Genomic DNA, 144,179 nt, shown 5'->3' with positions numbered 1-144,179 from the left:
AGATACAAGCGTCGACTCCCAGGACCTTCCAGGTGACAACATTATTTTCATATTCCATCAATTGCACCAAATTTCCAACACATAGGAGCACACATTAGGTGTGTCCAACATCAAATTTGAGGACCTATAATTTTTCTGTTGGAGAAGATTACGTTTTTTCTAGCGTGTAGATTTTAGGTTTGTTGGTCGAGAAGTGTTTCTAACCTAACCTACCAATTTTGGTGTCAATTGAAGTTGATTTGCTATTGGTTCTACATATGGATGTGTGAGTGGATCAGAGAGATAGAAATGAGGTTTTCTGCGGATAAAGAGTTCATAGATGATTTCCACAGTGTATTGTCTTCAGACAAGACATTATAGTCTTGGGGCTGTCTCGTTGTGAGACATGGTAGATGCTATAAAAAGACTCACAAACATTGGTGCCATTTCCAAGGAATGAGTACCTAGACTAGTGTGAACACATACAAAAATTCACAGAGTTATCTTAGATAGACTAGTTAAAAAGAACAGGATAGGAGTGGAGATCGAGGCACCCTTCATCTTTGTGTTTTTAGTGGTGAGTTTCTCACCATAAAAGTAGTCAAAAGATAGAGTAAAGTGTTGAGAATAGGTTTAGAAATTGGTGCATAGCTTTGTGGGTTGTTATAAGGATGAAGTTTGCACTATGCTAAAAAAAAACGCAAGAAAAGTATAGATTTCAGAGTTTTTGTAGTAAGAATTTGTTTTGAGAGTTTCTTTCTTTCAATTTAGGAGTAAAGTAGATGCATCTCTGCAAGAGGTTTCATCCACATTTTGGCTAAAATGTGTGTTAGCATGTGTTTCGTGTGAAAATCAGCAAAAAGGAGTGAGAAAAAAATTTGCTTGAGCGCTTGAGTTCTTAGTGTGAGGAAGGAGAAAAATTCACCCAAGGAGTTCAATTTCTGTTGGAATTCTGATTTCTTGTGACACACATTAGACCTAAAGTGATAGCAATAACATGTGAAAATTTGAAATTTGGAAAAAACTATGATTTTGTATGCTAATTTTTTTCTTGACCTTAGATTCTATGGCAAAATTCTCAATGAAATTTTTCATAGAGCATCCACTGACAATTTCAAGGACACTTGTAACGTCAAAAGTTGAAAAAATAAGTCCACAAGTCAACCCTAGGATAAAACACGGTTTTTTCCTAAGGTAGCTCTAAAAGCTCAATTTTTGAATTTTGCTTGGACACGTGTTCATTAGATATTTGAAGGCTAGTGTGTGTTGGAAAGTTGCATGCTTGTTTGTGGACACTCACACACTCAGAGATTTGAGCAGGCAAGAAGATTAACAAGAGCTTAATAGGCACCACAAATAATCAAAATTGACCACAATAAAGTGTATAACATTGTTTGAGATTGCTAAGCAAAGTGCAAGTGTCAAAAATCAAATTGGGCTCAAGGGAAAGGGGCAAGGAAAAAATCGTATTTTCTTTCTAGCACCCAGTTACACAAGTCGAAACCTGACAAGACTTAGGGTAAAGGCCCTTCTTCACCTAAGAAAACAAGCCATCAAATTAAAAGTGAATTTGGATACATAGTGTGAATGTTAAGGCGGTTACGCCGCTAGCGGAAGCTAAATAGCGAGAACTCAACCAACAACAGAATTTGTCAGACGAGGACGAAGCTTGACCCGCAGGCGCATGGAAACAACTAGGTGGGTGTCAAATCACCTACTCGACCTTCTAATGACAATCACTACTAAGGAAATCAAATCTAAGTTCTAGAATACTCAAGTGACTGAAATCCGTACTACGAACGAATGCTTTACGAAACAGGATCTAGAATCATTGAATCGATCTCAAAATCAAGGGGAAGTCTATACATTAGGTAAGAACAACACCCTAAAGACTTGAACTGCAAAATCAACCCATAATCACTCCGTGCGGTAAACGCGTATGAAGACAGGCCGAAAAATACAGGTGATCGAAACTTGACCCCGATGGTACCAATGTGTAGCTCTACTCGTTGTGGTTCTATAGATATGCTGCACGCTCTATTCCGACACACGAGTTGGAAGAAAACTCACACCGAAGCTCGTAGGAACTTACCACACATAGAAGCCGATAGCGCGCACTCTTGGTATCAGTGCGTAGCTCTCGCCGTTGCTAACACAATGGCGGTGTCGCTTCTCCAATGGCGGCTCCGTAGCTCGCGTAGCAAGTAGATAAGACTCTCTCTCTCTCTCTCTCTCTCTCTCTCTCTCTCTCTCTCTCTCTCAAACACAGTCACGGCGCTCAAAAACTCACTTTGATTAATAAAATTGAATCCCGCTTTTAGGTTACAAAAACTTTGGCTTATATACCTCAGCCTTGGAGGTGAGAACATCTCTAACTAATTACATTGGCAAGTGAAATTACTTCGGGATTACAAGCTGGAAACTCAATTGAGTCCCGTTACTTAATGAATGGCTCAATTCAAAATCAATGTCGGAAAGACATTTATTACAATCAATGGTTACAATAATGATGAGTGTGAGTAAAAATGTGGGTGTGATCCTCTGCTGGCTCAACACTCCCTCCCTCCGCGTTCATGTCGTCCCTGACATGACTTTTATGCTTGGTCAATAAAGTCCTGTCGTCTTGAGCATCTGCAAATGTGATTCGTATCGTAGGTTGCTGATGGTCAAGGTTGGGCCGAATATTTTGCTTTCGTGGGTGAAAAAGCCGGTGTAGAAAGCTTCTTCGAATGTTTGCATGTGGAAGCTAGGCAAAAACATAATCCTCTGGTATAGGAGGTGCAACACTTTTGGAGAAGGCTGCAATGAAAGATCATACATCATATCAGTCACTGTGTCAGCCGTCGATAGTAGACTCGAGGTCGTGGCTTTATCTGGCGCGAACACTTCAATACAAGCTAAGAGAGTCCTGCAAATTTTCTTGAGCATCTGACACGAAAGGTCAGGAGAGCCAGTAAAGAGCTTGATGGTGCCCGTTATGGTTTTCACCATGTAGGCTTTACCTATTCTCTCTCCTGCCTTTGGTCCGGGCATCCTGGGATAATTAAGCCAATTTGGCTTCTTTTCTGCAATCCTGCCATGCTCTTTCCAGCTTCTGACTCTTGGCACCGGGCAGAAGGTTGCATTCTCCCAAATCTCCTTTGGTGCCTCCACCAAGTAGATGAGGTAGGCTGGGTATTTGTTCAGCCAACCTTTCCTCCATCTAGGCTGCGAATCTACAATCTTCTTTGATTGTTCCTCTTTTGTGATGTCGCCTTCCTAAAGAGCGACATACTGCTCCTCCTCTATTCTCTTTTTCGTTTTTATCACTTCAAACTTCATCAAAGGGAAAGGCAGGCTGGGTTGCATCCACTCTTCATGGAGCACTTTTGTGTCTAATCCCTGAAGTCTAATGGAGATTAGGAGTCTCCTCTCCCATTCCATTTCCGCCTTGGCACTCTCCTCTGTTGACTTTGCTATTTGGTCATGGAGCATTTGTTCTTCTTCTCCAGAGATTCCTGAAGTCGAGGCCACCTCGTGAACTGGGGCTGGATCTTCAATTGTGGTTGCCTCTCCAGTTTCTGGTAGCTCTATGGCTGCTCCACCCGATTCTTCTTTTGGTGTCTCTGTCTCTCTTCTTTGTTGCTCTTGTAGATCTTGGAGCTGTTTGCGGAGGGTCTCATTCTCCGTTCTTAGTGTTTGATTTTCTAAAGTGAGCCTCTCCTCTGCTACCAAAGATCCCTCCGCAATGTGCAACCTTTGCACTTGCTCTAATCTTAGCTCTCTTTGTAAGCTTCGGACCTGGTCTTCCAGAGCTGGTACAAGAGCTCCCTCTTGTTCGGTTCTTGCTCTGCTAGCTCTAGGGGTAGTCCTGAGTCTAGTGATTGTTCTTTCTTGGAGCTCTACTCTTTCCCTTAGCTCAATGAGCTCATCTTTAGCCGCCTCCAAGTCGTCTTCCATCCGCTCCCTTGCTTCCTGTGCACTTGTTATTTCTCTTGAAGCCTCGGCTAGCTGGAGTATCAAGCCATCTCTCTCGTTTTCCGCATCATAGAGTGATGCTTTATGACTTTCAGATTCAGTCATAGCATCCTCTAATTTCCTCTGCAACTCGGCTTCCCTTTGTTTGTCTGTCTCAATCTCCACTTCCTTTGCCTTGGATCTTTCTTTGATCTTGTTGAGCAGTTCATGCACCATGTGCATGTCTTTTTCATCTTCATCTGTCAACTCTAAAGCTTTTTCGGCCACCACCTCCACTGGCTTCGGCTCTTCTAGTACGTTCTGCTCGTCCAGTTTCTCATCACTTTCTTTTGTACTCTTTGTATTTTCCTCTGTCTCTCTTCGATCATCTCGTTTTTGTAGGGTGATCCCATAAACCGCCTCAAGGGCCTCTTCTTCAGTGTACCCTATCGCTACCAGATCCTCATAATCGTTTTTCTTTTGCTGAATTGGATCTATCTCCTTTTCTTGGTCCCGGCCTCCGGCTTTTCCATACCAGCCGTGTCCATCTCTACTGTGGTCTCTTCCACAATGATTTTCGTCTTCTTCGGGCTTGGTACATCAGTAAAGGAGGGCTGATTGTCCTCAGTCATCTTGGCTTTCCCTTTGTTTGCTTGCCCGTCTTTCTCTTGAGGTTCAGTAGACTCATCTACTTTCTTCTTCCCCTTGTCGTCCTTTTTCAGCTCAGCTTTTAAAAGCTGTACTTCCTCTTCAGTGTATGGCTCGACAGGTTGCGGCTCCAGTATAGCCTCTGACTCCTCATAAGCTCTAATATATTGATCATATTGATCAACATGTGGCCTGGCTGAGCTAGTTCCGACTTTAGTGGGGTATGGCACCCACTTTTCTTCAAAGTCCCCCTTTAGAGCTCTTTCCGCTCTAAACTGCTCCACCAGTCTTTCCATTCTTGCCGCTTTCTGACTTTTGGTTTGCTTGGGAGCAACCTTCTTCTTTGCTTTCTTCATAAGCGGCTCATCCACATTCTTTTCAGGTTCTGAAACTATTTCTAGTTTCCTGCGTGCTCTTGTAGACGCCCTCTTGGATACTTCAGGCTGTTCTTCCTCCTCATCAGCTTCTCTAAGCCACTCATTCTGGGAGGGAACCTTTGGCCATTGATCTCTGGCTCCAATAGCTTCATAAGCTATTCTTGTCAGAACTTCAGCTCCTCCTATATACTTTGGCTTCTCGTTGTGCATGGCAATTACTTGCTCGTGGATGTGTTGAGCGTAATTCACCTCCTTTGGCATATTGCTCTTCAATGCCCATGTGATGGTAGTTGCAATGGCATGGGGTGGTGTCGTATACTTTTGCGGTCTTTTACTGCAAATATGGAGAAACTGGTTATACAGTCGGCAAAGGGTTGCCGCTCTTTGGTCTGCCATATCTCCATAAGTTGCATTCTGTTTCTTGGACCCATAAACCTCTATAGCCTCCCTTCTTTCCCTGACAGAGCTCCCTTTGTTGTGCAGCTTCAATGCATCTGCAATGAGCTGTGGAGTGATCTGTACCTCTACTTTCTCTCCATCTATTGCTGTCAATGTGGCTTTCCCATCCTTCTGAATGGAGGTTGCCAACTCATACACTCTTCTTTTATCTACACCTGATGGTCTCGAGGTGAAGAATCTGTGCAAGTCTGCCCTTTCCAGGTACCTGCTGATGTTCTCTGACCTGCTATAATCCACCAATTCTTGTGGGATCATCGGTATATCCACCGCTTGCCCTTGAGGATCTCTGAAAGTCCCTTGGTAGATCTTTATTCCCTCTTGTTCCAGTACTGCTTCCTCCACCCAAGTTTTGGTTGGCTTGAGGGTTTCTGCTGGAATGTCAAAGGGTTCTGCTTCTGCAAGAGCATCTTTGATTGTCGGTCTTTTTCTCTTTGTTGCTGATGACTTGGCGGAATCCATGGATCCTGTAACTCCAATTTCAAAAGTTAGCGTCTTTTTAGTACTGAAAGCTGAAATGAAGCTTTTAACTATTCAAATGACTTGAAAATTGAAACATGAGCTATTCAGAGCCTAAGGATGCAAGGTAGGTGAAAAAATATGCAAACTGGGCTCAAAATCATGCTGGAGACATCATACGCGTATGATGTCTTTTGTGTCAAAATGACTTCATATTGGTTGTGCTTGTAGCTGATAGTGTATACATAAGTATCATATGCTTGAATTTGAGTTTGGATCCCATTTGGTCAAGTTTTGGCCAGTTTAGTCCAGTTCAGGCTCTTGGCAAAATTTTGAAAGGGAATAGGATTTTATGATCCAAATTGGATAAAACTTGGTGGTTCACCTTCAAATGGCATGTAGATCACTTCTGTTTGGTGGTTGAAGCCCTGAGGTGCCAAAATCACATAGTGAGACATCATACGCGTATGATGTCTTTTAGTGTATTTTTGGACCAAATTTCTCTATAAGCTTGGATTTGGCTTTAGATAGGCTTATTCAGTGGATTTATGAAGTTTGGATAGATTTTGGGCTAAAAATGGCTCTGGAGATATCATACGCGTATGATGTCTTTTTTATCAATTTTTCATGGGATTGGTTCTGTGGACTCCCCATGTACTAGTGAAGGACTATATCTACTCAAATCTTGGTTTGGACTTGAGTATGTTGGATTTGGGCTAAAATAGGCTTTGGATGAAGGATTTTCCCTCAATTGGGCTAATGGGGTGATCCACTTGACCAAATGGTTCCAAACTTCATTTGTAACATGTATTAGATATATATAATGGATGTATGATGTCAAATGATCAATTTTGGCTCTGTAAGTGCAAATAGACATCATACACGTATGATGTCTTTTGTGTCAAAATGGTGCTTTTTGGTTCCAGATAGCTTATAGATGTGTTAATCAACAATCCTACAGAGTTTCATTGAGTTTGGAGTTATTTTGACAAAATTAGGACCAAAAATCAATTTTATGGCCTACTTTGCGTCTTTTTGGTTTTCCTTGGGTTTTCTAACTCCAATTCTCATGATACTTGGTTCATAGGATGTGATTAACATGTGGAATGAGGCTATGCACTCAAATGTTGAAATGGATGTGAAAATCATGCTGTGAGACATCATACGCGTATGATGTCTTTTCTTGAAATGTTGGTCTTTTTGTGCAAAGAATGCTTTGTGCTAGTGCCCTAAGCCCTGCTAACTAGTTTTCAACTTAAAAAGTCATCAGTTTAGCTAAAAAGCCCCCTTATAGGCATTTCAGTCTCCGAAGTCGTCTTTTTGCCTTGGAGTTGAATTTCTTCAACTTTTCTTCTCGAGAGTTGCATTTCCAGCTCATTGGATATGTTGTGAAGCCACCTATTTGGTTGAACTTGACTTTGGCTCACCGTTCTCCATCTTTCTCCATTTGGTTGCCCGAAAGCGTCTTTTTCACCATCGGTAAGTGAATCAGCTTTCTTTTGGGTTTTGCTTGCAAACATAAGTCATTCATGTATATTTGAAGCTGCTTGTGAAGTTTCATTTCATTTGGTCGTCAATTTTAGCCGTTATGCCAAAATGACGCTTTGTGTGTCCGCAGCCGAATCGGTTGTTCCGACCTACTTTTGGTGATCCAAACCCGGAGATACTCCATGGTTGCATTGCCCTCGATGTTGTTAAGCTTCCTGAGAAGTTTTGTGTCGTTTCGACAACTTTTTCCTGTTTGCCTCTTGCAGGCTCTGTTGACCTAGGGTTTTTCAAGTCGTTCTTTCTCGAGCTTTGAGTGTTAGAAACCCATCTTCTATGTTAGCGTAACCCACCTCTACGTTCTTGCAAGGTTTGGTTAGGCGGTTGTGCCCCTACCTAGCGTTCTTCCCCATTCCCCGTCTGCTCTTGTTTCTTGGTTTTGGTCAGCTTTCGCGACAAAAGTTAACGATAAGCATCAAAAGCTTATGGCAACGAGTCTACCTCTCATGTCTGGTGTCCTCTGAGCTCTCGTAGCAGTCGTAGAAGGCGGTAGAAGGTCGGATGCTCCTGTGTGCTCTTTGCTCTCTCCAAGAAGGTAATAGTGGAAATGAGCTTGATAGTGAAGTGAAAAATACTTAACTTCGGACTTCCCGGATCACATGTTACCAAATTTGACATGTGCTCCTATCTCGTCGTGAAATGCACTTTAGGATTTGAAATTTCTCAATTTGGACTCCGTTTGACCTGTTTCTGAGAAATCTGTCCACTTTGCCAAAATTCTGTTATTTCGGGCTTTCCGCAACTTTTTCAGAATTGTACCCAATTTTTACCATGGGTTGCCCTTGTCATTAGGACCATCACCGTCCATTCTTTTCTTTTTTCCGATCTCATTTCACCTGCTTTTTTATTTTTCTTTTACTTTTATTAAGAAAATCATAAAAAATAAGAAAAATAGCAAATTGAAGCCAAAAAATTCCAAACATACACGATAAATAGCTGGTAACCCTGTGTATATGAATATACACTTATTTGTGATTTCTGGACTTGGATTACCACTTTTTTCCACTTTTTAGCTCCAAAAACACTCTTATTTAGTGATATTTACACGTCTAGAGACCCAAATTCATCATTTGATCTCTTCTTGTTGCAAAACAAGGTATATAAGGGCATAAATATTATCAATATCCGCAATCAAACATAAAAATTGCAAAATCATGTAAGACATTGCCCTTGTAATATAATTTTTGTTTTTCTTTGTTTTTGGCGCTTGTAGCTGCTTTGTAACTCCTGTATACCTGTATACCTCCCCCCCTCCTAGTCTGAGTCCTCCCGGACGACTATGAAGTGTCTGTGGGCGAAGCATTGTAGTTGTTTTGGTCATAAGTTCCCAATGCAATTGTAGAGCAATGATACAACATCCTTTCCAATAAAGTTGCTCTTTGTTTGATTGAAGGATTGGTGGTCGGGTTTTGGGTTGGTGATACTTCGATAGTAGAATCAGTAGATGGATTTATCTTTACCTTGTTGTTCTTTTGCACAATCCAAATCTGCTTCCGCTTCGCTTGTGCTTGCCACAAACTCTTTGCGACCCAAACCTGCTTTGTCCTTTGTGTTGATTTCCTCGCCTTGAAATACCTAGGAGATTCCGTTGATTGTACGGAAGTGAGTTCCTGTTTACAAATCTTTGGGATCCAAATTTGCTTGCTATAGCTTTGTGCCGTCATGAACTTCTTTGGAATCCAGATCTGTTTCATTGTCCTTGATTGTCTGGAATCACTTTGTTGTCTGGTATTGAAGACTCTGTTTTCCACCTTTGTGTTCTCTGGCACAACCTTTTTTGGTCTCCATACCAACTTTGACTCCGTTTTTTCCCAAGGTTGAGCTGTTATATTATTGCTTGTCTTCCTTATCCACTGTTGGGAATTCCTCGTCGAAGAGTAATCCGGTTGTATAGAAACTTTTGGTTGCCATTGCTTCTTCTTTTTCTCTGGTTGTTGTTTATCTTTGTCCTTGGATTCGTCCTTTGGAGTTGGCTCTGTTTCTTTGGTGAACTTAACTGATTGACTTTCACCTTCGTATTTGATAAGCACTGATTTAGAACTCCAGTCAATCATTGCATTGTATTGCTTCTGCCATGGTTGTCCTAGCAATAATGGTTGTTGTGTAGCTTGGTCTTCAACCACGTAAAACATATGAGGATACACATACAGGTTAATCTGTATATGTAAAACTATGCATCCGACAGTTTTGATTGAATTCTCAGAGTAACTCTTTAACTCTTGCTTGGCAGTTTGTAGTTTAGTGTCATTTGTCAATTGTCTATAGTGAAAGTAGGTTAGCTTGAGCTCCTGAATCCAATAGTGCTCTGGCTTTGATTTGGTTGGTTCCTACTTTGCATTCAATGATGGGTTCTTCTTTGTCATTATTCATTTCTGTTATACTGACTGCGTTTATTCGTATTGCTCCTTCATTGCGCTGTTTCTGACGTAGTAGTCTTCTTTTCTCCATTCTTTCCTTCGCCTCGGCTTGCGCTTCCTCCAAAATCATTTTCTTTTTCTGGACACGCAACTTTTCTTGATGTATTTTGAGAAGCATGTCTTGGGTTAGCGGCAAAAGATACTTTTTCACTCTGCATCCACTAATCCAATTGGGCATTTCTTCTCCGTCTAATGTAGCAAGCTCGACGGCTCCACTTGGTGATAGATCTTTAATCACCAGAGGTCCCATCCCTCGCTTTTTAAGCTTCTTAGCATGCTGTTTCAGAGTGTAAACTAGGACATAGTCCCCAACCTTAAACTCTTTAGTCCGCACATGCTTATCAAAAAATTCTTTTTGTCGCCTTTTTTGAGCGTAGATAGAAGCTACTGCTTTTAGGCGAAGCTCGTCTAGCTTTTCCAGGTCATCTATTCTATCAGAAAGCTCGTGCCCTGTCCACTCTAGATCCTTAGCCACCCTTAAGGTTGAAATCAAGAATTCTATTGGTAAGATAGCATTTAGCCCAAAAACCATGTTATATGGGGTCGTTCCTATTGATGTTTTATATGCTACCCTATATGCCCATAATGTTGAATGCAACTTCTGGTCCCAGTCAGTTCTCGACTCAGATACAATCTTCGTGAGGACCGTGCATATGGTTTTGTTTGTTGCTTCAGCTTGTCCGTTTGCTTGTGGATGATACGGGGCTGATTTCCTATGGATTACCATGAATTCATCTAGAAGGATCTCTATCACTTCATTTATAAAATGTGTGCCTCGATCACTCACAATTTCTATTGGCAATCCATATCGTACAAAGACGTATTCATATAGAAATTGTGCCGTGGTCCTGGCATCTGCTTTTTGAGTTGCCTTTGCTTCGACCCACTTTGTTAGATAGTCTGTAGCCACAATGATGTATTGTGCATGAGTCTTATATGCAGGAGGTGAAATGGGTCCGACATAATCAATCCCCCATTTTGCAAAAGCTCTTGCCCCATCATTGGTCTAAGCGGCATATCATCTCTTTTAAGTGGTACTTTGGTCCGCTGACAGTCATCGCACCGTTTAACGTATTCCTCAGCGTCCATATGTAATGTTGGCCACCATATTCCTGCGGCTAAGACAAGTTTTGCTGTCTTATCACCTGAGAAATGGCCTCCACCTACTCCTCCATGAGCTTGCTCTAGGATTATCACATACTCAGACTCTGATGCGCAAATCCTAAGCTGGTTGTCTTTACTCTCTTATAGAGTTGATCTCCTATTAAAGCGTAATCTCTAGCTTCTGTCTCTACAGATTTCTGACGAGCTTTTGACGTTCCTTCTGGGAAAGTTCTATTTGTGAGATATTCAACAATATACTGACTCCATTCTGGAGCGATCATTATCTGATATAATGTCGAATACTCTGCTGGCGGTTTTGATGAACATACAATACATACAGTGACATATTCATGTACGCTTTCTTTCATTCCTGGCCAATAGACTCCCAATTGTAACAAATTCCTATATGTGTTCCTTCTTGAACAATGAAATGCACATTCCTGAACATGTGCTTCGCGCAGATATATATTATATTCCTCAGGATTGATGCATAGTCGTAAAACATGATCATTTCCCAATTGATACAACCTTCCTGCAACCAATTGAAGATTCTTGGATTGCTGAATAGCAATATGTTTCTGGTTGTATTCTCTTCTATCGAACTCTCCTCCATAGGTTAATAGGTTAACGACATTTTGAGACCACTTCGGTATCATTTCTATGTTGAACAAGTACGCGTCTGGCATGTCGTCATCTACTCCTATAGGGTCTTCTCCATTCGTCAATCGCGAAAGATGATCAGCTCTAAGATGTGTTTTTCCTTTCTTTACTACTACCGTGAAGTCGAATTCCAGTAAGATAATGAACCATCTCACTATTCTCCCGGTATTGCATGGTTTATTCACTAGGTAGAGCAAGGCTTGGTGATCCGTAAAAAACACAAACTTGTTGGCTAGAAGATAATGCCGAAATTTCTTCACAGCATATATCATTCCTAATCCCTCTCGCTCTGTTGTGGTGTAATTCTTCTCTGCATTGTTGAGCTGTCGACTGGCGTAACAGATAGGAAAATCCATGTTTCCTTCTTCTGGCTGAGCCAGAATGCATCCTATTGCATATGCCGAAGCATCTATGTGCACATGGAATATCTTCTCCCAATCTGGTGATTTCAAGACTGGAGCAGTAATGAGTGCCTCTTTCAATTTCTTGAACGATTCCTCACACTCCTCTGTCCATTCAAAGTTCACTATTAGCCTGTAAAGTGGTTGGCCTATTATAGCGTACATGTAAATGAATCGTCTATAATATCCGCAATGTCCCATAAAGCTCTGTACTTGTTTCGCATTGGTTGGTCTAGGCATATCCACTATAACTTTTATCTTCTCTAAATCCGTGGATATTCCGTTTTGTGAGACAATATGTCCCAGAATTCTGCCCTGTCGGACCATAAACACACATTTCTCAGGATTGAGACAAATGCGATATGTCCTACATTTCTCAAATACTTTTCTTAGGTGTTCTAGATGCTCATCTCTCAGTAGAGAATGTACACATAAGTCATCCATGTATATTTCTAGAAACAACCTTAAGTATTCTTTGAAAGCATGCGTCATCAGCCTCTGGAAGGTTGCGGGAGCATTGGTTAGACCAAAAGGCATAACCCGATAAGCATAAATTCCCCACTCCGTTGCAAAAGCTGTTTTATGTTGATCTTCCAGTGCTATGGCTAGCTGGTTATATCCTGAAAAACCATCAAGAAAAGAGTATGTTGTTTTCCCTGATACACGCTCTAGAACATGATCAGTTATCGGCAGGGGATAATTGTCCCTGATTGTTGCAGCATTCACTTTCTTTAAGTTGACACACACTCGGAGTTTTCCGTTCTTCTTGGGTACCACCACAATCGGAGATACCCAATCGGTGTGTTCAATCTCGTATATGAATTCAGCTTCCATTAGCTTATCTATCTCTTCTTTGATTCGCTTAGCAAACGTATCATTATATGTGTATGGTCTCTGTCTGCTAGGCTTTGCGTCTTGTTTCAGTGGGATTGTGTGTTGGCATATCGATGGGTCAACTCCCTTTAAGTCCTTATAAGACCATGCAAACACATCCCTGTACTCTCTGAGAAGACTCAAAAGTCTCTCTTCTCGCCTGGAGACAAATCTGTGGCTATGTACACCGGTCTAGGTGTCTCACCTGGAGCTGCTAAATCAACTTTTTTTGCATCCTCCGGTCCGTCATAAGATTCGTTCTCCTTTCTCTCTCGAATAGGTTGGGTTAATACCACCTTCCTATCCTCTATTGTGAATTTCCTATAGTGAGAGGGAACATCCATGTTTTCCTTGATTTTGGCGTTTTCGTCCTCTCCACTCTCAAATTCTGTCGTCCAAACTTCTTTCAGAGTTTTCTTGAGCTCTCTGTACTTGTTTCTACGTTCTAACTTGGACTCCGTGTGTTCTCTGTTGCGCTTGTTCTTTTCTGATTTTTCTGTTTTTGTTTTCGTTTCATTCCTTTGAACTTGATTTCTTGAGCCTCTTTTGTCTTTTCGTAAGCTCTTTTGATCATTGCCTCTCATTCTTCCAGAAATCTTGTCCTTAACACAATCTTCCGCCTTTACTAGCATTAGGAATTGATTTTTTCCTCTTATTCTAGGCATCGGATTGGTTCTAACCCCCTTTGTTTTTTTCTTTGCTCTATAGCGTTTCTGGCGTTGTTTAGTTTGGTTCGGAAAATCATAAAATCGGACATCCGTTATAGTTTCTTCGTTTCCGCTTGAATTGTCCGTTGACTCGTTGTCTGCTTCATTTTCCCACTCTGGATGATCGGGAATGTCGTGAAACACCTCCTCTTCATCTTCCTTTTCCAGTGTATCGTTCTTTTCAGTTTCTTTTTCGAGTACAGTTCTCAACATGAAGTACGGAACCACGTCGTACCCGTCCTTGTCGCAAAATTTCGTTGTGGGACCATCCGGAATTGCACAAACATCTAGGGTTGCTAGAATGTGTGTCCATTCTAATGGTTCAAGCGTGTCCTCTGGAAAGGGTTCTCCTATATAAGTTTCGTCTTCGATAGCCCTTTCTAAAACATATTCTTCTCGCCTCAGACTTCCACATTTCGAGGCTCCACACATCCATAACTCCTTGGGCTTACCTAACCAAGCTGGAAATTCGGATCCCGCCAAAGTAGCTGAATCAAACTCCTCTACCGGTGTTCGGTTCACATCTTTGTAGCTATGGTCTTTCAGGTTCACACGTGTAGTGGTTTCCATATTTCTCAGGTATATGTGATCGTAGCCCCAATCCTGGACCATTTTCAACTGTCTCATGAATGGTCTTCCCAGTATGATATCATAGTTATTCTCCTTGCCAAAATCGACAATAGCAAAAGTATGTTCGTATTCAATGCCGCAAGAAGTCACTACAACTTTCTCTAATAACCCCATAGGTTTCTCCATGTGTCCATCTGCTAATTGGAGTTTCAACCTAGTCTTCCTTATTGCTGGTTTCCCCCATTTTTTCCAGATTTCTTTTGTAGCAATGGCTACCCCAGCTCCGCTGTCTAGTATTGCCATCGTCTTCACTCCTTGGAATTCAACTGGTAAGGTTGTATTCCCCTCTTCACCTTCGCAATACTCTCCGACCTTGTTTAAGGGTACAGGCTTAGCGTTCTTTTGTGGTTTACTCAGCTCTTGTATACCCTCTTGCAGTCTCGATGTTGGGTCTTTTATCCCAAATTTCTCCAAGCATTTTCCTACAGTGGTCCACATATGTGGTCTTAGCCTCAAAAGCTCAGCTAGAGTGATAGTGCATGTCACTGGTGTTGACAAGATCTCTATCAATCCTTGCGAGTCCATGACTTTTTCTGATGAGATTCTTCGTGAGGGAAGTGCTCTAATCTCGGATTTTGCTTCATACTCTCCTAAGTATGAAGGTAAAGTATTCAGTGAATGAGGTTTGCTCTCCATTGTTCTAACAGAGCCCCCATCTCCCCAGTAAGATTGCAGATCCAAGTCCACTTGAGATCCTGCCTCAAATTCCACTATGGGAGGATTCCTGATGTCCTTTTCCCAATTTGTCTGATTAGCTTGGCAACTTAGCTCGTTTGCAAAGTTTGCCTCTCTCACTTGTTTCCAAAATTCATTGTAATCCTCATCTCTTCCGTAAGACCTCTGTATGACTGGATGAAAACTCTCTATCTCCTGATCGGTTGTGTTCAATACTATGCGGTCATCCTTGTGTGTATTTTCAGGCTTTTGTGCACTGGGAGTCTTTTCAGCTACCCGTGAAACGATAGTCTCTTGCTGAATTGGGTTTTCCGTTCCACAATTCATTGTTTCTCTTGGTGGTTCTAATAAGGCTTGTGCAGTCTCGATCATTCTCTGGCACATTTCAAGTCTCTGCTTTTCCAATTCCGCGTTTGGGTATGTCATCCACCTCTGTTCTTGTGTTTGGTTGTTCTTTAACCTAGCTTCGTAAGCTCTCATCAGTGCGTCCAATGGTTCGTGTACTTTGTCGACTAGCACTGATCCCCCTGAGCTTAAGCTCGTTGTTTCTTTGATACTCTTTTGTTTCGTTCTTTCCGGGCTCATCTCTCGTTTCCCGTTTTGACTCTCAAGTTTTTCTAATCTATCTTTAGTTCGCTTTAGTTCCTCAGCTAGAATAGCGTCTTCACGTTCTTTTCTCAACTTCATGCGTGCTTTTCTAGCTTTCCATGTGTTTCTTTGACTCCGCGGTCCTTGACTAACCACTTCAGTCGCTAACTTTCCATTCTCAGGTTCTCTAGTGGTTTTCTTAGCTTGAGCTCTAGTAGCAACTTGCGTTGGTATCAGAGTTTCATTTTCAGACCCACTGCTGGTAGGAATAGTTTCTAGCATATTCAATGTCGTCTTTTGCACTTTGTTTGGATTCTTTGAACAATCCTCAATGAAGTGAGTAACCCCACACTCAGTGCAATAAGCGTTAATTCTAATGATTTCCGTATGTGGACAAACATTCATCAGATGGTCACCTCCACACTTGTAACAGGGTCCTAGTGCTGTTCTTGGTCCCATTTGATTCGTCCTTTGTGGATAGGATGGTCTTTGTCCTGTTAACCCTCCATGAGCTATGAACATCAATGTTCTTGCGTCCAAATTGTATCTCTCTTCATCAGAAGCACTTATAACTGTTGGTATTTTAACATTCCCAATCATGCCCCATGGTTCTGGTTGTTTGGGTTCTTCTGGTGGGTAATACACAGTTGGAGACATGTGTGCACCAGATTCTTCATAATAGGCTTGAACAGGCACTAAGGCTTGTTCTTCCTGATTCTCTAAGATTGGTGCATATCTAATGCCCACTGGTCTTGCTCCTGGTAAAGGTGGTTGTTGTCCCAATACTGGTTGCGGTCTTTCTATCCCCATAGGTCCTGGTACATTTCCCGTTGGGTATCGAGGTACTGGATGTACTTGAGGTGGTGCTAATTGAGCAGGAGGTGCATACTGACGCTCCTTACATACCCTTTGTTGTAATAGCACTCCTCTGTTGGATGGTTTGTCCATTTTTGTTCAATAGCACACCATTTCAGTGGTTTTGGCAATGGTTTTTGGTATGGTGCCATCCTTTTTAGAGCCTCTTCTATCATTTGCTCTACATTTGGCATGGTTGTTGTTTGAACATTCTTTTTAGTGGTAGTCTCGCTCGCTACGGAGGAAGAGCTACTGGATGCAAAATCTGTATCCGCTGACACCTCTCCATAAACCGTACAGTTATCCACTAAGTACAATGCTTCTCTCGTTACTTGCTCGAAACTTGTACAAGCTTTCAAGTGCAAGTCCTTCTTGAGAGTGTCGTTTCTCAATCCCTCAATAAAGAGAACAGATAGTCTGTCATCTTGTGGTGTTCACGTACTGGACATCTCTCAATGTATTGTTTGAAGCGAAGTGAAGCTTCCTTCACTTTTTCGTGTTCTCTCTGTTTAAAAGCATATATTTGTGAGACCGTATTGTGCTTAATCCCTCGTTTTGAGAATTCCTCAGCAAACTCTCTTAGCAAATGGTCAATGTCATGGAATCCCCCTATGTTCAGTGGTTGAAACCATGTCAATGCCGTACCTTCTAGAGTAAGACCAAATCCCTCGTATTGTGTATGGAAATCTGTTATCTGCTCAGCTCTTAAGACTTGCTTAAAGAGTGACACATGTGCATACGGATCTCCTGAACCACCATACTTCTTTGGCATACACTTCGCTACTTGAGATGGTCTCATACGTCTATGGTCTGCTACCAATCTCATTGCTCCTGTGTCCCGGCTAAAGCTTTCTCTAGCATCATGGACTTCATGGGTTACCCTTGTCGGTTCCCCGCCCTGAATCTACTACTAGGAGGTAAATGTGATGGTTCCGCTTCGAACCTTGGACCTGGAGTGGTATACGTGGGGATTGGAACTGCACTACCTCGATTCGTATCCATTGACTCTCTGGAATGTAATGATCCCATTGGTCCGGGCTTCGAGTACCGAGGTTGACTGAAAGAGTCAGCAGCCTGAGTTCTTTGTCCTCCTGTCGTCATTGGGTTTTGCACTCCATTTGTTGGTGCTGGTCTTTGTGAGCTAGAAGTAACATAATACTGATGTAGTGGTCCCCCAAAGTATGTATATCCTTCTAATTCTTTCTTGCCCATTGTTGAGTATTGCCTCCCATACTTGTCGTAAGCGGCAATTTTCACTTCCGATCCCTCGGTGTAGGTAAAGACATAAAGTCTTTTTTGGTTTGTCAACTCTCCAGTGTAGGGTTCTTCACATCTATAATAGAGATCTTGCTCCCCATTATTATATTTATATAGCCCCACATAGATGTTATCAGTGTTGATCCTTGTAGTTTCATTCTCTCTTCTTAACCTCGCATCAGGTAAGTTCATTATTGGTGCTTTCTCCTCAAGTTCTTCATCTACTTTGGCTTTGGTGCCCATCAATCCCCACTTGTCCACAATGTTAGGGTTTAGGACTACCAAGTACATGGTACCCTCGTCATCTAGATATCTATCTCCGCTATAGCTCACAGGCACTAAGTCCTTGAACTCACTAGGTCTCTCCTCTATCTTTACACAATAGCGGTCCATTCCATCTTTGTAGATCTTGGCACCTTGCTCATTGTCGTACTGGTATTTTATGAACAATAGCTTCACTATGGCGGAAGGGTTTGATGATCCTGCTGCCATATTTTCTCTGTTGTTCAGGTTCAAGTGTTCCAAGTGTTCAGTGAAAATCTCGTAAGATCTCTCCGAAGAAGCATCAGAGACACTTCCTTCAAAGATCGGCTCTAATGGTTGCACCCAACTTTGGTTTACACTTCCCTCGGTTGATATGACACTTGCAGGTTCCCCTTGTTTTGGTTGGTTATTCTGGAGGTTCCTGCCCGATCTCAAATTCATCAATTCCCCTAAGCTTTAACTTTTCCGTCTCAGCAATTTGTTTTCCCCAAGTTTTTGTGGTCAGAATTGATCCAAACTGATTGATACTTGGTCGATTGTTTAATCTTGTCAGTTGGACAACTTCTGTTTCATCAAGTGAGAATTTTGTTGCAGTTATGCTGAAAAAGACATTATACGCGTATGATGTCTTTTTTCACAGATTTAGACTATTTTGGTTATGCTCACTCTCAGTAGGCCCCTTATGCTCTTTCCACTCACAAAATTCAGTTTGAACTCTGTTTGAGCAAGTTATGGCTAATTTAGGCTTTTCTTGGCAATTTTCCGCTTTTAACTTGTTTTTTGGGTCAATTGTGATCCAAATGGGATGAAACTTGAAATATAACCTTTAGACAGCTATTACAATGTATCTGTGTTGGCAAAGTATCAAAATATGTCCAAAATTAGGTAAAAGACATTATACGCGTATGATGTCTTTTTCATCAATTTGGGTCAAGACTTGATATTTATGCTTTCTACAGTGTTTGCAACAATCTTGTCAGGTCAGATATCAAAAATAAGCAGTGGATGTGCTAAAAGACATTATACGCGTATGATGTCTTTTGTCCCAGATTTTGACTATTCTTGGTTTTAAGCCTTATCCAATGTTTATAATTGAGTTTCAAGTGTTTTTGTCAGGTTTAAATGTAAGAAGAAGATCTGAATCCAAAATTTTCTCTTCTTTGCGTTTCTTGGACTCCGACTTGTCTTTTTGGGTTTCTTTGAGTGTTAATGCTCTTGTTTTAAGTTGAAATTAGGGTATAGCCCCCCTTTTGAACACTCTGGTAAAGTCAAAATTTTTGTTTTGGTCTCTGTTTGGTCATTTAGACATCATACGCGTATGATGTCTAAAGTTGCAGATTTCCAGTTTTTTGGCACAGAATCCTTCCTAAAGCTTTCTCAAGTGTTCAGCAACTCCCAGATACACAGAAAATTTCTCAGACTTTTGTTTATTGCAAGTTTCACTACTAACTCGACGGTTTAGTGATCTAGCATGCAATCAACCATATCAAGCAAATACTCCAATGATTACTAGCTCTAGATCAGGATCAAATGAAGTCCTACCTAAGCTATTCCTAATCATAAAATGGGTTTGGTAATTGTGATTTTAAAGAGATCCACTGCCACTCACGGACTAGCAAATTCTTCTTCTATCAACAACTACTCAACACCAACAAAACAACAAACAAATCTAAGCTAAACTAAAAATACTGTCAACACGGAAGACCCAGGAATACCCCACTTCCTAGTATCTCTCGAGATCTTCGGAGTCCACCACTCCTAGATCTTTTCTAACTAAAGTATACAAAGTAGTTTATACGACTCACCTCGTAGGATTAGTCTAAGGTCACCTACTTAGGGCTCTCGTCCCCGGAGGCGGCGCCAAATGTTAAGGCGGTTACGCCGCTAGCGGAAGCTAAATAGCGAGAACTCAACCAACAACAGAATTTGTCAGACGATGATGAAGCTTGACCCGCAGGCGCATGGAAACAACTAGGTGGGTGTTAAATCACCTACTCGACCTTCTAATGACAATCACTACTAAGGAAATCAAATCTAAGTTCTAGAATACGCAAGTGACTGAAATCCGTACTACGAACGAATGCTATACGAAACAGGATCTAGAATCATTGAATCGATCTCAAACTCAAGGGGAAGTCTATACATTAGGTAAGAACAACACCTTAAAGACTTGAACTGCAAAATCAACCCATAATCACTCCGTGCGGTAAACGCGTATGAAGACAGGCCGAAAAATACAGGTGATCGAAACTTGACTCCGATGGTACCAATGTGTAGCTCTACTCGTTGTGGTTCTATAGATATGCTGCACGCTCTATTCCGACACACGAGTTGGAAGAAAACTCACACCGAAGCTCGTAGGAACTTACCACACATAGAAGCCGATAGCGCGCACTCTTGGTATCAGTGCGTAGCTCTCGCCGTTGCTAACACAATGGCGGTGTCGCTTCTCCAATGGCGGCTCCGTAGCTCGCGTAACAAGTAGATAAGACTCTCTCTCTCTCTCTCTCTCAAACACAGTCACGGCGCTCAAAAACTCACTTTGATTAATAAAATTGAATCCCGCTTTTAGGTTACAAAAACTTTGGCTTATATACCTCAGCCTTGGAGGTGAGAACATCTCTAACTAATTACATCGGCAAGTGAAATTACTTCGGGATTACAAGCTGGAAACTCAATTGAGTCCCGTTACTTAATGAATGGCTCAATTCAAAATCAATGTCGGAAAGACATTTATTACAATCAATGGTTACAATAATGATGAGTGTGAGCAAAAATGTGGGTGTGATCCTCTGCTGGCTCAACAGTGAATGTGAGGTTAAATCCCAACTTTTGGACTTCAAAAATTGCTAAAATTGGAGTTAAACTCAAACCATTTGACCAAACATTGTGATACTTGGTGAGTGTACTCTTGCAAGAAGGTAGAACACTTGAGAATCGAGAAAAACTAAAAAAATATTTCCAAAAGCACGAGTAGAGGAAAAAATCGTGTTTTTTTTCCAACTACCTTCTAGAAGAAGAATTTTTTTGCCAAGATTTGGTTTAGTGGGAGGCCTTGATGTGAGGATCATCCCTATCAAGTCAAAATTGAAAAAAAAAATGTCAGAAGCACGAGTAGAGGAAAAAATTGCGTTTTTTCCCTAGCTATCTGTTGGAGTGAGATTTTTTTGCCAAGCTTTGGAATAGAGGAAGAACTTGATGCAAGGATCACACTCATCAAGAAAAAATCAAAATTGGAAATTTGCACATAGGGCTAGATCAAATACAAGTCAGGATTGCCATAAAACACTAAAATTGGCCTTAAACACTCAAAAGAGTTCAAAAATGGTAAGATCTACAAAGAGTGGGGAACCTAACAAAATAGAGAAAGCTTCATTTTGACAACTTTTGTTAGGAAATAAGACGTAGCTAAATAGATAATTGAGTAGATTACTTAATGGAGAGAGACAGATTTATATACACGAGATTATAAAGTAGAGAGAGAGAGAGTACACACAATATAAGTGGTTCACCCAATGTGGGCTACGTCCACGGGAAAGCACCCACTCAATGGCTTTAGTACTTCAAAACAAGAAGTAGTTTACAAAGGGATTATACCCTTAATGGAGCTCCCGCCTTGCTTCACTCTCACCACCTCACACTCACCTTGTTGCATCAACTTCACACTATGAAATGTGTGTAGAAATGGCCTCCTTTTATAGGCCAAAAGGGCTGCCCTCTCTTATGAGAGACAGCCATGTGTAGCCGCCCTTGTGCGAATAAGTCCAAATCGGACCCTCCAATCCGCCCATGTGTGGCCGCCCTTGAGAAGACAAGTCCGCTTTTGAATTCGGCCACCGGCCACCGGCCATTGACTTCCGACCACCGGCCATCGGCCATCGGCCATCGGCCATTGACTACCGGCCACCGGCCAACCGACCGGTTGTTTTCCGACCACTTTCCGGCCGCCGTCCGGCCATAATATTCCGGCGAAAAAAAAAGTCTCGAGGGCCTCCGTCCCCGAGGCCTTTAAAGTTGCCCCTGATTCTTGTCCGTGAAAATTTTGGTTTCCGGTGAGTGATTTTCCTTCACGCACGATGGCTTCTCCTCATAATGGGGGCCTTACAAATGTGCGCTTTTACCACAGAAAATTAAAAGGGTAAATCAGGCTCCATACTTAACAACTTTGTGTTGTTCTTAGGGAAAAAAAATGTTTTTTTCTTGGAGGTTGCTAGAAATAGCTAGAAACATGTGAGATTTGGTGTGCTCGTAGGCCTTAATGATGTGATAAACTCACTAGCCTTTTCAAAATTGGCCACTCAGATCTTAGGTTAGGCTGAAAACAGCCAAAAAAGGGCTTTGAAACCGTCAAAATAGGGATTAGAGAACCTTCAAAAAGTCCAAATTGGGCCAAAATTAGTGGGTGAGGAACCCATCCTAAGTGAAAATATTTGAAAAAGTTGAAATGAGAGCATCTTGAAAAAAAAAGTACGTTTTTTAAAACCATATATCACAAGGTCCAAAACTTGACAAGACTTGGAGACCATGTTGTGCATATCTTGTACATTGCAATGACTAAGTTTGGGCCAAAATTACCCAGCAAAGCTCAAGATACAAGCAGATTTGTGTGGCAAGTGAAAACTATTTTTCACTAAAAACATAACTTTCATATACAGACTCCGATTCTAAAACTTTGTTTATCAAAATGTAGCTTGGAAGTGGCTCTACAGACCTTAGAATACCACTTGACTTATAGGTATGCCTATGGTAATCCTTCAAATCAAGGGTTTGAAAAAACATCGTTTAAGGCCTCAAATTTCCATTTTCGTTCAGGAATGTTTGAAACTAGCTTTTTTGCAGTTCTCGGAGAAAACGGTCATAGTTTTGAATATTTTCAATCTTGACCACTTAGGACAATTGAGATAAGATCTTAGAAACAAAGCAGAGTTGGGTTTTTCAACATAACGCTACCTGGAAACATACCGTTCAAGAGCTGACAACTGCAGCTTGAAAGAAGAGCTCATTCTGGGGGTTTGACTTAACCTTTTTGATTGTTTGATATGCAGATTTCACATAGGTTCTAGACATGAACATAAGATTCAAAGGAATTACATTTCTTGACAAGTTGAAAAATCATTTTAGCGGTTTTTGGAGAGAGCGCTAATAGGTAACATGTTGAGTTTGTGCAAACACTCAATTTGTTTTTGATTTCATGCTTGTAACTTTTATAATTTGAAGGCTAGGAACTTATTGTAGAGCCTATAGAAGTCCTAGAACATATCATTAAGGTCTACGTTTCTAATATGACTTCAAAGTCTTTTGCTTTCTCCAAAAGGGCTTCTCATTAATGCAAGAAAGGACCTGAGATAGCTAGCTCTAGTAGAGTGACACTGAAGGTAGTGGATTACAACATGATCTTAGTGTACCAATTTGATAACCACTTTGGGGAAAATATCTATGCAGATCCCTATAATCACTTTGTTTGTTGAATTGATGATCGTCCAATGGAGTTTATTGAAGAGCCAACTCCTATGAATTAAATAATAGATATGTGATCTTAGACAAGTTTAGATACAAATTTGAAGTAGTATCAAGAAAGGATTTTTGAAAATATCACTTTTTATGGTGTTCTAGTGATTGACCAACTGACCATACCCATTGTCCCTGGTGTAAGCCTAGAGCCAAGAACCTTAAAAGCCAGAGTTGGAACTGTTGAAACACCTACAAGGCTGAGAGAAGAACCGAGTATTAGAAGAACATCTACCACAAGAACAACCATAGTGGAGGATACTCATTCAAGGATAATTGTAGATAGAGGTGGATTAATGAGCAGTATAGGGTCATCTATGCCACACCATATCAAAAGAGAAGTACCAAGAGCTGTACCTAGAGGACCAACACCTATAGTGTACGAGGATACTAACCTAGGAGCTCAAGGACCATGAGAGAAGTACCAAGAGCTGTACCTAGAGCACCAACACCTATAGTGTATGAGGATACTATCCTAGGAGCTCAAGGAGTGATGAATAATGTCACCAAGCCAAGACCCATGCATCCATTTCAAGTTGCAAAATGCATGGCATCAAAGTATAATGGATCAAGGGATCCCCATTCATATTTTGCATCATTTAAACATGTGTTGAGAGCTAGATATGTCACAAATTTTCACATTTAATTTGAAGGTTTTGGATTAACTTTGAAAGGCACCACCCTTACATGATTCCATCCTTTGAAAAAGGAAGACTATGGAAACATAGAAGCACTATTGCTGCAAGATTTTTTGGAGGATTTTTCCATGCAGGGAATTAAGCACAACACAATATCGCATATCCATTACAGACAACAAGAAAGTACGAGAGGTTGCCTTGCGATTTAAGCAATACATTAAGAGATGTCCACCATGGGAGAAACCCCAAAAGGATAGGCAGGTAGTGTTGTTCATTGAGGGCATTAGGAACAAGCACCTCAAGAAGGATTTGCACTTGAAAAAGTATGTGACACTAGATGAGGTCACAAAAGAAGCTTTTTATTCAGCAAAAAATTGCACAATCTATGGAGAGGTATCAGAAGAAATGGATATAGCTTCAGATGGCTCACAAGCTACATGTGGTGATGCAAATACAATAAGGAAAACACTAATACAACAGCAAGTGAATGTGGATCATCTTACATATGAACTTATGAAGAAAATGGACTTTGAGAGTCCTGAACCAGAGAATACCACCATCAAGACATTGCTTGATATGTGGAGGAGATCATTCTATGACCCATCAGTGTCATGTGTTGCCACAACAATATCCTAGACAAAAGTGATGTACCATTGAGAATAAGTGGAAAAATCATACCATTGAGGAATGTTACTACAATAGAGTTCAAGTGAGGGAAAGGCCTTATCAGCCTAACCCGCAATACCATTCCAATGCGTTGACAAATCATCAGTATCAATAGAATAGGCCACCACGACCACCACCAAGATATGCTTTTGGATCAATGAATCCTCAACTAGGAGTTGAAAGATAGAGACTATTGTTGGGACACCAACCATCACTACTAGGTAAAGACCATATAGCTGTGAGGTATGTGTATCCAGACCAATACCCAAAAAAGAATTCCATAGTGCCCATATACACATATTACAAAGAGGAAAGCTATGGGTACCACCATGCACACGATCCTAACCCATAATGATAATCAAGTCATATGACCATGAGAATATCACTTCATCCTCTAATAATTCTCAGTCACAAATAGGGGGTGTATCTCAAAGATGAAGGATTTACGTTGAGCTAGGGAACACTAATGTTCAAAGGAAATCAACGAGAGGCTAAATAAAATGTGTATTGCCAAAGATCATTTGCCCAACAAACGAGACAACAAGGAATCCTAGGACCTAGTTTCAAAGGTCAAGGAGACCATTTGGCTAGGAATTTCCCAATCAACCAAGCTGATAGTGTAAACAAATTTCCCAATGTGACTAGTAGTGATGTATTGTGATGATTGTGGATGAAACTATTTGTACTAAGATTGCCCTTAGAATCTAGATAAGGAAGGAAAAGGAATGGTGAATATTGTAGAGGTCACGCCCTCTTCAAGTGGTTCTGATTCATATGCAAAAGTGCCATTGAAAGTTGTAATGAAAACACCACATTGCCTCTAGAATATCAAGGAGCAAAAACCATAGCTATTCTAAACAGTGGTGCAAGTATTGCCATATAGCCACTAAACTTATTTGGAAAATATGGGAAAAACCTCCTCTTAGACAGACACAAAGAGAAATTACAACGAGTTGAAGGTCATATTGAAAAAATAATTGGAGTTTTAGAGCATGTAATGATGACTTCTTATGGGATAGAGTATGAGCATATATTTTCCATAGTAGATTTTGGTACTAGGAATAACTATGATGTTATTCTAGGAAGACCATTCATGCAACAGTTTAAAATGGTTCAAGATTGGGACTATGGTTATATCTACTTGCACTACATGGAGAACACTACGCGGGTCAACTTGAGAGACTATACCTACACAGATGTAGGTAAGAGTCCGATAGAAGAATTTGATTTGACTATAATTACAGAATCGGAAATACTAGCATGGCATTGATTCAGTTAACATCGTAGCCATTCAGCTTAGCTCCCACACCCTTTGATGTGAGATGGGGCATTGGGGTGATGCAAATGAGTCATATTGACTATGTACATGGGTGGCAATGGGTTACACATGTAGCTAGGTCTAAGCTCTAATACTAGTTGAAGAGCAGTATGGTGATGTAAAAGCAGTGCGTGTGTGTGGTGGGGAAAGGGAAAGCAGTGTGTGTATGCAGTGGGGAGAGGAAAAGAAGAGGAAGAGACACTATGTGATGTTTTTTTCAATTAAACTCTTATCTTCTTCTTCCCTTTCTTGCACACATGCATATGCATACACTACCTCTTTCTTCAACTAGTATCAACGGATGATAATGGCATGGCCTTGGTTTCTCAACACCGTCCGATCCCCTTGCATGTGCAATGAACATAGGTTTGGAGGAAATGAAGAAGCTCACAAAAACAGAATCTTTGTGCATTAAACAAAAATGTTTCTTAAAGCTTTTCAAAAAGGGGGAATGTTGAAGGCTAAGTGCATTGCTTCGAAAAATAAGCAAAAGTAAAGCTTTTGAAAGAAATATGAAGCTTGAAACTTTAGCTTCTCAATTCTATACAAAAAATTAGTGTTCTTCTTTTTGAAGCTTTTGGGGAAAATCAACTCAAGCAAAAGTCTTGGAGTCTTTGGGCTTGCAAAAGGCTTAAACTTTGAAAAAATTCAAAAGAAAATATATACAAAAATAGAAATCATAGCTTTGAAGCTTCTATTGGAGAGAGTGTGTGCACACACACCCACACACACATTAAATTGGAGAGCTTGTGCATGAGCTTGGGCATCAACGACCTCGCATCGAACCCTTTGCATTGACGGATTTTGACAAGCGAGTGTGTAACACACACACACACACACACACACACCACACCACAAAGAGTGTGTAACGCATACACATTGTTGACCCATGGGTCAACAATATGACATAACTCAACAAAGCCTTATTGTTTGAGAGTTATGAAATGTTGTGGATTATGGTTATAAACATCATTTGTAATGAGTAGCTAGTCTAGTTGCAGAAGCCGAGGTACAATGGCACTTTCAGATTGTAAATACAAAGCCATTTGACCCCTTGAACTCTACTTTTGGTTTAATCTATGGTAGCCTTAGTATATAAGGTACCTAGGTCATTTTGTAAAGAGAAATTTATCATAATAATATGTGAGAGAGAAAGAGAGAGAGCGGGAACTTCATCCTGGCACTACTTCCCATTCGATCGTCGCATCGGAGATTCGCCTATACTATCGCAATAGGCTCAGAGAGAGCTATGCATCAACGCCAAGCATTCCACGCGAGACGGAGCACGCGCTCTAATGTATCTATGAGCTATTTGTGGTCATAAGTGTATCAAATAATATCTATTTTTTGCGTGCAAGTAGTCATTAGAATTGTGGTGACATAAGCTACGAATACGTACTTAAAGATTTTAGTTTCAAGCACTTTCAAAATGTTGCTCTGTCTTTATACGCGTTTTTTGCAGATGGGTCTAGAGTGAGGGTTTTGAGTGTAGAGGCTTTGGGACAGGTGTATCCTAGTGAGGGGATGGTGGTCCTTAAGTTTCATATGATTCTGATATGGTTTAGTGAGTTTCCTTCCGTTTGTGTGTATGTGGGTTGGGTGGTGTAGTTGAGAGCAGTGAGATTCCTAATTGTGGTTTAATTGGCCTTCTAGAGTGTTGTATGTGTGTGATGGTCTCAGCCTGACAAGATTTATCCGTGCACCTATCGTGTCATTTGTGTCCTCGATTGACATTATGTTGATCTAGGTAGTGTTGCATGCACTTTATAGGTGGTGTGATTCGCTCCTACCACACACACAAAGGAGTTCATGGGAGTTTGAACATCCATGGTGACCATCATACTCTCCCTTGAAGGATTGAAACCAGGATTGGATTGCATCTTTGCATCATTGAGCATCAGTGAGTTTGGCTCCACCATGATTTTGAGCATAGATAAGGGCATCGATGCTCAACACTTCCATCCAGCACATCAAAAAATGGCATCGACTTCTTCTTCCTTGAAATCGGAGATTGCTTCATTGGAGAGAGAGAGAGAGAGAGAGAGAGAGAGAGAGAGAGAGAGAGAGAGAGAGAGAGAGAGAGAGAGAGGCATCGGCTCTTCCTAGCATTAGCAAGCCCACTCTTGGTATCCTAGACATCACTAACTTTTCTTGGTCTACTTTTGACCACTCTCGTCATCGACAACTTTAAACTATCCCACATCAATTGTTGTGGGAGCGATTGAGGAGGCACATCCATAGCTCTTCTTGAGCCTCTTGGGAGATGGTTTCCTTAGCACTCAACTCAAAAAAAATTCATGGTCTACCTTTGATCACCCTCATCATCAACACCTCCAAACTACCCCACATTGATTGTAGTTGGAGCAATTGAGGAGAGCACATCCATAGCTCTTTTCCAGTCTCTTGAGAGATGATTTCCTGAGCACTCTACTTAGAGGTGGGATTCAGCATCAACAGCATAGGTGGAGAGTGTTAAGGTAGTTTCAATTGAGCATTAATTTTTGGCAATGGTTTTAGTGTGTGCAGTTTTTTGGTCGACAGATATTCTAGCCGAGGTTTTCTGCTCACAGGCTGTATTTTATTCTAGAGTGGATTATGATGCATAGGTTATGTGTTCATGTATGACAGTGTGCATTACTTCATAGAGTTATGTGCACAATTTTGGTAAAGTTTTTCTATGTAGGCATATGTGAATATAGAATGAGCTAGTTACAGCTCGTAGGTGGTAGATTCATAGGTTTATAAAGATTTTGGATAGGCATAGTTGTCCATAGAGATATTTGTTCAAGAATGAGCTAGATTGCTAGGATTTTGGTAATTTATGTATACCATTTTTGGGATTTCTACTGAGACACTATCTATTCATGGTCTATGCCAATTTTGGTGAGATTTTTTGAGATTTTGCTCAAATTTCAAGTTTTGGTGATATTTTTTGAGATTTTTCTCAAATTTCAAAAGAAATGCTGTCCAATTTCTCCCAGATTCTCACCATTATTTCTACATATCTGCAACTTACTCTTTGGTGGTTTAGTGGTTGAGTGTGACTCCCACTTTCACAATGATCAAATTTGACTCTCATTTTGATAGGTTTTGTCAATTTGGACACTAAATTAGTGTTCTTATATCTACTCGTGTAGGTATGAAATTTGTGTATACTTTTGTGGCTATGGGTTGCAGGTAGCCGATTTTGAGCTCTGATACCAATTGAAGAGTGGCACAATGATGAAAAAGTGGTGCCCGTGTGCGATGTAGGAAGGGGAAGAAGAGGAAGCGACACTATGTGTTGTTTTTCTCAATTACTCTTCTCTTTGCTTTCCCTTCTCGCACACAGACGCATGGACACACCACCTCTCTCACAAATTGTATGGTGTTTTGCAAGTGGGAAAGGCCACTATCAATCATTTCATGATACATGAATTGTGATAACTAATGAAGGCCTTATAAATGCTATGGTGGGTGAACCAATGTAGAATTCATGGTTGCAATTGCACCATAGCAATAGATAATTAAGTAGATTAGAGAGAGAGCTCAAGACACAAGGTATAATGAAACATACTTGATTGATTGTGGAAATTGGGGAGAGAATACAAATTTAGCATAGTGTCCTTATGTAGGCTCAAGATGGAAGATGGGAATAAAGGGTGAAAGAAATATGCACCACATGTGGTAAAGGGCAAGTAGCATGTGGGCTACAACAAGTAACATGTGGCTATAATTTGTAGCATGTGTGAGGCTATAGTAGCATGTGAGCTACAACACATAACATGTGGCTATAATGTGTAGCATGTGTGAGGCTATAGGGTTCCATGGGGAAAGTGTGATTATGCACATAATGGGGCATGCTTGGCCGTCTAGGGATTGTTCTCTCTATGATTGTAAAGCTAAAGGCTTACCCCAACAGACGTCCCCATGAGTTGAAGCTTGTACAATAAAGCATGAATTCTAATCATGTAGTCTAGTATGGGTTACATTTAGTAGCTACACAGGGCTTATAAAAATGGATCTAGTGCAAGATGGTAGTGTAGGTCTTACCTCCAAACTCTTTGGTGTCTAAACACTTAACAACGGTGGGTCATCACTTTCTATTGGGAACCTGGTTGGTGGCCTCATTTTATATGCTTTCATTTCCCTTCTTTTTGGAATCTAGAGGATTTTGATAATGATGGTGCACATGTGGGTGCACATGGTTTCGAACTAGGATTTCTTCATATCCATCATAGGGGCACAAAAATAATGTAGGAGAGTCTTACCATGTCTTTGGGATAGGCGGTGTATAACCTCTTTGTAGACATTTGCGTACAAGTGCTCAATGCAATGTGAGAACTTCTATCATTCAAATATTTGCATACATTACAATTATCTTCAAAGCTTCAATGCTTTTATGCTTGACCCTTGAATATTCTTTGTAAGAGACCAGGTTTGGCCACCAAATGTAGAAGCTTAAGGAAGTGTTGAGACAAATATTATGGGAAGAAGGGCTTGCTAACTTAAGAAAATGGTTAAGTCAGGAGAGTTAGTGAGTGTGAAAAGTAGGTCTTAAAATAAAATCCACCAGATAAAAAGAGTTTCCAAGAAGTCAAAAAGGGAGCTTCATAACTGATGGGTTCCGGTTTCAAAAGTTGAAATGGCAATTAAAAACAAAGCTTTTCTTGGTTTGTCTTCAAAGTGGTTTCCAACACTTACAAGGGCACACACTCATACATCCAAAAGGGAAACACACACTTAATCAAGTGAACACGCGCGCGCACACACACACACACACTTAATCAAATGTTAACCAGTAAAAAACTGATGGAAAAATAAGCATAAAAGCAAGGTTTTAATCAAGGCATCAATGCTCGATGCTTGGACCAAAAAAATGCATAGATTAGTGTGGTGAAAATCTTGTGAAGGCATCTACACGCACACATACATTTTGATTCTCAATTAATGCTCTCAAGAAAAGTGATTTGGTTCAAAACAAAGTGGAAAAAGCAAATAGCAATGCATGCACAATCTAGAAAATGTGGAATGCAATGAAGGTATGATTACAACTACAAGGCGAAGAATAAGTTTGAGTGGTCTAGTAGAGAATCAATGCTTTTAATGCTCGATTTCCTCGTGTGCCTTGGTAGTGGCTTAAAGGTAAGTAGTCTTTGTACATATCCAATGACACCCGATTAAATTGAGCTCTCTAAATGTAATCTAATGTTAATTAGTAATCTATTAGGATCATGAAGGTGATTAGGAAGTGTTAATCACATACGATGCTCTAATACCACATGTAAGTGCTGTGGTGGGTGAGCCAATGTAGCATTCATGGTTGTGGTTGCACCATAGCAATAGATAGTGAGATAGATTAGAGAGAGAGCTCAATACACAATGTAGAATAATGAAACTTGCTTGATTGATTGTGGAATTGGAAAGAGAATAGAAATTTAGCATTGTGGCCTTATGTAAACTCAAGATTGTTGGAATTAGGGTTGCAGAGAAACACACACAGCTTGGAGAAGGCAAAGGAATCTCAAGGCACACAATAGAGAGTGTATTACTTAGTGTGCAATGGAAAGATAGATAGCCCTAGACTGATGGGCGTATATACAATGCTCGGGGGAAAAAACCTCCTAAAGAGGGAAAAAATGCCCAGGCGGTCCTAGTGTGTTCACACACATCACTACCACATGTATATGGTAACAAATCCCCCCTGGAGTGATGCGGTGAACAAGAGTTGGCACATGAGTAAAGGGAAGTGCCATGCCCTGAGGACATGATCAGTCCACAAAGGGGAGTAAGCCCAAAGCTTTGCGGAAAGCTTCAAGCTTCTCACGAGACAATGCCTTTGTGAAAAGATCTGCAAGATTGTCCTGTGTTGGCACATAAGCCAAGATGATCTCTCTTGCTGAGAGCCTCTCCCTAACATAGAGGTAATGCACCTCAATGTGCTTTGTGCGAGCATGAAAAACTGGGTTCCTCGCAACTGCCAATGCGCTCTAACTGTCAGTGTAGATAGTGTTGGCAGTGTTCTGTCCAACACCCAAATCAGCCATAAGGCGTCTGAGCCATACACACTCAACCGTAGCTATGAAGACTGCCTTGTACTCAGCCTCACAACTCAAAGTGTCCACAGTAGGTTGCTTCTTACTCAACCATGATATACATAAACTACCAAGCATGAAACAAAAACCACTTGTGGACACTCGCGTGTCAAAACAACCAGCCCATGTTAAGTATGGAGCCTGATTTACCTTGTAATTTTCTGTGGTAAAAGCGCACATTTTTAAGGCCCCCATTATGAGGAGAAGCCATCGTGCGTGAAGGAAAATCACTCACCGGAAACCAAAATTTTCACGGACAAAAATCAGGGGCAACTTTAAAGGCCTCGGGGGCGGAGACCCTCGAGATTTTTTTTCGCCGGAATATTATGGCCGGCCGGCGGCCGGAAAGTGGTCGGAAAACAACCGGTCGGTTGGCCGGTGGCCGGTAGTCAATGGCCGATGGCTGGTGGTCGGAAGTCAATGGCCGGTGGCCGATGGTCGGAAGTCAATGGCCGGTGGCCGGTTGCCGAATTCAATGGTCGGTGGCCGAATTCAAAAGCGGACTTGTCTTCTCAAGGGCGGCCACACATGGGCGGATTGGAGGGTCCGATTTGGACTTATTCGCACAAGGGCGGCTACACATGGCTGTCTCTCATAAGAGAGGGCAGCCCTTTTGGCCTATAAAAGGAGGCCATTTCTACACACATTTCAGAGTGTGAAGTTGATGCAACAAGGTGAGTGTGAGGTGGTGAGAGTGAAGCAAAGCGGGAGCTCCATTAAGGGTATAATCCCTTTGTAAACTACTTCTTGTTTTGAAGTACTAAAGCCATTGAGTGGCTGCTTTCCCGTGGACGTAGCCCACATTGGGTGAACCACGTATATCGTGTGTACTCTCTCTCTCTCTCTCTCTCTCTCTCTCTCTCTACTCTATAATCTCGTGTATATAAATCTGTTTCTCTCCATTAAGTAATCTACTCAATTATCTATTTAGCTACGTCTTATTTCCTAACAACTGGTATCAGAGCAAGGTTTGCTCGTAGCTAAATTATCTCAAGGAAAGGATTCCTTGAATTGAGTGGGAGTTATGGCGGAGGAAGGGAAGCTCAAGATTGAGAAGTTCAACGGCAAAACTACCAACATTGGAAGATGCAGATTGAAGACTATCTCTACCAGAAGGACCTCTATTTGCCACTAGGCGGTCTTGCAAAGAAGCCCGCAACAATGGCAGATGAAGCATGGATTGTCCTTGATCGAAAGGCACTGGGAACAATCCGGTTAAGCTTGGCGTCAACGGTGGCCGTCAATGTTTCGGAGATGAAGACCACGAAGGACTTGATGAAGTCACTTGACGACTTCTACGAGAAACCATCCGCATCCAATAAGGTATTTCTTATGAAGCGCTTGTTCAATCTAAAGATGGCAGAGAATGGTTCAGTTGCAGAACACCTAAATGACTTTAACACAAACATAAGTCAACTTAGATCAGTGAAAATAAATTTCGATGACAAAGTGCGAGCTCTCCTTATACTATCATCTCTACCGGATAGTTGGGACAGCCTTGTGATGGCTGTAAGTAATTCTATCTCTGGCACAAATACTCTTAAGTTTGATGATGTTGTGGGTGTTCTCCTAAGCGAGGAAATGCGAAGGAGAAGCACAGGAGAATCATCAAGTGCTGCACTATCAGTGAAAACAAGAGGAAGGCTTAAGGAGAGGTTCAAAAACCAAAAGGGTCGTGATCGCTCAAGGCGGAGCAAGTCACGCAAAAAGTCAGTTCTTGAATGTTGGAACTGCGGCAAGAAGGGACACATCAAGAAGGATTGCTGGTCCAAGAAGAAGAAGGAGACAGAGTCTCAAGACAACAAGCCAACATCGGAGGCCAATGTGGCAGGTAAAGTAGAGCAAGATGCTCTAATTCTCTCATTAGACAATGTGTCTAATTCCTAGATAGTAGATTCCGGGGCTTCATTCCATGCGACACCACACAAGCAACATTTCCAAGACTACACCAAAGGTAATTTTGGGTATGTATACTTGGGAGATGATGAAGCTTGTGAGATTGTCGGCAAAGGTACAGTTTCTGTCAAAATTGCTAATGGAAATGAATGGAAGCTTAAAGATGTTAGGCATGTTCCTTCTCTTCGCAAAAATTTGATCTCTACAGGACAATTGGACGATGAAGGTCACAACATTGCATTCGAAAACAAACGGTGGAAGATCTCAAAGGGATCTTTGGTGGTTGCCAAGGGTGAAAAAGTCGGTACACTTTACTTGTGTACTGTTAGCACGCAACCTTCAGCTTGTGCAGCAACTACAGAAGTTGACAGTGCGGTGTGGCACTACCGACTTGGGCATATGAGTGCCAAAGGAATGCAAATCCTTCAAACAAAGAAGCTTCTACCAGGTTTGAAAGAAGTGGACTTAGAGTTCTGTGAAGATTGTGTTTATGGTAAACAAAAGAGGGTAAAATTTCAAAAATCAGGAAATGAAAGAAAAAATAAAAAACTTGAGTTGGTTCATTCTGATGTTTGGGGTCCTGCAAGTACACCATCACTTGGTGGCTCATTGTACTATGTAACATTCATAGACGATGCGACTAGAAAAACATGGGTTTATGTCATGAAGAATAAATCCGATGTATTTTCCATATTTCAAAGGTGGAAAGCCTTTGTGGAGAATGAAACAGGTACCAAGGTTAAATGCCTCAGATCCGACAATGGAGGCAAATATTGCAGCCAAGATTTTGAAAGCTTTTGTGCTAGCAATGGCATTCGGAGGCAAAGGACAACCCCAAGGACACCTCGACAAAATGGGATTTCGGAAAGGATGAACAGGACAATCATGGAACGAGCACGAAGCATGCGGCTACATGCAGGCCTACCGCTTGAGCTTTGGGCGGAAGCTGTAAGTACGTCTGTGTACTTAATCAATCGGCCACCCTCAACGGCATTGGATGGGGAAGTTCCAGAAGAGGCATGGACAGGTAAACCGGTGAATTATGCATTTCTCAAAGTGTTTGGGTGTGAGGCTTTCATGCACATAGATAGAAGCCTAAGATCAAAGTTAGATGCAAAGTCCAAAAAGTGTTTCTTCATTGGCTATGGAGAAGGAGACTTTGGGTATCGCCTATGGAATCCTGAAGATGGTAAAATCTTAAGGAGTAGGGATGTAATTTTTAACGAACAAAATATGTACAAAGATTACTTGGAAAGAAAACAAACAAAAGAAACAGGTGATGAGTACATGGAGCTTGAGGACGGTGAAGACTCAAGGACTACAAACGGTGACAATGTGCAACAACGTCAACCAAATCAGGAGCCTCAACCTATTCCCCGAAGATCTACAAGAGCAAGTAGACCTCCAGAAAGGTTTGTTCCTTCCTTCAACCATCTCTTGATCTCAGATTCTGGAGAGCCGGAATCATATGAAGAAGCTATGCAACATGAATCCAAAGAAGAATGGACGAAGAGCATGCAAGTGGAGATGGACTCACTACATCGCAACCAAACATGGGAGTTGGTTGAGTTGCCTAAAGGTAAGCGGGCATTTCAAAACAAATGGGTGTACAAGCTAAAGGAGGAAGAAGGTGGGAAGAAAAGGTACAAGTCTAGGCTTGTGGTAAAAGGTTTTTCTCAAAAGAAAGGTATTGACTTCAATGAAATATTTTCTCCTGTTGTAAAAATGAACTCAATTAGGCTTGTCTTAAGCCTTGTGGCTGCTCATGATCTAAATCTTGAGCAAATGGATGTAAATACGGCATTCCCTCACGGTGACTTAGAGGAGGAAATCTACATGCTTCAACGAAAGGGGTATGAAGTAAAAGGTAAGGAGAAAATGGTTTGCAGATTAAAGAAGAGCTTGTATGGTTTAAAGCAAGCATCAAGACAATGGTACTTGAAGTTTGATCGATGGATGTTGGATCATGGATTCACAAGATGCAACTCGGATCACTGTGTCTACACGGAGAATTTGGGAGATGGGAAATTCATCATCCTAATGTTGTATGTTGATGAAATGTTGATTGGAAGTGCTAACATGCAGGACATCAAAGACCTAAAAGAGGAGCTGTCCAAATCTTTTTCAATGAAATATTTAGGTGCTGCAAAGAGGATACTTGGTATGAAAATATCAAGGGACAGGACGAAGAAGACAATAAAGCTATCTCAAGAAGATTACATCAAGAAGGTACTAGAAAGGTTTGCAATGCAAAATGCAAAACCAGTTTCTACACCTTTGGCTGGTCATTTTAAACTAACGAAGGATATGTGTCCAAAGACACAAGAGGAGATAGCCTATATGTCTAAAGTTCCATATGCTGCAGCGGTAGGTTCTCTAATGTATGCTATGGTCTGGACAAGGCCAGACATTGCACATGCAGTGGGAGTTGTGAGTAGGTTCATGGACAACCCAGGTAAAGAGCATTGGCAAGCTGTGAAGTGGATACTTAGGTATCTAAAAGGGACAACAACAAATGCTTTGTATTTTGGAGGAACTGATATTTTTCTAGAAGGGTATGCTGATGCAGATATGGCAGGTGACAAAGATACTCAAAGGAGCACTACTGGCTATGTGTTCACGGTTCGAGGCACAGCAGTAAGCTGGGCTTCAAAGCTGCAGAAAGTGGTTTCACTTTCTACCACGGAAGCAGAGTATGTAGCAATGACGGAGGAAAGCAAAGAAATTCTGTGGCTTCACAGATTCTTAGAAGAGCTTGGATTCAAACAAGACTGTACAATTGTGTCTTGTACAGTGATAGCCAAAGCGTTATCCATCTTGCGAAGAACTCAACCTTTCATTCAAGGACAAAGCACATTGAGGTGAGATATCACTTCATACGAACTCTTTTGGAAGAGGGACAACTAAAACTAGGAAAGGTGCATACAAGTGAAAATCCTGCAGACATGTTTACAAAGGTGGTCAACAAGGAGAAGTTGAGCTTTTGCTCATCTTCAATCGGCATTCAAGGATAAGAAGCCAGAATGGAAAGCAGTCACAGGTTTAGTTTGGAGATCAGTCTCCAAGTGGGAGATTGTTAAGTATGGAGCCTGATTTACCCTTGTAATTTTTTGTAGTAAAAGCGCACATTTTTAAGGCCCCCATTATGAGGAGAAGCCATCGTGCGTGAAGAAAAATCACTCACCGGAAACCAAAATTTTCACGGACAAGAATCAGGGGCAACTTTAAAGGCCTCGGGGGCGGTGACCCTCGAGATTTTTTTTTTCGCCGGAATATTATGGCCGGACGGCGGCCGGAAAGTGGTCGGAAAACAACCGGTCGGTTGGCCGGTGGCCGGTAGTCAATGGTCGGTGGCCGGTGGTCGGAAGTCAATGGCCGGTGGCCGGTGGCCGAATTCAAAAGCAGACTTGTCTTCTCAAGGGTGGCCACACATGGGCGGATTGGAGGGTCCGATTTGGACTTATTCGCACAAGGGTGGCTACACATGGCTGTCTCTCATAAGAGAGGGCAGCCCTTTTGGCCTATAAAAGGAGGCCATTTCTACACACATTTCAGAGTGTGAAGTTGATGCAACAAGGTGAGTGTGAGGTGGTGAGAGTGAAGCAAAGAGGGAGCTCCATTAAGGGTATAATCCCTTTGTAAACTACTTCTTGTTTTGAAGTACTAAAGCCATTGAGTGGCTGCTTTCCCGTGGACGTAGCCCACATTGGGTGAACCACGTATATCGTGTGTACTCTCTCTCTCTCTCTACTCTATAATCTCGTGTATATAAATCTGTTTCTCTCCATTAAGTAATCTACTCAATTATCTATTTAGCTACATCTTATTTCCTAACAGCCCAATCTGAGTCCGAAAAAGCATGTAAGTCTGGCGGCAATGATCCCCCCTTGGGATAAAACAAGCCAAGATGTAAAGTGCCACTAAGGTAGCGAAAAATCCTCTTAAGAGCCTGCCAATGCTTAGACCCTGGGCTATGCATGAATCTGCTGACATGTGAGACTGCAAACTGAATATCTGGCCTCATGTTGTATACATAAATGAGGCAGCCAACAATAGTTTGGTAAAGAGTGACATCAGCAGGATCGCCAGCATCATGTAGCCTCAACTTCAAACCTGTTTCCATGGGAGTGGCAATAGGTTTGCAATCCTCAAGTCCAAACTTACATAGCAATGTCTCTATGTAACTTTTCTGACACAAGGCAATACCACCATCACACTGCTTAAACTGTATACCCAAGTAATGATGCAACAGCCCCAAATCTTTCATCTTGAAAGTAGCATTCAAATCAGTCTTAAATTCATCAATATGTCTCTCATTTGGTCCAGTGATCAGCAAATCATCAACATAAAGAACCACAATGAGAAGTACATCACCCTCATGCTTTACATACAATGTGATTTCTGTTAGACTATTACGAAAGCCTCGTCTAACCAAATGAGTGTCAGCTTTCTCATACCAAGCACGAGGAGATTGCTTCAACCCATACAAATCCTTCCTACATTTCTACACTTTGTCCTCTTGTCCTTTTATGACAAAACCGCGAGGCTGCGTTACATAAACTTCCTCAAATATGTCACCATTCAAGAAAGCAGTAACAATGTATGATTGATGTACATCCCAACCAAAATGAGCTGCCAATGCACATAGAAAACGCACAGTAGTCATACGACAAGTGGGAGAAAAATTCTCTTCATAATCTATGCCTTTTTGCTGTGCATAACCCTTTGCAACAAGTTGAGCCTTATGGCGATCGATCTCACCATCCGGTTTGCGTTTCAACTTGTAAACCCACTTCGTACCAATGGCCTTTTTGCCAGGAGGAAAATCACATAAAGTCCATGTGTCATTTCTATAAGTGCATCATATTCTGATTGCATGGCAGCCATCCAATTTTTGAATTTTGTGCTTCATCAAAAGATAGAGGCTTCTCAACATTATGTAAACTAGACATAGCCAAAGCATAACTATCTGATGGATAAGATGCATGGCGAGAGTGTGAACGAGTATGACTAGACAAAGGTGCATCCAATTTACTGTCACGCAAAGTGTGCACCAGCCATTTTGGCATACCTCTAGCCTGCTCATTTTCAGCCCTTTCCTCATCAAAGTACATCATGTACATCTGCATCAGTAATAGGCTGATCTATAACATTTTTAGAAACCCCCATAGGTTGTACATTTGCCTCACTGGAAATTACATTCGTATTTCCACCACTGAAAAGAGGCAACAAAGTGTCATAAATGTCCTGTGAGCTTACATTACTGTCTCTAGTATATGACAGCAAGGGCTGAACAGAATATTCCGCAACACTACATCTCGTGAAACCAGAATACGTTTTGTTTGCGGATGATACAACCTGTAACCTTTTCTTTCAGCACTATAACCAACAAAAATACATTTGACAGCCTTATCATCCAATTTTATGCGTTGTGTTTGTGGCACCAAAGCATATGCCAAATAGCCAAAAACATGCATGTGCTCATTAGAAGGCTTTCTATCATGCCATGCTTCATATGGAGTAATAGACTGCAAAGCTTTAGTAGGACACGTGTTAAGTACATAAGTGGCACACATGATGGCCTCAAGCCAAAAAGAATACGGCAAAGCTTGACTTTTGACCATACATCGTGCCATTTTTGTAAGTGACCTATTTTTCCTCTCAGCAACACCATTTTGCTGAGGTGTATAAGTCCCATGACTAGCCAGAAATGCATTAAATACATGAGACATATACTACCCCCCTCGATCGGAACGAAGGGTGCCCATAGTACATTTTGAGACATTTTCAGCCATAGCCAGAAATTTTTTGAAGCACATAAAAACTTCGGACTTTGCTTTAAGCGGAAATACCCATGCATGCGTGGAGTAATCATCAATGAAAGTCACAAAGTACAGGTAATTGCCCAAGGACGGAGTTTCCATGGGCCCACAAACATCACTATGCACAAGCTACAACCTGCATGTGGCCCGAACTGAACCATCCTTTGGAAACTTAGAACGCTTCATCTTACCCAAAATACAGCCTTCACAAACATGACGCAACAAACTGGCAAAATTCAGATGACCAAAACGTGCATGCCAAAGTTTTGCATCTGAAATAGCCCTTAAATCTTCCACAGCATTTGCAAAATTTTGTTTACACTTGTCATACAAAGTGAGCTTATACAGCCCATGGCTCAAAAGGTCAGATGCAACAATTTCATCACCAAAACTGAGATCATGAACTATACATTTGTCATCCACAAATTTGACTACAAGTCCAAGTCTAGCAAGTGCGATACAAACAAGAGATTCTTCTTGATCCTAGGTACATAAAGTGCATCAGCAAGTGTGAAAGAACTGCCATTAGCAGCAGTAAGCAGAATCTTTCCAACTCCCTGAACTGGATAAGAGGCATTGTTGGCACAAGTGACTGAATTCCCATGAGGAACAGACTCGAGAGAGGTAAACAATTCACGATGTGAGGTAATGTGCTTTGTAGCACCACTGTCAAAATACCACACATGTGAATCCGCAGCAACTGACAAGCGTGCATCATGGACAGCAGGATTGTAGGTGCACTCTGCACTAAAAGCCCATTCTGCATCAACATTAGCATTACAGTCTCCTTTCATAGAAGACTCAACAATGGCTGCATTTGTAGTGGAACTAGCATTTGCAATGGAACCACCCTCTTTCTTCTTAGCCTCTTTGGTCTTCAACTTAGGACACGACTTGATCAAGTGATCATTAGCTTTACAATAATGGCAACGCATCTTCTTTTTGCCCTTATCACTAGAATTTCTAGACGAATTGCTGCCAGTAGAAGCATTAGGAACAGAATTTTTGCCACTTGTAGCAAAACCATAAGAAGTGGCCGCATTACTGTTACCACCCTTTCTTTGAGAAGCAATAAAAGCCTATTCAACTGCACGCTGCCTAGTCCTGTTTTTTCTAGAAAGTTACTCTTGCAACAGCAATGTGCATAATGCATCAAACTTGACAACTTCAAGATTTCCTTGGGTCATCAGTCTCCAAGTACTAGCAAAAGTCTGGTAGGAATCTAGTAAGGCATCAAGAACAGTCTGCACAAGGGAACTGTCTGAAATGACTTCACCTGCAGAAATAAGTTGCTCATTGATATCCTTGACACTAGCAAGGAAAGTGTCCATATCATCTTCCTCATGCATAATCTTCGACTCCAACTCTTTACGCAACAAAGCAATTTTAGCCTCACTGCGGCTTGCGTAAAGACTTGCTAGAATATCCCAAGCTTGTTTTGCAGATTTTGTTGAACGGATGCGAGGAACAATGGTGCGCTTCACAGACAACGCAATCAATGCATGAGCCTGCGCATCCTTTACATCCCAACGAGCTTGTTCTGCCGTAGGCAAAACAACTCTAACAGCAGCAATCCATGCAGCAAGACCTGCAACATCCTCAACATCGCCTACATCCTCAGAACCAGGACGTACATCAATGCCCTACATAATGTTCCAGATGCCCTTTGACACAAGAACATGTTGCATTATATAAGCCCACATAGGGTAGTTTTCCCCATCCAATCTGTCCTCGATAGCAAACATCTTGAACACATCTGTGTTGTTGTTGTCAGCCATGGTAATTGTTGCACCTGATGTGAAAACTGCCCGAAAATAGGAAACGGAGTGGGAACAACACCTGCTATATAGCACAAACCGTAGAAGACTATAAGGCGCCTGTCATGCAAAAAACGGCACTGACAAAAATTTTGCATAAAATGATGAAATAGCCTATGCAGTATTGCCTGTAGTGGAAACGGAGGCTGAAATGAGCCCAAATCAAAAATATGAGTAGACCAAGCTCTACGAGCTGTCCCCAAATATTTGTCAACCTGCGAACGCTCGCCAAACCTCACTATAATCAAAGAAAGTGAGCAGGCATGTGCTGGAGCAGTTGGCGAGTAAGCCCAGGAGGACGTAACCTACTCTGATACCAATTGTTGGAATTAGGGTTGCAGCGAAACACACACAGCTTGGAGAAGATGAAGGAAGCTCAAGGTACACAATAGAGAGTGTATTACTTAGTGTGCAATGGAAAGATAGATAGCCCTAGAGTGATGGACGTATATAAAATGCTCGGGGGAAAAAACCTCCTAAAGAGGGAAAAAATGCCCCGGCGGTCCTAGTGTGTTCACACACATCACTACCACATGTATATGGTAACAAAGATGGAATTGAAATAAAGGATGAGTGGGATACACACCACTTGTTATGAAGGGCAAGTAGCATGTGGGCTAAAATAAGTAGCATGTGGGCTACAATAAGTAGCATGTGGTTATAATGTGTAGCATGTCTGAGGCTATATGGTTTTATGGGGAAAGTGTGACTATGCACATAATGGTGAATGTTTAGCCTGCTAGAGATTGTTCTCATTATAACTATAAGCTAAAGGCTTACCCCAGTAGACATCCTCGTAACCTGAATCTTTTACTCAATAGAGCATGTATTCTCATCATGGAGTTTAGTATGGGTTACATTGGGTAACTACATAGGACTCATAAAGAAGAATCTAATGCAAGAGAGTAGTGTAAGTGTTACCTCCAAGCTATGTTCTTTGAGGTTGTGTCTAAACACTTCACAAATGTGGGTCATCACGTCCTATTGGAAACTTGGTTAGTGGCCTTATTTTCTATTATTTAATCCAAAGGCAATAGAGTATTTGATCAAATTTTCATGCATATCAAAGTTGATTAAAAGCAACCTATTGTGGCCACCTCTAGTTGTGAGGTTGAGTATAGGGTAGCTTTCACAACTACATTTGATTGTGTGTGGCTCAGATGACTTATGGATGATTTGGGAGTTAGAGCCCTCTTATCTACATTGACAATCAGAGTGCATTGGTAATTGTGAGGAACCCAATCTTTCATGCTCTCACAAAGAACATTGAGGTGGATTAACATTATTTCAAGGAGAGACTCTCATCTGGAGAGATTAGCTTGAGCACAACCTTGTAGATGTGTTCACAAAGTCAATGCCACATGAGAAGTTTGAAGCTTTTTGTAAAGCTTTAGGCTTGCTTCCCTTTGTGGACTGATCCTGTCCATACTGAATGACACTTTCCTATACTTTATGTGCCAACTCTCATTCACTGCATCACTCCCAAGGGGGATTTTATTTGATTTGTTATCATGTATATGATAATGATGTGTGTAAACACACTTAGAATCATCAAGGTAAATTCTTCCTCAATAAGAGCTCCATGATTTGTATATACACCTATAACTCTAGGGCTATCTCATCTTGTATTTGCACACCAAGTAATACATTCTCAGTCACGTGCCTTGAGTTTCTTCTCCATCGTCAAGTTGTATGTGCATTCTTGCAACCCTAACTTCAACAACCTAGATGGGGCATGGAGATGCATTGGTTTGTCAATCCAATGGAGTAAGCCTATACTAGAAGATGCATAAAAGAACAATCATAAATCAATAATCAACAATCATCTCTGTGTCTGTGGGTCGCTGCGATCGAACATCTGCATCATAGTTGTCTAGCACTAACATAATTTCAATACTTAGTGAAGCCGCTTGGATGGGGCATGGAGACTTTTTGCGGGTTTCAACCACTGGTTTCTCAAAAAACAAATGTTGTTTTCTTATTTGTCTCATTTGATATCTCTTTTGTCTCCGAGCATTTGTTTGTTAGGAAACTCGTACAAGATTGGCTCATCTTGTTTTGGCACATTTTTGTTTTTTGAGCCACTGGAGAGATCTTCGTAAGTATCATTTCCCAAATCATCACTCCTTGAATCATGAAATTCGGCATCGTCACCGTCATTGAGATCTCAAACAAAACCTTCATCCACTATTTGTTTGTAATTGATTATTTTGTTGGTTTCTATTGTTTCAGTTTCCTCTTATGATGTCAAGATAGCATTTACCATCTGGACGAGAATTATATTCTAACCATCTTTGTCATAAAAGACTGTGGTAGTCACCTCATTCATGTAAACATCTAGAGTCGCCATTACTTTTTTCCATCCAAAGGGTTCAAACAACTCCCCAGGAAATTGTTACCATATACATGTGGTATTGATGTGTGTGAACACACTTAGGATCGTCGGTGCATTTTTTCCCTCACTAGGAGGTTTTTTCTCCGTGCATTGTATATATGCCTGTCACTCTAGGACTAACTAATATTTCCAATGCACACTAAGAAATACACTCTCTATTGTGTGCCTTGAGCTTCCTTCATCTTCTCCAAGCTCTGTGTGTTTTCCTACAACCCTAATTCCAACAGTTGGTATCGGAGCAGGTTGTATCCTCCTCTTGGGCTCAATCGCCAGCAACTCTAGCACATTCTTGCTCATTTTCTTCGATTCCTGTGAGCTTTGGCAAGCGTTCGTAGGTCAACAAATATTCTAGGTGAGCTCAAAGAGCTCAGTCTGCTCAAATTTCTGATTCCGGCTCATTTCGGCCTCTGTTTCCACTAGTATTGCACTAGCTATTTTGTCATTTTGTCATGATAATCAATATCTAATTCTCCTAAATGATTTTTTCATGTTAAATTGATCATTTAATATAGGGAAGTGCCAGGGGAAAAAAAGCTAGAATATTGGCTAAGCTAGCATACCGGCCACAATAGGGATCCAAAGGAGGGAAAATAGGGATCCAAAGGGGGGGGGGGGGGGGGGGGGGGGGCATCTGCAAAAGATCAATGTGCAACAATGGGCTTAAAAGACCCTAAGGTTCAGCCCATTAAGACTTCCAAAATGCTAAGGTTCGAATATTCAAAGGTTGTGTCCAAAGGTCAAAAGCCTAGGGGAATTGGATGCTTTGTGTGTGTCCCAAAAGTCTTTCTCAAGCCCTACAAAGGAGGGGGTGAGCCCAAGAAGTAAGAGATGAGAGAGAAACACACACACACACACACACACAAGCTTCCTTTGTACACAAGGGGAAAGAGGGACACATGTCAGCTCCCTAGCCCAGATGCCCACAAGGTGTACTCAAATCCTATTGGATGGCCTTGGAGGTGGACCAATGAGAATTAGGCTAGAGTAAGTCTAGTTTAATTAATTAAAAAACACTTAATAAAAGAACCAATAAGAATTAAGCTCTCTAGAAGACTATTGGACAGTCTCCCAACGGGTCTAATGAGCATTCAGCAGCCTAATGGCTTGCCTGATTCCTATTGGCTAGGAGACAAAGGGGTCCAATGAGAGTTTAGTTGCATTAATTAATTAGCAAAAGCTCTTACAAAAGGGGAAAGGGGGACACATGTCAGAAGGCTATCACTTATGCTCCTCAAATCCTATTGGCTAAGCCTAGGAAGGTCCAATGGGGTTTCTGCATGAGCAAATAGCAAGAGGGGTCGACCAAGAGAGAGAGGGGGCTGATTTTTCAAAGTCATTATGGACTCACACTCAGACAATCTATGTGTGAAGCAAGAAGACTCTCTCTCTCCTTCTCAAGCTTTAATGGAAAGCTTATCACCTACTCCAAGCTTGTGAGAAGGGAGGCCTACACTAACAACTCTTGGCTTTGTGATGCAAATCCAACCAAGAGCCAAGCTTCAATGCATGCTCATCTCCTCTACCATGCTAAGTACTAAGCTAAGCTATGCTAATATGAGTGATTATGTGAGGAGATTTACATCTTTCTTGTAAGACTACTCCTTCTTTCTCTCAATCTACTCTCGTACCCCGCTAGCTCTCACCATCTTCAAAGGTGTGTGAGGGAATTGATGTTGTGTTTGATAAGTGTTGTGCTTGAAGTTTCCATCTTCATTGCACTAGCTAGTATTAAAGAAACACAAAGAATTGTATTGTAAAATGTCTCTCTTGATGGGAGAAACCATAATACAAATCCGGGAGGGTGGGATCTTTCTCGTAAGACTACTCCTTCTTCCTCTCAATCTACTCTCGTACCCCACTAGCTCTCACCATCTTCGAAGGTGTGTGAGGTCTTGGGTCTAAGACAGTGAGGGAATTGATGTTGTGTTTGATAAGTGTTGTGCTTGAAGTTTTCATCTTCATTGCACTAGCTAGTATTGAAGGAACACAAAGAATTGTATTGTAAAATGTCTCTCTTGATGGGAGAAACCATAATACAAAGCCGGGAGGGTGGGATCGGCTCCATGCAAATCCGGTCCTCAATTGTTGTCAATTTCTTAATTTTCTCTCTTTTGAAGTATTGTTCATGCTATCTAACTAGGTGTTGTGCTTTTTTGTTGCTCTCTCCACCCAAGCACTCTTGTTATTCTCATTAAGAATAGATTATAATGAAATGCTCAGTATGTTCATGCTATTTTCCGCTACACACAAGTTACTAGGCCATTAAATGTTACATTGGTATCAAAGCACAAGGTTTCTCTTTTCTTGCTCAAGAAGGGAGGTCCTCAAGCTAGCTATAAATGGTTGGTATTATTAATTGCATGTGAGTAAGTAGAATAGGGATTTTTCAGCCTTGCAGTGTGCCTGCCTTTGTGCAGTTAACGGGGCATCACCGTCGAGAGCTATGGTCTTAATAGTGGAGTCCTACGAGGCTTGCCTACGGCTTAACCACTCTTGAGCTATTAGAAGCTTGACAGGAGCTGGTGTTGTTTTCGTGTTGAACAACCCTCTCTTCTATTCCTTGCAATTAATGGTATTCGAGACACGGGTATAGTAGCTTGAGTGCTTTTTCTAAAGGGATAAAGAGGAGTAGCAACTAGGTCTTGAAGTGTCAAAGTACACCTAAAAGTTGTTAAAATGGCTGACAATAGTAAAGAGAGTGAAATTAATGTTGATAACTTTGATTTTGCTAATGAACAGGCTACTAATGATGCCCCGATGCTTGTTAACTATCTTGTTTCTAGGCTTCAACAAGCCATGGGCAATCCATCCCTCCAAAGTGAAGTGCAACGGCAGCTTCGTGCTTATGGGATTCTCCAAGCTCCCCACCATGATAAGAGAACACCTAGGAAGCCTCCTTGTGAGACTTCCAAAAGAGGTTTCTCTTCGATTCTGGAAGAAGAAGAGGATCCATATGAAGGGCTCAAAAATTGCCTCCGTGATGACGCATCTCCTTCTCAAAGGAGAATTCAAGAGTTCCCATCAAAGGAACGAGAAATAAGTGAGTCTCCTGCCACCTCGGCGGAGATGGCTCCACGAAGACGGTGGGCTAAAAGCTCTCCATCACCTCCAAAATGGATAAGACCATCACATACTTCTCCACACCCTACTTCAAAGAGGGATGACAAAAAGCAAGAGAAAAAAAGGCTAGAAAGAGGACACCCTCTTCTTCATCGTCTTCCTCTTATGAAAGTGATGGTGAAGACAGAAGATCAAGGCGAGAAAGAGGTCACCCTCTTCTCCATCTTCCTCAAATTCTTCACCTTCTGAAGAAAGTGATCGTGAAACCTTTGAACCATCAAAAAAAAGAGGCCATAGGAAATCCTACGCCGCGTGGAAGAGGTCGTCCAAACTCAAGAAGTTCAAAGAGGGAGGGAAAATCATCTCTTTCCTTACCTACGATGGCACCTTTGGTGCTACAAACAAAGTCTTGGCCTTTATCCAACAGTTCAATGCGGCGTTTGGAGATGAGGGCTTCATGGAGTCCTCTAAGCTACGCCATGTAGCTATGCACTTTCAAAAGTCCACCAGGCAATGGTGGTCTAGCCTACGGGCCAACGTGAAGCTCCATGAACATGGAAAGCTTTAAGAGCATCCATTATGAAGCAATTTTTGGCCACCGATGCCAAAGACAAAGTACTCACCGAATGGCGAAGCTTGAAGCTGTCTCCTATGAATCCATTCACATATATGTAGACAAGTTTTGGGAAGTAATGGCGGAGTATGTCAACTCCCAAAGGCCACGCACCATATCGGTGGTTATACACCATACTATGGTGGCTTCTCGAATCAATTTCTAAACGGGGGCTAAAAGAAATTCTAAGCCCACGAAAAACCAGGGTGCCAATGAGCCTAAGGGGAAGGACAATGTCCAAAAGTCTCCTAAGGGCAATTCCAACAAAGCTAAAGAGAAGGGGGTTTATAAAGGCAAAAATAAAGAGCTTGAATGTTATCGCAAGGATAACCATTGTTTCAAAGTGCGGCGAGCAAGGGCATGTGTACCGCGCTTGTCCCCAAAAGAACACCCGCCATGAGACTCCTAGAGCTACCTTGGTCAAAATCCAAGAGGAGGAAATTCACCACAAAGGATCCCCTCTATGCCATGCTTGGGGAAAGGTAAGAGAACATGATGCTTTTATTCTCTTTGACCCTAGTTCTACTCACAATCTCATATCCATAGAGTTGGCCACCAAGCTAGGCATACAAGCTTACGAGATGGGAGATTTCCTACCCGCAAACGGTGCTTTCAAGGGGCAAGAAGCTTCAATCACTCCCTTAATCCGTGAATCGAGGCTCCATGTCCAAAGCTATGTGGACAAGAGGACTTCTTTATCTTCCTCTCAAGCATGAGGATGTAATCCTAGGGGCACCATGGTTTGATCGCATGGCTGCCAATGTTAAATTCCCTGAAAGGAGAATCTCCTTTAGGTTCATGGAAAAAGACATGCACATACATGTTAAGGAAATGGGTAACACCATACCCATTGTACATACACAAGCTTTCAATAAGTCAATAAAGAGCTCTATTTCTGTGTTCATGATTTTTGTTAAAGACTCTCAAAATGAACCTAGTGTTTTAGCAAAAGAAAATATACACAATCAAAAGGAATTAGAGTTATCCAATTTTCTCAAGGGGTTTCAAGATGTCTTTATTGAAGACATCCCTTGTGAGCTACCTCATAAACGAGGCAATGATGACCATGCAATTGAACTTCTTCCAGGAAGTTCACCGCCTAACAAACCTTCTTATAGAGTTCTCAAGCTCAACAAGAGGAGATTATGCGGCAAGTGCACGAGTTAGTTGAGAAGGGCATGGTTAGGCCTAGCTCATCTCCATTTTGTTCTCCGGTGCTACTAGTGCAAAAGAAAGACGACACATATTGTATGTGTGTCGACTATAGAGCACTAAATAGGATCACTATCAAGAATAGGTTTCCCATTCCACGGGCAGAAGACCTATTTGATAAGCTACAAGGGTCCACCTACTTCAGTAGGATTGACCTAAAAAGTGGTTATCATCAAATAAGGATAGTTGATCAAGACATTGTAAAGACCGTATTTCGCACTACATTTGGTCTTTACGAATACATTGTCATGCCTTTTGGCTTGACCAATTGCACCAGCCACATTCAACCGCTTGATGGAGAAGCTATTTAGGCCTCATCGAACCTTTACTGGAGTGTTCTTTGATGATATCATCATCTACTCTAATTCATTCGATGAACACAAGCAACACCTCCAGGTAATATTTCAAGTTCTAAGAGAGAATAAACTTTATGCTAATCGAAAGAAAAGTGAATTTTTCTTACAAGAGATTCAGTATTTAGGTCACATTATCTCTCAAGATGGCATCCAAATGGATCCTCAAAATTAGAGGTAATAAAAGGATGGCCTAAACCAAGGAATCTTCATGAGCTAAGAAGCTTTAGAGGTATGTGTGCATATTGTAGACGCTTCATAGAAAAGTTCTCACTAATAGCAGGACCATTACATGACCTAACAAAGAAAAATGTTAGGTACACATGGTCTGCCAAAGAGAACAATGCTTTCGAAAAGCTTAAAGAAAAGTTTATCTCTCGACCTATGCTTACACTACCGGATCTCTCAAAGCCATTTGAGGTCCAATGTGATGCTTGTGGTGATTGCCTTGGAGCTCTTTTGCTCCAAGAAAGGCATGCCATAGGCTATGAAAGTCGAAGGCTCGACCTGTTGAGCAAGCTCTAAGCATATATGAAAAGAAATTCCTCGCAGTTCTACATGCCTTAGACTCATGGAAGCACTATTTATTGGGGACTCCTTTCATTCTGCGAACGGATCACCAAAGTCTTAAGTACTTCATGACGCATACCAAGCTCTCCGACAAACAAATGAATTGGGAAAATTTCCTTTTGCAATTTCATTTTCATATTGCTCACATTGCTAGCAAGCATAATCAAGTAGCCGATGCACTCTCAAGATGGCCGAGAGTGAAGGCGGTTTCCATAGCAACTCACAATGATCTATCTTCTATGATAGATGAGTATGCTATTGATCCTAATTTTAGAGATGTGATTTCATTCCTTGCACTAGGGAAGAAAGAGGAACCATTTACTTTACAAGATGGTTATCTTCTCTATGGCAATAAAGTATGCGTTACTAACTCACTCCGTGAGAAAGTAATGTATGAATCTCATGCTCCTCCTTATGCGGGGCATAGAGGGATTCAGTCTACCCTAAAGCGGATTGAAACATATTTCTATTGGCCTACCATGAAAGCAAACATACAAGAGTATGTTTCTAAATGTGTGGTATGCCAAAAGACGAAGTTTGGTAGAGGGAAGCAACCTGGATTGCTTCAACCTTTGCCAATCCCTAATTCACCATGGAAGAGCATATCCATGGATTTTATCTCTGGGTTGCCTAAGCCTATCCATGGGAATACGAGAATATGGACGATAGTAGACAGGTTCAGTAAACAAGCTCATTTTATACCTGTCAGAAAGACTATCAAAGCCCATCAAATGGCAACCCTCTTCATATCACAAATCTTCAAGTACCATGGCTTGCCAATGTGCATAGTTTCGGATAGAGATCCTAGAATGACCAGTAATTTTTGGAAGGGTCTCTTTGAGAATTTAGGAAAAAGGCTAAACTTCTCTTCGGCCTATCACCCGCAAACGGATAGTCAAAGTGAAATAGTCAACCTAACAATTCCCAATCTACTAAAAGCCTATGTAATGGAAGTAGATCAAAGATCCCAATGGGAGACGTACTTACCCTTAGTGGAGTATGCCTACAATAACACTGTACATACTTCCACGGGAAAAGCACCTTTTGAGGTAATTGAGGGGAGATCGAAAAGTCCCCTGCTACTTAAGGTACACGGGAAGATCTTCGCTGCAGATGAGTATAGCTGAGACCTACAAGAATCTTTCCAAAAGATTAAGGACGCTATCTCTATCTCACAGCAAAGGCAAAAGGCTGTTGCTGACAAGCACAGAAGAGCACAAGCCTTTAAAGAAAATAATTGGGTCTTACTCAACTTTCCCAAGGCTCGACTAAGGCACACGACGGGCAAGAATCCTACGGGACACCAAAAGTACTATCATAAGTTAGCAAAAAGGTACTATGGTCCCTTCCAGATTCTTAGGCCAATCAATGAGATGGCCTATCAACTCAAGTTGCCCAGCGATTGGCTCATACACCATGCTTTCCATGTGAGCCTACTAAAGCCTTACAAAGGAGAGCCACCTCAAGAACAAACTATTGAAGACCCACCGGAGATTGAGGACCAAGAAGAGGTGCTGCAGCCCGAGTCCATCCTCCGACATGAAGAAAAGGTACTAGGAGGCAGTAAGACTATCTGATGATATCTTATTAAGTTTAATAATTATCCTTTTGAAGATGCTATATGGATGCAAGGCATACAATTAAAGGATAACCTAAACCTTGTCAATGCTTACAATGCTTCCCAAGAGTAAGCAAATCTACAAATGTTAAAAATGAACAAATTTTTTTGTCTTATAAAACTCTCTTTTTCTTTATTGTGCACAAAAATGAAGTGTTATGCATGCTTAGAACAAGTTTGCAGAGACGACATCTCCCGAACACCAAGTAGAGCTTGTCACTCTACTATGGAAGATTGATAGGACTAATGTGCATACATGCTTGCGGCAGCTTAGGCTCTCAAGCACCAATTGGACTAGTCATCCTTTCTAGAATGATGTCGTAGCCCAAAAGCAGGGATGAGAGAGAAACTCACACAAACACACACACACAAGCTTCCTTTGTACACAAGGGGAAAGAGGGACACATGTCAGTTCCCTAGCCCAGATGCCCACAAGGTGTACTCAAATCCTATTGGATGGCCTTGGAGGTGGATCAATGAGAATTAGGCTAGAGTAAGTCTAGTTTAATTAATTTAAAAACACTTAATAAAAGAACCAATAAGAATTAAGCTCTCTAGAAGACTATTGGACATTGAGCAGCCTACTGGCTTGCCTGATTCCTATTGGCCAGGAGACAAAGGGGTCGAATGAGAGTTTAGTTGCATTAATTAATTAGCAAAAGCTCTCGTGAAAGGGGAAAGGGGGACACATGTCATAAGGCTATCACTTATGCTCCTGAAATCCTATTGGCTAGGGCGGTCCAATATGGTGTCTGCATGAGCAAATAGCAAGAGGGGTCGACCAAGAGAGAAGGGGGGCTGATTTGGCTGATTTTTCAAAGGCATTATGGACTTACACACTCACACAATCTATGTGTGAATCAAGAAGACTCTCTCTCTCTCTCTCTCTCTCTCTCTCTCTCTCTCTCCTTCTCAAGCTTTAATGGAAAGCTTATCACCTACTCTAAGCTTGTGAGAAGGGAGGCCTACACCAACGACTTTTGGCTTTGTGATGCAAATCCAACCAAGAGCCAAGCTTCAATGCATGCTCATCTCCTTTACCATGCTAATTACTAAGCTAAGCTATGCTAATATGAGTGATTATGTGAGGAGATGTACATCTTTCTCGTAAGACTACTCCTTCCTCTCAATCTACTCTCATACCCCGCTAGCTCTCACCATCTTTGAAGGTGTGTGAGGTCTTGGGTCTGAGACCGTGAGGGAATTGATGATGTGTTTGATAAGTATTGTGCTTAGTGCTTGAAGTTTCCATCTTCATTGCACTAGCTAGTATTGAAGGAACACAAAGAATTGTATTGTAAAATGTCTCTTTTGATGGGAGAAACCATAATACAAAGCCTATTGGAGGGGGGGACCAGCTCCATGCAAATTTGGTCCTCAACTGTTGTCAATTGCTTAATTTCTCTCTCTTCTAAAGTATTGTTCATGCTATCTAACTAGGTGTTATGCTTTTTGTTGCTCTCTCCACCCAAGCACTCTTGTTATTCTCAGTAGGAATTTATTCAAATGAAATGCTCAGTATGTTCATGCTATTTTCTGCCACACACAAGGTACTAGGCCATTAGATGTTACACATTTTGTGCAAAATTTTTGTCAGTGTCATTTTCTACATAATAGTTCTCTTACAGTCTTCTACGGTTTGTGTTATATAGCACGTGCTGTTTGTGCTTCATTTCTCCTCTTTTCGGGCAGTTTTCACATCAGGTGCATGCATTTTCCATGGCCGACAACAACACAGATATGTTCAAGATGTTTCCTGTTGAGGACAGATTGGATGGGGACAATTACCCTATGTGGGCTTACATGATGCAACAAGTTCTTGTGTCAAAGGGTGTCTGGAATATTGTGCAGGGCATTGATGTACGTCCTGGTTCTGAGGATGTAGGCGATGTTGAGGATGTTGCAGGTCTTGCTGCAAGGATTGCTGATGTTAGAGTTGTTTTGCCTACGACAGAACAAGCTCGTTGGGATGTAAAAGATGCACGGGCTCATGCATTGATTGCGTTGTCCGTGAAGCGCACCATTACTTCACACACATTCGTTCAGCAAAATCTGCAACACAAGCTTGGGATATTCTAGTTAATATATTGCCACTCCCATGGTAACAAGTTTAAAGTTGAGTCTTCATGATGCTAGTGATCCCGCCGAAGTCACTCTTTACCAAACTAATATTGGATGCCTTATTTATGTATGTAATACAAGGCCAGATATTCAATTTGCAGTCTCACTGTCCAATAGATTTATGCATAGCCCAAGGTCTTAAGCATTGACAGACTGTCAAGCTGATCTTTCGCTACCTGAGTGGAACATCTTGGGTTGTCTTATCCCAAGGGGCGATCATTGCCGCCAAATTTACATGCTTTTTCAAACTCATATTGGGCTGGTTATTTTGACATGCAAGTGTCCACAAGTGGTTTTTGTTTCATGCTCGATAGTTCATGCATATCATGGTTGAGTTAGAAGCAACCTACTGTGGATATTTCCAGTTGTGAGGCTGAGTATAGGGCAGTCTTCACAGCTATGATTGAGTGTGTATGGATCAAACGCCTCATGGATGATTTGGGTGTTGGACAGGACACTGCCAACATCACCTACACTGACAGTCAAAGTGCATTCGCAGTTGTGAGGAACCCATTTTTTTATGCTTGCACAAAGCACATTGCGATGCATTACCATTATGTTGGGGAGAGACTTTCAGCAGGAGAGATCAGTTTGGCTTATGTGCCAACACATGACAACCTCGCAAATCTTTTGCAAAGGCATTGTCTCCTGAGGATTTCAAAGCCTTCCACAAAGCTTTGGGCCTACTCCCCTTTGTGGATTGATCATGTCCTCAGAGCATGACACTGCCCTATTCACTCCCATGGGGGATTTGTTACCATATACATGTAGTAGTGATGTATATGAATACACTTAGGACCGTTGGGGTATTTTTCCCCTCACTAGGAGGTTCCCCCTACGCCCATCACTCTAGGGCTATCTTATCTTTCCATTGCACACTAAGTAATACTACTCTCTGTTGTGTGCCTTGAGCTTCCTTCGTCTTCGACAAGCTGTGTGCATTTCCCTGCAACCCTATTTCCAACAAGTTCTTAAGAAAATGCTTCTAGACATTCTCAAACTCTTTCCAACTTGCTACCAGCCCATATCCATAAAGAAGCACTGGTGTCACCAAGGTGTCAAAGTAGTGTTTCTTGAGAGCCCAACATTTATTCTCTCTTGTATTGCATATGCTCTGAAATCCATAGTAGGCTCTATTCCCAACTTCTCATGGTGCACAATCATTTCATTTATGATTAGCTCAAAGTTCAAGGCCAAGGTATTTAAAGCTCTCTGCCACTTCAAGGACCTTATTATTGTACACAATGCATAGCTTCTCTGGTTGGGCATGTGGTCTTTGTCCTATGTACCAACATGTGGTGTGCATATCCTTTTGTTTAAGCATAGCCTATGTAGCACATTACCATGTGACTTCTATGTGAGTCATATGAGGTGTAAATGATTTCAAATGAGTTGTACAAAGTGCAAACATACTTCCTTAGCTTCATGTGTTGAACCCCCTCTGTGTAGGGTTGATTTGGGTGCACTTTGGAACTAGGTGTATTATACTGCATCCCTTGTATTACACATCAATGATTTTGCTACATCTACTTAAGTAGCCTCACTTCTTGAGAGTCCATTGTCAATACTCTAGCTTTACTTCATTTTGGTTCTTGTGTATTGTGTCATTGAGCATTACATTAGTCACCATGAATGCTACACTGATTAGACCACCATAGAATAACTATTGATATAAGATCCATAATTAAACTAGCATTTTCTAATCTCATTATCCTAGGCATATTTCTCTCTCTTGCATGATTAATGCTTGATTAAGGTTGCTAATGTGAGCATATTCATGGGCTATTTCCTTGAGCAACAAGCCCCCCCAAGTGCTAGGCGAGACCGGGCTCTTAGGTGGAGGCCCAAGCTCAAAGGTTATTCTCTATTTTAAAAGAGGGAGATTGGGAAGACTTGAAACCGTGGCAAAATTGGGCACAATATGCCATCGACTCTGTAGGAGGTGCTTCACATGGGAAATACCTTTTCAGCCAACTCTCAGATGCCAAAAAGAATTGAATCTATCTTAAATTCAAAATCTGATCCGCAATTCTCTGTTTGTGTATGTAAAGTTTATTTAAAGAGCCACTCTCAAGAAGGAGTCACACCTCTTCCACAAAGGGTTAACCTCTCATTATTTCTTTCCCACCACAAGTTATCTTTGCAAAGAGCAAATTCCCACCATTTTGGAGAATCTTTCAAAGAAGTATATCAAGCAAAAGTATAAAAGGGTATCATCTCTCCAACCAAGATCTACACGGGTGAAAAAAATCCTTCTCACTTAATGTTTTTCACACCTTCTACTTCTCAAAAATTTGTGCGACCAAGCATAACACATAATGGTTAAGTATGCTATATATTTTTGATTGGGAATGACATCGTCATTTTTCTATTGTAAAGGAGGTTAGTGTTAGAGTTCAGGCATCTCTCTTGGTTCGTTTAGTCGGTCCAGTTTCTCCCAAGAGCAAATGTTAGGGAGTGAGGGCTGTTTTGTGGCAGTGCCCAATCAATGTGAGGTAGGTTTCTCATGTCTAGTCATGTTTAGCTTGGGTTTGGGGAGGTGAACAAATCACAATGTGAGTTAATTTGCTTTGTAGCACCACTGTCAAAATACCACACATGTGAATCTGCAACAATTGACATACATGCATCATAAACAACACGATTATAAGTGCACTTTGCACTAAAAGCCCATTCTGCATCAACATTAGCATCACGGTCTCCTTTCACAGAAAACCCGGCAATAGCTACATTTGTAGTGAGAAACCAGCATTACTAGTGGAATCAGCCTCTTTCTTCTTAACCTCTTTGGCCTTCAACTTAGAACACTGCTTGATCAAGTGATCATTAGCTTTACAATAATGGTCGCACATCTTCTTTTTTCCCTTATCACCAAAATTTCGAGACAAATTGCTGCCAATAGAAGCATTAGGAACATGTAATTTTCCACTCGTAGAAGAACCATAAGAAGTGACTACATTATTGTTACCACCTTTTATTTAAGCGACAATAAAGGCATGTTCAACTGCATGCTCTCTAGTTTTGTTTTTTTTGGAAAGCGACTTTTGCAACAACAATGCGCATAATGCAGCAAACTTGACTACTTCACGATTTCCTTGGGTCATAAGTCTCCAAGTACTAGCAAAAGTCTCATAAGAATCTGGCAAGGAACACTCTGCACGAGGGAACTGTCTGAAATGACTTCACTTGCAGAAATAAGTTGCTCATTGATATCCTTGACATGAGCAAGGAAAGTATCCATGTCATCTTCCTCATGCATAATCTTTGACTCCAACTCTTTACGCAGCAATGCAATTTTTGCCTCATTGCGACTTGTATTTCAATCCTCAATTCCAAACTTACATAGCAATGTCTCTAGGTAACTTGTCTGACACAAGGCAATATCATCATCGCACTGCTTAAACTATATGTCCAAGTAATGATGCAACATTCCCAAGTCTTTCATCTTAAAAGTAGCATTCAAATCAGCCTTAAATTCAGCAATATGTGTCTCATTTGGGCGAGTGATCAGCAAATCATCCACATATAGAACAACAATGAGAAGTGCATCGCCCTCACGCTTTACGAAAGCCTCGTTTAACCAAAAGAGTTCAATGACATAATCGCGAGGCTGTGTTACATAGATTTCCTCAAATATGTCACCATTCAAGAAAGCAGTAACAAAATCCATTGATGTACATCCCATCCAAAATGAGCTGCCAAGGCACATAGAAAACACACAATAGTCATACGACAAGTGGGAGAAAAAGTCTCTTTATGATCTATGCTTTTTGGCTGTGCATAATCCTTTGCAACAAGTTGAGCCTTATAGCAATCGATCTCACAATCCGGCTTGCATTTCAACTTGTAAACCTACGTACCAATGGCCTTTTTTCCAGGAGGCAAATCACATAAAGTCCATGTGTTATTTTCTATAATGCATCATATTCTGATTGCATGGTGGCCATCTAATTTTTTGGATTATGTGCTTCATCAAAAGACAAAGGTTCCTTAACATCACATAAGCTAGACACAACCAAAGCATAACAATCTGATGCATAAGATGCATGGCGAGAACCCAAACGAGTACGACTAGACAAAGGTGCATCCAATTTACTGTCACGCAAAGTATGCACCAACCATTTTGGAATACCTCTAGCCTACTCATTCTTTGCCTTTTCCACATCAATTACCTCATGTATATCTGCATCAGTAATACATTAGGGCCAATTTGGATGAAATAAGGGCTGTTTAGCATTTCTCTATTCTTGATCAAAGGGTCAATGAGGAGCCACATTTCTAAAAGTATGGCACTTTTGTACACGTGTCAAGATCTCCTTTACTTACTTTTAGAATATTTTGCACTATTTTAGCCATAACATTTACATATGAACTCCAAATTTAGTGCTCATATGGTCCATGGGTGGCAATGAGTACCCATGTTGAATAGTTTTGATAAAATCTTCATGGTCTTTTTTAGGTTGCCTCTTTTTAGATCCTTACACAACCCTTTTTTCATCCAAATTGGCCCTAACGAGGTTGATCTGTAGAAGTTTCGAAAACCCCCATAGGTTGTACATTTGCCTCATTTGAATTTACATTCAAATTTTCACAACTGAAAAGAGGCACCAAACTGTTAGAAACATCCTTTGAGCTTACATTATTGTCTCTAGTATATGACAACAAGGGCTGAACAGAAACTTCCACAAACACATCCCGTGAACCAAGATACGCTTTGTTTTCACATGGTACAACTTGTAATCTTTACTTTCAGTATTGTAACCAACAAAAATGTATTTGACAGCCTTATCATCCAATTTTATGCACTGCGTTTGTGGCACCAAAGCATAATTTCTAGCCATAGCCAAGAATTGCTTGAAGTACATAACACTTCGTACTTCGCTCTAAGCGGATATACCCATGCATGCCTAGAGTAATCATCAATGAAACTAACAAAGTACAAGTAATTTTCAAAGGACAGAGTTTGCATGGCCCACAAACATCGCTATGCACAAGCTGCAACCTGTATGTTTTGGAAACTTTGAATGCTGCATCTTACCCAAAATACAGACTTCAAAAACATGCTTCACAGGTGCTTCAAGAGGTAGCAAAGAAGCAACCATATCAGATTTCAGCAAACTGACAAAATTCAAATGCCCAAAACCTGCATGCCAAAGTTTTGCATCTGAGAGAGCCTTTGAATCCACAGTTGCAATTGCAAAAGTTTGCCCACACTTGTCATACAAAGTGAGCTTATACAACCCATGGCATAAAATGTCAGATGCAACAATTTCATCACCAAAATTGAGATCATAAATAGTACATTTAACATCCATAAATTTCACAACAAGGCAAGTCTAGCAAGTGCAGATATAGACAAAAGGTTCTTTTTCATCCCACGTACATACAGTGCATCAAACAACTGTGAAAGAACTGACATTCGTAGCAATCTACACAATCTTTCCAACTCCCTTGACCATATAAGAGGCATTATTTGCACAAGTGACTGTATTCCCGTGAGGACATCCTCGAGAGAGTTAAACAAGTCACGATGAGAGATAATGTGCTTTGTAGCACCACTGTCAAAGTACCACACATGAGCATCTGTAGCAATTTATATACATGCATCATGGATAGAAGGATCATAAGTACACTCTGCACTAAATGCCCACTATGCATCTACATCAACATCACAATCTCCTTTCACAAAAGACTCTACAATAGCTGCACTTGTAGTGATGAGAGGTAATGTGCTTTGTAGCACCACTGTCAAAGTACCACACATGAGCATCTGCAGCAACTGATATACATGCATCATGGACAGAAGGATCATAAGTGCACTCTGCACTAAATGCCCACTCTGCATCTACATCAGCATCACAATCTCCTTTCACAAAAGACTCTACAATAGTTGCACTTGTAGTGGAACCAACCTCTTTCTTCGTAGCCTCTTTTGCTTTCATTTTCGGACATTGCTTGATCAAGTGATCATTAGCTTTACATTAATAGAAACGCATTTTCTTTTTTCCCTTTTCACCAAGATTTCTAGATGAAGTGTTGCCAACAGAAGCATTAGGAACACATGCCTTTCCACTCGCAAAAGAACCATGAGGAGTGGCTACATTACTATTACCACTTTTTCTTTGGCATGTTCAAATGTACACTATTTAGCCCTGTTTTTTCTTGAAAGTGACTCTTGCAATAGCAATGTGCATAACGCATCAAACTTGACAACTTCAAGATCTCCTTGGGGTCATAAGTCTTCAAGTACTAGCAAAAGTCTTTAAGAATCTGGTAATGCATCAAGAACAGTTTGCACAAGGGAATTGTCAGAAATAACTTCGCCTGCAGAAATAAGTTGCTCATATTAATATTCTTGATACCAGCAAGGACAGTATCCATTTCATCCTCCTCATGTATAATCTTCGACTCCAGCTCTTTCCGTAGCAATGCAATTTTAGCCTCATTGCGGCTTGCATAAAGACCAACCAAAATATCCCAAATCTGTTTTGCAAATTTAGCTGAGCGAATGTGAGGAATTAATGTATGAGCATGCGCATCTCTTACATCCCAACGAGCATGTTCAACTGTAGGCAAAACACCTCTATCAGCAACAATTCTACCACCAAAACCTGCAACATCCTCAACATCACCTATATCCACAGAACCATGATATATATCACTCCTTGTACAAGATTCCAAACACCCTTTGACACAAGAATATGTGGCATCATGTAAGCCCACATTGAGTAATTGTCCCCATCCAATCTATCCTCAACAGCAAACATCTTGAACACATCTGTGTTGTTAGCCATGGCGAGTGACTGCATCGGAGGTGAAAACTACTCGAAAAGAGGAGAAACAAAGCGAGACTAACGCATGCTATATAGCACAACCGAAAGAAGACTGTAAGGAGCCCGTTATGCAGAAAACAACAGTGACAAAAATTTTGCATAAAAGGACGAAATTGCTTGCACATTACTATCTGTAGTGGAAACGGATGTCTGTAGTGGAAACGGAGACGAAAATGAGCCCAAATGGAAAATCTGAGTAGATCGATCTCTACAAACTCACTTGAAGAATTTGTTGACCTGCTAACACTCACCAAAGCTCACTAAAATTTGAGAAAGTGAGCAAACATGTACGGGCAATGCTGGCAACTAAGCTTGAGAGGATGCAACCTACTCTGATACCAATTGTTGGAAATAGGGTTGCAAGAAAATGCAAACAGCTTGGAAAAGAGAGGAAGCTCAAGGCACACGACAAAGAGTAGTATTATTTAGTGTGCAATGGAAAGATAAGATAGCCCTGGAGTGATGGGCGTATATACAATGCACGGGGAAAAACCTCCTAGTGAGAAAAAATGCCCAACGGTCCTAAGTGTGTTCACACACATCACTACCACATGTATATGGTAACAGAACTTTCTCCAAGTGAAGACAAACATACCATACATGGTCGTGCTTCTCGAGTCCGGTACACTTTTCATTGAGATTATGGGTATGGAGAGTCGTGGAGTACATGGTTAAGATGCGACAAGACCCTTCACATCAACTTCCACGGGATGCAAGTCAAAAATCCAAAAGATGCACAAAAGAAAAATGTTAAGTTCATGATAGATGAAAGACATCAATAGTGGTTTGGAATGCATAGACTCCAAGGTAACTGAGGCTTTTTTACAACTTCAATATGTTGCTCCCAACTACCAAACCATCTTCTGCAAACAAGGGAACCACACCCACCCTTTACATGCTCGAGCCAATCTCCTTGAGTGCAATCCGCACTATTCCCTCCATCCGGCTCAGCCTTCATTCTCTACAATGCAAGACAAGGCGGAGGAGCAATGATGAGAAGTATCATCGACTTTGCACTTTATGCCCCGAAAAGGTTTGCAAGTCAAACACTACTTGAGTGTTCAGCTTTTTATCACATTAGAGTTTACTTTCCCCACATTTTCAGCCATGAGGCCTCCCTACATACCTCTCCCAACCATGATATGGCCTCTAAATTGACACTCATTTCCACAATTCTTGAGCATCAAGAGTCACTTATCAACTCAACACACCCAATATGATATGTTTCATATTTGACCTTCGAGGACGGTAATGAATTCTCTCTCTCTCTCTCTCTCTCTCTCTCTCTCTCTCACACACACACACACACACACACAATAATACAAGAAAAACAAAACTTATGTGTGAGCTTAGATGGCCAAGCCAATTCTACATGTGCATAAACACCTCAAGCAAGTACATTCACTAACATTTTATTCATAGGAGGTTGAGGATACATTAGCATGACTTACACTAGAATTTGAGTAGATCAAGTGGGTTAAACCTTGTATTGAAGATTGTAGAAGCTGATTTTTACAAAAAGCAAGTTAGCTTGGGACACTTCCAGGTGAGTTTGGCTTTATGAGGACTGGGCTCCTTGAGATTAGAGGAAAGCCCACTGCAAAAAATTTGATGCTTTGCTTTCATCGATGTGTCAGAGCCTTCCTTAACCTATGACATGTTTGCTGTGGTCAGCTACATCTGACAACTTTGAAAATGCAGTAGACCAACTTGGTTTTGCAGATGTCATTTTCCTTCTACAGATTTTCGTCGGAAAGGGGCCAAGGAAAAGAAAGAGCGGGTTGCTGTGTAACAAGAAGATCAGATGCATCAACAAGGGCTGCTCATAGACACTGTAAACACATGCTGCACACACTCGATCGCTCACATGAACATCTTCAGCAAGTTTTACCTTTGACTGCTGAAGTCTTGGAAACATTCCGATCCCGAGACTTACTATGGACCTCATGAGTCGAAAAAGATCTTTTCAAGCGCATAACTGCAGATAGATAAGCATAGCCTTCATGAATACACTGAAAACTTCCTAGAAATTTTGCACTAGACACCTAGATGCAACCAAAGAATGTTTTCTACAGTCAAGCACAGCCACTCTCGGAGGGCTCACTTGTGAATTCCACATAGATTGCATGCACACGTTTCATTCCCTGTTCTCTTTTAATGTGTTAGTGCCACAAGCGTGTACAAACCTAGCCAAATTCCATGCTGAGGCATGGGCGTGCACTGTATGTGCAAGCACCTTCTTGTAATATGATTCATCACAACACAAAGCAATCAACCAAAATCAGTTCTGATTGATAATGTCTTTGGTCAATCAATGGATCATCACAAACAGAGGCAGAAGCTCCTGCACTAAAGTTTCTGAATTAACTGTCTTACTTGTTTTGCGGCCCTTAGATTCATCATGCTCGGGGGTTGACGGTGAGCAGTGATGGGTGTCAAGACCAGGGACCCTGAAATTCAAGGCTTTTCCACTTGCATGTCTCTTTCTTCCATAACAGTCAAGTATTTTAGGCACAGGTTCACTAACACTTCCACTATCTTCATCTTCCTCTGAGAAATTAGAAGCTGAAGCCTGATCTGAACCAGCTGCAGAATGCGTGTTCCTCCAGTCAAACTTGAGAAACCTTTTAAGATCTCTACCTTGATGGTTTGTGGGAGCCTGTTGCTGAAGAAAGGATGTGATTCTCGAGGCATCGCCTTTTACTTTTGATTGTTGGAAGTTCGGCGTTGATCTTGGAACATTTAAAAGGCCCGAGCCAAAATGATGGATGGAGGAGCTTTGTGCCCAAAACTGTGCTTCCACAAAAACTCTATCTTGAGCAGCGGGAATTTCAAAAGGATCGCATCTAATGGAAATCACATTGTTTTGCAAGGAGCCAGCATATGGCTCAGTCAGCGAGAAGGATGTTAGCTGGGGTTTTTCATCTGAGCATGCAGCACCTTCATAACTTTCACTGGATTGATTACTTCCATGAGCTTCAATAGAAGGACTGAGTTGCATATTGCTCGAAAGAAGCAGGGGACTCAGCTCTCCAGGAAGCATTGCTGCACTGTCAAACCCCTTTCTTTTCACTCCCTTCACAGATTGTCGCTTAGATGCTGGCTCATAACCATCAGCATAATTACCGCTAGAATCTGAGCATATTTGGGCGGTGCATACTGCTGTAGAAGAGGTTCCTCCCTTATCTGATTGTCTCTTAGATGTTGGCTCGTATTCATCAGCATAATTACTAATAGAAACTGAGCATTTTTGGGCAGTAGATATTTCTGTAGAGAGGGTTCCTCCCTTGGCATCAGCTTCTTCTGCCAACAGTGATGCATCATCCGGTGCCTGTTGTCCCAGTGCTACTTCACTTGTTTTTGACACTGATGGTGGTGAATTTATGGAACTAGTCACTCTGTACATTGTACCTGCTTTATTATTTACAGATTTTGGCTGCAAGACACCACTCCGGACTCTTAGTCTACCAGAACCAGTCCCCTTTCTGAGAAAGTTTTTTGGGCCTTCTTTGGCCCCTTCATTGGTGATACTGAGCAAAGAAGTACTCTTGGCCTTGCCATTTGTTCTGGAAGACTTACTTTGGTCCTTGCTAGGAGCAGTAACAGCATGAGAAGTGCCTTCTTTTGTTGCAGCTTTTCTGGCTGCACTGGTCTTCTTCTCAGCAGAACCAGTACTTGTGATGCTCCTATAATGTAGAGAATCCTTTGCTTGGCTAATCCTTTTACTGTTCACAGCAGGCAAAGACCTGGTGCTTTCTCGCATGCTGCTGATCCCCACTCGCTTACTCTCAAATTTAGTTAAGGACGGTCCAGAGCTGCTTAGTGGATTTCCAGTCCTCTTGGAGGTACCTGCGCTGCGAGACCCAGGTAGTGATCCTGGTGCTTCCTTTTTCTTTGAAGTTGCTAGTCCTGCATTAGAAGCTTTTCTAGAAGCCAGCAACTTTGTTGATGAAAGCCTAGAGTTGGATGTTTTCAGTTGAATTGTCTGTGGACTCTTTGCTGTTATGCAATCACTTGCAGTCATGCTATCATTGGTTTGACCTTGTTGACAAGCATGCGACCCATCTAGGCATCTCTGATCTTCCCCATCCTATAAATTTCAGTTAAAACATGTCTGCAAATGTTTATCCCAAGTCCATACTTCACAAAAGTGTGCATGCACATGCATGTAATCATCGTACACAAGCATGTTATGCAACACAAAAATAATGATAAAGAAAATTATACCTTACTCTTCTTGCTCTTTGGTGTATTTGCCTTGTATGTCTGTGCCTTGCCAGCTTGTGAGTTTCTTTTGCTCAACTTAATCGACTTCTCAGGCACTCGAGTGCTGGCTCTTTTGATATTATCCAGGAAGAGTTGAGCAGATTTTGGAGGCAAAGTTGTGTTCTCTTTTGCTGCATAAAAGCGACTTCTCAGTTTCTCTTCCCTTTTTTCATAGTATCGCTCCAGGAATCTCTTTACACGCTCCTCTGATGGCCTAGAAACACTGGAGTCCAGTTGTTGTGGAGGTGCAGCTTGTCCACTGGTCTGCGGAGCATGGATATGGCAGTTTGTTGCAAGATCACCTTGTGAAGAAAGATCACTTGTAGTGTCTTTGGCATTTGAACTTCCAGAGAGTTTTTCTGTGGAGCACTCCATCCACGATAATGAATGACTCGGTGCAAATTCTTGGTATAATGGATTCCATAAACCTGCTTCTTTGTCATTGAATTTTGATGATGATTTCAAATCATCAGAACAGTGTGAACCCGCCCCGTCTCTTCCTCGTACTTCAGAAGGTACCATTTTGCACGAACAACAATCTCCTCTGTTCACCAAGGTTTCTCTTCCATCAATTCTAATGGTTTCAGGTTCTCCATTCAGATTCTGATATTCTTCCCCAATTGAGCTACTGTCAGCACTCGATCTGCTATTTCCCATATTACTTTCTTGTTTCTGGAGCGCATTTTGAGGAAGTAACTCATCATTACTTCTCCTTTCAAAAATAGAAACCATATCTCGCACACAAAAGTGGAAAGGCTTTAACTCTTCTCCACATCTTTGTTCCTTGCAGCATTTTCTGGTCATTTCCATTTCTTCATCCTTCTTTGCACAAGAGTCCACAGAGTGTGAGGCAGAAAATATCTGATTGTTGATCACGATTAGGTTCGACACATTCTCTTGATCATATATTGATTGAGCTCGGTCAACACATTCCTCATTTGATGAACAACATTCATGTACAGTTTTTTTCTTCCTGGCGGCATTGCGGTTGAAACAATGGCTCAACAAGCATTCATGATCAAATGAGTTATTTACTTGAATTGTAAACCTTTTAGGAAGTATGATACACGCAGGATCATACCTGCTTGGATTGCTTACCAATTCGTGCAAATGTTCTCCACTTCTCCCCTGGCTGCTCAGGCTTGAAGAAGGAAACTCTGACTCTGGCAAACATTGGCAAGTAGTCATGTCTTTGCAAGGTGCCATAGAAACAGGGGTGGATACCTTGTGATCTGCCCGTGGATCTCTAAGTGAAGTACGACAACAACAACAACAATTACACCTATGTGAAGTACATGGCGATTCACTGATTATGATTGATGACCTCTCTCTCTCTTTGTAGTTCTCACCCGGTGGCAGGCATTTTTCTTCTGCAGTAACTGTGGGTGAGTTTTGCCAACTGTTGCAAGTGTAAACTTTTGCATCTTCATCACAAGTAAAGGAGTCCTGGGGTGCACAATCCTCATCTACAGCACTGAGGTTTGAAGAGTGTCCTTTTACAGCATGGCAAGTGAAAATCTCATTCTCTTTATCGCGACTGCATGGCCATTCAGCACCGTGAGGTCCATCATAGCCCTCCTCCACCACCCTCGAACCACCACTGTTATTGCTTATGTGTAATTTGCACAGAATGCTAGGTCCTTCTGGGGTTCTTGAAGAGCTTTTGGATTGGATACAGGTGGTTGTTGGCATACTCTCTGCACAAATGCTGGTTTCCGGCCTACTTTTATATAGACTCGTAAACTGAAGACAAGCTTCCCTATAGAATGTCCGCAAGTGTTTCAACATGAGAAGGATACAGAATGAGGAATTGAGAGACAAAGTCTCAAATTCTCGTACCTCAATCGTGTTGCTCCAAAGCAGTCCGAGAACAATATTAACTCTTTGATATGGGCATCCTCAAATCCTGCAGCAATCGCACGAGCAAAAGACATCCCTTGCTCCTTCTGCAACATTGTACGGCGAGCCTCCAAAGCATGCAAGAGCCGCTTCCTATGCATAACAATGAGAATACATCAGCACATTAATGTCGTCTTGAAGATGGCGGGTAGAAAATCCATCAGAAAGACGGCATCTTGCGTTTCCTACACAGCACCTTGAGTTTCCTAGAGTGCTATTACCATCGAGTCCATGAGGATCCTCTTTCTTCTGCAGAATAGGAAAGCACACTGATTGAAGTAAACAAAAACACCCAGAGGATGTAAGAAAGTGTCTTTCTAAGCACCTATAACATTTGGAGAGCTGACACATAAGATCCCTTACTTGAAACACCTTCCCACTGTTTCCTGGGGTTGTTCTTCTTGCACCTGGAATCATTAAAGTCAGCATCGTGAGTTCAAACCACTTGTTATAATCGTCACTAGATGTCAGCCTGTTTCGCCTTTGCTCACTATCATTTTTTATTACTTTAGGGCACATTATCATATAAAAAAAGATTTCCACAGCAATTTTATCCTCTTGGTATGTGTAGACACAGGTCCCAATTGGCTTCTGATTATCATACCTGATATTCTTTGGACTAGGGATAGCTAAGTGGAGATTTGTTTATCAATGTCTATGCAAATGTGAATTGAAATACAAAGCCCATTTTGGCCAGTTTAGTTAGACTAATCAAGCAGTTCAGTTCAAGCAACATGACATGGCGGTGTGCACCATAGGTATATATATATTAAGTACACCAGCATTAATATTATTTTACTATTGAGATTTGATAGTACAATGTACAAGAACTGCATATGCCTGATTGGATGACTTAAACTTCACCGAAAATCGATTCTCCAAAAGGAAGACATGGACTTCTTAAATTGAAAGGAAGTAGCGCTGCCTGTCAAAAGTATTCCTGGTGCAAACATCTTTCTCTAACTACTGTGCACAACAGATAGTAGGCTCCAGGCAGGAAACAAAAATTGCCAGGAAAATTTGAACAAAGATACCCTAATACTACTGTACAGCCACCTTCGGAAAAGTCTCCCATGTTTCCTTGTGAGCCGCAATGGAATGGGAAGAACCCAGTGAGAGGCCTGGCTCAACACTATACATAAAACGTGGTGAGAAACCCCACCATAATAAAGCCTACTACATGGAGACTGGTAAGAAGATTGAGAGACTACCCAGCATAGTGGCCTAAAAGCCCAAATTCAAGATTTGAGGCGGAAATTCAAAAAGAGGGAAGTCTGACCCCAAACTGATATAAAGGCAAAACAGCGTTCCTCCCCGCTGTAGGAAGAGCCAGAGGAGTCATCCCATCTACTGCGAAAAGTGTATTGAGCTCGGGCCTGAAAGACCATGGGTGTGCCAGATGAAGAGGATAGCTGTACGTAAAACACAAGAACATCATGCACTTCCAAATACACCATGTGATAGGGCTGGCTATTGATGCAAATTGCTGATCTCAAGCAGTGTCTGAAAAGTCAGATCCGACACAGGTAACATCTCCACTCTACTGCAAGTACACACACACACACACAAAATGTACATGTGTGTGTGTTTGTGTGTGTGTGTGTGTGGAGCCCTGCACGAGCCCCTGCACGCCTGTCTCCCCACGCCTTTGTCTGTCTGCTCTACGGCACCAGTGCATGACTGCCTGCCCGCCCGACCAGCTGCCCTTGTGTGTTTGCCTGCCCCTACAACTTCCCCTGCACTGAGCTGTCCCCCTCTTCTGCAACGACGGGCAACCAGCAGTTTCTGACAGGTTTGCGTGTGTGTTTAGGTGAGAGTGCTGGTGAGAGTGTGTGAGTGCTGACTACTGCCAACCAGCGTTCCAGTTAATCCAAGGAGCCCGAATGCAGAGCCTGCAATAGTTGCAGAGGCTTTTGACAGGGATGATTTGGACAGGTTACTCAGCGCAGCTATGGTTTGATGTATGCCCTCTGTGGCCTGATGTCCATGCTTTTGTGGTTTATGTACAGCGATAGAGCTCCTTGAATCGGAAAACAACTCTCCTTTGCATTGCGTAATTCACTAGGGATTTGCCTTCTAGCACGGTTTTCTCACTTTATGTTCGACAATCTGTGTGTGTTCAAGGGTCGGAAAGCAATGGGACCTTCCTCAAAGGCCACTTCTGAGATCAAAGCTTGCTTGTATGAGGACTTTGAGGAGGCCCGGCAAGCTTGGAACGGTCAGGCGCCTACTCTTGAGGTGCATATTCCCATGCAAGACCTCATGGACCCAGTTGCGTAGTACGCTATGAATGCAGTTATCTTGCTTTTACCGGGGAAAATGCCTATTGTGCAAGATGTCTGACAATGGGATTTTCCTCTTAAACGTCAAGTTGTCCGTGGCATTTACTTTGGTGCTCATGGATTTTATGAAGTCCTGCTGATGAACACTGAAGCCAGAAACCTCTTGTTGGAGATGTCTCCCCTCTTCTTTAGTACGCAGATGACTCATGTTCTGCCGTGGGCACTCACGAAAGATTATCAAAGTCTTACCCACCATAAATGCCTGGTGTGGGTGGAAACTATCAATTTTCCTTGCACGTGGGGACACTTTCTTCCGTTATATGTTGGGTCCAATGACAACAAGCGCATGGGTGGTGCCTAAAAAGACTGTGAGCATTCGCACTCCACCCTCCTCTCGCAATGATATTCCACTTCTCAATAATAATAAGAATGCATCATTTAAACAACTTCCATGTAATGATAATCGCATGTTGATTGATGCATGGGAAAAAGCGATGCATTCCTATAAGGATGTACTCATTGGTGAAGCCATTTATGTGAAGACGTTCCCTGCACCGAATCAACGTATTGCTTCTAGCACCGATGTGGTGGAAGAAGATGTGCCCATGGGCACTTCTACTTAATCCTCTTCGTTCTCTTGCCACGTGTACATATCCTTTCTTATGCATAATTGTATTAAATGCATCTCATATAATGTGCGTGGGTTATGCTGACAAATGGTGATTAACCCAGCACTATGTACATACATGTAAGGGAAATATAGTTGTCTTGCAAGGACACAATCAGCATGAGTTTGTTGCACAGTGCTCTTATTTTGCGAGGTCCCGGATTGCGTATGCAAGCTTGCGTGGTTACTCGGGATTACTGATGATGGTTAGTCATGAGCTTCAGCTAGTTCTTGTGAGAAACGACCATGCGGCCGATGGATGATTGTGCAGTGTCTACTAAATGGTCAAATCTATGAAATTGGAGGTATTTATGCTTACACAACCTATGGGCAAAGAACCGCCTTATGGCGAGACATCTCCTCTTACCCATGGACCTCCACCGCATTTCTCTGTGGTGATTTTAATAATACTCCGGATACGCATGATAGCACCACAGGCAATTCACACATGTTGCTTGTAGAGAGGCAAGCGTGGGATAACCTTCTTGCCTCTGCAAGATGCTTGATTCGTGGTCTTATCAAGCATCCAGATGTCCCACGCTTTACTTTTCAACATGCTACTCATTCCTCTTATCGTGCACGGTTGGATCGTTGGTATGTACTCAACTTGCAGCAGTATGAGGATTTTGTATGCGATATGAGGATTGACTGCACCTTCCAGAAACCGGATCATCACCCTGTTTTACTGACTTTTCACTTTGGGCAACTCCTTTGGGATCGACCTCTTTCTCGGAAGCGTCTATTGTATATCAATAATGCTTATCTTACTCAAGAGGTGTTTTGTGATATGGTCACTACACTTATTTCTCCCTTGCTTGCGATGGTGGACCGAATGTTAAGCATGATAGAGCATCAAGAGAGCCCAACATTAGAATGCAAGTGGAAAGTTTTCAAAGAAGTAATTTGCTCTTGTGCGAAGGAATGCTTTTCGGTGAAACACGTCTTGCAAAAGGTCTAAGAAGGGTAGCATCAAGAAGAAATGCTTTGACATGGAATGTAGTCAAGCCCGAAAACACTTGCTAAGTTTGGATGTAAGCAAAGACAAAAGCACTTGTTCAAAAAAAGAGGAGAAGGTGGGAAGTCAAAAAACAACTTCTTTCAGCACAAGAGAAAGCACATGCATGTGGCAAGTTTTGGCAAAATCTTAAAGGCAAGCGTGTTGAGATCTTTGGTGACTTGACTCTTGAGGATATGTATACGCATTGCAAGATCATCTATGAGCAACCCAATGTTGATAAGCTGGAGTGTTGTAGCTCTGTTCCGTTTATGCCTCCCTTCTTTACCATTGAAGATGTATGCGCGCTTGAGAAACTTGCTACTCGCAAGACCGGGGACCTTCAAGGTGTCAAGGCTGAAATGATCAAATGGACAAGGGAAAAAAACACGATATTGGATACACGATATGTTTAACCTTGCACTTCAGCATGGCATACCTCATGATTGGAGTACAAATTGGATCAAACCTTTGCACAAAGGAGGAGATGTAAACAATGTGAACAACTATCGCACTATAATGGTTGGTTCTTTGATGGCAAAGTTATTTGGATGTATCATGGAGATAAGATAAGTGAATGGACTGAAAAGAACAGCAAACATGCGCTTGGCCAAGCAGGTTTTCGAAAGCATCATAGTAGTATTGATCACCTTGTTACTCTTCGAGGTCTTATGGAAGCATCTCGATCGAAAAGAAAAAAGTTGTATTGTTGCTTTGTGGATTTCAAGAAAGCTTTCGACATGGTACCGCGAGGAAATCTTTGGAGACATATGCAAAGCCTTCAAGTGCCGAGAGAATTTATGCATGCAATCTTTCGCATCTACCAAAAAGTGATACGTCGACTACGTATGGGAGATGGAATTTCAGAATTTTTTGCAAGCACCATTGGTGTCAAACAAGGATGCCCACTTTTCCCAACCCTCTTTGGGCTACTCATTGATGAATTGGAATGCATGGTTCTTGATTTTATGCAGCAAGAAGGCATAGAAGAGGTTAAGATCGGAAATGCAGTGTTCATGCTTTTGCTTTATAAGTTTATGCCGATGATGTAGTGCTCTTGGCACATACTTTAGAAGATGCACAAGATCGGAAATGCGGTGTTCATGCTTTTGCTTTATAAGTTTATGCCGATGATATAGTTCTCTTGGCACATACTTTAGAAGATGCACAAAAGCTTATGAGTGTCTTGGAACGCTTTTGCCTACATAGCGGGCTAATCGTGAATGGATCCAAAACCAAGGTTATGCTTGTAAAGAACCTCAATGACGAAAATTCATGCATTGTATACAGCAATGAGCAACTTGAAGTGGTAGATAGCTTCAAGTACCTTGGCCTTGAGGTTCCATCGAATCATAAATGGAAGGATTACGCAATGCGTCGCTTGGAAGCCAGAAAGAGGGCTTATTATACATTTGAGAACATGTGCAATGCTGGAGAGATCAAGTGTTGGGCTCTCAAAAAGTACCTCTTTGACACGTTGGTGACACACGTGTTTCTTTATGGAGTGGAGATGTGGGGTGGTAGCATCGAAAAGTCTACTTGGAAAGAGTTTGAGAATGAAGCGTTTTCTCACCAACTTTCTCCAAGTCAAGAGACAAACACCCTACATGCTCTTACTTCTTGAGTCCGCATCGCTTCTTATTGAGGTCTTGGGCATGCAAAGGGTTGTGGAGTACATGCTTAAGACACAACGTAGCCCTTTGTACCGACTTCTTAGAATCGCATGTGAAGCAAGCCAAAGGTCCAAAATACATGCAAGAGCAAAATACTAAGTTCGGGGTGGATGCTTGACATCAAGAAATGGTTTAGAAGATGGGATGCATGTCACTTGGTCAAGGATGCGTCGATCGACTGCCAAGTTAACAAGGCCTTCTTACAACGCCAATTTATCACGGCTTGGGAGAAATCCGGAGGTTCTCGCTTCAGCCATTGCACCACACACGTTGCCCCAAACTACAAATCTCTCTTCTTCTCCGAAGGAGGTAACCGAACCCATTCCTACATCCTTGAGCCCATCTCGTTGAGTGCGATCCGCACCATTTCCTCCATTTGTCTTAGCTGTCATTCTCTACGCTGCGAGACAAGACGTTGAGGCACTGGGAGGAGTCTCATCGACTTTGCACCTTATGCCCTCGTCAAGTGCAATAGAGTGAGTACCACACACTACTTAAGTGCTCAGCTTTTGACCACATTAGGTTCTCTTTTCCCCATATATTTAGCCATGAGCTCTCCCTACATACCTTCCTCTCCCAACCACGATGTGGAGTCTATTGCGACGCTACACCACGTGACATGTTCATCTGGTCCCATACACCGGAGGGTGTGCAGTGACATTTGGATGCATTACATAGCTTTGCAGAGGATAGTGGATTGTCTGTAAACCTTGGTAAAACCAAGGCTATGGTGTTTAACACCACACCGCAGTGGATCAAGAGATCAGCACCCACATTCACTTATGGTCAAAAGACTGTGGAGTACACAGATGCATACATCTATCTTGGGGTAGTCTTCACTGGGTCACTTGGTCAAGGTTTCCCTTGAAGAGAGCAGCACAGACTAGATTGGCTAGAGCATACGAGGCCCTGAGAAGATTGGAGAGGATGTGTTCGCAAGTGCAATTTCGGGAACCCTAAACAAAGCTCTGGCTCTTTGATACCTTGGTAGCTTCAGCTATGCTCTATGGGGTTCAGGTTTGGGGACCCTCTGTGGGTCAAGATGGGTGGAGAGGTATGGAGAGGCCCTTCCTTGATACCTATGATCTCTCCGCTAATTACAGCCAAGGCCTTCGTGCCGTACGAGACCATCAGAGCGGAGTTAGCAGTCCCCCCTATGGAGATAGAGGCGCTTACCGTATCAGTCTCCTTTATGCACAACTTATGGGATACTACTAGAGACGGATATGTCAGATTGACTCTCGAGTCCTCTAGATAGTTAGCTTTACAAGGGGACACATCATGCTGCCATGCACAAATGTCATCATGGTTCCAGATACACAGCTTCAGCATGGACAGACTACCCCCTTCCAGTACTCCCTTGATGCACCATCGTTGTCTCTCACGCGAGTGGAGATTACTAGACTCATTCGTCAGGACCTCACCAGTTGGACAGCAGGAGGACATGGATAGAGCCGACACAGGAATTGGGCACGAAGATGGCTTTCTATAGAGAGCATCTTCTCCAACTCACAAAGGATAGGTTTGTGATCCGACCCAGCTATATGGATACACATCTGCCTCATGGGTTACGATGTGCCAGCGTACGAGACCATCAGAGCGGAGTTAACATCCCCCCCTATGGAGATAGAGACGCTTACCATATCAGTCTCCTTTATGCACAGCTTATGGGATACTACTAGAGACAGATATGCAAGATTGGCCCTCGAGTCCTCTAGACAGTTAGCTTTAAGGGGGGACACATCATGCTGGTATGCACAAATGTCATCATGGTTCCAGATACATGGCTTCAGCATGGACAGACTACCTCCCTTCTAGTACTCCCTTGATGCACCACCGTTGTCTCTCACGAGAGTGGAGATTACTAGACTAATTCGCCACGACCTGACCAGTTATACAGCAAGGGACATGGATAGAGCCAACAGAGGAATTGTGCACAAAGATGGCTTTCTATAGAGAGCATCTTCTCCAACTCACAGAGGATGGGTTTGTGATCCGACCCAGCTATATGGATACACATCTGCCTCATGGGTTACGATGTGCCATCGCTCAGATACGGACTCCCTCGCACCAGCTTGAGATTGAGACTGGTAGATTTAGAGGGATACTCGCATACTCACAGGGGACGCCCATTTTTGGGCTTCCAGTCCCCGCTTTTCCATCCCCACTTGCCGTCCTGCCCTCTTTTTTACACTAAAAATCCATTTGAGCCCCGTCCCACATCCCCACTCCTCGGGACGCGTCCTTGTGACTATGGATATTAGTAGCCAACAGGATATGCCGCCTATGCCATAAAGAGCCAACGACAGAGACGCATTATATATGTCAATGCATAGTGTACTACGAGATACAAGGCCGCTTCCATTGTCTATTCAGAGAAGGCTTTGGACCTCTCTCCAAAGTCATGAACTATCAGAACCAGAGATGTCTGGGATTGTATCTACTTGAGATACACACACAGAGACAGTTTACTGAGGAGTGTTGGAGAAAGACACTCCCAGAGACAAAAAGCTGAGGTAAAGTGGCTTGCTCACTGCTGCTGTAGACTCTCGCTGCCCCCCCCCCCCCCCCCCCCCCCCCCCCTCGCGTGCTGCCCACTGCCCTCCCTCACACTGCCCTCAGCCCCCGCTGCCCCCCGCTCGCCTGTCCCCTCCCGCCTGCCCTCAGCCCCCGCTGCCCCCCCTCGCGCTGCCCTGTTCAAGCCAGTCCGCCCTCAGCCTCAGCCCCTGCTGCCGCCGTACGCCCTCAGCTCTCAGCCCCAACCCGTTTTATCCCCCCCCCCCCCCCCCCCGACTCGGCCCGTTCACCCATCAGTTTGGGCCCTCCGCCTCGGTTACTCCTTGCAGATTCGGCACTTTCGGCATCTATTTCAACTCCTTGGAGCAGTGTTGGCGCGCCCTTTTGCAACACCCTCCCATCGTCCTCTTCTTACACCACAGCAGTAGACACAGATGGAGGCTCCAGCTTCGCCACAGAGGGACTCGCCAGAAGCCCCCTCGCCCGACCCCGCTGAGCCCACCATTCGACTTGCTCTCTTGCCTACAGAGCAAGCGAGCCTTGCCGCCGAGGTAGAGCGATTGCAGGCGACCTCGGTCATCTGCAAGATTCTCGACACCCGACCTAGCAGAGGAGAGCTGCAAGACCTTCTCCAGGCCCGCCTTCTTGCAGAGGTGGGAAAGATTTTGGATGTCCAGATTCTCGGACGGGGTTACTATCAGATCGAGTTTGAGTCCTTCGAGATGGCGTCCAAGGTCATAGCTATAAGTCCACTGGCCATCCGAGCCTCACGTGCCCACTTTCGACAGTGGCGACATGGTTTTGACCCAGCTTTGGATGCTCTAGTAGAGGAGGCAGACATCCCCATCTCAGTCTGCTTTCCGGGTTTACGGAGGGAGTACCTACCACTTCTTTCCAAGATCGGTTCCGCCATTGGGATTGTCCTGGAGACACCTCGCACGGCAGCATCAGTAGCTGCCAAGGCGGCTGGCATTCCCTCAGTTCGAGTTTTGGCCAGAGATACCCACACGCTCCCGAAGGTTATCCTTCTACCTCGGGTGAGTGGGGGTTGGTTTCGACAGAGTGTGGAGTACTCGGGCCTCCCGAACCAGTGCTTCATTTGCCGCCAGATGGGCCATCTAGCGAAGGCCTGTCCACGGAGGAGGCCGCGACCTGCACCACAGCCTCAACCCTAGCCTGCCAGGGCTGGCCCGCAGCCATAGCCAGCGGCACAGCGTACAAATGCAGAGCCACCCTCCGAGCCTGGGGCTCTAGCGGAGGAGGGGTGGCAGCAAGCCCGTGGCCGCCGACGCTAGGGGCCACAGCATCAGCCTGGCACTCAGAGTGGCCCTCAGGTGTGTTGCCAAATTGGCTTTATCTGACAAAAAAATAATTCTAAATGAATTATTGGATTTATAAGTGAGAGGGTTTCCTCGCTTGGAACACCAAGGAAAAATAATTCTAAATGAATTATTGGAATTTTAAGTGAGAGGGTTTTTCTCACTGGAGACATCCGAGTACAGAATATTCCTAGTGCGTCATTCAGAGTAATGACGGGAGCACTGTGAAAGGGAATATCTGTAAGGCCACCAGGAACGGGTACTTCTGATGCGTCGCATCGGATGGGTAACAGGGAGCATCGGGAAGAAGTATCCGACCATCCGGAAAACGGAGATCTCTGATGCGTCATAGGATGGGTGACATAGAGCATCGTGAAGGAGATTGTACCGTAAGTTCGGTAGGAAAGGACTAGGTGATGGGTATTCCTGATGCATCACAAGGTGGGTGACGGGTGCATCGGAAAGGGAATATCCATAGTCGGGAGGAAATTCCAAACTGTGTTAGAATTGTGCACAAGGAAAAAACAAGCACTTGAATGAAGATGGGTTCAGAGGAAACTTTGAGGAAAAACAGATGCTTTTTGAGAAAGCGGGATTGCTTTTCGCAAAAGCAGATGCTTTGCCGCGAGGAAGTCTATGTCTGCATTGCAACTGTGCATGTGATTGCATCCAGGGACGCCTGGGAAGTGCTGTGAAAGCATTGTTTTTAACTTATAAGGTTTTATTGAGTTTTTGGGCAGGTTCAGACTATTTTTAAAATACGTCGGCCGCCCACTTAATAAGTGGGCAACCATCTGATAAATAAGGCAACAGATCAGCCAGCATTTTCCCTCTCTCTTTTCTCGCAGAACCAAAAAAAAAAAAAAAAAAACGGCCGCGATCTCTACGCGAGCAGCTATTCGTGCCCGTTATAAAAGCATCACATGCACTCACTCAGAGGGGAAGACCAATCTCGGCAAGGAGGAGATGCTGCTGCAGATTTCAGCCGTAAAGAAGACGTTGCCGGTGATGCCCATGGCTGCCCCAAGTGTACCAGATGTCGCCAAGACCCAATGCGCGAGTTCCCTCGCGAAGAAGTGTCTACGAAGCGTGTTTCCATCGTGACAAGTTGCTGTTTTTCTCTGTTTTCAGCCCATAAACGTCGTAGACGAGGCTGATTTACGAGAAGGAACCCAAGAACACACCTCTTTTGTGTGTAGGATTGGAGGAGAGGATTTTCTATGGAGAGATCTCTTCCGGGGAATTGCTTTTCGAGAACGGAGTTGCGTTTCGAGCGTCGAGACTTTGAAGGTAACGATTTTCATGTTATGAACTCTGAGTATTTGTTTGCAGGTGTACTTCCTCTTAGTGAGGGAGTAGGAGCAGAGGAAGGTATGAGCCTCTGCAAGAGAAAAGCGCTCTGAGGAACTGGAGCCAGATCAGCCCAAGGGTTTCGTACCCGAGTTTCGGAAGTAGATCCACGGATCGGAGAGACGCAGTCTCTCAAGTTGTGATCCGGAAGTTGGGATTCCCAAGTAAGGACTTTGTGTCCGAGAAAGCAAAGTTGTTCTGCGGGAAGAGGACTCTGGAAAGAGAGTTTCAAGGATGCCATGCCCTGAGTCTCGAAGGTGAGATCCAGAGGCGAGAACCTTGATTCTCGAGGAATTGGAATAAGGAACGGAAGTTCCTTGGAATAGGGTTCCCATAAACGTCGTAGACGGGGCTGATTTACGAGAAGGAACCCGAGAACACACCTCTTTTGTGTGTAGGATTGGAGGAGAGGATTTTCTATGGAGAGATCTCTTCCGGGGAATTGCTTTTCGAGAACAGACTTGCGTTTCGAGCGTCGAGACTTTGAAGGTAACGATTTTCATGTTATGAACTCTGAGTATTTGTTTGCAGGTGTACTTCCTCTTAGTGAGGGAGTAGGAGCAGAGGAAGGTATGAGCCTCTGCAGGAGAAAAGCGCTCTGAGGAACTAGAGCCAGATCAGCCCAAGGGTTTCGTACCCGAGTTTGGGAAGTAGATCCACGGATCGGAGAGAGGTAGTCTCTCGAGTTGTGATCCGGAAGTTGGGATTCCCAAGTAAGGACTTCGTGTCCGGGAAAGCAGAGCTGTTCTACGGGAAGAGGACTCTGGAAAGAGAGTTGGAAAAGAGTTGCAAGGATGCCATGCCTTGAGTCTGGAAGGTGAGATTCAGAGGCGAGAACCTTGACTCTCGAGGAATTGGAGTAAGGAACGGAAGTTCCTTGGAATAGGGTTTTGCCCTAGGAATCGGAAGCTGAAGCTTCCGGGAACCATCAAGTCTTATTCTAGAACGAACGTGGTAATACGTTCGGTTCAAGTGCTTGTATAGACTTCTCAGTAATATAGATACTATTACGGTGGGGGACCAGCCCATCTTCTGGTCCCCAGTACTGTGTCGATCTTCTCTCTCTCTATTTATTTCTCTCTATATCCTCTGGCTTCAGTAATAAGTGATAAATCCTATTTATCCGAATGTATTTTATATTGTTATGCGCTCCCGTTTGTGACAGTGGTATCAGAGCATGGTCTCCTCTCTTTCTCTGTAAAGGAGGACGACTCTGGGAAGATACGGGAAGAAGCCATGACAAGCCAAGAGAGAAGTAAGCAGGCGGAAACCTAAGTCCTACAAGAAAAGCTCGCAGAGTTGGAAAAAAAATTTCTCTCTGCAAGAAGTCGACACAAGACTTGGGATTCTCTGAGAAGGCGACAAGAGCACGATGCTCAAGAACCTAGAGAATCCAAGGAGCGGAATGCTCGAGATCCTTCAAAATCCAGAAAATATCCATGAACGTCAATCCAAAACTATAGCCATGAAATCCCGTCATTTCGGGAAGCATATGAAGAAGGTCTCTAGACCTAGGAACACTCCAGTGACCAGTCAAGTTTGATACTTTTGACGGAAGGGAAGATGTCCTGAAAGCTACTGCTTTCATTCGACAGTTTGAAGTTGCCTTTACAAACGGCAATTTCTGAGAAGCGTCGAAGGTGAGGCATGTAACCAAACACCTCAAGGGGATTGCAAGTACTTGGTGGTATACCAAAGCTCTGCAAGGAACTTACAACAAGACTTGGATTCAATTCAAGGCTGAATTTTCGGACAATATTTTTTTCCTTTACACTTTGAGGAAGGCATCTAAGAAGATTGGGATCGGTTTGCCCAATAGGAACACGAGCGAGTCAAAGCAAGCAGTGGTTCACTCTTGCCAAGGTAGCTCCATTCTTGATCCTCTCTAAGGAAGGAAAGATGAACAAATTTAACGAGACTTTTGCCCAAATTTTGTAAACCCATCTGCAAAATACTTTGGAGTAGATGGTGGAGACAGCAATACAAGCTGAAAGTGTACACCTCAGTGTACATAGAATCTAATCCCCACAGTGGGACGGGAATCATTGAACACAGAAAGTTTGGAGTAAGGGAATTCAATCTAACTCCTGAGTTCTTGAATAGAAGACCCTCGAACTTTAAGTGAGAGGGCAGGTTTTCAATCAAAGTTACATCTTTGAGCAAATCATAAAGTGCATTGTGCTTGTTTGCTCTTTTGCACAAGATATGGTTATGTCTAACTGGGACTACCACTCTCGAGTGTTTATGAGAGCAAGATCAAACTGAAACATTGTTTTCTAAGATGAATTGGTTTGCTTAGCTAGCCGGAAGGTCAACTATTGATCTAGTATTCGGTAATTCCTGAATAGATTACCTGCTACTACTACGGGTAGGAAAATTATGAAGAAACCATTCAGAGCTTTCCAGCAAAGAAAAGCTTTCATCAAGCTTGAATACTCTTTAAGCCCACACCCCCTACCCGGTCAGGAAAGACATGGTAGTGCTTTTCGCACAAGTGAATGAAAACTCTCTTTACGAGGGAAGGAACAAGTCACAACTACGGCCTGTGCTCGAGGAATCCAAGGATTGAAATCCTAGATTATTTGATGAGCGGGTTTTACTCTAAGATTGAGCCAAGAGATCGTCAGGTTAAGCGTCTTCGCTCTAAGGATCTTACGAATGGAAGGTAATTTCCCAGGTTCATTGAAACTCTAACACAACGTAAGAATTATGTACACTTTTGAGTACATGGATAACACACGAAGATGCAGACCTATGCCAAGGAACTGGACGAGAGTTTGTTATACTCTCTTGAGCGCCTTTTTGCGCGCAAGGATATTCCGACACGAGAATCTCTATTTGAGATATGTTTGGTAGAAGAAATTTGAGTTTCTCTACGGAGAAGAGGTTTTCTGATGGTCGTTGATCATTGAGTACGCTATGTGCCTTTACCATTACAGTAGCAACTTTTGGTTGCGGTATATGTTTCTCCATGAGCAGGTCAAGTAGCATTTACACGCTGCTAAAATAAATTGCAACTATTATGTTCATAAGAATATAGTTCACCAACCGTTTCAAAATGGTAAGAATTACATATGGGAGAACATCCCTGAGAATCAAAGAGGGTTCGCTCTATTGTGACAAGGTTTGAACGTACGTTCAAAAAATGCTATGGCTAGAATCCTATCTGCCTGAGATTTTGCAAGGCGTCATTGATGCTCGCAAGGTGAATCATTTTTTAAGATATTGTAAAAAAGAGACTCTAATGGGCGTCTGGAAAACACTGCTGGTGGTAATAACTCGTAGGAGGAAAAGATTGGAAGGAAGTGCCGCCATGCACAAGGAATCTTCCGATTGGAACCGTCCGCCTACGTTGAGCGACAGCCCCAAACAAGTACCTTCTTTAATGTTATCGCAAACTCTGTTTGTGAAAGAAAGACATCGAGCTTAATGCTCTATGACTTGGGCATTCCCTATGTGGGAGGAAACAAGAGGTTTAATACCCTCTAGGCTAACAGCGCAAGATTATGCGCAAGGACAGATACCTAGATTGATTTCTAGGAAGAGTATTCTTCTCGAATTTGAGAAGACGGAATCAAGTTAACAGAGTCTCAGATAACGGAACTTTGGATCAGAACAATTGGCCTACCCAAAGCAAAGGCCCGGAATAAGAACTTACTTTGGTAAGGTGGCACACTTTGTCTGCCACAGGAAGATTCACATGAGCTTAATGCTCTCGACATGCCCTATGCGGGAGGACACAAGAGGTTTAATATCCTCAGGACTAATAGCGCAAGGTTATGCGCAAGGACATAAGATTGATTTCTAGGAGGAATATTCTTCTAGAAATTGAGAAGGTGGAATCGAGTTAACAGATTCTCGGATGAGGAAACTTCCAATCTGTCGAAAAGACGCGAATGACGAGTTCTTACATGGCTCGTAACTTTAATGAAAGGTGAAGGACATCCTCGAGGTACTAGAGGAAGCACATGAACCGGTAAGGTAAGTATTGAATTATTGAATTTTTGTTTAATTTAATTTTTAGCTTCTCTTCTGCGAAAGGACCAGCTCAACTCACCATTGAGCAAGATTTGGAATTTTTCCAATTTCTCCTTGGCAGTTCAATTGGACCTCTACAGTTGAGGACAACTGTTTATAAGTGAGAGGGATGTTGCCAAATTGGCTTTATTTGACAGAAAAATAATTCTAAATGAATTATTGGATTTATAAGTGAGAGGGTTTTCTCGCTTGGAACACCAAGGAAAAATAATTCTAAATGAATTATTGGAATTTTAAGTGAGAGGGTTTTTCTCACTGGAGACATCCGAGTACAGAATATTCCTAGTGCGTCATTCAGAGTAATGACGGGAGCACTGTGAAAGGGAATATCTGTAAGACCACCAGGAACGGGTACTTCTGATGCGTCACATCGAATGGGTGACAGGGAGCATCGGGAAGAAGTATCCGACCATCCGGGAACGGACATCTCTCATGCGTCATAGGATGGGTGACATAGAGCATCGTGAAGGAGATTGTACCGTAAGTTCGGTAGGAAAGGACTAGGTGATGGGTATTCCTGATGCGTCACAAGGTGGGTGACGGGTGCATCGGAAAGGGAATATCCATAGTCGGGAGGAAATTCCGAACTGTGTTAGAATTGTGCACAAGGAAAAAGCAAGCACTTGAATGAAGATGGGTTCAGAGAAAACTTTGAGGAAAAACAGATGCTTTTTGAGAAAACGGGATTGCTTTTCGGGAAAGCAGATGCTTTCCCGCGAGGAAGTCTATGTCTACATTGCAACTGTGCATGTGATTGCAACCAGGGACTCCTGGGAAGTGCTGTGAAAGCATTGTTTTTAACTTATAAGGTTTTATTGAGTTTTTGGGCAGGTTCAAACTATTTTTAAAATACGCCGACCGCCCACTTAATAAGTGGGCAGCCATCTGATAAATAAGGCAACAGATCAGCCAGCGTTTTCTCTCTCTTTTTCTGGCAGAACAGGAAAAAAAAACAAAAAAACAAAAAAAAACAAAAAAAAACGGCCGCGATCTCTACGCGAGCAACTATTCGTGCCCGTTATAAAAGCATCACATGCGCTCACTCAGAGGGGAAGACCAATCTCGGCAAGGAGGAGATGCTGCTGCAGATTTCAGCCGTAAAGAAGACGTTGCCGGTGATGCCCATGGCTGCCCCAAGTGTACCAGATGTCGCCAAGACCCAGTGCGATAGTTTCCTCGCGAAGAAGTGCCTATGAAGCGTGTTTCCATCACGACAAGTTGCTGTTTTTCTCTGTTTTCAGCCCATAAACGTCGTAGACGGGGCTGATTTACGAGAAGGAACCCGAGCAGCAAGAACACACCTCTTTTGTGTGTAGGATTGGAAGAGAGGATTTTCTATGGAGAGATCTCTTCCGGGGAATTGCTTTTCGAGAACTGTGTTTCGAGCGTCGAGACTTTGAAGGTAACGATTTTCATGTTATGAACTCTGAGTATTTGTTTGCAGGTGTACTTCCTCTTAGTGAGGGAGTAGGAGCAGAGGAAGGTATGAGCCTCTGCAGGAGAAAAGCGCTCTGAGGAACTAGAGCCAGATCAGCCCAAGGGTTTCGTACCCGAGTTTGGGAAGTAGATCCACGGATCGGAGAGAGGTAGTCTCTCATGTTGTGATCCGGAAGTTGGGATTCCCAAGTAAGGACTTCGTGTCCAGGAAAGCAGAGTTGTTCTGTGGGAAGAGGACTCTAGAACGAGAGTTGGAAAAGAGTTGCAGGGATGCCATGCCCTGAGTCTGGAAGGTGAGATCTAGAGGCGAGAACCTTGATTCTCGAGGAATTGGAATAAAGAACGGAAGTTCCTTGGAATAGGGTTTTGCCCTAGGAATCGGAAGCTGAGGCTTCCGGGAACCATCAAGTCTTATTCTAGAACGAACGTGGTAATACGTTCGGTTCAAGTGCTTGTATAGACTTCTCCTCAGTAATAAAGATACTATTACGGGGGGGGGACCAACCCATCTTCTAGTCCCCAGTACTGTGTCGATCTTCTCACTCTCTATCTCTCTCTCTATTTATTTCTCTCTATATCCTTTGGCTTCAGTAATAAGTGATAAATCCTATTTATCCGAATGTATTTTATATTGTTATGCGCTCCCGTTTGTGACAAGGTGCCTACTCAGCAGCAGTGGGTTCCCACGGGGAACCGTTTTGGTCCTCTCGAGCACGAGGAGATCCCTACGCCAGCCTCCACCTCCGCTTCTCCCTCGACAGTCGCTCCCCCCCCCCCCCCCCAGAGTTCCCTCCCTTTGCCTCCTCCTCCCCGCCTTCTGCTCCCGTCGCCTCTCCACCCCGCCCCTCTACCTCTGTCGCCCCATCCCGCCCCTCTTCTCTTCCACTCTCCCCAGCTCCCTCTCCTCCTCCTGCTCCAGTTCCTCAGTCGACTCAGGAGATTGGTCCCTCTCCGGCGGCTAGGAGATCTCTTGGCAGCGCCTTTGCCACGAGTCGCCTAGCGCGAGAGGGTCAGCCCTTCTTGCGGCCCCCTCTGCAGATTCAGACATCCTCCCTTGCAGCCATCCCTCGTGGACTAACGAGCATTGACATCAGACGCCGCTGGGAATTCTTCGACTACGGGTTCACTCATTTTCTCGGCGACTCCGCAGCAGACCATGAGGCAGCCTGTTTCAAGGTCCATGTTTTGTTCCTCGCCGCTAGGGGGACAGAGGCCCTGGACTCGGCAGTTCGTTTCTCCTTCCCCCTCTGTGGTAGGACCGAGACAGAGTGGTCCCTTGACTCAGTGGTGGGATGGTTGCATACACAGGTCTTAGAGTTCTCTCATCACATGGGAGAACTTGGAGTTACAAATATGTTGCAGACTTTGTGGCCATTGGCCAAGTTTGCGGTGACACCCCCAGACTCAGCAGGATGTAGGCACATTGTGGTGTACTTCTTTGTTGATATGCAGTGTTTGCCTTGCTATGTATACATTCATGAGGACTCCTGGACAGAGGAGGTTGCGTTACGTACGGCTCGCTCTGCTTGGGCTTGGGCTAGGCACTCACTGTAGTCACGCCTATCTAGAGGACGCTCGGATGCGGATTACTCCCCATCCAAGCCTGCCTCGAAGATGGCCCATCTTGCTGCTACGACAGCATCTGTTCTCTCTCGCTCCCCATGAGGATCGTCTCATGGAACGTGCACGCACTAGGTGGGCCCCAGTTTCAACGACAGCGGGGCCGATTGCGTCAGGAGCTTCAGCGTTGCCTTGTGGGAGGAGAGATTGATCTCCTTATGCTTTAGAAGCACCATCTGTGTGAGAGCCGCATTCGGCGTTGTGGTCAGATTTTGCGTGGACGGTATGATACCTTTTGGTCAGCTGCTTTTGGACCTGGAGGCATCCAAGGAGGGGTATGTATGACTATTGCGGACTCATTGCAGCAGGCCATTGTAGGCAGAGGGATTATTGTGCCAGGCAGGGCTCAGTGGATTACTATGCAGGTTCAGGGTGGCCTTGTGGGCTTCCTGAACATCTATGCGCCCAATGTGGCGAGTGCTCGTGCAGAGTTTTGGTCACAGATTGTTGAGTCTTTGCCGCAGGCCGATCATTGGTGTTAAGGAGGGGACTTCAACATGTTGGAGGACCCTTCTGATAAGATTGGTGGCAGCCATGCTACTGTGCATGGAGTCGAGTTGGCAGCTTGGGAGAGGTTTTGTATGACTTTGAGGGTCTCGGATACATGGCAGCACTCAGGTTTTGTGAGGCCCCCAGACAGTCTTGCCTTCTCTAGATCGGACCGCAGAGTGGGAGGAGTGAATCTATCGCGGATAGATCGCTTCTACACTAGTGACCACTTCAGTGACTTGGGGGGTTCAGTGGGCATCCTGGCAGGGACTTCCTTCTCGGACCATGCACCAGTGATCCTCACAGTGGCAGACAAGCAGAGGATTGGGCGCACGATGCTCCGCATCCCTGAGAGGGTCTTGTTGGACTCAGCACTCAGAGAGAGGGTAGAGGCTCTCTGGACAGAGGGTATGGACAGACAGGATTCACCTGCAGACAGAGTGGCCTCAGGCCTAGCTCAGCTTAGCCACTTTTTTCTTCAGGAGTCTCTGGCTCGCCGAGCTGCAGCGAGAGAGGCGGAGCAGCGTCTCAGACGGGGCATTGCTTCACTGCAGAGGAGCAGCATCCAGACAGTCCATGGTGGAGGAGCAGTTACATCAGGCTCGACAAGAGCTTGCTAGCATAGAGGAGAGGCGTCATGAGTTTGCCTTCCACCGACAGGCATCTCAGTGGACTCAGGTGGGTGACAGAGTGACTGGTGCTTTTTTTGAGACAGTGGGGCCTCGACATTCGCATGCCAAGGTCAGTCAGTTGAGGAGGCCCGATGGGTCAGTTGCTTGTGAGCCCAAGGATATGCGTGCAGTCGCTACTGACTTTTACCGTGAGTTACTGTCAACGCTGAGCCTCAGTCAGAGCGGCAGGATGCATGCAGGGAGCAGGTTTGGGCACAAATGCCATGTCTTGTGACAGAGGAGATGCGCCAGAGGCTAGAGATGCCACTTCAGCTTGAGGAGCTGCACACAGCTCTGAGGGCCCTCCCTCGTGGTAGCTGTCCAGGTGAGGATGGGTTGACTCCCAGCTTTTTCTTGGAGTACTGGGACTTGCTTGGCCCAGATCTTTGTAGTGCTTTTCAGTACATTTTGCACACAGGAGTGATGCCTGACAGCATGAGTGAGGGCCTGATCTACCTCATTCCCAAGGAGGGTGGCTCCTTGGATGAGATTCGACACTGGCGCCCCATCACCATCCTCAACTCAGCCTACAAAATTCTCACCAAGGCTCTGAGTTTGAGGATTCAGCCACTTTTAGAGAGCCTTATACATGGGACTCAGACAGGTTTTGTCAAGGAACGCAGTATCCTTGACAACATCTTTACTTTTTGGGAGGCTTCTGCCCTGGCACGGCTCCGTGGTGAGGACCTTGTGATTCTTCTTCTCGATTTTGAGAAGGCCTACGACTGAGTTGACTGGGACTTTCTAGAGGGCACTCTTTGCAGGATGGGCTTCTCAGATGCTTGGATCAGAGGGGTGTCAGCTTTGTACAGACAGGCTCACAGTCAGGTGCTTTTGGCAAGGGGGAGAGGTGAGCGCTTCATGCTCACACGCTCGGTCAGACATGGCTGTCCTCTTGCCCCCTTTCTCTTTTTGTTCTATGCGGAGGCGATGAGCAGATTTTTGGTGTCACAAGTTGGTCTTCGGGGCTTAGCACTCCCTATTCGGGGAGAGGAGCTACTGGACGCTGAGTTTGCCGATGACTCAGCTTTGTACTTAGAAGGCCAGGAGGCCAATCTTCACAGATGTGAGCAGGCTCTGGAGACCTTCTGTTGTGCATCGGGCGCACTGATCAACTGGAGAAAGACAGTGGCTTTCTCGGTTGGTGTAGCGCGGATAATGTGTCGTGCTCTCTACAGTGTGGGTGTCCCTCAGTGCAATGTGCGTGACAATCTCACTCAACAAATAGAAACTCTCAAACAGAATGAAACACAGAAACAATGGATAACAACAGAGACACGGCAGTAGACCAGAACATATGGACTCGGCTAGCTCAAAGAACCATGTACAGACTCTGGCTTGGCAGCACACTCAGCTCCAACCCAGGACTCACAGGTACAAATGGGGTGTCGAGGCTCAGATGTGCATGGATGGTGAAGCAGTGCTCTGTGTAAGACTCGACCTAGACGTCTACGTGCACGATAAGATAGAACTGCCCCAAATGACTACTCATATGTACAACCATAAGAGCCACCAACGGCCCATAAATATCCAGCCAGCTAAGTCTATCTCCAAACTGAGTGGTGGTGGTGACCTGGCCACGATGTCCACTAGACCACCGTATGTACCCTGCCACGTGTCACTCCCAGCCCAAAGGGCTCGTCCAGTGTGAACCAGACCAACTGTAGCTAACTGTCCAACTGCCTATCTTGTGAAGTGACACTGTAGCCTGCTACAGGTTGCCCGCCACAAGACTTGTCACCATCTCGGTGAGCCAAAACTGAATGAAACTGCAAAAGTAACTATATGTACAATGAAAGGTGGGGTAAGAGCACAGTCCTGTCACCCAAGGGAAAGTGTCGTCGCCACTGCTGCTCCAGAAGTATCCGGATCGGGAGGAGCCATCAGATCGATAGTGTAACTATGTGGTTGTTGTACTGTGCTTTGCGTAACCTGGTTTCCTGTGGTTGTAGCAGCCATCTGCTGCACAACGGATGGGAGCACCTGCCCTGAAGTGAACTCCGGACGCCTAGTAACGCAACCATGGCGATGTGCACCAGCAACACCGTCACAGCAAGGAACACTCTGGCTCTGCATGTGGCATCTGGACCTGAGACCCCTGAGTGAAGTACTGGAACTGGGGCTGTGGGTAGTGTCCCATGAACTGCTGAGAGGGCTGAGAGGGACCTGCTGGGTAGTGTCCCATGAACTGCTGAGAGGGCTGAGAGAGACCTGCTGGCGCTGCAAAGCCTGCTGGATTCTGGACCTGTATCCCTGGCCCAGTCCACCCATATCCCACAGGAGCCTGGGTAGGCCTATTATCATACATAAGCATTTCTTGAAATCCGTGCACCTGTGCTTTTAGGTCATCAATAATCCTCGACTTTATCTTCAATGCCTGCTGTAGTGCAAAAATCATTGCATCTCGATCTGCGATGGCACTCTCGGCAACTCGCAGGGATGCCTCCATAGCTGCGTATGTGGCGGAGTGATGCTGGTGGGTTGCAGCTAGCTGCTCCGCGCCTAGCTCGATGGTGGCAATAGCAGCTCTGGAGTCCTAAAGCAACTTCTCTGAAAGCTGAAACAGAGAAGTGGAGTCGGTCCTACCTGAAGATCCCTCAGATGGATGTGACGCTGGAGGGCGCACATGCGGCACTGCCGGCGAGCTAGAAGTAGGTGCAGTTGGTGGCACAACCGGCGAGCTAGAAGTAGGGATACTTGGTGTAGTAGGTGCCTCGGAGATTGTTGTTGTAGGTGGAGCGAGTGATATGTTGACCGGTGTATGAGTGAAGATGGGAGAAGAAGGAAGAGGATCCTGTATGGGTGAAGTGACCATCCTGTCCTGAGGAGCAGCAGTAGACACTGGTGCCGACACAGCACAACCAGGTGTAGAAGTAGACGTATGACGCTGAAGATGTACCCTAGTCTGCTGGCTCTCATAAACTTGCAAGGAGAGTAGAGACTTCACTGTATCCTTCACCACTTTCGCCTTGATCTTCTTTTTCTTGGTGACTGTGGGGTCAACCTGCATGCTCACGGTTTTCCTTTTCCCTTTCGAGGTTCCCTGTTCCTCATCCACTTCATTTATGTTAATAGGTATGTTTATGATCCATGCCAAGAGAGGTGCTGCAAAACATTTAAAAGTTAACTGCACAGACTACACTTGGGCCCGAAATCTTTTAGCCCTATACTGCAAAGAGCTGAAGAGAATTTGGTGGAATCCACATGGGATAGTGTGGATTAAACAGTATAGCCCGTCGCAGTGAGAGAATGTAGTGAGAATATCTGTTTGTACCTTGTCTTCTTTGGCATCCCGAGCCAGAAAGTAATACCTGAAGATTGCGAGAAGCCGTTTGTTTCGCTCATAATTTGGGTGATCCGAGCTCAATAGCTCTTGACATGCTTGAATTGTCGCATCCTTGGACAACAAAGAGAAAGTGCGAGTAGTAGACTTCACAGCTGGAAAGTTGGTCATACCCATGGCATGGCCAAGCCTTGTAGCTGTTAGCTTGTGGCCCCGGACCTTTGGAAAGTTTTTCAACAGTTGATGTATCAGTTCTGCCGGAACAGTATCAAGTAAATTTTCATCAGCCAATGTTGTGAGGCCCAGAGTCCGTAGCTGAGGAATCGAAAACACCTCACTGAGAGATGGTCGAGGTTGCTGCATATGAAAATGTAATGAGAATGCTGTGCGATTTTTTGAAGAAGCAGGCCTCTTGATTTCATGAGTGATGATTTGCTGCTTTTCTTTTTTCTGAGCCACCTTTGAATGTTCCTCCTAATCACTGGAAGCACTTGACTCGGAATTTACATCTGAATCATCAAATGCTGCTGAGTCTGCTTTGTAGCTCTCATCACTTGGGTCACTGGAGGTAAAGTCATCTATGTCATGGCTGCTGCTGCTTGCAGATGCTTCATCTGCTTCGCTCTCTGATTCTTCAACCAGAGCTTTCCTCCTCTTCAACTCTACCTTTTTCTTGCTACTTCCTTCTTGCTGTTGCTTGCTACCCCCTGCCATGGTGAGGTAGGATGACAAACAGAGCCAAACAGAGCCGCTGAGTAGCCAAGTGATGGGAAAGCAGTCAGATGTCAGATGCAGACCAAGTTGGATTATTTCTGCAAAACGATTTAGGCTGGGGCGACTAATTTAGGCTAGGGGTAAATTCGAACCAGAGTAGGGCAGGGGTAAAGGGTAGGGGCGAATGTGAACTTTTAGAGGGTAGGGCGAGAGGGTGCTGAGAGAGGGTAGGGCGAGAGGGTAGGGTAGGGGCGAGAGTGGGTGCTGGGAGAGGGTAGGGCGAGAGGAGAGGATAGGGGCGAGAGGGGGTGCTGGGAGAGGGTAGGGGGCGAGGGGAGGATAGGGGCGAGAGGGGGTGTGGGAGAGGGTAGGGGCGAGAGGGGAGGATAGGGGCGAGAGGGGGTGCTGGGAGAGGGTAGGGGGCAAGAGGGGAGGATAGGGGCGAGAGGGGGTGTGGGAGAGGGTAGGGGCAAGAGGGGAGGATAGGGGCGAGAGGGGGTGTGGGAGAGGATAGGGGAGAGAGGGGGTGTGGGAGAGGGTAGGGGCGAGGGGGTGCTGGGAGAGGGTAGGGGGCGAGAGGGGAGGATAGGGGCGAGAGGGGGTTTAAGTGAGGGTAGGGGCGAGAGGGGGTGTGGGAGAGGGTAGGGGGCGAGAGGGGGTTTAAGTGAGGTAGGGACGAGCAGCAAGGTTTAGGTAGGGCGAGGGGTTGGGAGACTATGGTCGGTTAATGGCTTAGGAGCATGAGCAGGTACATAGTGTTAACATGTTAACAGATGCGAAGAGAAGGTACAAAGTGTTAGTAGATACAACGAGAGGATAATTTTTGAGCAGGTACAAAGTTCGAGCAGATACAAAGAGAGGGCAATTTTGACTCCAAGGATATACAAGGAGAGAGCAATTTTGACTCCAGATAAGAAGGGTATTAGTAGATTAAGGTTCCTGCAGCAAAATTGAAATTTTAATGGCACCAAAGGTTTTTGCTGCTATTGGAATCAAGAGGTCTTTGATATTCTTCCCATAGACAGTATTGCATTGGGAGTCTCATCAAATCCTTGACTACACCTTGTTCACTGTAAAAATCGCCATCTAAGCAGAGTCCCCAAGCAGATTCCACTTTTCAAACTGAACAAACCCACTCCAACGAGAAGCTTGACTGAAAGCTTAACTGAAAGGACCTTAATACTTAATCGCAAATAACACTGAGAATAGAAACAATTAGAGGAGTGACTGAACTGTAGAAGTTCTCGATAATACCCAATTACCAGGACTTAGTGGAGAAAAGATATCTTAGAGGAAAGGCGGAAACTTACAGACAGTAGAAACCTAGACAGTAACAGAACATCCATTCTGGTGGAAAGCTAGTGGGGAGGAGAGCAGAACTGTGACAGTAACAAAACATCCGTTCTGATGGAAAGATATTGGGGAGGAGAGAGATGGGACATAGAACCTACAGAGCGGAATAGTTGCAGACCCTTTACTCAGTTTACTCAGAGGAGTGATAGCACTTGATTCTGGAGCCATTTACTAGTGGCAAAGGAACGCCATCCAAAGTGACTAACTAAACAGCCCCCTGTGGCAAAATCTCCTGTACTCTGAAGGGCCCTTGCCAAGCTGGAACCAGATTCTTTGCTTTTTTCAAATATTTTGCCTGATAGAGCAGCACTAGTGTGCCTTGCGTTATTTTCGGCTTTCTGAGGTGGCAATCATGCCACGCTTTGCGACGAAGTTGCTCCGCTTGCAGAGCATGTGAAGCTAAACGGCGGCTTTCATCCAATAAGGTGAGACGGGATGTAGAAGCAAATTCCATGCCCCAACTTGCACGCAGACTGCCCACCCTAGGGGATCTGGAGTTGAACTCAAATGGAGCTATGGCTTCCAAACGAAAAGCGAGTTGAAAAGGCGTTTGATTCGTTGTTGCTTTGAAAGATGTACGGTATGCCCAAAGAGTGCCGTGCACAGCTTGAGCCCACGATGCTGGATGGAGATGACATGCTTTCCTCAGTAGGGCGATCAGAACCTTGTTGGTGCTCTCGGCCTGCCCATTGGCTCTAGGGTAATAAGAGCACGACTTGCGATGAAAAATCTTGTAATTGGCCAGCAAATTTGAGATCATGTCATTCACAAAATGACTGCCCCTATCACTGGTGATCTCTAAGGGACATCCAAATCTGCATAAAATATTTTCATATAAAAATTTGGCTAATGTACTGCCAGTGCAATCTACTATCGCCAGTACCTCTGTGCAATCTACTATCGCCAGTACCTCTGCCCACTTTGTTGCATAGTCTGTAGCCACTATCAGATATTTGCGATTACCTGGTTGAGCCGGGGGATATATTGGACCCACAAAGTCCAAGCCCCATCTCTCAAAAGGTAGCCACACCATCGAAACCTGCAGAGGACGGTTGAATTGCTTACTTGGCTTCGGCCCACAGCGCTGGCACACATCACAACCCTTAGAATATGCTATTGCATCCTTAAAAACGTAGGGCCACCATAGACCACTCTGTAGAATCTTCTGGGCAGTGATGTGACTAGGGTAATGGCCACCAGTGGGACCATTGTGGGCATCCTCCAGAATATGCTCCACCTCATGAGGCGAGACACAACGCTTCAGAACACCATCTGGTCCCGATTTGTAGAGCTGGCCCCCAATCAGAGTGAAAGGCCTGGACTTCAACAGCAATCTCCTCTTTTGCAGTGGGGATGCCTTCTCTGGGTCTATCTGGAAAGTCATCCGCAATCCCGGTAGCTTCTTCACCTGTGTGAATACGAGAGAGGTGGTCGGCCATTACATGATGCTTACCAGGACAGAGTACCACTTCAAAATCAAACTCTTGGAATAGGAGGAGTCATCGCCATACTCGACCTGCAACCTGTGGCTTATTAAGTAGATAGCGCAAGGCATGGTGATCAGTAATAATTGTGAAGTGGACCCCTAGCAAATAGTGACGAAATTTGTGTAGAGCATACACTATAGCCAACCCTTCCCTCTCTGTGGTGCTATAGTTGCGCTCTGCTTTGCTGAGCAGGCGACTTGCATAATATACAGGGCGATCCAAGTTGAACTCTTTGCTAGGCTGAGTCAGCACAGCACCCACAGCCAGCAGACTGGCATCTGTATGCACATGAAAAGGTAGGGCCCAATCCGGGGCAACTAGAATAGGCGCTTCAGTGAGGCGTTTTTTGAGGTATGCAAATGCTTCGGCCTCAGGTGTTGACCACTGGAAGGGAACAGCAGCACTGGTGAGCCGGGTCAATGGTTGAGCCACCTGTGCATACATACGTATAAACCTGCGATGATAGCCGGTGTGGCCCACAAAGCTCTGAACACCTTTGGGATTTATGGGAGGAGGTAACTTCAAGATGGCCACTATCTTCTCTGGGTCAGGTGCCAAACCTTGAGCAGACACCACATGGCCCAACAGTGTGCCCTCTGTGACCAAAAAATGACATTTGTTCGGATTGAGCTTTAAACGTGCCTCTCTGCACCTGAGGAAGACTGCAGAGAGTTGAGCAAGATGCTCCTTTAGATTTTCTACTGGGGTCGAACATTGAGCACCCGAGAAGGTGGAAAAGTCATCCATGAATATGCGAAGGTGATCAGTAAGCAGGGGACAAAAGATGAGATATACTATGCGATTGAAAGAAGGCGGTGCATTTTTAAGCCCAAAAGACATTCTAGTGTAGATGACAATACCCCAGGGAGTCACAAAAGCTGTTTTGATTTGGTCGTCGGGATGTATTCCTAACTGATTGTAGCCACTGAACCCGTCCATAAAACTATACAGTACATGGCCAGCGACATCTTCGAGGACTCTCTCAGTGAAAGGGGTTGGAAATCCATCCGGTATTGTGACCTTATTCAGAGCCCGGTAGTCGACGCAAACTCGAATTTTGTTGGACTGCTTCTTTGGGGCAATAACCATAGGAGACAACCATTATGAGTGCTCTACTGGTACAATAATACCTGCTTCTTGCATTTTCTCCAACTCGATTTTGACTGCTTCTGCATATTTGGGATTCAGTTTGTAAGCCCTTCCTCTGACTTGCTTAGCCCCCTCAACCAGAGGAATTGTGTGGACTCCTAGCTCTGCTGGAATTCCCTCCAAATCGTGGTAAGACCAGGCAAACACATCCTTGAAAGAGTGCATGAAAGAGATTACCTGGTCGAGTATAGCGGGATGATCCCATAACCAAGCGGCTAACAAGATGGGCTGATGGTTGTCAGGGCCGCCTAGGTTGACCTCTCTGACTGGGTCAGGCAGTGCAATGGGCGAGGCTGCGTCAGGGATAGAAGACCGTGCCGCCTCTATGAGCTTCTGGACATTATGAGCTTCTGGACATTATGAGCTGGCGTTTGATCAATGTTGAAATCAGCATACTCTTCCTGCAACCATCCTGATGGAAGCTCTGCGAATGGTAAATCCTCAGATACCTCAAAGTGCTCCGGCATGGGTGGAGATTCAGATGGAATGGAGGTTAAGGAGGGAGGTGGGATGTTGACCAACTCTTGCAAGGGAGACTTTTTCCCCCTTCTATGGTGGGTTATAGGCTCACCCAGGCCGATGGTTTCAATCAATGGACCCTCTGAAGGATGGTCATCAGAGACTGGCCCACATGGTTCTGGCTCACTTGGCTGACTAGGATTACTGTCTTCAAGTGTAGGATCAGGGGAAGAGGGTGAATCTGTTGTCAAGGGTTGAAGAGAGACTACATAGCATGGCATCGAAGATGTAGCTTCTAACCACTGCAATAAGCCTTCATCGGACCCATCAGGAGGGACCGGCTGCTCCAAGTCAAGGTTGGACTCTACTGACAAAGAGCTATGCTGAACGACTGGATCCATGCCACCTTCGAGACGAATTTGTTGCATTGGAGAGACAGGGGTATGTATCCACATGGCGTCGTTTCCCCAGTCATGAAGTGCTTTCGTATGTCACAACCATGGCCTACCAATCAGCAAGGGATAACCTCCCTCTACCTGGGGAAGATGAACTACCACAAAATCCAAGTCAAAAGTGAAATCTTGTACCTTCAGAGGCACCTTGTCGACTATGCCCACTGGGTAGACTATTCTTTGATCAGCCAATGTAACAGTGAAAGGAGCAGATCGGGTAGGCTGTAGACCTAAGGCCCTCATAGTGAATTCGGGCATCAAATTGATTCCAGATCCACCATCAACGATGACGCCGGATAGCTGCTGTCCAAAAATAGATACAGTGAGACGAGGACTTTTATAATCGGTGAGAGGAGCAGTTGGATAGGAAATCAAGTAAGACTCTGAGGGCTATACAAGGAGGTGCCCGCCACTAGGCCCAGCCCCCGGGTACAGAGACTGAATGACTGACAGGGTGTCACTTCTAAGTGTTGCGTCAAGCTTTAGCATGTCGTATAGTGACACCTGCTGAAAAGTATTTTTCAAGATGGCTTCTGCTGTGGGCTTAGCGCCTTCGAGCTGGGCTCCTTTTGGGACCTTAATCTGTTCCAAGTTAGCCACTGCTTCTAAGAAGGCTCCATCAATGTCAGATAACAAGGAAGTTGGTTTGCTCTGAGCAATTGGGAAGGACTTGTCCTTTGGGTCAGGTAGACCAGATTGAGGAAGTGGAGACTGGCGAGGTGGACCTGTGGGTAGACAGAGACCAAGAGCTGCTCTTTGTGCCCGAGTAAGGACACCAGCAGGCTCATCCACTTGCAGAGGCTTAACCACATGAGTAGCAGGTGAAGGTTGAGGCACGGTGTTCACAGTAATCAAATTTATCTTCGGAAAGGAGAATTCGGGCTGGTTTTGAGTCGAGCCTGAAGACGTGGATGCCCTTTGCTTGGGACAATCCTTACTGTAGTGATCCTTCGAATCAGGGCAATGACGACAAGGAGGGGACCCCTCGGGTAAAGGGCACTTGCTCTGATAATGCCCATATTCTCCGCATCTGTAGCAGAGTATGGGCCGATTGGAAGGACGAAACGGGGGACGAGGTGGTTGTTGCATGGAGTTGGAGGCTGAGGTGTAGAAACTTTGGGGAACTGAGGGAGTACTGGCATGATAAAAGCTGTGGGGTGCAAAGTTGTTGTGCATACCTTGCTGCATAGGGGGTGTTGTCAGCAGAGGAGGCAACTGGTTTTGATGGCCGTAGGGTGAGACCATGTTGGATGCAGGTGTGCTAGCCCTTGTTGGACAGAAGGACCAAGATTTTGTTGTATTTGTCACAATCCCTTGAGGTAGTAACAATCCTTATCCTCATGTCCAGATTTTTCACAGAAGTGGCACTAAACCCGAAGGGGGCATTCCTGTGGGGGGTGCCCTGGAGAGCGGCATGAGCTACACCAAACCATAGCCTTAGTCTCTTGCTGACACTTGAGCTCCTCTAACTCGCGCTTAATCTGTTCCAATGCCTCATTATGTGTAGGCTTCTCTTGTCTAAGAGAGAAGCACCTCTCCTCTTGAAGAGCTCGTTGTAGCTTTAGGGCTTCCAGTTCCCTGCGTAAAGAAGTTAAAGGATCAGTAGGACTACCTTCCGAGAACACAGAGGGAGTATCTATTTGAGGAGAGTTGTTGAAGAGCTTCCTAGCCCCCTCTATTCTAGTAGCAGCTGCGATGAACTCGTCGAGAGTGGCGTCGAGTCGGAGACTCTCTCGGAGTTTTTGCTGAGAAGTTTTGGGAAGCGCCTTCTCCACCCACTTTTTAACCATGAATTCACCGGGTTGTTGGGGAAGCTTGGCCACCAGTGACTTAGTTTTAGTCATAAGCTCCGCAAAAGTCTCCTCCGGCTTGAGCACCATGTTGGCCAACTCATCTAACACCTTCTCCTGGTAGTCACCCGGCCTGAAAGCTGCACAGAACTGCTGTCTTAAGGATGCCCAAGTTGCAAAATGGTTCTCTGCAAATTGGTTGTACCATTTATCTGCTAGGCCATCCAGGGTGGATGGAAATAGTACCAAGTAAGCATCTTCTCTGTTCAGCCCACGTCCCCTACAGAGAGATACAAATCTTCTTGCATGGTCGTCAGCATCTTCTGAAGAAAGCCCTTTGAAGGTAGGGAACTTGATGTTCACTTTGGCCAAAACACTAGCTAGTGGCTCCATGATTCCTTGCTGAGTCTGTTGCACAATAGCTTGCTGTAGCAAAATAGGAGAGAGCTTTTCTGGAGAAGGTGATCGCGAAGATGGGGAACCTGATGACGACGGAATGGGTGAGAGCTTTTCTGGAGAAGGTGATCGGGAAGATGGGGAACCTGATGAAGGAATGGGTGATGTGATATGTGGAGGTATAGGTGATGAGGTTGAAGGATTTCTACAAGGTGTCAAAGGTCGTCTTCTGTGATAGTACTTCAGAGGGCTCAATAGTGGGCTTTGACGCTCAACTGACCTCCTTGTATGTGTCATGCAGTGACCACCAGTCCAACCAAGTTTGGGCAAAAAGCTTGTGACAGGTCTAGACTCCACCAGACCAGACCAGACCAGGTGAGTGACTAGACCCGGCTGGACCAGGGACGAGGAGGACTAAACCAGGGTCGAGGACAGGTTGGACCAGGGCGAGAGAGGACAAGACCAGTTGGACCAGGCGAGAGGCGACTAGACCAGTTGGACTAGGAGAGAGGAGAACAGTGCAAGGCAAGGTTGGCGAAGGTAGGCGAAGCTAGATAAACCTAACTAGCTTCAAGATTTGCACCTCACAGAATGAGATTTCAGTTGAGGTCCCACCGTGATCGCCAAAATGAGAGCACTTGTAGCGCGGATAATGTGTCGTGCTCTCTACAGTGTGGGTGTCCCTCAGTGCAATGTGCGTGACAATCTCACTCAACAAATAGAAACTCTCAAACAGAATGAAACACAGAAACAATGGATAACAACAGAGACACAGCAGTAGACCAGAACATATGGACTCGGCTAGCTCAAAGAACCATGTACAGACTCTGGCTTGGCAGCACACTCAGCTCCAGCCCAGGACTCACAGGTACAAATGGGGTGTCGAGGCTCAGATGTGCATGGATGGTGAAGCAGTGCTCTGTGTAAGACTCAACCTAGACGTCTACGTGCAAGATAAGATAGAACTGCCCCAAACGACTACTCATATGTACAACCATAAGAGCCACCAACGGCCCATAAATGTCCAGCCAGCTAAGTCTATCTCCAAACTGAGTGGTGGTGGTGACCTGGCCACGATGTCCACTAGACCACCGTAGGTACCCTGCCACGTGTCACTCCCAGCCCAAAGGGTCCGTCCAGTGTGAACCAGACCAACTGTAGCTAACTATCCAACTGCCTATCCTGTGAAGTGACACTGTAGCCTGCTACAGTTGGTAGTGCTCCTATGCCAGATTGGATGCCACGAGAGGGTTTCAGGTGGATTCCCCCAGGGACTGCAGTTCGATACTTGGGTTGTCAGGTTGGTTTGGACTTGTCTCCCGAGCAGCAGATTGCTCCTCTTCTCCTGTCCATCGGGAGAAAGCTGTTACATTGGAGCTCAGCACGTCTGTCGCTGGCTGGTAGAGTAGTAGTTGCCAACCAGGTGCTGTTGGCAACTATGTGGTACATCACCTCCTGCTGGATCTTCTCGAGTTCTTGTATCAGCCAGGTAGAGAGGCTGATCAGGAACATCCTTTGGTCAGGACGTGACACTCAGATGGCCCGAGCCAAGGTGGCTTGGTCGGTCATCACGCTTCCTTGTTCTCAGGGAGGGCTTGGGATCATTGATCCAGCACAGCAGAGCAGAGCCCTTCTAGGGAAGTTCATAGTCAGAGGACTTCTTCCAAGTGAGGAGCCCTGGAAGGAGTTCTTGTTGCAGAGGCTTCGTGCCAGGGTGCCTCAGTCAGGAGGCCGTTGGCAACCTTCGACCAGATGGATCTTTACAGAGATGCGCCGAGTTGGTTTGAGCAAGAGACTGGAGGATCGTTTCGCTGTGAGTTTGCTTCGTTCTTGGGAGCTCCTACGGCGTGGCCTGGAGCAGCGACAGCCGATGTGCACGGAGGAGCGCCTACGGCAGCCCCTCGTCTGGAACCCCATGGTCAGCACTCAGAGAGGCCACTTGGTTGGTAGTCGACCTCATGTTTCCTGGGGTCCCATGGTAGCAAGTCCAGCGCGCTCTCTAGGTGACTGGCTAGAGTTCACAGGTTTGTCAGAGGAGGTACAGGGTTTCCAGCTGCAGGGCATGAGAGGGGTGCAGAGCATGTGTCAGGACATCTCAGAGTCAGTTCCAGCTGAGTGGCTCACGCCTCTCGAGCCAGTAGCACCCCGATGGATGGGAGCCTTCACACGACTGGAGGTTCTCATTTCAGTCAGGGCCTACTCAGAAACTGTCCCAGCCCTGTTCTTCGAGCTTCAGGGTGGGGGACGATTACAGCGAGTTGCAGTAGAGGCCCCGCAAGTAGCAGAGTGCTGTTTTCAGAGGATCCGAGTTGTGGGCATCTGTGGGAGGACTTGCGTCATAGACCCTGACCCAGCAGCTCTTGAGACTGGACACTGGAGGCTTTGGGCTTGGGAGTGTTGTCCAATGGCACGAGTACAGTGGGATCCTGGTGAGTGGCTATGGAGGGACCCCTTCTCTTCTGCAGACCACCCAGGAGTCCCCTTCTTTCAGTACATTGTTCGGCTTGGACGGCATATACTAGCAGCAAAGAGAGAGGCCCTCCCCGCCGCAGCACGTCATTGGCAGGAGGAGGGTCTCACAGTCGAGTTTTTGGCAGACTTTTGGGAGAGGTTGTGGGACTCCAGACAGCCGAGGCAAGTCACCTTGTTTCAGTGGCTGGTCGCACATAGAGCCACAGCAGTAGGGAACTGGCTAGTGCATAGTGGTCTCTCGGCCACATGTGCAGCTTGTGACCATTTGGTAGAGAGTCAGCGTCACAGTCTTTGGGACTGTCCCTCGGCCCAGCAGGTGTGGCTACGAGTTCTTCGGCTGATGCCTGCTCTCTCCACGGCTCGACAGTACACTTGGGGGGCAGCGGCTTGGTCCACCCTCACGGGCCCGGCACTTCAGTTGGAGCTATCTTCCACCAGCAGGATGATAGTGATACAGGGGGGGCGTCCTACACTTCAGCCTGCTACAGAGCTTACTCCACAGGAGTGGTGTAGTTAGAGAGAGGAGTGTTGGGAGCTCATCAGTGGCCTCACACTTTGGTTCATCTGGCGGGCCCGCTGTTTCCGCATCTTTGAGGCTCGCCCTGTGCCACCAGCAGAGACTGTTCGTGACTTTTGGCTAGAGCTGATCCATACTCTTAGAGGACAGCTTGAGGGACTACAGGGCAGCTCCGACCGCATGTGGGAACGCCGCGAGGCTTTCCTTCGACTCTAGCGCCCTAGGCCTTTCTACACCATAGTCCAGGGGGTGCTCAGATGGCACTACTGTCCACCTGTGTGGCTCTTCCCTCCTCCCATCTCTTGATTTAGCCTCATTGTATATATGCTGCTTTTTCATTGGGAGAGTCTCCCCATCATGCTTGTTGTAGCCCTCTCTTGCAGAGGTGGTTGTAGCCCTATGGGCAGTTTTCATTAACTAATAGAAGGATCTTTTTTCTCGGGAAAAAAAAAAGACACTCCCAGAGACAAATTACTGATTTCTTCACACCAGGCACTCGATAGGTAGAGGAGCAGCCACCACGGCAAATCTCAGCTCATACTCGCACCCGCAGTACTCTCATTGACCGAGCATTGGAGCTAGGGAGATCGAGACGCCCTCGACTAAGGAGAGGAGCTTCACAATATGGACGGAGACTACAGCAAAGGATTCGAGCCATCCTGGCTCGACACCCAGAGTAAAGATGAGGATGGATTCATTATACATTGTATCACCCTCTTGTATTGGGAACCTACGGTATCAATGACCACACATACCCCAACTAGATAGTAGCACTTATTCTTAGTACCTCTTTTTTGTACCCAAACATGATATCAAATTCACCAGTTTGTAACAGTTTGGTCTCATAGGTCATTCTGGCCTTTTAAGACGTTAATTTATCATATCATTTCATCTCTCTCTCTCTCTCTCTCTCTCTCTCTCTCTCTCTCTCTCTCTCTCTCTCTCTCTCTCTCTCTCTCTCTCTCTCTCTCTCTCTCTCTCCTTTGCTTTAATTTGATTTTCCCTGCGGAAAGCACTGCCCACCGAAAAATCACAAAAATCAGAAAGGCCGATTCTCCTACAGGTACTAGAACAGGAGCAAACTAGGACATTGGACGCAAGGCCCCCCATTATTTTGGTTTTAAGGTTGACGCCCGCAGTGGGCTGTGGTTGTACCTGTACCCGCAGTGGAATGCTTGATGCGGATGTATGCTTGATGCGGGAGACAATGTATGCATAGTGTGGATGCATATGTACGCTTGGTGGCTATTTTCCGGACAGTGATTAAGCATGAGGAAGCTGAGTGATAAAGCCGACCCCCTAGAGAATGCCATTCAAAAGTGCAAAGAGGAAATGACGGAGACTATTACCAAGATGAACCGCAATCTATTGGGCAAAATAAGAATGCTGGAAGCACACGTCCTGATCCAAGAAAGCAAGATAAACGCATTGGAAGACCGAGTGACGACTTAGGACGAGGAGATTGCGTCACTCAAGAAAGATCTGCAGAAGCACGATCAAGCAGCACACTGGAAGAGGGCAAATTGCGACCCTCAGTAATCGAAGAAATCAACACTATCAAGGAGCAAGTATGGGCCATCAAAGAGGGAGAAGAGCAACACAAAGAGATGATGACTTCTTGGGTGGATGTTCTTACCAAAACTCAGCAGAAGGCGGATGAAGCCGAGAAATGGATCGAGGTGGCCAAGAAAGGAAAAGGCAAAGAGATAACGTCCACGTCCACACCCACTATCATTAATCAGACACTAGAGGAGGAGCAAAGAAGACGTGTGCGCGCTTTACATGTGAGAATTTGCGGTCTTAAAGACAAAGGCAATGTGGACGAAGAGGTAAAAGAACTCATGGCCTTGATGGGGGTTCTTGAGCCGACGCACACAAGAGCTTGGAGAGAGGGCAACATAAAGAAAAATGGAAGCAGTGGGGAAACCTCGAAAGAAAGGGCACTCATCCTCCATTTTCCCTCCATGGAAGTGAAAAAGTCCTTCTTGAAGAAAAGGCCAACTCTTAAAGAGGGGCATTTTTCTCGGGGATGATCTTACCCTATCGCAGATCGCTCATATGCAGGAAGTAATGCCGGAGATTAGAGCAGCAAGGGGAAAAGGCAAGCTTGCCTTTTACCGAGATGGAAGAGTAGTAATACTGGAGCGACGCTCCACATGACGGTGCGAGACTTATGGGACCACACTCAAAGTGGTTGCCTGGAACTGTAATGGATCCATGCGTCTCTGATGTGGGTGCTTTTGAGGATAGCTTTACTGGAAGAGACATCATCTTCTACTCTGAGACACACCAGGCCCCTAGGCAATCCATGCCTCGCATCAGTGGATACAGATGGCAGACAGCTTACAGACAGGAGACACGCTCAGAACACAGAGGACGGGGCTCGGGGGGTGTGGCAGTGTTCTTTAGAGAGGACTTGCAACCATTGATACATATAGCCCGTACGGATGAGCAGGCTAGGTACATGTGGGTGAGATTGAAAGCAGAGACAGGCAGATATCTCTACATTGCTATTTGCTACTTTCCCCCGAGTACGTCGGGCTATGCATCACCCAGAGGACAGTCCCCCTTTTCTATTTTGGATGATGACATATGGGAGTTCTCTAGAGATGGTGACATTATCATTCTAGGGGACTTCAATGCTAAGACTGCCCATCACCAGACAATGTTTTATGATACTTCAGAGGAGATGATGAGAGAGCTAAATGTTGTAGAGACGGGCCTGTCCACACTATCACACGATGCGGAATATACTAAGTATGGACGACACCTGATAGATATGGGCACCGCAAATGGACTGGCCATCTTGAATGGCCTATAGAGGTTTCCTGCTTCGGGAGGTTTCACATGTGTTGCGAAATTGGCTTTATCTGACAGAAAAATAATTCTAAATGAATTATTGGATTTATAAGTGAGAGGGTTTTCTCGCTGGGAACACCAAGGAAAAATAATTCTAAATGAATTATTGGAATTTTAAGTGAGAGGGTTTTTCTCACTGGAGACATCCGAGTACAAAATATTCCTAGTGCGTCATTCATAGTAATAATGGGAGCACTGTGAAAGGGAATATCTGTAAGGCCACCAGGAACGGGTACTTTTGATGCGTCACATCGGATGGGTGACAGGGAGCATCGGGAAGAAGTATCCGACCATCCGGGAACGGACATCTCTGATGCGTCATAGGATGGGTGACATAGAGCATCGTGAAGGAGATTGTACCGTAAGTTCAGTAGGAAAGGACTAGGTGATGAGTATTCCTGATCCGTGACAAGGTGGATGACGGGTGCATCTGAACGGGAATATCCATAGTCGGGAGGAAATTCCGAATTGTGTTGGAATTGTGCACAAGGAAAAGCAAGCACTTGAATGAAGATGGGTTCAGAGGAAACTTTGAGGAAAAACAGATGCTTTCTGAGAAAGCGAGATTGCTTTTCGGGAAAGCAGATGCTTTCCCGCGAGGAAGTCTATGTCTGCATTGCAACTGTGCATGTGACTGCATCCAGGGACGCCTAGGAAGTGCTGTGAAAGCATTGTTTTTAACTTATAAGGTTTTATTGAGTTTTTGGGCAGGTTCAGACTATTTTTAAAATACGCCGGCCGCCCACTTAATAAGTGGACAGCCATCTGATAAATAAGGCAACAGATCAGCCAGCGTTTTCTCTCTCTTTTTTTCGCAGAATAGCGAAAATATTTATTTATTTATTTATTTGATTTATTAAAAAAAAACAAAAAAACAAAACGGCCGCGATCTCTACGCGAGCAGCTATTGGTGCCCGTGGCTAGGAGCTATATAAGCATCACACGCCCTCACTCAGAGGGAAAGACCAATCTTTGCAAGGAGGAGATGCTGCTGCAGATTTCAGCCGTAAAGAAGACGCTGCCAGTGCTGCGCATGGCTGCCCCAAGTGTACCAGATATCGCCAAGACCGAGTGCGCAAGTTCCCTCGCGAAGAAGTGCCTACGGAGCGTGTTTCCATCGCGAGAAGTTTCTGTTTTTCTCTGTTTTCATCCCATAAACGTCGTAGACGGGGCTGATTTACGAGAAGGAACCCGAGAACACACCTCTTCTGTGTGTAAGATTGGAAAAGAGGATTTTTTATGTAGAGATCTCTTCTGGGGAATTGTTTTTCGAGAACCGAGTTGCGTTTCGAGCATCAAGACTTTGAAGGTAACGATTTTCATGTTATGATCTCTGAGTATTTGATTGCAGGTGTACTTCCTCTTCGTGAGGGAGTAGGAGCAGAGGAAGGCATGAGCCTCTGCACGAGAAAAGCACTCTGAGGAACTAGAGCCAGATCAGCCCAAGGGTTTCGTACCCAAGTTTGGGAAGCAGATCCACGGATCGAAGAGAGGTAGACTCTCGAGATGTAATACAGATGTTGAAATTCCCAAGGGAAGGACTTCGTCTCCAGGAAAGCGGAGTTAATCTGCAGGAAGAGGACTCTGGAAACAGAGTTAGAAAAGAGTTGCAAGGATGTCATGCCCTGAGTCTGGAAGGTGAGATCCAGAGGCGAGAACCTTGGATCTCAAGGATTTGGAATAAGGAACGGAAGTTCCTTGGAATAGGGTTTTGCCCTAGGAATCGGAAGCTAAGGCTTCTAGGAACCATCAAGTCTTATTCTAGAACGAACGTGGTAATACGTTCGGTTCAATTGCTTGTATAGATTTCTCCTCAGTCATAAAGATACTATTAGGGGGGGGACCAACCCATCTTCTGGTCCCCAGTACTGTGTCGATCTTCTCACTCTCTATCTCTCTCTCTATCTATTTCTCTGTATATCCTTTGGCTTCAGTAATAAGTGATAAAATCTATTTATCCGAAAGTATTTGATATTGTTATGCGCTCCCGTTTGTGACAGTGGTATCAGAGCATGGTCTCCTCTCTTTCTCTGTAAAGGAGGACGACTCTGGGAAGATACGGGAAGAAGCCATGACAAGCCAAGAGAGAAGTAAGCAGGCGGAACCCTAAGTCCTGCAAGGAAAAGCTCGCAGAGTTGGAAAAAAAAATTCTCTCTGCAAGAAGTCAACACAAGACTTGGGATTCTCTGAGAAGGCGACAAGAGCATGATGCTCAAGAACCTAGAGAACCCAAGGAGCGGAATGCTCGAGATCCTTCAGAATCCAGAAAATATCCATGAACGTTAATCCAGAACTATAGCCATGAAATCCCGCCATTTCGGGAAGGATATGAAGAAGGTCTCTAGACCTAGGAACACTTCCAGTCAAGTTTGATACTTTTGACGGAAGGGAAGATGCCCCAAAAGCTACCGCTTTGATTCGACAAGTTTGAAGTTGCCTTTGTAAACGGCAATTTTTGAAAAAAGCGTCGAAGATGAGGCATGTGACCAAACACCTCAAGGGATTGCAAGTACTTGGTGGTATACCAAAGCTCTGCAAGGAACTTACAACAAGACTTGGATTCAATTCAAGGCTGAATTTTCCGACAAATGTTTTTCCTCTACACTTTGAGGAAGGCATCCAAGAAGATTGGGATCGGTTTGCCCAATAGAAATACGAGCGAGTCCAAGCAAGTAGTGGTTCACTCTCGCCAAGGTAGCTCCACTCTTGACCCTCTCTGAGGAAGGAAAGATGAAGAAATTCAACGAAGGACTTTTGCCCGAATTTTGTAGACGCATCTGCAAGATACTTTGTAGCGGATGGTGGAGTCAGAAGTACAACCTGAAGTGTACACCTCAGTGTACATAGAATCTAATCCCCACAGTGGGACGGGAACCATTGAACACAAAAACAACGAATTTTTTGTTACCTCTCCTCGAAGAATACATTGCTATCCGGAGAAAGTTTGGAGTAAGGGAATTCAATCTAACTCCTGAATGCTTGAATAGAAGACCCTCAAACTCTAAGTGAGAGGACAGGTCTTTGATCAAAGTTAAATCTTTGAGAAACTCGTCAACAGTGTATTGCTTTTATGCACGAGATATGCACGTGCCTAACCAAGACAATCACTCTCGAGTGTTTATGAGAGTAAGGTTGAGTCAAAACATTGTTTTATACGATGAACTGCTTTGCTTAACCATCCGGAAGGTCCATGATTCATATGGTATCCGGTAGTTCTCCAACAAATTACTTGCTATTGTGGGTAGGAAATTATGAATGAACCATTCTGAGTTTTCAGCAAAGAAAAGCTTTCATTAAGCTTGAATACTCTTTAAGCCCACACCCCCTACCCGGTAAGGGAAGATATGGTAGTGCTTTCCGCACAAGTGAATGAACACTCTCATTACGAGGGAAGAAACAAGCAACGACTACGGCTTGTGCTCGAGGAATCCAAGGATTGAAATCCTAGATTATTTGATGAGCGGGTTTTGCTCTAAGATCGAGCCAAGGGATCGTCAAGTGAGCGTCTTCGCTCTAAGGATCTTACGAAGGGAAGGCAATTTCCAAGGTTCACCAAAACTTTTAACACAGCTTAAGTATTATGTACACTTTTGAGTACATGGATATTGAGTTTGTTATACTCTCTTGAGCTCCTTTTTGCGCGCAAGGATATTCCGACACGAGAATCTCTATTTGAGATGTGTTTGGTAGAAGGAATTTGAGTTTCTCTACGGAGAAGAGGTTTTCTGATGGTCGTTGATCATTGAGTACGCTATGTGCCTTTACCATTACAGTAACAACTTTTGGTTGCGGTATATGTTTCTCCATGAGCAGGTCAAGCAGCATTTACACGCTGTTGAAATAAATTCCCACTATTATGTTCGTAAGAATATAGTTCACCAACCGTTTCAAAATGGTAAGAATTACATATGGGAGAACATCCCTGAGAATCAAAGAGGGTTCGCTCTATTGTGAACGAGTTTGAACGTACGTTCAGAAAATGCTATGGCTAGAATCCTATCTGCATGAGATTTTGCAAGGCGTCATTGATGCTCGCAAGGTGAATCATTTTTTATGATATTGTAAGGAAGAGACTCTAATGGGCGTCTGGAAAACACTGCTGGTGGTAATAACTTGCAAGAGGAAAAGATTGGAAGGAAGCGCCGCCGTGCACAAGGAATCTTCCGATTGGAACCGTCCGCCTACGTTGAGCGACAGCCCGAAACATGAACCTTCTTTAATGTTATCGCAAACTCTGTTTGTGAAAGAAAGACATCGAGCTTAATGCTCTATGACTTGGGCATTCCCTATGTGGGAGGAGACAAGAGGTTTAATACCCTCTAGGCTAGCAGCGCAGAATTATGCGCAAGGACAGATACCTAGATTGATTTCTAGGAAGATTATTCTTCTCGAATTTGAGAAGACGGAATCAAGTTAACAGAGTCTCGGATAACGAAACTTTGGATCAGAACAATTGGCCTACCCAAAGCAAAGGCCCGGAATAAGAACTTACTTTGGTAAGGTCGCACACTTTGTCTGCCACAGGAAGATTCACATGAGCTTAATGCTCTCGACATGCCCTATGCAGGAGGACACAAGAGGTTTAATATCCTCAGGACTAATAGCGCAAGGTTATGCGCAAGGACATAGACCTAGATTGATTTCGAGGAAGAGTATTCTTCTCGAAATTGAGAAGGTGGAATCGAGTTAACAGATTCTCGGATGAGGAAACTTCCAATCTGTCGAAAAGAGGCGAATGACGAGTTCTTACATGGCTCGTAACTTTAATGAAAGGTGAAGGACATCCTCGAGGTACTAGAGGAAGCACATGAACCGGTAAGGTAAGTATTGAATTATTGAAAAATTTTTTAATTTAATTTTTAACTTCTCTTTTGAGAAAGGACCAGCTCAACTCACCATTGAGCAAGATTTTGAATTTTTCTGATTTCTCCTTGGCAATTCAGTTGGACCTCTACAGTTGAGGACAACTGTTTATAAGTGAGAGGGATGTTGCCAAATTGGCTTTATCTGACAGAAAAATAATTCTAAATGAATTATTGGATTTATAAGTGAGAGGGTTTTCTCGCTTGGAACACCAAGGAAAAATAATTCTAAATGAATTATTGGAATTTTAAGTGCGACGGTTTTTCTCACTAGAGACATCCGAGTACAGAATATTCCTAGTGCGTCATTCAGAGTAATGACGGGAGCACTGTGAAAGGGAATATCTGTAAGGCCACCAGGAACGGGTACTTCTGATGCGTCACTTCGGATGGGTGACAGGGAGCACCGGGAAGAAGTATCCGACCATCCGGGAACGGACATCTCTGATGCGTCATAGGATGGGTGACATAGACCATCGTGAAGGAGATTGTGCCGTAAGTTCGGTAGGAAAGGACTAGGTGATGGGTATTCCTGATGCCTCACAAGGTGGGTGACGGGTACATCTAAAAGGGAATATCCATAGTCGGGAGGAAATTCCGAACTGTGTTGGAATTGTGCACAAGGAAAAGCAAGCACTTGAATGAAGATGGGTTCAAAGGAAAGTTTGAGGAAAAGCAGATGCTTTCTGAGAAAGGGGGATTGCTTTTCGGGAAAGCAGATGCTTTCCCGCAAGGAAGTTTATGCCTGCATTGCAACTGTGCATGTGATTGCATCGAGGGACGCCTGGGAAGTGCTGGGAAAGCATTGTTTTTAACTTATAAGGTTTTATTGAGTTTTTGGGCAGGTTCAGACTATTTTTAAAATAACGCCGACTGGCCACTTAATAAGTGGACAGCCATCTGATAAATAAGACAACAGATCAGCCAGCGTTTTCTTTTTTGGCAGAATAGCGAAAAAAAAATATTAAAATATATTTTTTTTTTTAAAAATTTTAATTTAAAAAAAAAACGGCCGCGACCTCTATGCGAGCAGCTATTCGTGCCCGTGGCTAGGAGCTATAAAAGCATAACATGCCTTCACTCGGTGGGAAAGACCAATCTTTGCAAGGAGGAGATGCTGCTGCAGATTTCACCTGTAAAGAAGACGTTGCCGGTGCTGCCCATGGCTGCCCCAAGTGTACCAGATGTCGCCAAGACCGAGTGCGCAAGTTCCCTCGCGAAGAAGTGCCTACGGAGCGTGTTTCCATCGCGAGAAGTTGCTGTTTTTCTCTGTTTTCAGCCCATAAACGTCGTAGACGGGGCTGATTTACGAGAAGGAACCCGAGAACACACCTCTTCTGTGTGAAAGATTGGAAGAGAGGATTTTCTATGTAGAGATCTCTTCCGGGGAATTGTTTTTCGAGAACCGAGTTGCGTTTCGAGCATCAAGACTTTGAAGGTAACGATTTTCATGTTATGATCTCTGAGTATTTGATTGCAGGTGTACTTCCTCTTCGTGAGGGAGTAGGAGCAGAGGAAGGCATGAGCCTCTGCACGAGAAAAGCACTCTGAGGAACTAGAGCCAGATCAGCCCAAGGGTTTCGTACCCAAGTTTGGGAAGCAGATCCACGGATCGAAGAGAGGTAGACTCTCGAGATGTAATACAGATGTTGAAATTCCCAAGGGAAGGACTTCGTCTCCAGGAAAGCGGAGTTAATCTGCAGGAAGAGGACTATGGAAACAGAGTTAGAAAAGAGTTGCAGGGATGTCATGCCCTGAGTCTGGAAGGTGAGATCCAGAGGCGAGAACCTTGGATCTCAAGGATTTGGAATAAGGAACGGAAGTTCCTTGGAATAGGGTTTTGCCCTAGGAATCGGAAGCTAAGGCTTCTAGGAACCATCAAGTCTTATTCTAGAACGAACGTGGTAATACGTTCGGTTCAATTGCTTGTATAGATTTCTCCTCAGTCATAAAGATACTATTAGGGGGGGGACCAACCCATCTTCTGGTCCCCAGTACTGTGTCGATCTTCTCACTCTCTATCTCTCTCTCTATCTATTTCTCTGTATATCCTTTGGCTTCAGTAATAAGTGATAAAATCTATTTATCCGAAAGTATTTGATATTGTTATGCGCTCCCGTTTGTGACAGTGGTATCAGAGCATGGTCTCCTCTCTTTCTCTGTAAAGGAGGACGACTCTGGGAAGATACGGGAAGAAGCCATGACAAGCCAAGAGAGAAGTAAGCAGGCGGAACCCTAAGTCCTGCAAGGAAAAGCTCGCAGAGTTGGAAAAAAAAATTCTCTCTGCAAGAAGTCAACACAAGACTTGGGATTCTCTGAGAAGGCGACAAGAGCATGATGCTCAAGAACCTAGAGAACCCAAGGAGCGGAATGCTCGAGATCCTTCAGAATCCAGAAAATATCCATGAACGTTAATCCAGAACTATAGCCATGAAATCCCGCCATTTCGGGAAGGATATGAAGAAGGTCTCTAGACCTAGGAACACTTCCAGTCGCGAGAACCTTGGTTCTCAAGGATTTGGAATAAGGAACGGAAGTTCCTTGGAATAGGGTCTTGCCCTAGGAATCGGAAGCTAAGGCTTCCAAGAACCATCAAGTCTTATTCTAGAACAAACGTGGTAATACGTTCGGTTCAAGTGCTTGTATAGACTTCTCCTCAGTAGTAAAGATACTATTACGGGGGGGGGGGGGGGGGGGGGACCAGCCCATCTTCTGGTCCCCAGTACTGTGTCGATCTTCTCACTCTCTATCTATTTCTCTCTATATCCTTTGGCTTCAGTAGTAAGTGATAAAATCTATTTATCTGAATGAATTTCATATCGTTATGGGCTCCCGTTTGTGACAACATGCTTCCCACACAGACATGGAGCCAGCATAGTGGACTATGTCTTGGCACAACCAAGCCTCATCTCTAGTATTTAGGACATCACGGTTGGACCCAGACCTGTTGATGTGGCAGTGGATCATGCTCTTATATCACTGACCATTTCTTTCCAGTTTAGTGTAGCACACAGGCTACGGGCAGCACCCCCTACTCGCTACACCTTCACGCGGGAGACGGACTCTGTATACATAGATGGGATCTACAGACGCCTGTGCACAGAGGAACCAGGGGGACCTCTGGAGGAGCTTACGACTATACTGACACAGACACTACATGATGCAGCAACAGAGGCATACCCACATACCCGGCCTGAGCAGAGACGCCGTTCAGGGAGCATGCCCCAGAACAGTTGGTATGATGAGGAATGCCGGGACACTAGAACTAGACTTCAGAGGGAGGTGCTGTTGGGGAACATCACTCGTAGGCAGTCACGGATTGACTTCCGACGCCTAGTGCGGCGGAAGAAGAGGGCATTCCTAGCTCGCCTAGAGCAGGATCTATAGCAGTTATTCTTGAGTCAGACTCACGTGAGGTGTGGAGGCTCTTTCATGAACACTTCCCCCCCCCCCTGCCATCACTTCTACAGAAGCTTGGGGCTAGTATGCATCATCTTTGTACACAGTTCCTGAGCAGCCCCCCCTTCCCGACCCCCCCGATCCATGCCCGCACACATGTGTTTTTTTCACCGCTGAGGTGGTGAGGAAGGCCATTGACAGGATGAAGACTGGGAGAGCATATGATCATGATGGCTTAGTGGCTGAGCATTTCATTCATGCCAGAGATTTACTAGCAGAGCTTCTAGCAGTTATGTTTAACTGTGCGATGTGTGAGGGCTTGCCTGATACCTAGAGCCTATCTACTATTGTACGTATCTTCAAGTCGGGAGACCCTATGGAGCCTGGGAACTATCGCACCATCATATTGGACACACACTAGCACGGTTGTACGCATCTATTCTTGAGCAACAGCTGAGTAGATGGACAGAGAGGGAGGGGATGCGCGCAACCGGGCAGGCAGGTTTCAGGAGGGGTTTTTCTACTCTTGACCATATCTTGACACTCAGAGCCATCATTGAGAAGGGTAGATTGCGTGGGAGACGGATCTATTGCAGCTTTGTGGATTTCCGTAAAGCATTTGACACAGTGCCCAGAGCGAGATTGATGCGCAGATTACGGCAGATGGGAGTACTCAGTACCCACAGAGCTCATTTGGGGGGTCATGGCTTTATACAGGTCAGTAGTGGGACATGTACGCACTCCAGAGGGTCTATCCACACCGGTTTACTCCACTGTTGGGGTGAAGCAGGGCTGCCCGCTCTCTCCTACTCTATTTGGTATGTATGTAGATGAGGTTTCTGACTACATTGAGAGAGATGGTGATAGAGGTGCACAGCTGGCAGGGACATGGATTCCACTATTGTTATATGCTGATGATATTGTTTTGATCTCTGACTCTCCGGAGGGGATGCAACGTCACCTGGATGCTTTGCATAGGTTTGCCCAAGAAAGTGGTTTGTCCGTCAACCTTGGCAAAACCAAGGTCATGGTACTTAATACCACCCCATAGTGGATCAGGAGGTCAGCGCCCGCTTTCACATACAGACAGGAGAAGGTGGAGTATACAGATGCTTACACTTACCTTGGAGTGGTTTTCAGTGGGCCAGCATTTTCACTGAGGAGGGCAGGAGAGACTCGATTGACCAGAGCCCATGCAGCATTGGGTAAATTGGAAAGGATGTGTTCACAGGTCTAGTTTCCGGAGCCTCGGACGAAGCTCTGGCTCTTTGACACTTTGGTGGCTTCTGTATTGCTCTATGGAGCTGAGATTTGGGGACCTTCACTGGACCATCACTGGAGGACACGCAAAAGTGATGGATGGGGGGACATGGAGAAGCCTCTGGTCTCTATGATCTCGCGGCTCATTAGGGCCAAGACTTCAGTACCACGTGCTATCATACGAGCAGAGCTAGTTGCCTCCCCAGTGGTGGTTGAGGGGCTCACAAGATCGGTCTCCTTCATACACCGCATGTGGGAACTCCCCAGAGACAGATATGCACGCCTTGCACTTGAGTCCTCTCGACGGTTAGCCGTGCAGGGAGATACAACATGCTGGTATGGGGAGATGACGTCATGGTTTCACGCGCATGGGTTCAGCATATACAGATTGCCTCCTTTCCAGTACTCACTGGATGCGCCCTCTCTGACTCTTACACAGTCCGAGATCACCAGGCTCATTCGCCAGGACTTGACCCAGCTAGACACCAAGAGGACATGGATACAGCCAGTACAGGAGCTAGGCACGAAGTTGGCTTTCTACAGAGAGCATCTCCTCCAGCTTACGGAGGATGGTTTTGTGACGAGGCCCAGATACATGGACACTCATCTGTCTCATGGGGTGCAATGTGCTATTGGCCAGATACGCACATCTTCACACCAGCTGCGGATCGAGACTGGGAGATACAGCGGAGTACCAACAGAGGCTAGGACATGCCCCCTGTGTGACATCGAGCCTGAGACAGAGTTGCAATACACATGCCACTGCCCCGTTTACTACGAGATACGATGCCACTTCCATTGCTTGTTCAAAGAGGGCTTTGGACCATTCTCTAGAGTCATGCGGTACGAGGATCAGAGATGCCTGGGTTTGTTTTTGCTCGAACTGCGGACACACAGAGAGCCTGATGAGAGGAAAGATTAGCCAGTCTCAGAGACATATCACAGACTTCTTTAGAGCTGCCATTGGACACCCGGAGGAGTTACTACCACAGCAGAGCTCGTCGCTTTACACCATAGGCATACTGATAGAACGAGCGACTGAGCTGGGGAGATCCAGACGCCCACGATTGCGGAGGACTACACAACATCGACAAAGGCTGCATCAGAGGATCCAGGTCACTTTGGCTCGAGATGCACAACGCCCGGTCAAACTACTGACCATGGAGGAGATTGATGAGATCCACCAGCGAGACCGATGCTGGATCTCCTATGATCTACCTATCCCAGCTAGCTGTTTTAGCTGCTTAGTCCACACCCAGCAGTCTAGGATTCCATAATATTTTATTTTGTCATTTTGTCATCTTGTTACTCTGACTTTGTATCAAATCCACCACATTGTAACTTTCTGGTCTCATAGGTCACTTTGGCCTTTTGAAGACGTTAATATAACATTTCATTTCATTTCTCCCTCCCTCTCTCTCTCTCTCTCTCTCTCTCTCTCTCTCTCTCTCTCTCTCTCTCTCTCTCTCTCTCTCTGTGGGACCTGCTGCACCAGCGCGCGGACCTGCTGCACCAGCGCCCTCCTCCTGCTGCACCAGCGCGCGTACCTGCTGCTGTGCTGCCCCAGGCACATTACTACTGTGCTGCGCGCTGCTGTGTCACCCCAGTGCTCAGCGCGCCCACCCCACCTGCACAGCACCCCCGGTATCCGCCTGTTGCTGTCGCTGTTATACCTGCTGCTGCTGCTGAACTGCCTTGCTGCACACGTACTCCCTCTCTTCCCCTCGCGCAGCCCCCCTCCAGCTTCCCCCTCACGCAGCCCCTACTCGCTCCCATCACGCAGACATCTCTCTCTCTCTCTCTCTCTCTCTCTCTCTCTCTCTCTCTCTCTCTCACACACACACACACACACACACACACACACGGATACATACCCACACACATAATACACGCATATACGCATACACACACGTACTCCCTCTCTTCCCCTTCTCCCCTCTTCTTCACAATATGAAGAGAGGGTAGCTTCGAAGACAACCATGTCTTCCCCCACCATCAAGACGCCGACATCGACAATGAAGACAACCTTCATGCTCACGAACAAGAGGCTTGCACAATTGGAGAAGGACATGAAAGAATGGTGGATGGAGAGAGAGATATGGAGGGAGGAGAAAGCCACCTTCATCAAGCTATGGAACGAAGAGAAGGAGGACATGAGAGCGGAAATCCAAAACCTCAAAGAGGAGAAGGAGAGAAGGGAACGGGAGAACGAGAAGGAGAGGGAGAGATGGAGGAAAGAGCAAGAAGAGATGAAGGCACAAATCAATCTCCTTCATGCTTCCATCACATCCCTCACCCCCGAGGAAGGAGAGATTAAAGAGGAGGCTAAGGAAGCCCTCAAGGAGGAGATCACCAAAGCCCTCACCGCAAGCATCGAGGACAAATTAGAGGCCACCAAAGAAGGATGGGTCGAAGTGGTCAAAAAGAATATCAAGAAGGTAGCAAGAGAGGAAGCCCAAAAAGATGAGGTACTCATAGTACACACAACCATCGAGGAGGAGAAGATGCGACAAGCTCGCCGTCTCAATGTGCGAGTGACCGGCATCAAAGAAGAAGAAGGGTCTACACCCGAGAGCGATGGGAAAGCTTTATGCAAGAAAGTGGGATACAAGGAAGAAGAGATCCCTTTCTCCAAAGTTTGGAGAGCCGGCAAAGATCCAAAGAAGAGAGCTCTCATCCTCCAATTCGCCTCCGAGGAGTCTCGAACTTCTTTCCTCCGAAAGAGGGTCATCTTGAGAGGACTAGAAGGCCCCCCGATTTATCTTGATGATGACCTCACAAAGATGCAACAAGATCACCGTCGCGCGTGCATGCCTAGAGTCCACCAAGCCCGCAAAGAAGGGAAGAAGGCAGTATATCGAGATGGCAGGGTCATCATTGATGGCAAGACCATCGCATAGGGACTCGCGGCCTGTGGGACACACGAGGAGATTCATGTCACGGTTTGGAATTGCAATGGAGACCTATGGACACACCCAGAGAGACTTGAGGAGGTGATGAGAGGTCGGGACATCATTCTACTTACAGAGACACACGAGAGCCCAGAGAGAGGGCTACCACGGATACATGGATTCCAGTGGGAGTCTCTACATCGGGGATGTATGCGCCAGCACACCACTCGCGGTTCAGGAGGAGTGGCCATACTCTTTAGACAGGGGCTTCACAACAGACTACAGATTGTTGCCCGGGACCCACAAGCCCGCTACATGTGGATTCGCCTCGAGCTCTCACGAGACAGGATCGTCTACATTGCCCTTTGCTACTTTGCTCCCACAGGCTCCAGATTCGCCCCTACTGAGCAGGAGTCACCGTACGCATGCCTCACGGAGGAGATAATGGAGTACTCCACACTGGGTGAAGTCTTCCTTATGGGAGACTTCAATGCTCGTACGCGCAATGAGCAGTGTGAGGCATATGACCACGAGGACCCAGAGGCACTACACACTCTAGATGAGGAGGCTACTATGAGAGATACAGCAGACAGAGCTCCAGTCACAGCCTACGGACGACATCTACTTCGACTTGGCTCCCAGCACCGTCTCGTTATTTATAACGGGATGGCCCAGTGGCCCACCTCAGGGGGCCTGACTTGTATGCCACATGGAGTTACAGAGGGAGGGGGGAGTACAGTCGACTATATTCTAGGACCCACGGAGGCTACACACCTTATCACATCCTTCACCATTCCACCCATACCCATCGGAGCCGACCACACATACCTCTCTTTCTCCATCACCGGAGATACCATCCCACACAGCTCCACAGCACACACTCCACACACCGCCATCCATTTCACAAATGAGCTAGCCCCTCTTTACTCGGTCGAGGTCGAGCATGGCCTATGCCTCCTCCACCCATCCACACCACTCTCAGTTCTCACATCACATATCTCTTCCGTTCTCCACACTTCAGCTATTAGCTCTTTTCCACACACCATTCACACAGGACGCACTCCCCCTCCCAGGACTATGCCTCAGAACCGCTGGTATGATGATGAGTGCAGAGAGCTATACCGACGACTCCGTGCACGGCGAGCCTTAGGAGAGATCACAGAGAGAGAGGCCAGACGGCATATGAAGACGCTGACACGCCAAAAGCGGCAAGCATTCGAAGAGGCACAGGAGCTTGAGCTATACCGCCTATTCATGAGCATGGATAGCGCGACGGCACGGCGCACCCTGCGCGAGCCACGTCCGACTACAGCTATTGAGGATCCACAGATATGGCATGATTATGCAGAGCGACTTTATGAGGTGCCAGGGCAGCCTCCTATCCCACAGCCACACGGGCCACGCCCCACGTGCTCTTCCTTCTTTACAGCAGAGATGGTAGAGAGGGCCATACACCGCATGCAGCACAGACGATCAGCTGACCATACTGGATTACAGAGTGAGCACATCATTTATGCGGCCTCCACTATAGCCCCGTTGATTGCACATGTCTTCAACCGGGCTATAGGGGAGGGCTTCCCAGAGGAGTGGACACAGAACACCATAGTGCCTATCCACAAATCTGGCGACACCCTGGACCCAGGGAACTACAGGACTATCATGATTGGCCACACGATGGCCAAGCTATATGGAGCAGTACTTGAGGCACAGCTCAGCCGCTACGCAGAGACCGAGGGTTTACGAGCTCCAGGCCAGGCAGGTTTCAGACGAGCTTTCTCCACCACTGATCACATCTTCGTTCTGCGCTGCCTCATTGATGGGGCAAAGGCGCGGAAGAAGAGGCTTTACTGCTGCTTTGTGGATTTCCGCAAGGCCTTTGACACAGTCCCACGCGAGAGACTCTTCCAACGCCTTCACAGCATTGGGGTACCAACAGAGATGATTTGGGCCATATATACTCTCTACGAGAGGGTGACGGGTCGGGTTCGTTGCCCAGGCGGTTTTTCAGAGACCATTGCTAGCACCATTGGTGTTAAGCAAGGATGCCCACTCTCCCCGACACTCTTTGGGCTCTACATCGATGAGATCTCCGACTACATACTGCGAGCAGGGGGAGAGGGGAGCGACTTGGCAGGTACTCCGGTCCACATCATGTTATATGCTGATGATATTGTGTTGATTTCAGAGTCACCCGAGGGCTTGCAACGCCATCTTGAGGCCTTGGACGAATTCAGCACACACAGGGGGTTGACTGTGAACCTTGGCAAAACCAAGGTCATGATCTTTCACACATCCAGTGCAGTGAGGAGCGCTGCCACCTTCACAGCAGCAGGAGGACAGGTTGATGTAGTCACCTCCTATGTCTACCTTGGCATCACATTCACCAGCCTACCAGGACCCTTCACTATGAGGCAGGCTGCTGCTGACAGGCTCACCCGAGGATATGCAGCTCTGACCATGCTAGAGCGGAGGTGCCACCAGGCACACTTTCAGGAGCCCCGCACGAAGGGGTGGCTTTTCGACACCTTAGTCACCCCGGCCCTGATGTACTCGGCGGCAGTATGGGCACCAGGATTGACAGCTGACCAATGGACACAGCTTGAGAGGCCACAGGTATGTATGATCTCACGCTTGCTCCGCAGCAAGAAGACAGTGCCACATGACATTATTAGAGCCGAGCTCGCCACACCACCTATGGTTGTAGAGGCACTATTCCAGACAGTCTGCTTCCTCCAGAGGATGAGAGAGCTACCTCCTGACAGACTTACTCGTAGAGCATTTGAGGCAGCTATACAGCTATCAGAGAGTGGGCATGAGAGAGCATGGTACTCACAGGTCAGAGCATGGTTTGAGGGAGACGGTCTTGACATGGCGAGCCTACCACCATTCCAGTACGACCCCCACTCACCATATATTCACCTCTCTCGCAGTGAGAGGAACTTGGTATTGAGACAGGATCTGTCGCAGCTATACACTAGGAGAGTCTGGGAGTCACCTGGCTTGGGGACGAGGATGTCAAATTACAGAGACCAGTTTCTCACCATATTGTCTGGGGGGTTCATACAGAGACCACGCTATATGGACACATATATGCCACATAGCTCACAGGTGGCGATTGGTCAGCTGAGAGTGGCTTCACACAGGTTAGAGATTGAGATCGGGAGACACACTGGTGTTCCCAGGAAGGAGCGAGTCTGCAGAGCCTGCACAGAGGAGGTAGAGAGTGAGGAGCACTTTGTATGTAGATGCAGAGCATACACTGAGATCAGAGGCAGGTATGAGGCCTTATTCAGAGGACAGCCCACTCTCCGAGAGATCATGGACTCTCGAGATCAGAGACAGCTCGGATGTTTCTTACTAGAGATACAGAGCCATCGAGACACACTACTACAGCCACACACAGCTACACAGACAGAGGGGAGACAGTCGCAGCTCACAGACTTCTTTCAGAGGATTGCCGCCCCTCCCTCACCAGACACTCAGAGGGGAGTGACACTCCCACAGGCGGAGGTGAACCGAGCTAGACGACGACCACGAGTCACAGGCTACAGGGGCGCGAGCTCCCACCACCGACAGATCGAGGAGATCCGAGCCCGGGAGCGCCGTGCCACTGAGGAGCGAGTAGCTCAGATGAGGGCCGACCCGACAGCTTTCATCCGGGTAGCCTTGGCACCAGCCCCGCCCATGTACCACATCTTACATCCCCCCATTAGTACAGGATGGAGCTAGATAGCTTGATGCATTCTCACGATTGTACTACCTTGAGCATATAGACATGCATATACCCCTAGAGAGATAGAGCTCCATCCCTCCTCAGATACTCCACTACCTACATTCAATTCAGTTTTGTATCAGTTTTTGTTTCATTTGTCTTTCCGATAGACGGATGACATACACACCATGTACATCTGTTTTGTCTCATAGGCCGATTTCGGCCTGACATAGACGTTAAAAAATCTTTCTTTCTTTCTTTCTCTCTCTCTCTCTCTCTCTCTCTCTCTCTCTCTCTCTCTCTCTCTCTCTCTCTCTCTCTCTCTCTCTCTCTCTCTCTGTGCACGTGACCTGGCAAAACCCTAAAACCCAGAGGGCTGACCTGTGCGAAACCCTAAAACGCAGCGCGCCCTCCTCCTGCTGCACCAGCGCGCGTACCTGCTGCTGTGTTGCTCCACACGCTGCAGCTGTACTGCGCGCTGCTGCGCCTTTCTGCTGCGCGCTGCTGTGTCACCCCAGCTGCTGAGCGCGCCCACCCCACCTGCACAGCACCCCCAGTACCCGCATGTTGCTGCTGCTGTTATACCAACCTGTTGCCACTGCTGAATTGCCTCTCCTTGCTGCACTGCCATTGCTGCATTGCCACTGCTGCATTGCCATTGCCTTTTCCCCTTCGCCATTCCCCTTTTCCATCCCCACTCATGATCAACTCTTGAGCGGAGGACTCAACCGAGGGGTGGACACACCAAGAAGACGCAACATGGCCAAGAAGGAAGATTTGACCAAAGTGGAAGATAAGATCAACATCGCCATCAAAAACAACAAGAAGATGATGGACTCCACCATCAACAGTATCATCACCCGACTATCCAAACTTGAGAAGGAGATGGAAGCACTCAACAAAGAACGGGAGACATGGATGAAGGAGAAAGAAGAATGGGAGATGAAGCACAAGAAGGAGAAAGGAGAGTGGAAAGAAGCACAAGGAGTGAAAGAAAGAAAGAGAAGACATGAAGGAACAAATTGCCATGCTCAAAGCATCGGTGGCATCGCTTTCACCCGAAGAAGGCGAGATTAACACCACCACCAAAGAAGCTCTCAAAGAAGAGCTCACCAAGGCCTTGACCGCAAGCACGGAAGACAAACTTGAGGCCACGGAGGAGGGATGGGTGGAAGTTGTCAAGAAGAACATCAAGAAGGAAGCACGGGAGGACGCACAAAAGGAGGAGGTCCTCATCGTACACACCACCCTTGAGGAAGAGAAGATGAGGCAAGCTCGACGCCTCAATGTAAGAGTAACCGGCATAGCTGAGAAGGAGGGATCTACCCCCGAGAGAGACGGGAGGGGGCTATGTAACAAGCTTGGGGGGGGGTACAAGGAAGAAGAATCACCTCCCTTCACCAAAGCATGGAGAGCCAACAAGGACCCCAACAAAGAGAGAGCTCTCATCCTCCAATCCCCAATGATGAGTTACGCTCCACCTTCCTCCGCAAGAGGGTGATCTTGAGAGGGCTTGAAGGTCCACACATCTACCTTGATGACGACCTCACAAAGATGCAAGTAGCATACCTGTGACGCCCCAGGAGCTGGGCGCGTCATGGAGAGGTGCGTGGTGGGCGCGTTTGCGCTCAAAGGGCCCGGCTCGGACGGGACCGGCTCGGGCGGAGGGGTGTTTGTCTTCAAGGGCCTGGCTCGGACGGGACTGGCTCAGGAGGGCCCGGCTCGGACGGGACCGGCTCGGGTCAAGGTGTTGTCTTCAGGGGTCCTGGCTCGGACGGCACCGGCTCAGGAGGGCCCGGCTCGGGCGTGGTTGCGTTCCATGGGTCGACGGCCGTGTTGCGTTTCGCGGGTCTTGCGTTCCGGGTCCCTAGCCCCACGTAGCCTCAGGCTCCGCTGCAGTCACGGAGGGTCATAGCGTGCCCTGGGGAACCTTGCGTGGAGTCCCCACGGTGCACGAGTGCGTGGAGTGAGGCTAGCGTGTCTAGGTGGGGGGTCCCTTCCCGTGGCCGTTTTCGGGAGGCTCATACCCCTTATATACACCCCTCGTTGAAGAGAGTTTGACGACCTCATCGAACGGAGGGAAAAGAGTGCTTGGCTATGCATGAGGCCAAAGGACTAAGGGGTGCATATAAGTGCAAAGTGAGAAAAACTGTACCCAAATGCAAGTAAGTAGGTAGCATGCTTTGTTTTTGTCATTTTGGAATGAAGGTGTGTGTATTTTTGGGTTTTTGGTAGAAGGCTGAAAAAGATATGCTTTGAATACCCAAGTAGAATTCCCCATACTTGAGCATTCCCCAAAGAGGGAACCCGATGTGCGCGGAGCCACCTGCTGCGTTGGCCCGCGCGGAGACTTCTTGAAAGCCGAGTGGGAGATGAAGTCCGTCGCAATGCAGCCCTTGCGAAGTTGCAAGGAAACTTACCGTCATTTTGACGCGCGTTGTAGACTTAGGCTGACACCAACTTTGGTTTCCAATCGCCGAATCTTGAATCGGGCAAGGTTTCTTGGTTAGATGCAGTCTTTAGGTTGAAGTAGCGTTGGTCGTCATGACACCATGAAGGCTTTGGCTGATCTTCATTCTTCAAACTGATCCCTGTTTGTCCCTGTGTGGACGTCATTTGGAGGGCTAGCTCGGTGCCCTGTGGTCTCTGGTAGACTTGAATGGGTCTTCAGCTCAGCATGGGCCACAAAAGTGGCCGGGGCGCGACAAACACAGTTGGGTTGGTCCGTCGCGTTTTTGGTCGTTCTGATTTTTGTTATGAAGAGCCCTGTCTGGCTCGCATCTTTCCTTTTTGTGTTGGAGGTGCCCGGCTCGGATCGGGACCGGCTCGGGTCACGGATGACGGCCCGGGGTTTGGACGCGTCACGGGGACGGGGGCGTGGAGTTCTTTTTCCTGGAGCTCTTTTACCGAGTTTTGACGACCCGGGAGGTTGGGCCGTCGTGAGTAACATGCACGTCGGGCACGAGGGTCTGAAGCTCTGATACCAAGTGTGACGCCCCAGGAGCTGGGCGCGTCATGGAGAGGTGCGTGGTGGGCGTGTTTGCGCTCAAAGGGCCCGGCTCGGACGGGACCGGCTCGGGCGGAGGGGTGTTTGTCTTCAAGGGCCTGGCTCGGACGGGACCGGCTCAGGAGGACCCGGCTCGGACGGGACCGGCTCGGGTCGAGGTGTTGTCTTCAGGGGTCCTGGCTCGGACGGCACCGGCTCAGGAGGGCCCGGCTCGGACGGGACCGGCTCGGGTCGAGTTGCCTTCAAGGGGGCCCGGCTCGGACGGGACCGGCTCGGGCGTGGTTGCGTTCCATGAGTCGACGGCCGTGTTGCGTTTCGCGGGTCTTGCATTCCGGGTCCCTAGCCCCACGTAGCCTCAGGCTCCGCCGCACTCACGGAGGGTCATAGCGTGCCCTGGGGAACCTTGCGTGGAGTCCCCGCGGTGCACGAGTGCGTGGAGTGAGGCTAGCGTGTCTAGGTGGGGGGTCCCCTCCCGTGGCCGTTTTCGGGAGGCTCATACCCCTTATAATACCAGCAAGCATGCATGCCTCGAGTGCATCACGCCCGCAAAGAGGGAAAGCGGGCCTCCTACCGAGATGGTCGGGTCATCATTGATGGCAAGACCATCACATAGGGATTCACAGCCTATGGGACCAGGGAAGAGATACACCTTGCGGTTTGGAACTGCAACGGAGATCTATGGACACACCCAGAGACTTGAGGAGGTGATGAGAGGCCGGGATATCATTCTACTTATACAAACACACGAGAGCCCAGAGAGAGGATTACCACGCATACATGGTTTTCAATGGGAGTCTTTACATCAAGGATGTACACGCCAGCACACATCCCGTGGCTCAGGAGGAGTGGCCATACTCTTCAGACATGCTCTTCACAGCAGATTACAGATTGTTGCCCAGGACCCACAGGCCTGCTACATGTGGATTCGCTTTGAGCTCTCACGAGACAGGACCGTCTACATTGCCTTGAGCTACTTTGCTCCCACAGGTTCCAGATTCGCCTCTACAGAGCAGGAGTCATCACCAACAGAGGCCTCACCTTATGCTTGCCTTTCGGAGGAGATTATGGAGTACTCCACACTTGGTGAAGTTCTCCTTATGGGGGACTTCAATGCTCGTACCCGCACTGAGCAATGTGAGACATATGACCACGAGGACCCAGAGATACTACACACTCTACATGAGGAGGCTTCAGTGAGAGATTCAGCACACGGCTCCAGTCACGGCCTACGGGCGACATCTACTTCGACTTGGCTCCCAGCACCGTCTTGTTATTTATAACGGGATGGCCCAGTGGCCCACTTCAGGGAGCTTGACTTGTATCCCGCATGGAGTTGCACAGGGAGGGGGGAGTACAGTCGACTACATTCTGGGACCCAAGGAGGCCACCCACCTCATTACATCCTTCACCATCCAACCCATACCCATTGGAGCCGACCACACATACCTTTCTCTTTCCATCATCGGAGACACCATTCCACATAGCTCTACAGCGCGCACTCCACATACCACCATCCACTTCACACATGAACTAGCCCCTCTTTAATCGGCCGAGGTCAAGCACGGCCTATGCCTCTTACACCCATCCACACCACTCTCAGTTCTCACATCACATATCTCCTCCGTCCTCCACACTTCAGCCATTAGCTCTTTTCCACACACCACCCACACAGGACGCACCCCCCCTCCTGGGACTATGCCCCAGAACCAATGGTATGATGATGAGTGTAGAGAGCTATACCGACGCCTCCGCGCACGACGGGCCTTGGGAGAGATCACAGAGAGAGAGGCCAAGCAGCAGATAAAGGCACTGACACGCCGAAAGCGACGAGCATTTGAGGAGGCACAGGAGCTTGAGCTATATCGCCTATTCATGAGCATGGATAGTGCGATGGCATGGCACACCCTCTGTGAGCCACGTCCAAATACACCTATGGAGGATCCACAGATATGGCATGATTATGCAGAGAGACTATATGAGGTGCCTAGACAGCCTCCCATCCCACAGCCACTCGAGCCACAACCCCCACGCCCCCCCCCTTCTTCACAGCTATCATGGTAGAGAGAGCCATTCACCGCATGCAGCACAGATGATCAACCGACCATACTGGATTACAGAGTGAGCACATCATATACGCGGCATCCACTATCGCCCCATTGATTGCACATGTCTTCAACCGGGCTATAAGGGAGGGCTTTCCAAAGGAGTGGACACAGCACACCATAGTGCCTATCCACATATCTGGCGACACCCTGGACCCAGCGAACTACAAGACCATGATGATTGGTCACACGATGGCCAAGCTGTATGGCGCAGTACTTGAGGCACAGCTGAGCTCATATGCAGAGACCGAGGGTCTACGAGCCCCAGGCCAGGCAGGTTTCATACGAGCTTTCTCCACCATCGATCACATCTTCGTCCTACGCTGCCTCATTGATGGGGCAAAGGCGCGGAAGAAGAGATTTTACTGCTGCTTTGTGGATTTCTGCAAGGCCTTTGATACAGTTCCATGCGAGAGGCTCTTCCAACGCCTCCAGAGTCTCAAGATACCAGCAGAGATGATTTGGGCCATATACGCTCTCTACGAGCCGGTGACTGGTCGCGTTCGATGCCCAGGAGGTTTATCAGAGACCATTGCTAGCACCATTGGTGTTAAGCAAGGATACCCACTCTCCCCAACACTATTTGGGCTCTACATCGACGAGATCTCTGACTACATACTGCAAGCAAGAGGGGAGGGAAGCAACTTGGCAAGTACTCCAGTCCACATCATGTTATATGCTGATGATATTGTGTTGATTTCAAAGTCACCCGAGGGCTTGCAGCGCCATCTTGGGGCCTTGGATGATTTTTGCACACACAGGGGGTTGACTGTGAACCTTGGCAAAAGCAAGGTTATGATCTTTCACACATCCAGTGCAGTGAGGAGCGCTACCACCTTCACACTAGCAGGAGGACCGGTTGATGTGGTCACCTCATGTCTACCTGGGAGTTACATTCACCAACCTACCAGGACCATTCACTATGAGGCAGGCAACTACTGACAAGCTCACTCGAGGGTATGCAGCCCTGGCCATGCTAGAGCAGGGATGCCACCAGGCACACTTTCAAGAGCCCTGCACGAAGGGGTGGCTTTTCGACACCTTAGTCACCCCGGCCTTGATGTACTCAGCAGCAGTATGGGCACCAGGATTGACAGATGACTAGTGGGCACAGATTGAGAGGCAAAAGATATGTACGATTTCACGCTTGCTCCATAGCAAGCACACAATGCCACAAGCCATTATTAGGGCAGAGCTCGCCACACCACCTATGGTAGTAGAGGCACTACTCTAGACAGTCTGTTTCATCCAGAGGATGAGAGATACCTCCCGATAGACTTACTCACACAGATTTTGAGGCAGCTATACAGCTATCAGAGAGTGGGCATGAGAGAGCATGGTACTCACAAGTCAGAGCATGGTTTGAGGCACATGGTCTTGATATGGAGAGTCTACCACCCTTCCAGTACGACCCTGACTCACCCTATGTTCACCTCTCGTAGCGAGAGGAACCTGGTGTTGAGACAGGACCTTTGGCAGCTATACATCAGGAGAATTTGGGAGTCACCGGGCTTGGGGACGAAGATGTCTGACTACAGAGACCAGTTCTTACCATACTACCTGATGGCTTCATACAGAGACCACGCTACATGGACACATACATGCCACATAGCTCACGGGTGGCGATTGGTCAGTTGAGAGTGGCATCACACAGGTTAGAGATTCAGATCAAGAGACATACTGGTGTCCCCACAGAGGAGCGAGTCTGCAGAGCATGCACAGAGGAGGTGGAGAGCGAGGAGCATTTTGTGTGTCGATGCAGCGCATATACTGAGATTAGAGGCAGGTATGAGGCTTTATTTAGAGAGCAGCCCACTCTCCGAGAGATCATGGATTCCCGAGATAAAGGACAGCTAGGGAGTTTCTTACTAGATATACAGAGTCACCGAGACATACTACTACAGACACACACAGCTACACAGACAGAGGGGAGACAGTTGTTGCAGCTTACAGACTTCGTTCAGAGGGTTACAGTCCGCCCCTCATCTGACACTCAGAGGGGAGTGACACTCCCACAGGCCGAGGCGAGCCGAGCCAGACGGCGACCACCAGTCAGTGGCTACAGGGGTACAAGCCTCCACCATCGACAGATTGATGAGATTAGGGTCCGAGAGCGACGTGCCACTGAGGAGCGAGTGGCTCAGATGATGGCCGACCCTGCAGCTTTCATCCGGGCAGCCCTGGCACCAGACCCGCCCATGTACCACATATAACACCCCCAATTAGTACAGGATGGAGCTAGATAGCTTGATGCACTCTCATGATTGTACTACCTTGAGCACATAGACATGCATATACCCTTAGAGATAGAGCTCCATCCCTCCTCAGATATCCCTTGGATATATCACCCACCGTCTTCAGCACATCACTGCTTATTTTCAGTTCAGTTCAGTTTTGTATCAGTTTTATTTCATTTGTCTTTCCGATAGACAGATGACATACACACCATGTATATTTGATTTGTCTCATAGGCCGAAATTTCGGCCTGACATAGACGTAAAAATCTCTCTCTCTCTCTCTCTCTCTCTCTCTCTCTCTCTCTCTCTCTCTCTCTCTCTCTCTCTCTCTCTCTCTCTCTCTCTCTCTCTCTCTCTCTCTCTCTCTCTATATATATATATATATATATATATATATATATATATATATATATATATATATATATATATATATATATATATATATATATATATATATATATATATATATATAACACCACACCACATTGGGTCAGGAGGTCAGCACCACTTTTACATATGGCTAGGAGACGGTGGAGTATACAGATGCATACACTTATCTTGGGGTAGTCTTCAGTGGATCGGTGTTTTCATTGAGGAGAGTAGCAGAGACTAGACTGACGGGAGCTTATGCAACCTTGGGAGGATTGGAGAAGATGTGTTCACAGGTTCACTTTCAAGAACCTCGAACAAAGCTGTGGCTTTTTGACACTCTAGTGGCTTCAGCTATGCTTTATGGTGCTCAAATTGGGGGACCCTCAGTGGACCACCATGGAAGATCTGGTAGCACTGATGGATGGAGATGTATGGAGAGGCCTCTAGTCTCTGTGATCTCTCGGCTGATTCGGGGCCAAGGCCTCGATGCCACATGAGATTATTTGATCCAAGCAGTATCCTTCATGCATCCTTTATGGGACCTCTCCAGAGACAGATATGCACAGCTAGCCCTTGAGTCGTCCCGACAGCTAGCGCTACAAGGGGACACAGCATGTTGGTATGGGTAGATGACATCATGGTTTCAATCACATGGCTTCAGCAAGGATAGACTGCCCCCCATTCCAGTACTCCTTGGATGCACCCTCCCTTTCTCTTACACGGACAGAGATCACTCGATTTATACGTCAGGATTCTATCCAACTAGATAACAGAAGCACACGGATACAGCCGGTACAAGAATTGGGCACGAAGATGGCTTTCTATAGAGAGCATCTTCTCCAACTAACAGAGGATGGATATTTGGTCATACCGGCCTATATGGACACTCATGTATCCTATGGGATACGATGTGCTATTGGTCATATGCGCACATCATCGCATCAGCTAAAGATTGAGACTAGCAGATTTAGGAGAGTACCAACAGAAGCCAAGATATGCCAGTTGTGTCATATAGAGCCAGAGACAGAGTTGCATCACATTTGTCATTGTCCGGTATACTATGAGATACGAGGCCGCTTTCACTGTCTGTTTGGAGAGGGCTTTGGACCGTTGGCTAGAGTCATGAGATATCAAGATCAGAGATGCCTCGGGTTGTTTTTGCTAGAGCTGCGCAAACACGGTGAGTGTCACTTGAGGAGACCAAGTAGTGGGAGACATTTACAGAGGGTTATCACTGACTTCTTTAGAGAAGGGACTCAGCAACCAAATGAGCAAGCCTCACAACAGACTTAGAGCCCCCTTATACCAAAGGTATATTAGTGGACAGAGCCACTGAGCTCAAGAGAGCTAGACACCCACGTCTACGAGGGCGACAGAGCGACCATGACATCGACGGAGGCTTCACCAGAGAGTCACTATTCTAGCACGATATGGGAGACGCCCAGTACGACTATCTACAGAGGCGGACATTGACGAAGCTCTTCAACGACCGATGCGATACTTTCTTGGACAACGCCCAATGTCGGGCATCCTCGGGCATTGACGATGATGATGATAATTTTAGTATGGTGATGATTTTAGTCTTTTAGTTTTGGTCTTTAGTCTTTCACTTTACTTCATTTTATTTTTATACGCAGACATTGGATTAGATCCACAAGGATTGTATCAATTTGGTCTCACAGGTCATTTTGGCCTTTTGAAGACGTTTAACATTTCATTTCATCTCTCTCTCTCTCTCTCTCTCTCTCTCTCTCTCTCTCTCTCTCTCTCTCTCTCTCTCTCTCTCTCTCCGCATGATGGGTAGTGAGGCTACTCATACAAAGGCATGGAGGGTAGGGAAGAAGACACAAGGCAATGGGGAGACTTCAAAAGGGAGAGCTTTAATCGTCCATTTCCCATCCATGGAGGCAAAGAAGGACTTCTTGAAGAAGCGTCCTACACTAAAGAAAACGGGCATATTCCTTAGAGATGACCTCACTCTCACACAGCTTGCGCATATGAGAGAGGTAATGCCAGAGATTCAAGCGGCAAGGGAGAAGGGAAAGACGGCCTTCTACAGAGATGGTTGGGTGGTGATTGTAGAGCGACGCTCCACATGACGGTGCGAGACCTATGGGACCACACTCAAAGTTGCCACCTGGAATTGAAATGGATCTATGCACCTTGATGTGGGTGCTTTTGAGGATAGTTTTACGGGAAGAGACATCGTCTTCTACTCTGAGACACATCAGGCCCCGGGGCAATCTATGCCTCACATTAGTGGATATAGATGGGAGACGGCCTGTAGACAGGAGACACGATCAGAGCACAGAGGGTGGGGCTCACGAGGAGTGGCAGTGTTATTCAAGGAGGAGTTGCAGCCATTGATACATATAGCCCGCAGGGATGAGCAAGCTAGGTACATGCGGGTGAGATTGAGAGCAAAGACAAGCAGATATCTTTACATTGCTATTTGCTACTTTCCCCCGAGTACGTCAGTTTATGCACCACCCAGAGGACAGTCCCCCTTCTCTATTTTGGATGATGACATATGGGAGTTCTGTAGAGATGGTGACATCATCATTCTAGGGGATTTCAATGCTAGGACTGCCCATCATCAGACAGTATTTTATGATACTTCAGAGGAGATGCTGAGAGAGTTGGATGTTGCAGAGACGGGCCTATCCAAACTATCACAGGATGGAGAACACACTGAGTATGAACGACACTTGATAGACATGGGGACTGCACATGGATTGGCCATCTTAAATGGCCTACTGTCACAAGGCGGGCACCACGTGCCAATAGAAAAGAACAGACAGTTTTTAGCACTTAAATAACAACTGAACTGAAAGAGAGAGACGACACGCAACACGGAATGGCGAAATTCCACCCCAGAGAGTATTGGCCCCAAACCTTGGTGCCCCTTTCGGTATTTCTTTATATTGCATCAACACAGTACAAGCCGGTACTCTAGACTCTGCACCTTCTCCGGGAAGCATGCCAGAGAATGAGCCCTAGCCTCATATTTAAAGGCTAGGAAAGCAATTACAGTTGAAAGCCTTCAAAACTCAAAAGCTTATGGTCCAAAAGCAAAGCCAAAGACTGCCAGCTTTTCGTAAATCGCGTTGGTGTCCGTACAGCAGGCCACGTGTCAGTCCGCCACGTCAGCAAATCAAGGTTAGGGTTAGGGTTAGGGTTTCTGATTTTAGGGTTAGGATTTGGGCAGAATTAGGGTTTCTGATTTTAGGGTTAGGGTTCAGCAAAATTAGGGTTTCGGGCAAAATTAGGGTTTCTGATTTTAGGCTCAGAATTAGGGTTTTGGGCTGAACTAGGGTTTCTGATTTTAGGGTTAGGGTTTCCAGAATTAAGGTATCAACAATTAGGGTTTCTGGCAAAAATTAGGGTTAGAGTTTCTTCTCTCAAGCAACCACGTCATCATTTTGTGACACTTCTTCTGTTACTTGTTCTTCTTAGGGTTTAGGCCCCTCGGCCGGTAGCTCCGTTCTTCAGTAGGTCGACACGTTAGCAGTTTGTTACACCTACAGAGATTTCCCGCTGCGGGGGTTTTACATGCTCTCCACACAGACATGGAGCCAGCACAGTGGATTATGTCATGGCGCAGCCGAGCCTCATCTCTGGTATCCAAGATCTCACCGTTGGACCCAGACCCGTTGGTGTGGCAGTGGACCATGCTCTTGTGTCGTTGACCGTCTCTTTTCAGTTTAGTGTAGCGCACAGGCTACGGGCAACAGCCCCTACTCGCTACACCTTCACGCGGGAGACGGACTCTGTATACATAGATGGGATCTACAACCGCCTGTGCACAGAGGAGCCAGGGCGACCTCTAGAGGAGCTTACTACTATACTGACACAGACACTACATGATGCAGTAGCAGAGGCATACCCACATACCCAGCCTGAGCACAGACGCCGTTCGGGGAGCATGCCCCAGAACAGTTGGTATGATAAGGAATGCCGGGACACTAGAGCTAGACTTCAAAGGGAGGTGCTTTTGGGGGACATCACTCACAAACAGTCACAGATTGACTTCCGACGCCTAGTGCGGTGGAAGAAGAGGGCATTTTTGGCTCGCCTAGAGCAAGATCTTTACCAGCTATTCTTGAGTCAAGACTCACGTGAGGCATGGCGCCTCTTCCCCCCCCTCCCCCCCTGCCATCACTTCTACAGAGGCCTGGGCCTCTCTGTACACAGTTCCTGAGCAGCCCCCCCTTCCCTACCCCCCCAATCCATGCCCACACACGTGCTTTTCACCGCAAAGATGGTGAGGAAGGCCATTGACAAGATGAGGACTGGGAGAGCATATGATCATGATGGCTTGGTGGCTGAGCCAGAGATTTACTAGCACAACTTCTAGCATTTATGTTTAACCGTGCCATGTCTAAGGGCTTGCCTGATACTTGGAGCCTATCTACTATTGTACCTATCTTCAAGTCAGGAGACCCTATGGAGCCTGGGAAATATCGCACTATCATGATTGGACACACATTGGCACGGTTGTACGCATCTATTCTTGTGCAGCAGTTGTAAGGTGCAGCAGAATGAATGTTTGAACTTTGCTCAAGATGAGTGCTCCGAACTGTGCTCAAGGTTCCTTTTCGTTCTTATGAAAGGTAGAGCCTTCCATTCTTAATGAGAGAGTGCAATGATCACAAACAAGTGAATGGACACTGCACGTGCAAGTGTATGAGACTGAGAGATAGAGAGAGAAGAGAAATACGACACCACAGATGCAAAACCCTCCTCTGAAGGCCCCACTCTCGTCGATGAGAGTGGTCTACTATTGATTGCACAAACTGGTACAAATTGAATGCATGTGACTCATGCAAGTCTAGGCTAGATCGATGACGATGACGGGGATGGCGAGACCGAATCAAGGGCTGAAATCTGCTACTCTTATCTGCTGTCCAAAAACGCTGATAGGCTGAATTCTGTTGCGACTGAAAACGCAAGAGAAAACGCTGCCTTTGCTCGTCTTTAGGGCTGAAAATCTGCTAACTATTGTGGGGCGGAACTGGCTATGGAAACTTGCTGAAAATGACTGCTGAAAATCGCCAAGGGCTGAAATTTGTGGCGATCTTTGCTTGAATGAAAGACGCTAGGACTGGGGTTCTTCTTGCGGTGAAGCCTGGATGACAAACGCCAGCAAGGGCTAGGAGATGCTGATGAAAAACGCTAGGGAAGTCTTTCTGCTTGGAGGGAAACGCCACCAAGGGAGGTTCTTGCTGAGAAGTTGCCTGTTGAGCGATGGAGCTCCTGCTGCCTCTTCTGCCAATTAGTGCTAGTCTAGGTTTGTTTATATACAAACTTGCTCAATTTGCCCTACCTACTTTCCAACAAAAGTCACTTAAAAATAATAAGTGAAAAATGTCAAAAATAGGTAAAATAGGCTAAATGCACTGGAAAATTTCCCTGAAGGATTCTGATGAATTCTGATGGGAATGCTTATGATCATGTTGTGTGCAACCAGAGGATATGCATTTACACTAAGTATCTGGGCATGCACGGTCTGCGAACAGACTCACAAAAGTGCCAGATCACTTCTAAATCTAGACTGACTGGACTAACTGAACCCTTGTCGTGATGTAGCTTGTCCACGGACACATAGGGTTGGATGTGTCACGTGACTGCAGCTGAGTAGATGGGCAGAGAGGGAGGGGTTACGTGCAGCCGGGCAAGCAGGTTTCAGGAGGGGTTTTTCTACTCTTGACCATTCTTGACACTCAGAGCCATCATTGAGGAGGGCAGATCGCATGGGAGACGGATCTATTGTAGCTTTGTGGATTTCCGCAAAGCATTTGACACAGTGCCCAGAGCTAGATTGATGCGCAGATTACAGCAGATGGGAGTACCCACAGAGCTCATTTGGGGGGTCATGGCATTATACAGGTCAGTAGTGGGGCATATACGCACCCTAGAGGGTCTATCCACACCGGTTTACTCCACTATTGGGGTGAAGCAGGGCTGCCCGCTCTCTCCTACTCTACTTGGTATGTATGTGGATGAGGTTTCTAACTACATTGAGAGAGATGGTGATAGAGGTGCACAGCTGGCAGGGACATGGATTCCACTATTGTTATATGCTGATGATATTGTGTTGATCTCCGACTCTCCGGAGGGGATGCAACGTCACTTGGATGCTTTGCATAGGTTTGCCCAGGAAAGTGGTTTGTCCGTCAACCTTGGTAAAACCAAGGTCATGGTATTTAATACCACCCCACAGTGGATCAGGAGGTCAACGCCCGGGTTCACATACTGCAGGAGAAGGTGAGTATACCGATGCTTACACTTACCTTGGAGTAGCAATTTCATTGAGGAGGGCAGCAGAGACTAGATTGACCAGAGCCCACGCAACATTGGGTAGATTGGAAAGGATGTGTTCACAGGTTCAGTTTCAAGAGCCTCGGACGAAGCTCTGACTCTTTGACACTTTGGTGGCTTCTGCATTGCTTTATGGAGATGAGATTTGGGACCCTTCACTGGATCATCACGAGAGGACAAGCCGCAGTGATGGATGAGGGGACGTGGAGAAGCGTCTGGTCTCTAAGATCTCGCGGCTCATTAGAGCCAAGGCTTCAGTACCACGTGCTATTGTACGAGCAGAGCTAGCTGCCCCCCCACTAGTGGTTGAGGCGCTCACCCCTGTGTGACATCGAGCCTGAGACAGAGTTGCACTACACATGCCACTGCCCCGTCTACTACGAGATACGAGGCTACTTCCATTGCTTGTTCAGAGAGGACTTTGGACCATTCTCTAGAGTCATGCGATACGAGGATCAGAGATGCCTGGGTTTGTTTTTGCCCGAGCTGCGCAGACACAGAGAGAGCCTGATGAGAGGAGAGGCTAGCAGTCTCAGAGACAGATCACAGACTTCTTTAGGGCTGCCACTGGACACCCAGAGGAGTTACTACCACAGCAGAGTTCGTCGCCTCACACTAGAGGCACATTGATCGACCAAGCAACTGAGTTGGGGAGATCCAGACGCCCACGACTGCGGAGGACTACACAGCATTGACGGAGGCTGCATCAGAGGATTCGGATCACTTTGGCTCGACATGCACAACGCCCGGTCAGACTACTGACCATGGAGGAGATTGATGAGATCCGCCAGCGACCGATGTTGGATCTCCTATGATCTAGCTATCCCAGCTAGCTGTTTAGCTGCTTAGTTCACACCTAGCAGTTTAGGATTCCATAGTATTTTATTTTGTCATTCTGTCATTTTGTCATCTTGTTACTCTGACTTTGTATCAGATCCACCACATTGTAACTTTCTAGTCTCATAGGTCACTTTGGCCTTTTGAAGACGTTAATATAACAATTCTCTCTCTCTCTCTCTCTCTCTCTCTCTCTCTCTCTCTCTCTCTCTCTCTCTCTCTCTCTCTCTCTCTCTCTCTCTCTCTCTCTCTCTCTCTCTCTCTCTCTGTGTGTGTGTGTGTGTGTGTGTGTGTGTGTGTGTGTGTGTGTGTGTGTGTGTGTGCGCGCGCGCACCCACATGTCCTGTAAAACGAGCACGCGCACACCCTCATGCTCACACTTAAGGGTTGAATACCATACAAAAGGTAGTGTCATCTTCTGTCAAACTATTTGGTTGCTATCATCTCAGTATTTATTTAATTTCCCATGTTTTGAGTCATATGATTGAACTGCACGCATACCTCTAGGTGAGATTGGGCCTGGGCATAGATGTTGAGCCTGCAAGTAAGTAGCAGCATTAAAGAGAAAATTTGGAAAAATGCAAGGAAATAACAACAATACTCAGAAAGCAGAATTTACATGCGTTTTTGACAAGTTTCGAGTTTGCATCCTAATTGTCTCTTCAAGTTGCTTCAATTCAACTTCAATGGTAACCACCCGTTCAAGCACGTCAGGATTGCTCACAAACCTGATGAATCTGCATTCTCCAAATTCACAAGAGCCACTTCTATGTAAGCTCTGGAACTGATATACTTCTCACCGATAGATATATAGGACGTGTTTAACACAAACAATGCAAAGAGCAGTTAATTTGTGACGGGGCACCTTTGCAATGTGGCTTTGGTAAACCAAGAGCTTTGTTGCATAGTATGCACAGTGGGTTGTAGACGAATAGAATGGTAACCCTTGGTTAGCTGCTCCTTCACTGCTTTTAAGTGCAAGCAAAAGGGCTTCAAAATGCCTGATGCTAACTTCTCACTCTCCTCTCCCGCAGCAGCATAGAGATCACACCTACACATCCATAAGTAGATTTCCACCCTCATAGTCGATGCACATTTTCCAGTACATTCTAATATTTGGTTACATAATCATGTTCGTTCAGATCTCTCATCTCTATATACCTTAACTCCGTGCAAAGTGATGTATGAACTAATGAAAGCTACAGAGACAGTTGAATCTCAGAGCTTATGCAAGGTGAGCACAGTATAAGGTGCTAGTATGCAGGACAAAAACGTCAACAAGCACAATGAAACTTGCATTTGCGCACCAACCACAAATGCCAGTATCCCAGCTGATAAAGGACATTGTGATTGCTAAACTTCTGAAAAGGCCTAATGAATCTAACCGTTTCTGTGCAAAGACAAGAAGATCCTCAAAAGTGATGCTGGCAGGATGAAGAACGTGCGTAACAGCATTTGCATTTCAAGTGAAAACGCCATGGATTCATAGAAGATATCGGCCAATGTAATTGTGGTTGGGATGTAAACTGCATCCACAGAGATGGCTAACCGTGTGACTGTGGTGAAGTGAGGCAAAAAGCTAATACCTGGTTCGAGTGGGGGTGAGCTGGAAGACTACAAAATCGAGTACGGTCTGTGGGTGCATGATGACGGGGACTACTATAGTTTCATGAGAGCTCTCCTGCTGTTGTTGGCAGCCTGCACACAAATCCAAAGCAGCAAGAGACAGAGCCCTGGACTAGACAATGCAATGACAATCTCTGTTGTGTGGGTGGCCGTCCGGAGGGCCAGACGCGCCGCTGTTGAAATGCGAAGGGGATGGGGGCATTGATCAGGCCCCGCAAAATGGGAAGGAGCGCCCGTGGGCGGCATGTGTGTCTGCTTAAATGCATGGCTTGCTCTGCGCCAACTCGGATGCCCTCCAAAATTGGTGGCGCCGCCGCTCCTCCTCGCCTTTTCACCAGTACCTTATTTGCTCAACAACACCTTGCACGCACACGCATGGCAAAAATATTTTTGCTCTTCCTCCAACAAGGTGGATGTTCTACCAAGGGAGGGTATTTTGAGATAGAAGTTTAAAAACGAGGATTGTTAAGCAAATGGTGAAATGATCTTACCTAAAGGTGAAGTTTGTTCTGATGGTAAATGTGGTTTATTTTTCTGTGATATTGTGGAATACTCTAACAAAGTGTGCCCTTCTATTATAGACTATGTGTACAGCATGCCAAGATGAGGTTTGTTACAACGGTTGCGCAACCTAAATGGGTTTGATAGGACACGATGCTCTCCTAGGTGGAAATGATCTTACCAAAAGGTGAAGTTTATTCTGATGGTAAACGTGGAAAAGTTATTGGATGTCTAAATGTGGTTCAATGTGGAGTTGTAAGTAGTTATTTTTTTGTGATATAAGTTGAAGGAAGATAAAAAAATTTCAAGTTAATATAGTTGAAGTTTACGAAGTATACATCAATATTGAAATCACTTAGAAGGATGGTTGGTTGGTGTAGAATAGTAATTGTCAATGTTGTTGATACACATTTCTAACAATTGTGATAATGACACAAAAGGTTTGCAGTACAAAGTTATTTTAGTTTAAAAAATATAAATGTTTCCATTATTACTTTTAACTCATTGGTAGAGATAATTCTTTGATGTCGTATGAAAATATGGGTATGTGAAGACTCCAAAGAGGTCAAATGACAATATGTGGTTGTCAATTAGGCAAGTAGATGTTAATGTTTAATTTTGCTTTTATTTCTTCAAAGCATGGTATATGTGGAGCCATAAAGGTGTATCATTGATAACATTATAGAAGTGTTTATTGAAAGACACAATAATTAAGGGTTGCATTATCAAATGAGTTTCAATTTATGAGTGGAGGTTACGTTGAATAAGTGATCATGTTGGCTTCTATAATGGAAATGGCCTATTAACTTACAGAGTAGCGGAATTTAGAGATAGTACTTTTGTGAAATTACTTTGTGAGCATAGAGAGTGAACTTAATTGATGGTAGCAACATAAATATAGCATTTAGTTAACTTGGCATGAACAATACTTTTGCAAGAGAGAGAGTTTAGAGAACATGACAACAATTGAGGACCGGATTTATGTGGAGTCGGTCCCCCCTCCAATAGGCATTTGTATTATAGTTTCTCCCATCAATACAATCTTTGTGTTCCTTGTGACCTAAGTGATGCAATGAAGATGGAAAGCTTCATACATCACAAGCATAACATAAACTTTGTGGAAAGCATTAACTATCACAAGCCTCAGTCCCAAGGCCTTAAACACCTTCAAAGGTGGAGAGAGCTAGTGGGGGGAAGAGGAAGAAGAAACATTTCATAGGATAAAGAACTAGTTCCTCACTTATCATCACTCTTCTTGCTAGCATACATAATAGCATAGTAATGAAGATGGAGAAGATGGCAAGCTTAAGCATTGAAGCATGGCTCTTGGTTGAATTTACATTCCATAGCCAAGAGTGTTGGTGTAGGCTCTCAACTTCTCTACTTGTGTGGAGAAGGAGATGGAGCTCTTGCACTTTGCACTTCACACAATGTGTGTGTGTGTGTGTGTGTGTGTGTGTGTGTGTGTGTGTGTGTGAAAGAGTATACCCCCCAAGCATGCCCCTAACTTCGGTTCACTTGGTGGCTCTCCTTTGTAGGGCTTGAGTAGACTCACATGAAAAGCATTGTGTATAAGCCAATGGTTGGGTAACTTGAGTTGATAAGCCATCTCATTTATGGGCTTCAAGATTTGGAAAGGAGCATAGTATCTTTTTTGTTGTTTAACATAATACTTTTGATGACCCGTAGGATTTTTGCCCGTCGTTTGCCTCAATAGGGCCTTAGGAAACTTAAGTAAGACCTAATCATTTTCTTTGAATGTCAATGCCCTTTGGTAATTGTCATCAAACAGCTTTGTGCCTTTGTTGAGAGATGGATATATCATCCTTAATCTTTTGAAAAGATTCTTGTAGGTCACGGCTATACTCATCGATAGCGAAGATCTTCCCATGTACTTTAAATAGCAAGGGACTTTTAGGTCTTCCCTCAATTATTTCAAAAGGTGCTTTTCTCATAGAAGTATGTACAGTATTATTGTACGCATACTCTATAAGTACTTTTTCCATTGTGAGCGTTGATCTACTTCGATAACTTAAGTCTTTAGTAGATCGAGTGTTGTAAGATTGGCAATCTCACTTTGGCCATCCGTTTGTGGGTGATAGGCCGAAGAGAAATTCAATCTTGTTCCTAGATTTTCAAAGAGACCTTTCCAGAAACTACTGGTCATTCTAGGATCTCTATCTGACACGATGGATGTTGGTAATCCATGGTGTTTGAAAATCTGAGATATGAAGAGAGGTACCATTTGGTGTGCCTTAATAGTCTTTTTGCTTGCTAAACAGGTCGACTATTGTCCATATTCCCGTATTCCCATGGATAGACTTGGGTAATCCAAAAATTAAATCCATGGATATACTCTCCCATGGTGAATTTGGGATAGGCAATGGCTGGAGTAATCCACATTGCTTCCCTCTATTATGCTTGATCTTTTGAAACATACTCTTGTATGTCCACATTTTGAAACATACTCTTCCCTCTATCATACTTGGTCTTTTGAAACATACTTGGCATACTACACATTTTGAAACATACTCTTGTATCTCCACTTTCATGGTAGGCCAATAGAAATATGTCTCTACTCCTCGAAGAGTAGGTTGAATGCATGTATGCCCCACATAGGGAGGAGCATGGGATTCATACATGACTTTCTCACGAAGGGAGTGTGTAACACATAGCCTATTTCCGTGGAGAAGATAACCATCCTGTAAGGTGAATGGTTCTTCTTTCTTCCCCAAAGCAAGGGATGACATTATGTCTATATAGTCAGGGTCAGTAGCATACTCATCTATCATAGAAGATAGATCATTGTGAGTAGCTATAGACACCATGTTAACTTTTGGTCGTCGTGAAATTGCATCGGCCACTTGATTGTGCTTACCCGCAATGTGAGCAATATGAAAATTAAATTTTGAAATAAAATTTTCCCACCTCATTTGTTTGTTAGAAAGCTTGGTGTGCGTCATGAAGTACTTGAGACTTTGGTGTTGGTTCGTAGTATAAATGGAGTCCCCAATAAATAGTGCTTCCATGTGTCTAGGGCATGTAGAACATCTAAAAGCTCTTTCTCATAAATTCCCAAGACTCGTTCATCCGTATTGAGTCTTCGGCTCTCATATGCTATGGCATGCCCTTCTTGAAGCAAAACTGCTCCAAGGCAATCACCACAAGCATCATATTGGACCTCAAATGGCTTTGAGAGATCCGGAAGCATGAGGACTGGTTGGGAGGTAAGCTTCTCTTTGAGCTTGTCAAAAGCATTTTTCTCCTTAGCAGTCCATAAATACTTAATGTTCTTCTGTGTAAAGTCATGTAATGGTCCTGCTATTTGAGAGAATTTTGCAATGAAGCGTCTATATTATGCACACATAATAATAAAGCTTCTTAGCTCATGTAGATTCCTTGGATTAGGCCATGCTTTTATTACTTCTAACTTCGATGGATCCATCCGGATACCATCTTGAGAGATAATATGACCTAGGTATTGAATCTCTTGAAGGAAAATTTCGCTTTTCTTTTGGTTGAGAAAAAACTTGTTCTCCCTCGATGCTTTGAAAAATCACTTGGAGACATTGCTTGTGTTTCTCCAAAGACTTTGGAGTAGATGATGATATCATCAAAGAACACTCCATTGAATTTTTGGTAGGGTCTAAAGATTTTCTCCATTAGACGATTGAACGCAGTTGGTGCATTAGTCAAGCCAAAAGGCATGACTAGATATTCATAAAGGCCAAACGTTGTACGAAACGAGGTCTTTAGAATATCTTCATCCACTATCCTTATTTGATGATATCCACTTTTAAGGTCAATACTACTTAAGAAGGTAGAGAGTTGTAGCTTATCAAACAGATCTTCTACCCAAGGCACGAGAAATCTATTTTTGATAGTGATATGGTTTAGTGCTCGATAGTCCACACACATACGGTATGTACCATCTTTCTTTTGCATTTAAAGGACTAGAGAACAAAAAGAAGAGGAGCTAGGCCTCACCATCCCTTTGTCAACCAATTATTGTACTTGCCTCATGATCTCCTCTTGTTGAGCTTGGGAAACTCGATAAGAAGGCTTGTTAGGCGGTGACCTTCCTGGTAGGAGCTCAATTCGATGGTCATCATTTCCTCGTTTTGGAGGTAAATCCATAGGAATATCATCGATGAACACATCTTGGAATCCTTTAAGAAAATTAAACAAGTCTAACTCTTCTTGATTCCTACCATTTACATTTGATGCAACATTAGGATATTTTAGAGACTCTTTGACAAAAATCATGTACGCGAAAATTGAGCTCTTCATTGATTTATCAAAAGCAAGAGGATTTACAAGTGGTATAGTGCAACCAAACTCACTAGCATCTATATACATGCACTTTCCCCTATAGGTGAAATAGATTCTCCTTTCAGGGAACTTCATGTTGGCAGCCATGCGGTTGAACCATGATGCCCCTAGGATAGCATCCTCAAGTTGGAGAGGAGAGATGAAAAAGTCTTCTTTGTCGACATAGCTTTAGACATAAAGCCTCAACTTCCCAATCAATGGAGTAACGAAGGCTCACTGTCCCTTGAAAGCAGTGTCGACCGTTATAGCATCTCCCATCTTGAAAGCTTGAATGCCCAACTTGGTGGCCAACTCCGTTGATATGAAATTGTGAGTAGAGCCAGGGTCAAACAAGATGAAGGCACCATGCTCCCTTACCTTTCCTCAAGCATAGGAGAGAGGTCCACCTTTGCAATGAGCATCCTCTTTTGGAGCTTCGATGGTGGAAGCTCTAGGAGTCTCATTGCGAGCAATCCTCTTGGGGCAAGAGCGATAGCCATGTCCTTGCTCCCCACACTTAACATTTATGGTCCTCGCGAAAAGCTTCAAGCTCTTCAGGAGAGAGTTTGTTTTTACCTTTGTAAACTCCCTTCTCCTTAGACTGACTGTTGTTGTTGTTGAAATTTCCTTGGGAAGAATTTTGGGCATTAGTTTTCCCCTTTGCATCATTTTTATCTTTGTTTTCCATGGGCTTGACATTCCGTCTAGCCCCTTGTTGGAAATTGATGCGCAAAGCAACCATGGTGTGGTGGATTACTTTGGTGATAGAACCAAGCCATTGAGAGTTGACGTATTCGGCTATCTCTTCAGGTAATCTTGCACAAAAAATTGTTGCTTTTGCTTGGCAAAGTCTATTTTTTGAAAGACAGTAGCCTTGAGATGTGAATCCCAAAACTTGTTTACATATTTGTGAATAGACTCATGGGAGAGAAGGTTCAAACTGCGCCATTCAATAAGCACTGTGTCCTTTGCATCGCTTGCAAGGAATTGCTTCATGATGGAAACTCGTAGAGTTTTCCATGTCTTTGGGGCTTCGCCGTTGCCGCGAAGCTAGCCCACCACCAACTAGCGGATTTCTGGAAGGCCAACACTTTTTCGGTAGCACCAAAGGTGCCATCATAGGTGAGAAAAGAGATACTCTTTGTTAGCGGGTACGTCGCAACGGACGATGAGCACAGCGAGAACACATACCAACAAACTGTCAATCCGAGGACGTAGCTGACCCGACTAGGGCATGGAGGCAATCTTTGGGTTGTCAACACTGAGCTAGACACGAACAACACTCTACAGTCGCTAATCCTACCACAACACTACCATAACGCAAAGAAACAGACAACGCATCCTACGAAACACTACAAGCTCGAAACGGTCTCAAATCATATCGGAATGACTCGAAATCGGAGGGCAAGACTCACAAGGACATATCCTATATTGCCAAACACCTAAACCCTGAAAACCATAACTGTAAGACCTCTAATCGCTATCGCGATAGACTCAAAACAGTAATTTCCAAAGTGTCCGGAACTGATCTACAAAGACATCAACACGAATAGCTTCTCGCCCTAATTCTAACGACTACTTGATCATTCAGAACGGATGTCGTTTGAGGTACTTACGACCAAATATAGCTCGTAGCAGGCGGGCTCGCGATGTGGTCCTCGGCTTGCATCGCTTGCATCGACGCGGAGAGCTCCTCGATGCTAACACGCTCCTACTCTCATATCTGCAATGTGATTAGTGTGCGCGATGGTGTGTGTGCGTGAAGCTCACTACCATGTGCTGCAGAACCCACGACTGTATATTATTGAGATAACGTAATGTGTTTTTTTCAGCTTATATACCAAGCCTTCAAACCTAATGTCCGGCCAAATGACCTGAATTGTCCCTATGCTTCTACAGAGCTTAATTACAAGAAACTGAGTTGGCTTTACTCATTATACAAGCATCTGTGGCCAAAATACAAGTGCCGATTTAAAATATGAGGTTCTCGTAAACATTACAAAAGTGGTCGTAATGGCTCAAAATATTAATAACGGGATATTCGATGACGTCCATGAACTCGTATCTTCATGTTGTAGCATCCATCTTCATCTTCATTACTTCATCACCATCTTCATGTGGAATCTTTACAGAATCTTTGAGGAATCTTAATGGAATCTTTATGGAAATGTTGTTTAAAGGGCGTCCTTTCAACACTCTCCCCCTCTGAATTATTGTCGTCCCCAACAAGACCCTATGTCTTTGCTGGCCTTGACGAGTTCTTGATGTCTTGGTGTTGGTTGAAGTTGTTGTGGTAGCCTCTTCTGCAGTTGGTTGCTTTGTGTGATGTTAAAGCTGCCTTGAAGATGTACGTGTAGCGTATCTGAAGCCTGGAACTCTCCCCCTCTGATTGGTTGTTGTATCTTGAACTGCATGAGGTTGTAGCGTGATGTTAAAGCTGCCTTGAAGATGTACGTGTAGCGTATCTGAAGCCTGGAACTCTCCCCCTCTGATTGGTTGTTGTATCTTGAACTGCATGAGGTTGTATCGACTTGTTGGTGCAGTAGTTCGTTGTCATTGTAGCTCTAGTTTGCTTTTCTTGTGGTTGTTACCTGTAAGTTGACTTGAAGCTTTGTCAAGATGTTGTTTTTGCCTCTCCCTTTTGACTTATCAGTAGATTTGCAATTAATAGTGTGGAGATATCGTGGTTCTTCTTGTTTTTTTTGTTATAAAAATTAAAAGAGTAAAAGTATTGAAGGTCTTGGATACCTGGATAAGACTAAAGGGAAAAACCCAGTGGGAAAAAATGTCTTTAGTCATAATTAAATGCGAGGCTATTTGTACTTAGGTTCTGATGTTATAGAGTTATGTTGAGTTAAAGTACATATGGCCATATTGCTACTAGTATGGGCTCGATATACATGGATAAGTGTTAGTAGCTTGAAGTTAGAGTCATTATTGTTGAGCAAAGGCTCATAAAACCTGTTTCCGCTTGGTCATCGTCATTTGTTTGTGTAAGTGCATGGGTGGAATAAAAAAGAGTGCCTAATGCATATGTCCAATGACGGGACATCTATATGCTTGCACAGAGTTATGCATGTTAAACAAGATGCGGTGCGAGAGAAGAGTATTGATGGGTTCTTCATGGAGTTAGTGTAGCGAGCAAAACATATAGCATGAGTGCTTCAAAAGCTTTCACTACTCACAAGAAGGGTTTTTTCTGTCGAGGTTTCTCCACTCTTCCTCACTGTGTTAAGTGCGTGAGTGTTTTTTTTTTTGACTACTCCGCCTTCTCCACCTTAGATATGATATGGACTTTGACTCTTGTGCTCACCTCTTCCAGCATGAGCGACATGACTTTATGTATGCTCAACTCTCCAGCTTGAGCTTATACCTATTAGCTAGACTCATAGACCACAGAAAAATATTAACTTGAAGCTTGGGTCTGACACTTTGCTCATTTAGTGGCTTAGCTGCCCGACTCTAGACTCTTATGCCATGTAAGTTTAATGGCGACTTGGACTTACCTGATCGCGGCCTGAAATCCAATTCCATATGCTTTTGATGTTTAGGCCTTTCTCGTTAGTTTCTGTTTGAGATGCCATGTTGTCCAATACATTGGCATATATCTGCTCTTCATTTCTTGGTAGCAAATTGTGGTCGCTTGATGAGACAGGTATTGATGTTGAAGCAATGGTTGATGAAGTCTTCTTCTTCCAGATAGTGTTCTTCAAAATTGTGACCTCCGCATTTACCGTTGCTTTCTTTTTGTTGTTAAGAGGCTGTAAATGAGTTGTGTATCTTTCTTGTTGTTGAGCCTCAATCGTGGATTTTGGAACCCACATTGTTCTTGGGCCTGGTGTGATCTCCTTTGCCACTTGCCTTGTTTCTTCTTTGACTTGATGGTACCTTGTCTTTAACTTCCAAATATTGCTGTTACTTTTGTAAAAGCCTTGCTCTTGTAGTAATTGACGAGGGATCCATCTATAGGTTGTAGTACTCTTAGGTGTAGCGGGTGGGTGCTCTTGATTTCTTGATGTTTCTTGCTTTTCCTTGGTGATTCCTTGATAAGCTACTACCTTAGGTAACCAGATTTGAAAGTTACCCTCATAGAATCCTTGTGCTTCAAGTAACTCGACTGGAATGAATCTTTGGACTTGCTTGGAGGTGATCTTTACTTGACTTTGTTGGGTAGTCTGGTAGAATTCTGATTTCATTACCCAGACTTGTCGTATGGTTTGTCCAGTGGAAGACCTTCTCTTTT

General features: G+C 44.9%; 3 protein-coding genes and 2 pseudogenes across 8 annotated transcripts; 4 read left to right on the top strand and 1 right to left on the bottom strand.

Moving 5' to 3' along the window:
• Positions 1–61,809: 61,809 nt before the first annotated feature.
• Positions 61,810–135,487, bottom strand: LOC147464281 (uncharacterized). Of its 6 annotated transcripts, XM_086513848.1 has the most exons (13): positions 135,085–135,487; positions 134,364–134,549; positions 134,118–134,235; positions 134,000–134,036; positions 66,874–66,917; positions 66,707–66,759; positions 66,451–66,603; positions 65,961–66,370; positions 65,693–65,774; positions 64,573–65,584; positions 62,722–64,435; positions 62,237–62,323; positions 61,810–62,129 (listed from the first exon to the last, which is right to left on the bottom strand). In XM_086513848.1, the coding sequence occupies exons 1-13, from the start codon at positions 135,141–135,143 to the stop codon at positions 62,071–62,073; spliced, it is 4,014 nt and encodes a 1,337-aa protein (XP_086369974.1). In that variant the 5' UTR covers positions 135,144–135,487; the 3' UTR covers positions 61,810–62,070. The 6 variants fall into 6 exon arrangements, with proteins under 6 accessions (XP_086369974.1, XP_086369967.1, XP_086369970.1 ...); XM_086513841.1 differs by having other exon boundaries at positions 65,693–66,370; XM_086513844.1 differs by having other exon boundaries at positions 64,573–65,774.
• On the top strand, positions 113,873–114,948 carry LOC147464285 (uncharacterized). Its single transcript, XM_086508748.1, has one exon. The coding sequence runs from the start codon at positions 113,999–114,001 to the stop codon at positions 114,917–114,919; it is 921 nt and encodes a 306-aa protein (XP_086364874.1). The 5' UTR covers positions 113,873–113,998; the 3' UTR covers positions 114,920–114,948.
• LOC147464284 (uncharacterized) lies at positions 115,121–117,762 on the top strand. Its single transcript, XM_086524681.1, has 2 exons — positions 115,121–116,042; positions 117,746–117,762. Exons 1-2 carry the CDS (start codon positions 115,121–115,123, stop codon positions 117,760–117,762), a joined length of 939 nt encoding a protein of 312 aa, XP_086380807.1.
• Positions 119,382–122,242, top strand: LOC147464283 (uncharacterized; annotated as a pseudogene).
• On the top strand, positions 122,256–125,944 carry LOC147464282 (uncharacterized; annotated as a pseudogene).
• Positions 135,488–144,179: the final 8,692 nt, after the last annotated feature.

The sequence above is a fragment of the Adiantum capillus-veneris genome, chromosome 1 (assembly GCF_014529385.1).
Source record: "Adiantum capillus-veneris isolate H3 chromosome 1, ASM1452938v2, whole genome shotgun sequence".
NCBI lineage: Eukaryota > Viridiplantae > Streptophyta > Polypodiopsida > Polypodiales > Pteridaceae > Adiantum > Adiantum capillus-veneris.
The sequence above is the reverse complement of the archived record's forward strand: the minus strand, read 5'-3'. Positions and strand labels throughout refer to the sequence as shown.

What these genes read in the sequence shown, in the direction of transcription:
- LOC147464285 (XM_086508748.1), top strand. Translation starts at nt 113,999, where the DNA reads ATGTCTTCCCCCACCATCAAGACGCCGACATCGACAATGAAGACAACC.
- LOC147464284 (XM_086524681.1), top strand. Translation starts at nt 115,121, where the DNA reads ATGCGCCAGCACACCACTCGCGGTTCAGGAGGAGTGGCCATACTCTTT.
- LOC147464281 (XM_086513838.1), bottom strand. Translation starts at nt 135,143, where the DNA reads ATGCACCCACAGACCGTACTCGATTTTGTAGTCTTCCAGCTCACCCCC. An exon ending in CTCACCCCCACTCGAACCAG is followed by an intron (nt 134,550 to 135,084) that starts GTATTAGCTTTT and finishes ATGGATGTGTAG; the next exon opens with GTGTGATCTCTATGCTGCTG. An exon ending in ACCAAAGCCACATTGCAAAG is followed by an intron (nt 134,236 to 134,363) that starts GTGCCCCGTCAC and finishes TGGAGAATGCAG; the next exon opens with ATTCATCAGGTTTGTGAGCA.